Below are 144,179 nucleotides of genomic sequence, written 5' to 3'. Positions count from 1 at the left end.
TTCGTTGCCCCTTTGGTATCTGCTGGCTTTGTGTATCCCCTATACTCAGTTAGAAACAACTCTTTTTGTCCCCTAGACTAGCGTTAGTTAGAAACAACTCTTTTGTCCCCTAGACTCGCCTCAGTTAGAAACAACTCTTTTGTCCCCTAGACTCGCCTCAGTTAGAAACAACTCTTTTGTCCCCTAGACTCGCCTCAGTTAGAAACAACTCTTTTTGTCCCCCAGACTCGCCTCAGTTAGAAACAACTCTTTTGTCCCCATAGACACGCTTTAGTTAGAAGCTCTTTTTGTCACCTAGACTCGCCTCAGTTAGAAACAACTGTTTTTGTCCCCTAGACACGCCTTGCTTAGTTAGAGGCTCTTTTTGTCCCTAGATACGCTTTAGTTAGAAACTCTTTTTGTCCCCTAGACTAGCGTTAGTTAGAAACTCTTTTTGTCCTCTAGACTTGCCTCAGTTAGAAACAACTCTTTTTGTCCCCTAGACTCGCCTCAGTTAGAAATAACTCTTTTTGTCCCCTAGACTCGCCTCAGTTAGAAACAACTCTTTTGTCCCCATAGACACGCTTTAGTTAGAAGCTCTTTTTGTCACCTAGACTCGCCTCAGTTTGAAACAACTGTTTTTGTCCCCTAGACACGCCTTGCTTAGTTAGAGGCTCTTTTTGTCCCTAGATACGCTTTAGTTAGAAACTCTTTTTGTCCCCTAGACTCGCCTCAGTTATAAACAACTCTTTTTGTCCCCTAGACTCGCCTCAGTTAGAAACAACTCTTTTGTCCCCTAGACTCGCCTCAGTTAGAAACAACTCTTTTTGTCCCCCAGACTCGCCTCAGTTAGAAACAACTCTTTTGTCCCCATAGACACGCTTTAGTTAGAAGCTCTTTTTGTCACCTAGACTCGCCTCAGTTAGAAACAACTGTTTTTGTCCCCTAGACACGCCTTGCTTAGTTAGAGGCTCTTTTTGTCCCTAGATACGCTTTAGTTAGAAACTATTTTTGTCCCCTAGACTAGCGTTAGTTAGAAACTCTTTTTGTCCCCTAGACTTGCCTCAGTTAGAAACAACTCTTTTGTCCCTATAGACACGCTTTAGTTAGAAACTCTTTTTGTCACCTAGACTCGCCTCAGTTAGAAACAACTCATTTTGTCCCCTAGACACGCCTTAGTTAGAGACTCTTTTTGTCCCTAGATACGCTTTAGTTAGAAACTCTTTTTGTCCCCTAGACTAGCGTTAGTTAGACACTCTTTTTGTCTCCTAGACACGCTTTAGTTACAAGCTATTTTTGTTCCCCTAGACACGTTTTAGTTCGAAACTTTTTTTGTCCCCTAGACTCGCTTAAGTTGGAAAGTCATTGTCCTTTAGCAATGCTAGTGTAACCATGTCCCTCAGTCATGCTGGTGTACAGGTCGGTTCAGATTATCCGCCAGATTGCCCACAATGTGATTTATACACTAAAAATATTTGTATTTGCTTTATAATTTTCATGTCCTGTTTTATTCTTTTCATGCCATCGACCTGTTTCATATTATAACAAACACATGTATTAGCAGGACAGTAACGTCAAACCATTGTGATTTCAAAGTAATTTCACCCATGGTCAATATCATTATCAAAATTCGGCCGTTGACTCATTAAAAGACGTCAGATAAAATCAATAGCCACTGGACACTGGCGGTATTAGTCAACAAAGCATATGATATGTTTTGAATTAGATGTATGTTCAGGTGTAATATAGTTTATATAACTTGATAACAAACCATGTAAACTAAATTGATCATTTAAATAAACATATTCTTTAAGGTTATCAATTAAACACAGAAGTAAAGTATTTAAATGGTGTTTTAATCAGTACTTACACTGATTTTATTTTTGAAAACGTAAAACATAACTAAATATATATTGCTATATACAATGCATGTATAGTTATGAAACTCGTGATCTTACATTCTGTCGACACTGTTTACTGGTATTTTGGCATTCCACTGACCACAAGGTCACGCGTTTCTTGGAGTTCAGTACTTTTGTTATTTCACTTTTTTCTCAAACTGTTTATGGCGTCTTTACACTAAATCCGTTGGATGTATGTGTACTGTTTGATATTTAGTCCGGGAGAACATGATTTATTTATTAGTTACACTTGGGTTTGAACTACCTATCACAGTGCAAAATCTAGCAATTAACAATATGTTACCTGCTCTGTAAACACTGAAAATGTTATCTTTTCAATGTTTGTTCAGTTTTAGCAGTGACGCTATTTATCATAAATTCACAACAAAAAGTTCTGATAAGTAGTAACAAGAAAAATTAATTAAAATAAAAACAAAATTTCCTTAAAATGTTATCGTTTCGCTCTTCGAATAGCAAACGACGAGTACAACAGGCTATAGGAGCTTTGAATAAAATTGGTCTAAAATGTTGCTATGCGAGTAAAGTCCGGGAGAACCAACTTCAAATTATTTTTCTACTGGCTGTATACCTACATATAAGAAGATGTGGTATGAGTGCCAATGAGACAACTCACCATCCAAGTCACAATTATTAAAAAGTAAACCATTATAGGTCAAAGTACAGCCTTCAACGCGGATCCTTGGCCAACACTGAACAGTAAGCTATTAAAGGGCCCCAAAAATGACTAGTACAAAACCAGTCAAACAGGAAAACCAACGGTCTAGTCTATATAAAAAACGAGAAACACTTGTGAACCACATCAACAAACGACTACCACTGAACCTCTCTGTAACATGTCAAAGTATCTTTCTTTTTTGGAGTCTAGATATAACAAAACCATGATATAACTGTGAAAATAATACCACACTTAGCTATGGTATAAGTTTCGGTTACTGAGATTTACAATCGGGTTTCAATCTCATAGCCCTAGGGATTTACAATCCTCATTTTGGGTCCAAATTTGGACCCCAATCCATCAGAGAAATATGCTCTTTTTTCCCAATTTTCAGCCATGTATGTCTAAAATTCCCAATCGCATGAAGACATCGTAGCGAGATTTTGTTGGTGTCGTATTGTGGTTTTTTGTTTACAAATCTCTTGAATCTTGTTTGCAATTCATGCAGTTATTCCTTCTCGGACTCAAAATGCAGGATTTTGCACCCTTTTTTTTCAAAATTTTCCCCATGTTCCCAAACCCCCCTAGCAATTGCCCTCCGTATAAACGGACTAATATATTTTTCCCGAAGCCAACATTTCACGAACTTTTATTCCCAATTGCATGGGCCCTGGGCCCCTTTTGTACGGCTATAGATAGGTTAAGGTTTAATCCCACCAAATCATAGTACGTCACATCCAACGAAAAAGGGTCGAAAAAAATATTCCCTTGAACTTGACAGTTGTAGGAAATTAATCCTATACATTTCATTGCTTAAAAAAAAATACCGAGCTATAAACATATATCTTGGGTGTTTCAAAGCACCATTACTTTTTTATTTGGTGTTTCAAGAATATTTTGGAAATTTGAGGTTAAGGTGAAATTTGATTGGTTAACTTCCATTGATGGTTATTTTTAATATATGCAGTGAAATGTTATATGAACAAATTTAACAAAGACTAATAGGGGAAAATCAATGTTGATATTACACCTTAAGGAAACATTGATTGGAACTTGTTGAAAATTAATGCTAAACAAACACTCCATGGTCAGTAACTACAAAGGTTTTCTGTTATCTTTAACTCAACGGGCCCGGGGTGGGGGTTCAAAATAAACACTGACTTCTGTATTGAACCATATCTGATAAGACTTTAATAATCACTTTATTAGCAAACTTCACATTTGTGTAAAATTAAGTATCCGATCGAGACGGAGAGGCAAAATTCCAGCAAACGAAAGAATAGTATAACATATGTTAAACTGGTCTTTGGCATGAACATCATTACATAGTGATTTGTAACAATGCTAATGTTCGTGAATTGAGAAATGTGTATAGTTTACTTTTACAAATTGTGACTTGGATGGAGAGTTGTCTTATTAGCACTAATACCACATCTTCTTATATCTACAAATGTATCTAAAGACCTAATCACTATAGAATAAACCAAAATTCCAACATAGTTTATAGAAACTTGAAATATTGCTCCAAACTGTTGCTCTCTCTTTAAATCATCGCATGTATACATCTGATTTGTTGCTCCTGTTACGCAGCAAATATATGCCTGAGCACGGTGTATTTTGAACTAACAGTTATAATAAACAGTTAAACTCCAGATAGGTTGGTTGGGTACAAGCACAACCGGCAAGAGTGTTAAACTCAGCCTCCAGATAGCCTGGTTTGGTACAATCACAACCGGCGGGAGTGTTAAAACTCCAGATAGCCTGGTTTGGTACAATCACAACCGGCGGGAGTGTTAAACTCCATATAGCCTGGTTTGGTACAAGCACAACCACAGAAGTGTTAAACTCCAGATAGCCTGGTTTGGTACAAGCACAACCGGCGGGAGTGTTAAACTGCAGATAGCCTGGATTGGTACAGACACAAACTGTGCTTTGGTTAAACCCTAGATAACTTGGCTTGGTACAAAGCACAACCTATGGTTAGACTCCAGATAGCCTGGTTTGGAAGCGGCAAAAACTGTGAAAGGGTTAATTTCCAGTTAGCCTGGCTTGGAAGCGATACAAATTGTAGTTGTTTTAAACTCAGATAGCCTGGTTTGGTATCGGCACTAAATGTGACTGTCTTAAACTCAGATAGCCTGGCTTAGTATCAGCACTAACTGTAGTTGTGTTAACTCCAGATTGTCGGGATTGATACAGGTACACGCTGTGGGTGGGTTTAACCATAAACCACATCCTTTGTTTATTTCACTTGTATTTCATATAAGTTCATTTTATTATCATATGTTTATAAATGTACCTTCCGTTTACATAAATTTGTTTTAAAAATTGTGTCACGTTTTAAAAATGATGACTTAGCAATAATCACAATTGGTTTTGAAATTTGATTAATAAAACTTTTCCTTTTCTATGTAATGTTGATGCATTTTGAATCAAGTTTCGACAAAATTTGAGAATAAACAATAAATGTATATAGTGTAGAAAGTTGTAAAAAGATATTTTCTACATGTATTATCCTATCGATGTATATCATTGTGGAGAATACAATATATACATGTACTAAGTCTATCATTACCTGGTCACGTAACCAAATCGCACGTTTGTTCATTAAACCTTGTTTTTTGTCACGAACATTGAGAAGTGTCAAGATATTGTTTCAATTGCATTTTTTGCAGGACCATTTACTAAATAATTTAAAAAATCTAGGATTATTGTAACAAAATCTGCTGCAGCATATTTATAGGCCATCAAATTTGCAAATATCATGGACAGTTGTTTGACTTTTTTTCTACTTTTCAAATACTAGTTTTAAAAATAATTTTACAAACTAATTTCGGATCAATCTTGAAACCTGTTCAAACAAGTTTATAAAAAGGATAAGTGTGGTTTATGTAGATTATACATCAAGCAGTCATTCTCAAGAAAAGACTTCTAAAAACAGACAAAATTGCAAATAAAACCTGCTGTCAGTGTAAAAATGTAATGTTTACGGGCAGAAACCGGATCAATAATTTATATGATAATTAAGTCAAACAAAAAGTACTACTCTTTTCATTTGTAATTGTATCTAAGAAAACAAGACCTCCCGTCGTCCTTTTCGACGATGATTTGAAACATTGATTCGGATTTTAACTTTTTAGATTTGTTATTCCGTTCCGTTCTGTTCCGCAAAGTACCAATTGCTCTGAGGAATTGGTATTTGGTATTTAACGGAATCAACGGAAACAGACATCTATGTTAAAGACGGTATGATTCCTTTTTTTTTACTTACACCTCTTTTTAGCTCACCTGGCCCAAAAGGGCCAAGTCAGCTTTTCTCATCACTTGGCGTCCGTCGTCCGTCGTTAAACTTTTACAAAAATCTTCTCCTCTGAAACTACTGGGCCAAAGTTAACCAAACTTGGCCACAATCATCATTGGGGTATTTAGTTTTAAAAATGTGTCCGGTGACCCGGCCTACCAATCAAGATGGCCGCTATGGCTAAATAGGGGTAAAATGCAGTTTTTGGCTTATATCTCTGAAACTAAAGCATTTAGAACAAATCTGACATCGAGTAAAAATGTTTATCAGGTTGAGATCTGTCTGAAATTTTCAGACGAATCAGACAACCCGTTGTTGGGTGCTGCCCCTGAATTGGTAATTTTAGGGAAATTTTGCAGTTATTGGTTATTATCTTGAATATTATTATAGATAGAAATAAACTGTAAATAGCAATGTTCATCAAAGTAAGATCTACAAATAAGTCAGATGACCAAAATTCTCAATTGACCCCTTAAGGAGTTATTACCCTTTATAGTCAATTTTTAACAATTTTTCGAAAATTTTTGTAATCTTTTACAAAAATCGTCTCCTCTAAAACTATTAAGACAAATTTAACCAAACTTGGCCATAATTATTATTAGGGTATCTACTTTACAAAATGTGTTCGATGACCCCGCCTGCCAACCAACATGGCCGACATGGCTAAATATAGAACATAGGAATATAATGCAGTTTTTGGCTTATATCTCTGAAACTAAAGCATTTAGAGCAAATCTGACCGAAATAAAAATGTTTATCAGGTTGAGATCTATCTGCCCTGAAATTTTCAGACGTATCAGACAACTTGTTGTTGGGATGCTGTCCCTAAATTGGTAATTTTAAGGAAATTTTGAAGTTTTTGGTTATTATCTTAAATATTATTATAGTAGAAATAAACTATAAACAGCAATAATGTTCAGCAAAGTACGATCTACAAATAAATCAGCATGACCAAAATTCTCAATTGAACCCTTAAGGAGTTATTGCCCTTTATAGTCAATGTTTCGTAAATTTTTGTAATCTTTTACAAAAATCTTCTCCACTTAATCTACTTGGCCAAATAGAATTAAAATTAGCCACAATTTTCAATAGGGTATCTTGATTGAAAAATGTATCCGATGACCCTGTCATCCAACCAACATGGCCCCATGGCTAAAAATAGAACATAGGGGTTAACTATAGAAGGCTAAGGGAAAATTGTAAAAAAAAACAGTTTCAAATGGTCACAACTTGAAAACTAATTTAGATAATGATAAAGGGTCTTCGGTAACTATTGTAAGACTACAATGGGATGACCTGCTTTTAATTTAACTACTGGGTCAAATTAAACCAAACTTGGCCTCAATCATTATTAGGGTATCTAATACTATTTATTATGATTTTAACCTTATTTTACATGATTTCCCAAAACACAGTAGATACATGTGAGCGACACAGGCTCTTGAGAGCCTCTAGTTTTAAATGAGTGGTAAGTGTTTTAGATATGCATTCAATAACCGGATCAATAATTTATATGAAATAGATAAGTCCGACAAAAAGTATTACTTTTTTCATTTATAATTGTATATAAGAAAACAAGACCTCCCGTCGTCCTTTCCGACGATGATTAGAAACATTGATTCGGATTTTAACTTTTTACATCGGATGACCGTGAGGGCATTCCGGTGTATTGTTCAGTGCCACAGACATTTCTACCCACGTGACTTTCGTTTTTGACTGATAACCGAACGCAAAATAACATTCATTATCGCTTGTTATATATCAATTTCATCAATAAATATTCATGAAAATAATTTTTAAGAACATAGATAAATGATATGAAAATGTTTTGTCGTGAGAAATATATATATCAATAACAAATCAAGAATACCGAAAATTTGTGTTAACGCATGCGGAAAAATATCTCGGAACGTTTTGCGGAAAAATATGAATGCCTACTCAAATCCAATCTATTAGAAAAATCGAATTATTACAGAAGAGTGTCCACCATGCACTTGCACTGCACTATTATTAGAATAGTAGAATAGAATGATATACAAATGGATGAAAATTATATATACATGTAACTGTTATATACAAATAGTAATATAATATATAACAACAAACCACAGTATACTGATTTGTATCACTACAATATAATAGTTATTACGGTGAAGTTGAATTCCCTGTCATTTATTCATCATCCACGCACGAACTTGTCTCAGAAAAAAATATATCTATGTACCTTAACCTCGTTTTCGGGTATAGAGATGTGATTTTTTTTTCTGATACAAGTGGTTGTGACCATCCACAAGAACTTGCGGTCATCCGATGTTCAGTACTTCAGTACTTTGATTAAATGTGTTATTCCGTTCCGTTCCATTCCGCAAAGTACCAATTGCTATGAGGAATTGGCATTTAACGGAATCAACGGAAACAGACATCTGTTATGTAAGCAGTATGATAAAAAAAATGTCTGACACCTCTTTTTTGCATGAGTGGTAAGCATTTTCGACCGGATCAATTATTATGAATTTAACACAAATGCAGGTTAGACAAAAAGTCTTAATTACTCCTTCCATTCGTAAATATTTCCAAAAAGAGAGGCCTTCCGCCTCCCGTTCCGATGATAATTAGAAACACTGATCATTATTTTTCATAGCAAATCACAAACACACAAATTATTTTTTCAGCAAATACTTAAAACATTTTTTTACACAGTACTGTATTTTGTGACATTCTCAAGGAAGTTCCATGACGTATTAAAATATGTTTATGCTATTTCAAAATATCTTTTAAAGTTTAATTTCTATGTGTTTACTTTATTTGATTCATGTACATGTATATATACTGTATATATATGCCTGTTGTTTTTGATATATCAGTCGACAATGTAGCTGTTTATGAACGTATATATATATATAAAGTCATAATGATAATATATACATATTTACTGGATATATGAAAAAAAGGATCGATATGGGGCAATGGCACGAAGACATTACCGAATCACCCAATGTATTAGTCCGATATTACTCTGACGTCCAACGGATGTTTTGCCAGACAAGATGGGCCGTGGTGGTCCCACGGCCCCAGCACGGCCCCAGCTTGTCTGGCAAAACAGCCGTCCCACGGCCCCAGATTATCTGACAAAACCGCCGTTGGACGTCTGAGTAATCTAGGACACACGGCCCCAGCTCGGACTACCAATGTATTAAATGCACAAAAATGCATCCAGAGCTTACCACATAACCTTCAACAGAGCAGGAACTACCAACTAACAGGCAGTCAGCTCTGGATGGCCCCAACACAATAAAAACACCAACCAACAGGCAGTCAGCTCTGGATGGCCCCAACACAATAAAAGCAATCAAATCTAAAGGCTAGCAAAATGGCACAATATCTAACAAAAACTAAAAGATCAAACAAGACAGGCCAATAAGATACACATAATTGTTTACACTAATATAAATATGATCTAATAATTTCAATTGCAAAATTTACTGAATATCTTCTCGTTTATTTTCTCTTAATTTTTCCCAAAAAGTATACCAAAATGTTTTGCACATCTTGGTATAATAGCAGTGTTTGATTTGATTTTTGATTTTTTTATGTTTTAACGCCACTTTTAAGCACCACTTTTTGGCTATTTCGTGGCGGCCAATTTTTTTGGTGGAGGAAGCCGGAGTGCCTGGAGAAAACCACCGACCTTCGAGATTGGAGTCGAGTGTACCCACACGATCTTGGTTCGAACTCACAACCTTAGTGTTGACTGGCTAGTGATTACAGTATTAGAACTACTTAGACCACTTGGCAACCGAGCCACCGAGGCCTCTAGCAGCTTTTAAGAAGTTTGTACACCCTCCCTAGCCTTCCATGCAATAGGGGGTTTCAATACAGTTTGATATAGTCCATTTAGGGACCGGTCAATTTTTTCTATAAGAGAAGACGAGAGGAAAAAAAATTTAAAAGACATAAAAATTTCAACACCTTTACATTTTTTAAATACATTGTTTAATGTTGAATAATGTTATCATTTTCAATAAAGCATGCATTGTATCATAAGAGGATAATGAACTTCAGGGTGGAGTGGAGGTAGTGATATCATGAAACTTTTTCTGATACGCTTAGCTAGTGTGATCTCATATACATGTATCAACTTACTCCAATTAAGCACAATTTTTGGTCTCATTACCTTTTCTATATGTAAGTGTTGTTAGTTTTGTCAGTGCCGATCGAAGCGAGGCATATTTATTTTACACATTTTGCTATATCAAAATGGGTAAACAAACAGTTAACAGTGAACTGACCATTAAAACAGCTAACATGGGTATTTTTTTCAAATAACAGTTAACAATAATGACAGTTTTAAGAAAACAGATAATAGCTATAACTAGTTAATAACAGTTAACAGCACATATATTTTTAATTACAATGTAACAGTTATATAGCATCATTTTAAAACACCTTAAGAGAAAAGATCTTGCCCCCTTTTCTTTTTTCCTTTTCATTTAAAAAAAGGTGTGTAAGACAAAAAAAAATTACTTTCTTTTTTCCGTTGATTCCGTTAAATAACAATTCCTCGGAACGGAACGGAATAACAAATTAAAAAAGTTAAAATCAGAATCAATATTAATCATCGTCGGAAAGGACGACGGGGGGTCGATCTTGTCTTCTTAGATATAATTACTAATGAAAAGAGTAATATCTTTGTTTGACTTGCCTATTTCATATAAATTATTGATCCGGTTATTGAATGCATATCTTAAACACTTACCACTCTTTTAAAAAAAGAGGTGTGAGACACAAAAAAAACGAATCATACATGTACCGTCTTTTACATATATTTCTGTTTCCGTTGATTCCGTTAAATACCAATTCCTCAGAGCAATTGGTACTTTGCGGAACGGAACGGAACGAAACGGAATAACAAATTTAGAAAGTTAAAAATCAGAATCAATGTTTCTAATCATCGTCGGAAAGGACGATGGGAGGTCTTGTCTTCTTTGATATAATTACGAATGCAAGGAGTAATACTTTTTGTTTGACTTGCCTATTCCATAAAAATTATTGATTCGGTTATTGAATGAGGTGTAAGACCAAAAAAAAAAAGAGAATCATACTGTCTTTAATATAGATGTCTGTTTCCGTTGATTCCGTTAAATACCAATTCCTCAAAGCAATTGGTACTTTACGGAACGGAACGGAACGGAATAACAAATTTAGAAAGTTAAATCAGAATCAATGTTTCTAATCATCGCCGGAAAGGACGACGGGAGGTCTGTCTTCTTAGATATCATAATGAATGAAAGGAGTAAGACTTTTTTTTCTCTGACCTGCCAATGCGTCAAATTCATGATAATTTATCAGGACATGAATGTACATCTTCAGGATATTTCCCGATGTTTTGCATTATTACACATTTTACATATGAAGATGAGATTTAGTATACAATTGTGTTATCTGTATATTGAAAAACGTTAGCAGCAAAAGTTAAAGTTTGCTTTGTTTTAAAGATTTTTCGAAATTTTGATGGATGCCCCCTATGGATACCTTAAATGAAATTCCGTTCCGTAAAGTACCAATAGCCGCTGAATCTAAACCGGAATGGTTATAAAATTTGAAAATTTTATTTCTCAAAAACTATTAATTGTAAGTACACAATTTTTTCACAGACTATGTCTGAGAGTTTAGTTTGATTAAAATATTAAGTCACAAAAAGGAACGTCGACAATGACAAGAATATACATGTAACTACGTAAATCTTATCAACCTTTTAAATACATAATCTGCTATCACTTTCAGGTAACAACGTTTAGATCATAAAGGTTTTGATTACACAGATTTAAGTTATGTTTTCATTACCACATAATAACGACTTAATTATAAATAACATGTTTTCCAACTTAAGAATTAGAATTAAACAATCAAACATTAAGTTTTTAAACGGACAATTCAGGTGATAAAACTGGACGTCATAAAAACGAACAATTAAAAAATTATTGTAAATTATATTGAAATGTATACGACTTTTAATAGGGTTATTTTTCTCGAAAAATATTTCCAACTTACCTCTAGTGTATTTAGGGAGCAACCATTTAACTTCACGGGTGGGGGGGTGTCGGAGTCAGATTTTTTTTTCGCGTATGGGGAAAATCTGGATTCAGAATATTTGTTTTGTCATCTGTTTGACCACAATATTTTTTTTCATCAGATTGGGGATCAGAATATTTTTTTTAGGAAAAAACCATAACCCCCCCCTCCCCCTTGAAGTTAAGTGGTCGTTCCCTTATAATTATTTATTCCAAGAAAAACCAACATGATTGTTTGCTCTTGATAACAGAAGCGCAAATCGTGACTAAACATTAAGGACAAGGATATGCTTTAATATTTTCCATGAAATTTACTTATATAATGCTTATCAATTTTATTAAAAATTACGAAAGGATGATAAATGTTTTCTCCTGAAAATTTTTGAAACGTCTCTCACTCAAACATATATTGTGAAAAGTCGTAATGTCCGTAGTTACCAGATCTACAAGTCACGCAAAATATGAATTGTGGGTCGGCGAATTGAGCTTTTGATATTATAGTTAAATCTCACTGCATAATAATTATTCATGTCGCAGTCTGGAATTTCTTCATATGTTAACATCAAAGGTTGTTTTTCGTCTTTTAAAAATTAAAAGTTAAAGGAAGATCTTTAGTTGTCCCAGATAAGGAGAGTGTGGAGGGCTCATGAGTAATTTTACTGCCACCCCCCTCCTCACAACCATATTCTGGATATGCCTATCACAATACTGGAAATGTATTATTCAGTGGTTGTTGTTGGTTGCTGTCTATCATATCATGATATCAGATAGATGTCTTTTCTTGCTTGGTTCTGTTTCATTGATGTATACTTAACATATTCTCCTATGAGGGTCTGGATGGGGTTTCCAGAATAAAGAATAATGGACCATATCTACAGAAAAATGCACTAAAAAAATGAAGAATAGAGAACAATAGGGCAAGAAAATAAAAAATAGAGAATAATGAGGTGGAAAAGAATGGAGAATAATGGTTAAAAATATAAAGAATAGAGCAGAATGACCTGAAAAAATTAATGAATACAGAAATGAAGGACCCCCAACCACACACTTCCTTATTGATAGCTACTACTTGCCGTGTAACATTATCTAACATAAGCTGTCTGAAACCTTATTTATCATTAATAAATCGTTTCATGAATCTTATAGTGTTATATGTCCACATTTGATAAAAATGGAGATATATATTTGAGAACTAAGTGCAATGGTCTATCTCCCTATACAACTCAGTATAATACCAGATTTCTACACTCTACGAGTTTTTGTCAGAACTACACTGTTTTATTTTCACACTCCATTGCTTATTCATCTAGTTAGTTCAGAGAAAAATATTTTATAGTGCTGTATCTCCATTGCTTATTCATCTAGTTAGTTCAGAGAAAAATATTTTATAGTGCTGTATCTCCATTGCTTATTCATCTAGTTAGTTCAGAGAAAAATATTTTATAGTGCTGTATCTCCATTGCTTATTCATCTAGTTAGTTCAGAGAAAAATATTTTATAGTGCTGTATCTCCATTGCTTATTCATCTAGTTAGTTCAGAGAAAAATATTTTATAGTGCTGCATCTCCATTGCTTATTCATCTAGTTAGTTCAGAGAAAAATATTTTATAGTGCTGTATCTCCATATGTTTATTCATCTAGTTAGTTCAGAGAAAAATATTTTATAGTGCTGTACCTCCATTGCTTATTCATCTAGTTAGTTCAGAGAAAAATATTTTTTAGTGCTGTATCTCCACCATTTCTCATGTATTTTTGCTGTTAAATATTGTTATCAACATTATATTAGTATAGTACTATGATTAAGTGGTTTGCATGGTTTGCAACTCATAGCAAATCCAGCAGAACAGAATTGGGGATATTACAAAGTTAAAAAATCCATGATATAGCTCCAATGAAAATATAGGGATAAAATTCTAAAACTACAATGTTTGTAGTGAAAAGTTATATCTCCAAGAGAAAATGATGCTTTATTTATCTAAGTTGCTTGTCTATTAAAAAAAAAAAACAATCGAACAAAGATTTATTCTTCATGTACGTACACTCGTTTCCTATATTACTTTTCATATCTCAGTCAAATATTTATGATATTTAAACTATGATTTAAAGTTTTACCACTAATACTAATGGGAAATACATCATTATAAGATTCACACGCCCAAATGTACAAAACACTGCTGAATCTCTGTCACACTGAATCTCCGACACACAAACTTTGTGAAAAAAAGTTTTTTTTTTCTGAAGTTGAATCTATTGGAAAAGGACAACAACAACTAAAACAAATCAATAAATACCTCAGAGATTCTGTCAAAAGTTATGAGAGGGGCGTAAAGGGGGAGGGGGGGGGGGTATCTGCACGGAAGAACGCGAAATAAAATTGCCATTTCACGATGAACGAACAATTAAAAATTTCTTGCACGTTGATCTTTTTACCGATTTCACGAAACACGATGATTAACGAACCTTTTTCACGGCTGCACGTGGAATAAAAATGGCAAAACACGTTGCACGAAAATAACCCTTTACCACCCTCTTATGATAATGTCTGGGAAATTATAACACCATGATCTAGTGTATCCATGTATTCCTCAGAAAACAGCTGCACTAAGAGCGTAAAGAAGATTGGGGATTTACAAAGTATTCGTAATGTACCAAAGGGAAAGTCAAACAAGTAAGTTATGCCCGTCATTTACCAAAGGGAAAGTAAAACTAGTAAGTTACGCCCGTCATTTACCAAAGGGAAAGTCAAACAAGTAAGTTATGCCCGTCATTTACCAAAGGGAAAGTAAAACTAGTAAGTTACGCCCGTCATTTACCAAAGGGAAAGTAAAACTCGTAAGATATATACGACCGTCATTTACCAAAGGGAAAGTAAAACTCGTAAGATATATACGACCGTCATTTACCAAAGGGAAAGTAAAACTCGTAAGATATATACGACCGTCATTTACCAAAGGGAAAGTAAAACTCGTAAGATATATACGACCGTCATTTACCAAAGGGAAAGTAAAACTCGTAAGATATATACGACCGTCATTTACCAAAGGGAAAGTAAAACTCGTAAGATATATACGACCGTCATACACAAAAGAGAGATTCAAACTCGTTCTAAAGGGATATCTGTCCGTCATATAAACCAATGAGAGATTCAAACTAGTAAGATATATACGACCGTCATATACCAATGAGAGATTCAAACTAGTAAGATATATACGCCCGTCATATACACTGTAAACACGGCTTGCACGCTTTTTTTTGTAATACTTTTTGAACGTGTAATGGTGTTCCAAATGTTTACACTAGTGTTCATCAATTGAATGTGTGGTGTTCAGTTTTTAATGCCTTTGTGTTTCATTTTTGAACACTTGATGTTAAGAGTTCTTAACACTTAGTGTTCAACGATTTAACGTCTCCGAATGTTCAAAATCTTAACACGTCGACGCGTTCAACAGCCCTGTAACACTTTTTGAACACATAGAACATGTTCAAGAACAAAAGTGTTAAGATTCAGAACACCAGATGTTCACTTTCAGAAAAGTTGACAAAAGTGTTCAAAGTGATGGTGTTCAAATGTGGAACATCTTCTATTTTCAAGCGTACATAATTTTCCATAAGAACTCAACTTAAACTGTTATAAAAACTGTATTCAATTCAGGCAAAATATAACAATAAATACATCTTTTAACGAATAATTCTTTATGTAATCAAATGAGCATACCAAAAGGAGTTTGAATCTCCTTTTGGTATATGACGGTCGTATATATCTAACGAGTTTGAATCTCCCTTTTGTATATGACAGGCGTATATATCTTTAGAGTTTGTATCTCTCTTTGGTATATGACGGACAGATACATTATGATATAAGTATAACAGTCAGTGAAATCACATACATATTTTTTTTTAAACTGACTTAAATATATCACAAATAATGATTTTTCCCTGCATTATTAGATAGTTACTACATCATCTGTATCCTAACCAAAAAGCATGTCAATGTGATAAGTAAAAAGTTTATAATATAAATATTTGTCACAACGAAAGTTTAAAAAATTGCAAATTCCAACAGTTATTGTGCGATAGCTACTTCCATAACACTAGTGTCATCACATACAATGTACGCTCCACTTTTCGGTGCATCTTCACTTAAAGCTATCAAATGGGTGGCATTTTATGTGTTTTTATTAATTTCTAATGTCAAAATCCTCAACAAGGAATGTCTATGAGCCTATATCCTGCAAAATAGAATTTAAAATTAATAGAAGAGAGTTTTTCATAAAGCATCAAATTATGCAATGCTTGTTATGCTTTAATGTTGATATATAATAGAGTACAAATTGATATTCTAGTGCAATGAAATGCACGTTTTGACATTAAAAACTACAAAAGTCTATTTCTTGACCTAAGGTGAACAGATAGAAATGATGCACCGAAATAAGCTATTGATATACATATATTGTCATACCTTTTTTGACATCTTTCTATTTTTCCACCACTTTGTAGCTTGCAGAAATGACCTTCTTGGGATTATTAGGTACCGGTTCCTAATTCAGATATTTTAGTCTAACGATTCCTGCAAATAAAAAAAAAACGAATGCATTTTCTAAGTCTGCTATATGTGGATGTCGAAAATCATCTTTTTTTCAGTATAACAGACAGACTCGTTATCCATCAGATTAGGAAATCATCTGAACAAAGCTGACAGTTATTTACGTTTATATCTAAAGCCACTTCTTTAATTCGTCTTTTATGTTGAATTTTGAAATTTTGGATATAACAGTTTTGAATATCTGACACATATATATATATATTACGCTGTAATCGTACAAAAACCCGTTCGCGCACCTAATAGTTATATAAAATATTGAACATTCGGTGTACAAGTTTTGAACGCGTCCGGTATATTTACAGTGTACCAAAGGGAGATTCAAACTCGTAAGATATATACGCCCGTCATATACTATAGAGAGATTCAAACTCGTAAGATACGCCCGTCTCATACCAAAGGGAGATTAATTTGATTTGATTTTTGGTGTTTTAACGCCACTTTTAAGCACCGCTTTTGGGCTATTTCGTGGCGGCCAGTTTTTATTGGTGGAGGAAGCCGAAGTGCCCGGAGAAAACCACCGACCTTCGATAGGAAACTGACAATCCTAGTCAATTACCAAAGGGAGATTAAAACTCGTAAGATATATACGACCGTCATATGCCAAAGGGAGATTCAAACTCGTAAGATATATTACGACCGTCATGTGCCAAAGGGAGATTCACAGTCGTACGATACGCCTGTCATATACCAAAGAGAGATTCGATATATACGCCCGTCATATGCCAAAAGGAGATTCAAACTCGTAAGATATATACGCCCGTCATATGCCAAAAGGAGATTCAAACTCGTAAGATATATACGCCCGTCATATACAAAAGAGAGATTCAAACTCGTAAGATACATACGACCGTCATAAACCAAAGTGCGATTCAAACTCGTTCGAAAAGACCGTCATATACCAAAGAGAGATTCAAACTCGTAAGATATATACGCCCGTCATATACTAAAGAGAGATTCAGACTCGTAAGATACGCCCGTCTCATACCAAAGGGAGATTCAAACTCGTTCGAAAAGACCGTCATATATACCAAAGGGGGAATTCATAAGCATTCAAGTGAAAGATACGTCAGAAAAATAAAATGAAGTAGTGTATATGATTTTATCAACTCTTATATAAGGTCCTTTATTTTACTTTCTATAAAAAAAACACCGTTATTGATAGACACATAAAGAATCCGGTGTTGTTAGACAAGTGATGAGCGCTCAACCCTCCTCCCAACAAAAATCCCTACACTTCTTGCTCCTGTCGTATAAAGACTGTGACGGTACTAAACAAAGTTCATAAGCGCTCAACCCTCATCTTAACAGCACTCACTGGACTTCAAACTCTTTTTTGATGATAAACACATAAATAATGTGGTGTTGTAACAAAAAGTTTATGAGCGCTCAATCCTCCTCCAATTTTTAACAATCACTTGACTTCAGACTCCTGGCTTGGGACAGACACAAAGTCTGTGGTGGTGTTAAACAAAGTTTCTGAGCTCCAAACTGTAAAACTCGATTGGACGTAGGGGCTTTCGCGTCAATCAGTACAAAGCAACTATGTAATAGATATGAGATGTGGTATGAGTGCCAATGAGACAACTCTCCATCCAAGTCAAAATTTATAAAAGTAAACCATTATAGGTCAAAGTACGGTCTTCAACATGGAGCCTTGGCTCACACCGAACAGCAAGCTATAAAGGGCCCAAAAAATTACTAGTGTAAAACCATTCAAACGGGAAAACCAACGGTCTAATCTATATAAAAAACGAGAAACGAGAAACACTTATGAACCACATTAACAAACAACAACTACTGAACATCAGATTCCTGACTTAGGACAGATGCAAACAAATGCAGCGGGTTTAAACGTTTTAAGTTTCAATCATTGCATGTTTATCCAAGCATTTATGATGAAATAAACCTATAGCTGTACAATGGAACCTATGGGAATGCAACCCGAGTATAAATCTCAATAACCGAAAATTATACCATGGTTTCGTTGTATATGGTCTTCGAGAAAAAGAAAGATAGCAAGACCTGGCTGCCTGAATGTTTTGACATTTGGACAACAGAGTCAGTGCGGGGCCACTAAGCTAAACTGCTCGCTTTGCACCAGCCGATATAAATGAATGCCTAGGGTGGGAATCGAACCAACGTTCACCAACTCTGTTGTCCTATATTTTTAAATGAAAACAAAATCGCTCCTAGAACAAATACACAAACAAATAAAGTTTAAAAAAAATATATAAATGTGTATATATATATTAAGTTGATTTTCGGTTATTGAGATTTATACTTGGATTGTATTCCTTAGGCTCCACTGTACAGCTACATGTATAGGTTTGAATTTGCCGAGGTGGCTTTTTTGGGAGAGGGGACAGGGAGCAAGCCCCTTTTAATGAGCTTCATATATGGTAAATGCATAGACTTTTTCATTGTATTGCTCCAAATGTTGACTTGCTAGATCCCCCTTTCTGTATCCTGGATCCGCACCCGATTTGTTATACATTGCTGACATCTAGATTTTAACGAGGTTGCTCAAGTAATTACAATAATGTTGAAATGTTAAAATTAGACAAGCGTCTGGTTTTTCTAAATGAAGCTTAATTTTTTGTGTAAATTATTGCTAGTCAACATGTGATTTTAATCATGAACATTTTGAAATGCCTTTTAATTAATGTACGACTTGGGCTTCAGGTACAAATTAAATTGTGGGATGATTCATCCAAACTCTCAAAAAGATTCTTGTGAAATTAATTTCAAAAGAATTATAAATGAATATTAAAACATTAAAACATCGAACATTTTGATAAAGTTAAAAAAAACTAACCCTTTGCAGTTCAACTTTTAATCTGGGGTCTCTTGCGTCCATATCCAGAACATCTAATTCCTTTAACATTTTTTCGTCTGTAACGTTATCCTTCACCAATGTAAATGTGCATCCATCGCTGTCGAAACATCTCGTCTAACTGTTTTTTCCCGCTGTTTCAGAAGCCCGTGCTTATTTTATAAAGTAGGCGGAGCTTTATGTGTAAGGCCCGAAAAGGATTATTTAACTGATTCTTATCAAAACTATTTTTAAAGTAAACAAACAAAAATATATGAAATATACAATTTTAAACAGCAAAAGATGCGATAGGTTAAAACAGATATTCCATATTTTTTGGATAGTTTTGCGGTGTTTCGTAAATTATACCATAGTTTTTTGTTGAAACCCCTCTGCAACCTCACTCGACTTCGTCTCGTGAGGTTATTGCCGGGGGTTTCAACAAAAGCTATGGTATAATTTACGAAACACCGCAAAACTATCCAAAAGATTTGAAATATCTATAACTTATAAAATACGAAATCAGAGGTACGTTAATGTTATTTTTCAATTACGAAATGTTCTCAAAATTGTTTGATCGGGATGCAAAAGCACGTGAGTGCATTTATGAAATTGGATGTATATTTGAAAATGTGATTATTAATATTTATTATTAGACTAAGTAAGAATAGGAATTACTTCCTATGATCTAAAGCTTTGACTTTAAAATTTAGTGCAAGTATTACTATTAAGAGTCCTTCCCGGAACCGTTTAAAACTATGATTAGTTTTATGGACTGATTTACGTAGTACTACTTGTTGCTTGTTTTGTCATATAACTTACAATAATTTGGCATGCATATATACATATGTTTCAAACTCACACCAAGTCATATTTGTTTTTTGTAAACTGTTTTGTTATAAATTAGGCCGTTAGTTTTCTCAATTGAATTGTTTCATATTTTTCATGTCGGGGCCTTTTATAGCCGACCACACCGTATGGGTTTTTCTCGTTGTTGAAGGCCATACTGTTGCCTATAATTGCTTATAGATCCACTTCGTTTGAACTTTGGTGGATAGTTGTCTCATTTGCAATCATACCACATCTCCTTCTTTTTATATCTAGTATATTCTGATTCTCAACTTGAAAAAAAACAATATTTTAGAGAAAGGAAAATAAAATGACTGATTGAGCGATTTGCCATTCAATAAATGTTAGTATAAAAATAAGAAGATGTGGTATGATTGTCGATAAGACCACTCTTAACCAGAGACCAATGACGTAGAAGTTAACTATAGGTCGCCGTACGCGGCCTTCAACAATCAGCTACATCTATACCGCAAAGCAAGCTATACTGAAAAAGGCCCCGAAATGACAAATGTAATAGAATTAATTCAAACAAGAAAAACTAACGGCCTGATTTATGTACAAAACGTTAAACGAAAAAAAAATATGATATACATATAACAAACGACAACCACTGAATAACAGGCTCCTGACTTGGGGCAGGCACATACAGAATGTAGTGGTGTTCAGCTTGTAATTTAGTGGTTGTCGTTTGTTGCTGTACATCATATTTGTTTTCCGTTCATTATTTTGTACATAAATCAGGACGTTAGTTTTCTCGTTTGAATTGTTTTACATTTGTCATTTCGGGGCCTTTAAGAGCTGACTATGCGGTATGGGTTTTACTCATTGTCGAAGGCCGTACGTTGACCTATAAGTCTTAATATCTGTGTCATTTGGTCCATACCACATCTTCTTAATTTTATATTAAACATGTTTTTTGCGGGCGTCCAACCCTGGACCCTAACCTGGGACAGTGGTGTAACCGCTCAACAGAAGAAAACACTATAAAAATCAGTTGAAAAGGGCTCTACTCATCAGATCGATACAAAGCAAAAATTGGCAATTATACCACATCTTCTTATATTTATATAGCAATACTATTTAGTTAAGTTTCAATATAGTTATAACAAATTATGTATTTTAACCGATAAAACCAATATTCAAAGATAATATAATTACACTGTTGAAATTGTAACCTTTAAGAATAATTTGATTTTAAGGATAGATAAATTTAAGTAAGTTTCATTGGGTAAATTTCGGCAGTATAATTAGAGAATTCTTTATTAATTAGCGAAAAAAAAATCATCAAAATAACGAGATAACGGTAAGTGTTGTGGAATTTATCAATTAAATGGAATTTAGACGGGTCTCTACTGAGTTTGGTCATAAAGTATGATTCAAAACAATACAGGAACAAGTCCGCTATTATAGGGGGTAATTGGTTCCCATAGGTATACCTATAACCCGTCGAAAATCGTTATTGCCGAAACGTGCATAAATGTTGTCAAGGAGAAAACTTTTGCAACTTCAAAAATCATCTCGCGCTTCCAATAAGTACAATAAGCATGCATATTTACCCTTTTCATTACAGAAGAATGATTGATATGAGTTGCAGCAGATACAATTGCAATCTGATTTTTAAAACGACCATTTAATTAAATAGGAAAACTTTTATTCGGTAGAATTGTGTGGTAATGTAGTGTAAAGAGTTGAAATGTCAAAACTATCAACCGAATTTAAAGACCATCAAAAGCACGTAATTTATCTTAAACATTCAAAGAATATTTACACTCCAAATATATTTGATTCCATTTTTTTCGTATGCTTTATTACAAAAGTTAATGATAAGTTCTTTAAAAGAAGTTAAGAAACTAGTTAAAAGCTCTGAAAGATCCAGGGGCGGATTTAGGAATTTTGAAAGGGGGGCAGAAACTCCGATGCTTGAAGATATATCGCATCGCTTCGCTCAAGGAACCGAGTCGATTTATTTAGGGATGATTTTATACTCAAAATTTTTTTATATCGCGACAAAAAATATTTTTGACGCAATCTACGCCCCCCCCCCCCCCGCCCGAATTTGACACTGAGATTAGTTGTAGAACACTTACTAGAGGCCGAGATAAAACTATATTTACGAATTTTTTGTGAAGTTTAGATAACAAATGCATAGTAGGGACCTTCAAATGTTCAGAAGAGTCATTAAGCTGTGATGTGGTTATGCTTTAATTGTGTACAATAGGACTCTCTGCGGAGCGCAAAGACCTGAAAGTAGAAGAATTTAGAATTTCATTCGTAAGAACTTCCTTGTAGTATTTACGTGATACTACCAACTTATTGTTGGCTGCTTTGTCGGCTGGTACGAACACAAACCGCTTAGCGAGTACTTGAGTACTTAAGTGTGTTTCTTATTTCAGAAAAAGGCGTATTATGTAACAAGTTCTTATAAAAAAAATCATGAAATTGTGCTTCGGTCAACGATTTGAAACTACAATAAAATAAATTCAATTATTAAATGCTACTTAGAGTCTCATTTGCGAAGCTCGTTCCTTTGATTGTGGGAATTTTCAAACAGGGATGTCTCATCCTTTCGGTCTATAGTCAAAATTTAAAAAAAAACAATGACAGTTTACTTATTTTTTTAATTTTCCGACGTCAAACTTTATTGTAATGAATCTTGTTCAATCGTTTATGTTATGTATTTAAAAGAGTTAATAAATTCTAAATTGTAAATAAAAGTGAAAAAGTTTATAACATTAATAAATGCACATGTATATATCATTTACCTATAATGAATAAACAATAGTTTGAAAGTATAATTTTGGCTAATGTTGCAATATCGTTTTCACACGCATGACTCTGTACTTGACAATGTAATTCAAATTTAACACATACCCATGAATACATTACGGCTGAATTTTGAAAAGCAATCAACACGTAAAGACGTTGTTTAGTTTACAATATGTTTTGATTAGATTTTTACCCCGTAATAATACCTGGTAAGTGAAATTACTTGTTAAGAGATGAAAATTAAAAAGCTCTTTTGTTATTATTGTTATCGAGGACATGCTATACCTTGATAAATGTACCTTTGTTTATGTATTAAAGTCGCCCACTACGTCAGGATTATTTGGTAACGAGAGCTTCGGGGAAATTACTACGGCACGGGTGGATGGTTCCGGGGTATATAAAGCGGGACTTCTAGAAACCTAGTGATAGACAGGATAGATAGAGTTCTTGAGATAGTACGCAAATATAACGGACCCAAGAACAAGGCATTGGCGGTTTCTCCAATAGATACTTTTCGTGTCTTTATTATTTTCAAAATGAAAATTACCTTGTTTTGTGTGTTGGTATTTTGGACGATTTGTTCGACTACATCGAGGGAAATACCACGACAGTATTTACGTAAGTAGAATATTTTTACTTAAAGTTACAGTACCATATTTGAAAAAAAGAGTGTGCATCTTGAAAAGGATGCCATGATTCCAATTGTAACCGGAGAGCATGATTTTAATTACAACATCGGCTCGCTTGTCTCCTCCGGGACTCGAACCCGGGACCTCTGTGTTACAAGGCAGCGCTCTAAGCGACCGAGCTAAAGAAGTACTTCCTCGGGTCAGGAATAACCATTAATTGGTGGATTATACCTCAATTCAGGTATAATCCACCATTTGGCATAAAATGGGATACGCCAATTGAGGTATAATGCGGTTTGATCCCCTCCAAAAAAATGTAAGATATATTTGAGCATCTTTTTGCATTTACCATACAAAGCTTTGATGACCACTTAGTGATGACATGTAATTAGTTTTGACACTTCATGCTGCAATTTGTTAGAGATCCATAAAAACTAATATGACCCTTCTATTCCTTCTTAAAAATTCTGAGTTTTCATCTATTAAATCTTGTTTTTGTTTTGTAGTCTCTTCCTGTCCATTTCGACTAACAAATCTAAAAGTAGGAACTGATGCAGACTTAAGGAAAGCTATGTGAATATCCATCAATTGGTGGATTATACACAGGGAAATTTCTCTCACATCAATTTCACGTGAATTTAAATTCATGTGAATCTCACGTGAAATTCACGTGAATTTCACCTCAAATGAGCTTATACGTGAAACTCACATGAAATCAGTTCATGTGAGTTTCACACGAATCTCATGTGAAAGTCGCGTGAATTTCACATTAATTTTTTTTCACATGAAATTCACATGAACCTTTAAAATAACGTAATTCAAATAACATCTAAATTTTCAAATTTAATCAAAACCATGAAAAATACCATTTTTTTGGGGGTAAAGTTCACGTGAAATTCATGTGAATAATTTCACGTGAGATTCAGGTGAATCTCAATTCACGTGAAATTCACATGAAAATTTTCACGTGAGTTTCATGTATAAGCTCGTTTGAGGTTAATTTCACGTGGAAATTTTCATGTGAATTTCATGTGAGATTCATGTGAACTTCACGTGAGCAAATTTTGCCTGTGTACCTCAATTGAGGTATTATAATTCACATTTTCACAAAACGCAGCACTGGAAGTCAGAAGCAATCACATGTCACTAATGAGTACTTATCAAAGCTTAAGATGGTAAATGCAAAAAGATGCTCGAATATCTCTTTAAAAAAATGTGTGATAAAAACTGCATTATGAGAGGCCTGATGGGGGGGGGGTGTCTCATCACGATTCACGAGTTGATTTTTTTTATCAATCACGATTCACAGAAAATAAATTTCCATGATCACGGATCACGAAAATATAAAAAAAAAAATCTGTAGAAAAACGGATCACGATAGCGAAAATGCGCCGATCACGAAGAACGAAAATAACCCATCAGGCCCCTCCATTATACCTCAATTTAGGTATAATCCATCAATTAATGGTTATTCCTGACCTGTTCCTTAGCTCAACCGCTTACGGCTGACGAAGTATCTACTAATGAAGGTAAGCAATCCCGTCACACTTCCCCAACCTCAGAGTTATCATACCATTATTACTCTCACACACATACCCTAGCTAGAATTCCTCTACAACCACCGTGGGTTTTTTAGTTGGGCGCCAAACGTAACCGGAGAGATTGATTCTACATACAAAATCAGTGCATCTCCGCCGGGACTCGAACCCGGGACCTCTGTGTTACAAGGCAGCGCTCTAACCGACTGAGTTCTTCTTTAGTGCAGTCGGTTAACGCGTTGCCTTGTAACACAAAGGTCCCGGGCTCGAGTCCCGTAGGAGACAGGCGATTTTGCAATAGAATCATGCTCTCCAGTTACACAATAAACGCTTATGGTCTGAAAGTTGCTATTATAGCTAACGTATTATTCACACCCTATGTATACCAGCTATTAGTACGACAGATGCAATAGAATATACAGATCAAAATCCACTATACACTATAACAAATTCCATTGTATTGCAATGGCAATCAGAAAAGCAGAAACAAATCTGTTGTACATGATAGTCAAAATAACCAGTCGATAATATGATGTGTTATTTGACAACGAATTACATTGTTTCTATGAAAACTTCAACAGTTATATATGTAGTTTTATAATAACGTATCTAGCATTTATGTTGGCTTCAGGATAAGACTTCCGTTTCAACCCAATTTACCCTGTAGGAAATCTGTAGGAAATCTATTGACAAAATATTACCTCCTCTGTAAACACTGAAAAATTGATCTTAATATTTTTATCCTTATATGTATGCAGCTAGATTAGAAAAGTTCAGAGAAAAAAATCAAATGAATCAATTGATATGCAGCAAAGATTAACACTTTTGATTAAGTTACTAAGCAATTACAAGTGGACCTTATCTTGATGTAAACATTGAATTTGAATAGATCGAGTAGACTGCAAATACATGTACAGAAATCGAGACAACCTTTTCCTAAAATTGTATGCAAATGTAGTAAAATTCAATAACCTGGCGTGACAAGAGAAGACCGGTGTACTCGAAAACTTAGATGTGAAAAAGTATATTTTTGGAAATTGCACAATGATAAGGACTAAGTGGAACATGTACTTCGAAAATTGGTAACCCGAAAGATCTTTAGATTTTGTATGTACATTATTTTTGTCCATTTTTTTATCAATATGCAGGAATGATTAACATTTTTTAATATTTCAGTTTTACAAGCTTCTGAATAATTATGTATACATAAAACAGTTAATTTTTTTATGGAAAATCTCGATAAAAAATGACTTGTGACATAAAAAACCGTGTATTTGCATGTATATTTCTAAAATCACAGTTTAACAAATAATTTCTTTAAAATGTACGATTGTGATTTGGAAATAACTTTTGATCAGTATCACCGGCATTGTTTTATTATTGATTTTCTCGACTTTTTTTTATAAGAAGAGTGAATTTTCTTTTGTTCTCGTTCACCAATTTTGCCACTGTATAGTATTTTCGCTATGATGGGTTTTGAAATTATTTACTTTCAAAAGATACATTCTATGGTCAATGAATATTTAAAATTTGCCATGTGCTTTCTCCAGTAAAATCTTTGTATTATAAAAAAAATAAGTTGGGTTGGATTGATCGATTGGTGATTGTTTACCGTCAATGCCAATCGGCAATCCTCGGGTGAATCCGCTACTCTCCTTCTATCCGGAATCGGCCGAGTTGTGACGAATGCCGTCATTTCCAAACTGCTATATGTCGCGACGCGTTCCAAGAGTGTTGTTAAGAATTTTATTTTGAAAATTAAATGCTAGGATATCATAATGCTGAACATCACTTTTTTAAATGTCCAACAAGAGCTGAAATGTTATTGAAAAGGGTGTAGAGAAACTCCAACTTATTTCATGTGAGGCTTACCGGAAAATGTGTAAAACGGGGTAATATGGATATGTTTAATTATACCCCACTCCGTTCGCCCAACACATATTTCCGTTGCACTTATTTCAGATATTATAAGTTATATGGTTTGCTACTGACCCCCTACGGATCCATAGAGGGTTAGTTAAATCCATAGGGGTGAGGCCGAAGGCCGAATCTCCTATGGATTTTACTATCCCTCTATGGTCCGTAGGGGGTCAGTAGTGAACCGTATAACGAATTTATCGCACGCGGGACTTTTTCTGCTGCGTTTTGTAGAAAAAGAAACAATGAAACACAACAACATTAATAGATGACGTCAGTCACCATTAACAGTAGACGTGACATCATGAACCCCTATGAAAATTACTAACCCCCCTACGGATCCATAGGGGGTCACCACGTGACGTCGTTAAACCAATCACAACGTGATAATTTACCCGCGGTGCGATAATACTGAACAGAGGTATATCGTATATGGTCATTCGGTTGAAAGCAACAGTAATGATTTGTAACGTGCTACCACTTTTCTGGTCCATCAAAAACTTCCTTCATGCTTGCCGATACATTGAATTTTTCAATTATATGTTAAATCGACTTTTAAATCTTTTCGTCACAAATTGAACTGAACAGAATGTTTTCATATTTAGTAGCAGCTTGGCAATAAGGAGATGTAAGTTGTTAGCACTTTTCAGATCTGTAAGACCCCTACTTCTGATTTCCTATACTTTAAATTTGTCACCAGTCCAGTAGTCAGCACTTCTGTGTTGACATGAATAATCATTGATATGGTCAAAATTATATATTAACCGTTTACAAAACTTTGAATCTTTCGAAATACTAAGTATTTTGTACCTCATTAATATATTACCTTAGCTGTGAATTTTGATTCCTCAACGCTTTTCAACTTATAACATAGTATGGCATTTTTTTTATTAGAGCGTCACTGGTGAGTGACAGTCTTTTGTAGACGAAACGCGCGTCTGACGTACTAAATTTGAATCCAGGTATCAATGATGAGTTTATCTACTATAGAAGGTGTATGCTGAGCCCACTGGGCGTGCTTTTGATTTCAGTTCTTTAACAACCGTTAGATACAAATAAAAGATTGCAATATTAGCGGATTATAAACCTATTAAGGAGGGGTATAGAGTTAAAAGTAATATTATTGTAAAAACAGATAAATTAATGCCACTTTACTTTTCAGAAACATTAATGTTTTTAAATGACTATAAAACTGACAATCAATAGCCGTTAGGCAAGAAAAACACAATTCAGTTTTTAAAACCATACAAGGAAAAAAATCAGATTAAAAATAAATATTTACTTACCAGAATTTAAAATTAATTCCCTCAATTAACCTTTTCGAAATTCAGCAAAAACATTTACTCTAAAGTGATCTAAGGTTCAATGAATAATCGGTTTTGACAATATTGAGGTGTACCTCTTATCTGAATCTGTGTCATTTTAAGAGTATGTGACGCTTATTAGATGCTAGCAGACAGCAAAACATTTGTTATATTTCCTATTTTGTAAATTGAAAATTTCAATATATATATATATAATATATATATATCTATTACATGTTTTATCCCCCCCCCCTTTCTTTATTTACAACAACAGAATTCGTCGAGTTTTTACTTTTAAAGTGCAAGTCGACGGGTGTCACTAGTTCGGCAGGAACCAAGATGTGGGTGTGGTTCGTGCGACTGTACCTTTAAGGACAAGTAGTTGGATAGGAACGGCTCACTCGATCGGTTTTTGTCGCTCGATTTTTTAATTTTTGTTATTTTTGTTTGTATTTTCGTCACTTTGCTTTTGGTCATGGTGTTGTGTGTGTTTCTTGGACTTACGATTTTGTTTTTTGACCCCTTTTGAAAGCTTCTTACATTTTTTTAAGTACCATTTCTTATTGTCGTTCTTACTCTGTTGCCATAGCAACGGAAAACTTACAAAGATTGTTCTCAGTTTCAAAGTTTAACGTGAGTTTGCACCATATCTACAGAAAATTTGCGTGAATTCCAATATCAAACTCGAGAAGATTATACTAGTACATCAGGGTCTGAATGGGGTTTACAGAGTAGAGAAAAACCGAGCCATTACTAAAGAGCAATTTTCCAAAAACATAGGAGAAAAAAAGGGAGAAAAATGGCAAAAACAATTAAGAATAGAGGATAATGGGCAAACAATATAAAGATTAGAGAAAAATTAACTAAACATAAAGTATAGAGAAATGACTACCCATCATTCAGATCCTCTAAGAGTTAAATAGTCGTTCCCTTTCTAAGAAATATTTTTAACTGTATTTGTTAAAAGCTTGCATTTAACATGGCAATTCTGTTGAAATAGATGAAAGAAATTATTGCAAGATATATATATGACAAAAGTAAAACTAAACCCTAGTTCATAAAACTAATTGAAATTTTATAGTTTAACAGTCCCGGCAGGAAGTATGACGTAACTACAAACTTAAAAGTTAAAGTTTTAGATCAAAAGTAGTTATTATATAATATTCTCTATAAGTCTAATAATAAATATTAATAATCACAATTTCATATGTATATCCCGGAGTTTAGAAAGTGTGCTTTATTTAAACGTGTTTTGCGGTTAATTTTATTTTCGTATATAATTTTAAGGGTTGAGCTCTCGATACATTACGCCGTATGTTGTTGTCCAAAGCCAGGATCCTAACGTCCAGTGGTTTTTGTTGGTTGCCGTCTGTTATAATATTTTTTTTCTTTTGAATGTTATTGGCTTGACTCATGATGTTTGTTTTCTCTGTTGCATCTTTTTACATTAATGTATCCGAGGATTTGTACCGGCAGTTTATAATATTAGCGGTATAAGTTTTGCTCATCGTTGAAGGCCGTGTGGTGATCCTTATAGTTATTTATATCCTTGTCCTTTGGTGGGTCGCATTGACAATCATAACACATCTTATTTTTTGTAATTTTTCCTTCACACTTTCCCCCTTTCCAGATCCTAATTTTTACCCTATATATCCCTCATCATCCCCATTTTGTTTACCCCTATACCCCACATCCCCACTTTTTTACGCCCTATATCTCACATTCCAAAAGCGAGCCACCTAACTTAGGCTCACAAAAATAATAAAAAAGAATTGTTATTTTTGTTTGTATTTTCGTCATTTTGCTTTTGGTCATGGTGTTGTGAGTGTTTCTTGGACTTACGATTTTGTTATTTTGACCCCTTTTGAAAGCTTCTTACATTTGTTTAAGTACCATTTCTTATTGTCGTTCTTACTCACTCTGTTGCTATAGCAACGGAAAACTTATAAAGATTGTTCTCAGTTTCAGCGTTAATTTTTATAAAGTTTAACGTTGGTTTGCACCATATCTACAGAAAATTTGCGTGAATTCCAATATCAAACTCGAGAAGATTATACTAGTACATCAGGGCCTGGATGGGGTTTACAGAGTAGAGAAAAAACCGGGCCATTAATAAAGAGCAATTTTCCAAAAACATAGGAGAAAAAAAGGGAGAACAATGGCAAAAACAATAAAGAATAGAGAATAATGGGCAAACAATATAAAGATTAGAGAAAAATCAACTAAAAATAAAGTATAGAGAAATGACTACCCATCATTCAGATCCTCTAAGAGTTAAGTGGTCGTTCCCTTTCTAAAAATATGTTTAACTGTATTTGTTAAACGCTTGCATTTAACATGGCAATTCTGTTGAAATAGAAGAAAGAAATTATTGCAAGATATATATATGACAAAAGTAAAACTAAACAGTTCATAAAACTATTGAAATTTTATAGTTTAAAACAGTCCCGGCAGGAAGTATGACGTAACTACAAGCTTAAAAGTTAAAGCTTTAGATCAAAAAAGGAGTTATTATATAATATTCTCTATAAGACTAATAATAAATATTAATAATCACAATTTCATATGTATATCCCGGTGTTTAGTAGTTATTATATAATATTCTCTATAAGTCTAATAATAAATATTAATAATCACAATTTCATATGTATATCCCGGAGTTTAGAAAGTGTGCTTTATTTAAACGTGTTTTGCGGTTAATTTTATTTTCTTATATAATTTTAAGGGTTGAGCGCTCGAAACATTACGCCGTATGTTGTTGTCCAAAGCCAGGAGCCTAACGTCCAGTCGGGTTTTTGTTGGTTGCCGTCTGTTATAATATTTTTTTTTTCTTTTGAATGTTATTGATTGGCCTGACTCAGGATGTTTGTTTTCTCTGTTGCATCTTTTCACATTAATGTATCCGAGGATTTGTACAGCTTATAATATTAGCGGTATAAGTTTTGCTCATCGTTGAAGGCCGTGTGGTGATCCTTATAGTTATTTATATCCTTGTCCTTTGGTGGGTCGCATTGACAATCATAACACATCTTATTTTTTTGTAATTTTTCTTTCACACTTTCCTCCTTTCCAGATACTAATTTTTACCCTATATATCCCTCATCATGGCCCCATTTTGTTTACCCCTATACCCCACATCCCCACTTTTTACGCCCTATATCTCACATTCCAAAAGCGAGTCACCTAAGGCTCACAAAAATAATAAAAAAAGGTACATTGCCAAAGCGTACAAAGAATTGAGAAAGCCTGAAAATCAGTTCCTGTATGAAGCCCCCCCCCCTTTTTTTTTTATCTCCAAAAGCCATTTTGAAACACAAGAAGATCTAATGTATCACAAGACGCTTAATAAGATAAGATAAGATAAGATAAGATATTTTTTTATTTCCAATTATGGGCCCCAAAGGGCATAAACATTACAACATCAATAATTTTTTCATAATACAATACAAACAATGAGATAAAAAAAAAAAAAAAGTTAAACGAGAACTATTTAAGTTCTTAAAGAATACGTAGATAAAGAATCTATAGTATGTTGTTTTTTTTAATACTAATGCATTTTATTGCAAGTGTGGTTGATATAGATAACAAACAAGCAGCCCAAAAAGAAAAAAAAAGAAAAATAGATATCCACATATGTATAGTACACAAAAAGTTGGATCAATTAAATATATAATAATTAGCCAAAAAGAAAGTAGAAATTAAACATGTCCATGACCCATCCTGTGTCAGCAGCAAATAGGAAAGCATTATGGTTTCCTAAAGGCAGCTGACACCAGGGGGCGATACCTTATGGGCCATAGGCATGTAAAATGTGTGTAAATGTCTCTTTCCTACCTGTATCAAAAGCAAACAAGGAAGCATCATAGGTAACTTGAATGCAGTTGATACCAGGGGACGATGCCTCAAGGATATAAGAGAACATTTGAATAAATAATATATCTTAACAATTATTTTTTTTTTTAATCGGCTAGTATGTTTGTGATATTCAGATGAATATAATTTTCTATGTCCAATCAAATGTATATACACACATAGATTTCCTTTAACTAATCTTCACTAAGGAAGATGTTTGTATATAAAATTACATATTATTTTAAGTAACTCAACATTTTCTACACTAAATAACCAGATAATTTTGCTTTGACTGTTCATATGATTAAAATAAGAATTATATTGTGCAATACTAGCTAACATACAATTTCTATCATCCTCAAATTTGTTACAATCAAATAGAAAATGAGCCTCATCTTCGACAGTATTGGAAGAACATTTATTACATATTCTGTTAATTCGGGGAATACCCTGATATCTACCTAATTCTATTTGTAATCTATGAGAAGATACACGTAATTTAGTAAAACTTCTTCTAAGTTCAAAATTCTTGATCAATGTTAGATATTTTTCAAAACCAAAATTTGTTTTATATAAAAGGTAGGTTTTCAGTTTACTGTCTGAAAATTTATCTATTTGTTTTTTCCAACAGCTGATAAACAATATTGATAGCTTGGTTTGTATATATTTCTTAAATTTGTATAAGGATTCACAAAATGGAGCATTTATGGCATTTGTATAGTCAATACCAAGTATTTTAAAAACAACATTTATTGAACCATACCATGATGTTATATTCATGTGATGTAGTGTCTTTGATTGTGTATATGCCTCTTTTAATAGAGGAAAATTATTACCTAAATTCTCTAATCTATACCAGTACAATAACATTCCTTTTATAATATTAAAATATATTGGAAATCTTCCAAGTTCAGATAACACTGCAGCATTTGTTGTTTTCTTGTGTACCCCAAGTATAAATTTACAAAATTTTATATGAAGTTTCTCACAGGGTAAACCTGAATATAATTTTTCAAAAGATATATCTTCCTTCTTACATTTAGAGGAAAGAGAATTAAACATCCCCCATATTTCGCTACCATATAATAAAATAGGTTTTACATTGTGGTCAAAAACATGAATACTTGTTTTTACATCAGGATTAAGTGATAAAAGATCTTTCCTTAATTTGAAATGAGCTTTCAGGGATTTTTTGTATAGTTCATTTTGAGCATAACTGAATGAACCAGATGAGCTTAAATATAAACCTAGGTATTTGTATTTTGAAACACATTCCAGATTTATATTCTGAAATGTGAATATCTGTTTTACATGTCTGCCTGCCTTGTTGAAAATCAGCACCTTTGTCTTATTAGTATTCACATTGAGACACCAATCTTTGCAAAATTTATCAAGCATTCCCAGCTTTTCTCGTAGTCCTTCAGCTGATGTAGATAATAAAACAATATCATCAGCATACATTAAACAATGTAGATCTTTGTCATTGACATTAACTGGGTCTCTAGTATCTGACAAATATCTGGGCAAATCATTTATGAATATCTTGAATAAATTCGGACTGAGGTTGTCACCTTGTTTGACTCCAATATCTAATGGGAAAAAATCACTTACTTGATTTTGAATTTTGACACATGATTTGCTAATTTCATACATACCTTTAATAATGTTATAAAAATAAGACCCAGCCCCAATATCTAGTAGTTTAATCTTGATCCCTGTATGTATAACAGTATCAAAAGCCTTCTGAAAATCAACAAAACAGGCAAACAGTCTACCTTCTTTTGAATTACAGTATTTGTTAATAAGACAGTTTAAAATAAACATATGATCTGCAGTTCTGGCTTTCCTTGTGAATCCAATTTGACTATCATGTATAATATAATAATCTATGATTTTGAAAGAGTGTATACACGTATTAAATTAGATATAGATTTAATTCCTCAGAAACGACCTTTTGAAGGTGTTTAGTTCATATAGTTCAAGTGTCAACACCTCAGTCTCAGTCAGTGCAGTCAGTGGCGGATCGGGGGGGGGGGGGGGGGGGGGGGGTTTCCGGGGGTTGGAACCCCCCTATTTTTTTAACGATCAATGCATTTGAATGGGGACATATAGTTGGAACCCCCCCTTTATCCTGGGTTAGGAACCCCCCTTTTATAAATGGCTGGATCGCCCCTGCTCAGTTATGTTTTTCTCTCACTGATAAAGTTAACAGGTCTAGCTGTTTTTGAATTTTCAATCTTTAAACTGGTCTGAATTTGTTAGTGTAATAGTCCCAGCTCTCAGAGAGCAAACTCTATGAAAAAAATCCTAATACAGGTGCATTTCAACTGTTTAATATCGTGCATGAACAATATTTCAGATTAACAGAGACATACAATACAATTTTATATGTCTCTGTTATTAGGTAGCGTTTCAAAACAGTTAAATTTAAAATAAGTTTCTGAACATAAGTACATAATATGCCTTTTATACAAAAACTATAATTACTAAAATCCATCAATTTAAACGAATTTTGTAATGGTTTAACAATAAATCAAACAGTGAAATAGTGGGTTTGTCTAATCTGTCGCCGTGAACCATTCAGTGATCGACATCATTCCGAAATTGAAAGTGTAACAGTGGTTTGATTCCGCCAGTGTAGTTTATCCGGAGGAAGAAAATCCCCAGTGATTTTTATCCACCAACGAAAATTCACTAGGTTTTTCTATCCGGGTCCAGTGTAAAACATCCACCAGTCATTATAAGGTTCTTAAAAGGTTTTTTTGAAGGGGAAATATATATAAAATGTGGCTTTATAGTTTTTAGTGTATTTGAAACTTGCATAGTTGATTTATGTAAAAAGTGGAGAGTTTTCATCTAAGGAATGTTCACACTGGTGTTTTTAAACAAGGAATGATTACACTAGTGATTTTGTACCGGAATGATTGCACTAGTTATTTTATACCGGGTTTAATTACACTAGTGCTTTAGATCCATACATTAATTGCTGAAGCGATTAGTACTCATTTGAACACACGATAACACAATAATGCTTATCAACGAATAAGATTTAAATAATTTTTCTATGCAAATCTATAAAATCATAGCTTTTAAATTGTCACTAATTATAATATTTATATTTATTGGATTGCCGAAGTTTTTCTGTGTATTTCCTTTTCGGTCGACTTGGATATAAAATCATATCTTCTATGTCAATATCAAAGGATGCTTCGATAATTGAAACTTTATGTAAGAACAAATCTGCTCTTTAAATTTGGTTTATATCAAGTTCAATGGCCTGATCATTGATACAGTATTTTGAGTTATAAAAACATCCTCCTCATCATCATCAATATTATTTACTAGATTGACTCAGATTAATTAAACTGGTTCCTTGAAAATCGTTTTAATTTTAACCCATTTATTTATGTAAACAATAAACCGGTTTAATATAAACTAAACAACGATATCAAGATCGACGCTTTCACACTATTTACATCCAATATTCTCTAGTGAAAAACAGTTACCCGGAATAAATACACGGCGGAATGAAAGTACGCTTACAAAAGCAAGGCATAACCGTCAGTGCTTCAGGACTTATTAAATTCCCACCATATATTTTGGTTTGTTGACTCTAGAGCTTCCAAGTACAAGCAAGGATCTAAGATACTGGATACTGTAACCAAGTTCTACCATTTTATCACTAATATAATATAATTCAAGCGACTGTGGTAAATGACTGATTCTAACATGACGTTCTTCAAACGCTTTGAGTACACACCCGTGGTAAAATATGAATATATTGTTTGGGCTGTTCCGATCGTACTCCCGCGTCATATGCTTTTTTATGAATGAGCTACCCGACGTCATAGAACGATGACGTAAGAATATAAGTATTTTACGGGAAAATACACGCTTGTGAAACCGAAAATCATCACAACAAGGAAACGTAAACAAACGATGCTAAAATGTGTTATATTAGCCATTTTTTGTTTCCATATAAGATATATAAATACAATTATCATTTAGATTCATTCAAACCTATCTAAATATGTCATTGTAAATAGTTTAATCATGCCATTTATTCAGTTTGCTCCGTTCTTTTACGTCAATTAATAGTGAGTTTATTTATGGGAACGGCAAATAATGCCTTCACCTAGAGCGCTTCGATCCAAAAGAATTGCCGTATTTGTCCTATTAGAATCGAAATAATTCATGGGGGCTTGAATATATCGTGATTTTACCACGGGTTGTCCCTTTATGCCGATATTTTACCCCTCGCTATCGCTCAGGGTAAAATATTTGTCATAAAGGGAAATTTCAAGGAGATGAGATTGGAACTAAAACATGTGAAAATGCACCCTTTTCACTTCACATGCTAGTTATTATTCATTATCTACTCTTTGAATACTAAATGACTGTCTTACTTTGCATGTCTAATATGTATGTTTTTATAGACAATATTGTATAATAATTTTCTTAAATTGTTTAACATTTCATAGCGGTATAACATGTTACTTTTATTATTCTTCCCTTAGTTTGTTTATTTTGTATTTACATTATATCATAGGTCAAATTTAATTGTTCAGTGTATGTTCACTGGTGTTAATGTAAATGCTCTTTTGTTCCGACGTTGGAAAGTTCCGGGCGGAAAGAACTAACTAGCAGAAAAGTTCAGGAGGAACTTATTAACTAGTTACTTTGTTCTTCCTCTGGTTTAAAAGTTCCACCGGAACAAAGTGACTAGTTGAAAAGTTCAAACGGAACATATCAACTAGTTAGAAAGTTCCTTTTTGCCAAATTTAGTCAAAACCGGAACTAACAAACTAGCCCAAAAGTTCCAACGGAACTTATCAACCAGGCAGAAAGTTCCATTTGGAGAATTGATGCAAAGTAAAAGCGCAACATATTATATTTGAAACTTTCAAAGGGAAACCAAGATACTGATTACAAAAGTCAAAAGGAACGTATCAACTAGCCACAAAGTTCCTCTTTGGCAAATAAGTCAAAACCGGAAGTAACAAACTAGCCCAAAAGTTCCAACGGAACTTATCAACCAGTCACAAAGTTCCATTTGGAGAATTGATGCAAAGAACCACATGAGGAGGGGGATATTCTTCCCTCTCTTGAGGGTACTATGAATACTAGATTTGCATGATAACGCAACTTATTCCGTTTTATGTGAGCAATGAAATACAACTTAAATTTTGCATATTTGTCCCCAAAGAAACCCCTTTCAGTGCGTTGGGTATTCTTGTAAATTAATGATTTGCTCTTATATATACTGATATATTCTTCCCCCTCTTTCTACAAAAAGGACGAAATATGGTATATTCGGAACGATGTAACTAGTTGTTCTGTTCCGCTTGAACTATTCAACCAGCTACATTGTTCCGGGACTTTTCAACTAGCTACTTTTTTCCGGAACTTTTCGACTGCACTCGGAATAAAACAACTTGTTGGAAAGTTCCATCGGAACGAAATAACTAGTTGAAAAGTTCCGCCAGAACAAAGTAACTGACAGAACATAGTGGCTGTTACATTAATATGTCCTTTGATTGAGTTAAGCTATTTCAGTTGATATTTTATAGTGTGTCTTTCTATGTTGTGATGTTACACTTAATTGTTTCAGAAAAAGGGTGAAGGTTTGGTAACATTAAATCGTTTAAACCCGCTGCATTTGTTTGCACCTGTCCTAAGTCAGGAATCTGATGTTCAGTAGTTGTCGTTTGTTGATGTGGTTCATAAGTGTTTCTCGTTTCTTGTTTTTTATATAGATTAGACCGTTGGTTTTCCTGTTTGAATGGTTTTACACTAGTAATTTTTAGGGCCCTTTTTAGCTTACTGTTCGGTGTGAGCCAAGGCTCCGTGTTGAAGACTGTACTTTGACCTATAATGGGTTACTTTTATAAATTTTGACTTGGATGGAGAGTTGTCTCATTGGCACTCATACCACATCATCTTATATCTATATAATAGACAATATTTATTTGCACAAACACATTAATATGTCATGCATGTCTTAATATTGTATGTGTTGTTATTGTTATTAATTTTGGCAAGAAACTCTACAAAGCTTATGTTTGTAATGTTCATGTAACCCTGACTTAACATAAAATTTTCTATTGTTCTGTTCTATTCTATCGAGTCTGTTTTTTCATTGATTGAAATAATTGAAATTTAACTCGATCAATATCTGTTATATTGTCATTGAAAGCAGATAGATATAAATTACATGTTGATGACTGAGAAAGATCTTTACATTTCATTTGCAGGAAATGCCAGAATAGCAAAAGAATTGAATGAACTGGAACATCTATTGAAAGAACGAGAATATGTATGTATTGAGTCTATAAGGCAAATTAGTGTTTCCTGCAGGAGGTTTGTGGAGGGTGTGGTGCAGATGCCTCGTTTTCTTTAAACACTGCCCTGTTTTGTAGAATTCTTGGCACCATGCCCCATTTCTGTCTTATTTCATAACTGTCGTTCATGATCAGCTGTCCAAATTTTAGTTGACCGACTTAGATTAATTTTGTTTATAGTAATACAATTTATTTCCCTTTCAAAAAGTGTAAAATTAAAGAAGTTGATCCAGAATACAAATAAGATTTGGTGAATATCTCTTGCTTATTAAACATGTTAAATGTGTGAGATTACCAGGACTATCACAGTTAGTGTTAGATTACAAAAAAAAGTGTCTGTTTCTTTTTATGAAATTTTAACGAATATTAAATTTTTCTGAAGTTAACCTGTGTATTTTTTTTGGATTTCACTTTTGTTTTAGTTACAAGAAAAACTTATTTGGATTATCATGATTATAAGCGAGTGTGATAAGTTTATACTTCTAGGACAATAATTTTCGTTGGTAAACACGGTAAAAACTTTATTACAGACCCAGAGAACTGCTAGATAAATCTATGATTTGGTACTGAATAGATGAGAAAGCATAATTATTATAGTAAATATAAATCAACCAAATTAATAATTATCTGATAAACATGTCCAGGCTGTGTTAAAGACCGTGACATAATGACCGTTCAGGGTAAAAGATAGGATGTAGCCCCTAGCATTCTCAGTGATACAATTTTATTTGAACGGTATTGTTAAGTGATATAGTTGTCAGTTTCATTATGATGTTTAACATCAGTTTTTAATATTAGAATTAATTGGCCATGTTTACCTCAGGACTTTACTTTGATAAGATATTTTCTTTAGATACAGGTTTCTCTATATATCAATATTTGGCATATAAATATGTTGTTGTATTAATATCAAATTGAAATCAGATCTTAAAGATTTTATCATCTAGGTCTTTATTTCTTTCATGAAGTTAGAATTTAAAAATTTATCATTTGGAAGTTTACATGTATTGGAACTTGACATAAACTTTTACATGTGTTTAATCAAGATATAGATTTGATGTTGATTTTATATCCATTTTGCTTTTATTCAAGATTAACGTCAGGTATTTAGTTAACATATACTTCAATATCAATTTGAGTAGAATTTGACCTGTAGTGTCAAATTTAAAGGTCTTTTTGCACAAATTCGGTTTTATATTTTAAGGAACATGCAAGAATTTACCTGAACACATTTAATGGACAATTTTGGTTTTAAACAGTTAAGATACCAGAATATCCAGATCAACAATTTGATGAAAAAAAAATAATGTGGTCAAGCAGATGACAATAAAAGGATATTCTGAATCCAAATTTTCCCCATACATTAATCATGTTAATGTGTTAAATGTTGAAAAAATTAATTTTGATTGATGGCATAAAAAAACTAAAAAAAATGTTTGCACTTTTGAAAAAAATTTTCTGACTCAGACAAAAAAACCATAACCCCCCTTAAAGTTAAATGCTCCAAAAGTAATTGTAATTTTCATGGAAAATATGCATACAGATTTATGTATCCCATATCATAATGGGAGTTCTGATTATTGCAATACTCACCATGCTCACTCAGTCACAATAATAAAACCTGTTAATGATTTCTAAAGCTACAGTATTCTATCTAACAATACTCACCATGCTCACCCAGGCACAATAATAAAACCTGTTAATGATTCCTAAAGCTACAGTATTCTATCTAACAATACTCACCATGCTAACTCAGTCGCAATAATAAAACCTGTTAATGATTCCTAAAGCTACAGTATTCTATCTAACAATACTCACCATGCTCACCCAGTCGCAATAATAAAACCTGTTAATGATTCCTATAGCTACAGTATTCTATCTAACAATACTCACCATGCTCACCCAGTCGCAATAATAAAACCTGTTAATGATTCCTAAAGCTACAGTATTCTATCTAACAATACTCACCATGCTCACCCAGTCGCAATAATAAAACCTGTTAATGATTCCTAAACCTACAGTATTCTATCTAACAATAATAAAACCTGTTAATGATTTCTAAAGCTACAGTATTCTATCTAACAATACTCACCATGCTCACCCAGTCCCAATAATAAAACATGTTAATGATTTCTAAAGCTACAGTATTCTATCTTACAATACTCACCATGCTCACCCTGTCGCAATAATAAAACGTGTTATTGATTCCTTGATTTACAGTATTCTACCTAATAGAAGACCTGTACTCTACAAAACATGTTGGTGTTGTTATTTTTTACCCATCCATCATGTCCATAGTTGTTACGGGTAGAACTTCTAAGTTAATCCCCTATGCCCACCCTTTGGAGAGGAGATCCTATTTGTTTAACGTTTTCTTTTCTTCGTCATATAAGAATTGAACATATAGTACCAGTGGGAAAAAATAAATTGTATTTAATATTTCTAAAATGTTATGAATATACATGATTGGAGGGTAGGTTCAATAATACAGCACCCTCTATGATCAGTGTCCTCCATAATGAGTGATGCCTACTGTAATGTTAGTGATTTTAATATAAACAAACTGGATTATTAGGGTTAGGCAGGTGTAAATAACAAAAATTCATGTCAGCTATAATGTACATTGATGGTTTTATTTTATAGGAGACACAAAATCCCAGTGATGTCGAAGAAGAAAGGGAGACAACATTGCAGGAACCAGACGAAGAAGAAGAAAGGGAGACAACTTTGCAGGAACCAGACGAAGAAGAAGAAAGGGAGCTGGAGGTAGCTATAAAATTAACGGAATGTTTTATCTGTTAAAATTGTGATAAGAAATTTGAACTTTAGAACCAGCTGCAGTAAATTAATTTTACTATGTATTGTTTACAGGAATTTTGCTGTAGACCTGTTTAATTATTTGACACATGAAAACCATGATAAACTTTTACAAGTTGAACCAATAAACAAAATATTTTTTGCTTTTCAAAATAGTTGCTGTATGTCTTTTATGCATAAATGTTTTCATTCAAATTGATTTTTTTTTTAATTAGGTCAGACAAGGTAGATTTGGGAAATTACAGACTCCTCAACGACATCTTGACAGACCTAGCAAGTCTAATGCAAGGAAAATCAAAGAAGGCATGCAAAAACTAACACAAAGGGAGAGGTTGTTGGCTGAGAGAAAGATGAAAGAATGGAGGAAATCAAATGAAGCACTACCTGATCCAGAGGTATTGAGAATTTGTCACAGCAGTGTGGCAGCTTTTATGTTAAAGGCATATATAAACAAGTGTTTCACTGACTCTACCAATCCTCATTATTAGTGTCTACCATAAGAATGTTTTTGGGTCGTTGATGAGAAAGCATTATCACAGTTTAGACTGTATAACCTGTTTAAAATAAGTTGAAAACATTGAAAATCTACCGTCCCCAATTTTTAAGCAGCACTTAGGGGCATTATGTTTTTCGGTCAATGTGTCCGTCCGTTTGTTCGTTCGTCCGTCTGTTTGTCCCTCTTTAGGTTATAGTTTTAGGTCAAGGTAGTTTTTGATGGAAGTTGAAGTCCAATCAACTTGAAACTAAGTAAACATGTTCCCTATGCTATGATCTTTCTAATTTTGATAAAGTAGAGAATGGAAATGGGGAATGTGTCAAAGAGACAACAACCCAACCAAAGAATGATAAAACAGCCGAAGGCCACCAATGGGTTTTCAACACAGCGAGAAAATCATGCACCTGGAGACGGACTTCAGCTGGCCCCTTATCAAAAAATGTGTACTAGTTCAGTGAAAATGGACGTCATACTGAACTCATAAACATATAAATGAACCAAAATTAAAAAAAACATACAAGACTAACAAAGGCCAGAGGCTGCTGACTTGGGACAGGCGCAAAAATGTGGCAGGGTTAAACATGTTTAGGGAGATCTTAATGACAAATTAGAGTTTTGACCCTGAATTTCACTGTCCCCTCACTCCACTGAACATAGAAAATGAAAGTGTGAATGGGGTATCCATGTACTATGGACACATTCTTGTTAACTATGTTAGTGGAAACACATTATTTTTTTGGTTATCCAAATGCTAGCTGTTGACCTCTGATGGTTTAATACTTACAAGAGTTTACATTTAATTGTAATTCAACTGCCAATTTCTTACTGTTTACCTTACTATATCTACTTTTAGAACCCTGCATAAGAATACCAAATAAGACCATAACATATAAATTTTCAAAATTCCATATCCTTAAATAAATTTGTGAGAAAGAGAGCTCATGAATAAGGATGAAATTGTGCATTTTATTTATTTTTCCCTTTATTTTACCGCACTCCAATATCGAATATTGATTTTATAAAGGGGATGATGACTTATCCTTGATTACTAAATGCTGTTAACTTTGGATATTTTCACAATTTTATACAAATATATCATCCTTATAAGGCCTAGGGGACCACTGGACGTTAAGCAACCAACAATCAATCAATCCTTATAAGGGGCACTTGCGAAAAATACAATGTACCTGTTGAGAGGTAATCAAATTTCCAGAGCAGTTACTGTGGATTCATTTATTTTCGTGGATACCAATTTTCGTGGTTTGAGAAATATTGTATGTTAGTGGATGTTTGATTTCGTGGTTTTGCCAAAGTCTGCATACAAGCTTATGGACAGTTTGTAATTCGTTGAACACTTAAATTCGTGGTCCAACTTTGGCAACGAAATACACGAACATTAGTATCCCATGAATAATAATGAATCCACAGTAAGTCATCTTTTTAAAAAAGATTTGAATTACAACATCGCCCGTGGACTAGATCACTACAAACTGTTTTAGTGTTTTCATTTGGTAGTATTATTATACTTGCGACCAGTTTTATAAAATTGGCTGATAACAAAGCTGTAAATTTGAAGAAAACATTTGAAATATAGAGAATAATACATGGCAAAATCCGTATCATATGCCGTATCATCCAGAGATACCAATATCAGCCCAAGGGCCTTTAGGTCGAGGGTGATACGGCATGTGATATGGATTTTGCCATGTTTTATATGCTTTATCATATATTTAAACAGGAGAGTATATATGAACTGCTTTCTGATCCCTAGCACCTGGGTTACATTCAGATTTACTTTTGTCTTGTTTTAAAAGCTTTAAAAGAACTGCTTAATTATTCATTCGAAGCACCTGGGTTACCTTACAATTTGCGTCCTGTTGTTCATAGAAATATTTTGTTTATTGTATTTTTTTATGTTTTGTATCGTGTTTCATTGAGTTCTTTTTTATAGTTGCATTTCGTGTGCCAGAAAATATGAAAGCTCGACGTCTCTGACGTCACATGCCAAACAATGATGTCATTCGATAAAGACGTCACGCCCTAATGACCGTTTCATTTAGGACCCATTGAGGAAAAATGTTTCTTGAGAAGCTTGCATAAATTAAAACATGGACTTCATGTAAATTTAGTCGGAGTCACTAACTGTCATAAATGAGAAAGTTGAGTAGGGGTGTGATAAAGGGTGCGCATCAAAGTTGATCAATACGGATTAAACAGCAGGCTATTTATCAAATATTCAAAACTACTGTATACTATAAAATGTATGATAAATGTTAATATTTGTGGAGAAATCAGTCAGTGATTCAATGGAAACTGAAAGGAGTGAAACACGAGGAATTCAGAATTTCCCTTCATATTGCGAGATGTTCACTGTAAACAGTTTCCAATTTTCATTTTGACCTCCATAATGAACACATATTTTTTTTGTCATTATTGTATTGGTTAGTTTAAAAAAACATTAAAATGACATTTGTTAAAAGTTGAAATGGGGATTTCATGTTAAAATCATATGACCCCTGACAAGAGGTAAATTATATAGAGAAAGCATTCGGGAGGGTAATTTTGGACTTTCATTCTCTTAATAACATATAGATTTATGATCAGGCCCTTTAGAAAGCAATCTGGACATGAAGATAATTCTGGATGTCCTAAGAAGTCTCATATTTACTTGCATATTGTTGATGTTGCTAGACCAGGGACTTCTTATTAAGTCTCCCAAACGAAGTTTGGGAAGACTTATTGTTTTTGCTCAGTTCTTATTATTATTATTATTCTTCTTCTTCTTCTTCTTCTTCTTCTTCTTCTTCTTCTTCCGCCGCTTTTAAATTTGAACTTGTCCGCACCCATTCTCCAAAACCGCTTGTCAGATTAACTTAGGGTTTCACAATATGTTAGACTAACATGTCTAGTGGTGCAATCAGGGTTTTGTTTGTGCAATGGGGTTTATAAAGGGGTACGTTGAGGGGCAAAAAGAAAAGAGGGTTTTACTATAGAACCCTATGGGATTTTATTTTTTAAAATTTTCAAATGATTATAAATTGAAAACCGTTTGTGATAAAAAAATCTTTTTAATTGAAAACGTTCTAAATGATAAAACCCATTAAATGAAATACAGGGTTAGTCCCCAGGGGTCACCCCCACCCCCTGCCATTTAAGAAAGTTCTAATACCTTGTAAGTGGTCAAGATCCCCACCCCTAAACCATATATATTCTGGTTTGTCATGCTAAGATGGTTTGAATGATATACAGGGTTAGTCCCCAGGGGTCATCCCGACCCCCTGCCATTTGAGAAAGTTCTAATATCTTGTAAATGGTCGAGATCCCCACCCCTAAACCATATATATTCTGGTTTGTCATGATAAAGCACATCAAATGTAATTCAGGGTTAGTCCCCAGGGGTCACCCCCACCCCCTGCCATTTAAGAAAGTTCTAATATCTTCTAAGTGGTCAAGATCCCCACCCCTAAACCATATATATTCTGGTTTGTCATGCTAAGATGGTTTGAATGATATACAGGGTTAGTCCCCAGGGGACATCCCCACCCCCTGCCATTTGAGAAAGTTCTAATATCTTGTAAATGGTCGAGATCCCCACCCCTAAACCATATATATTTTGGTTTGTCATGAAAAAGAACATCAAATGAAATACAGGGTTAGTCCCCAGGGGTCACCCCCACCCCCTGCCATCTAAGAAAGTTCTAATATCTTGTAAGTGTTCAAGATCCCCACCCCTAAACCATATATATTCTGGTTTGTCATGCTAAGATGGTTTGAATGATAAACAGGGTTAGTCCCCAGGGGTCATCTCGACCCCCTGCCATTTGAGAAAGTTCTAATATCTTGTAAATGGTCGAGATCCCCACCCCTAAACCATATATATTCTGGTTTGTCATGATAAAGCACATCAAATGAAATACAGGGTTAGTCCCCAGGGGTCACCCCCACCCCCTGCCATTTAAGAAAGTTCTAATATCGTGTAAGTGGTCAAGATCCCCACCCCTAAACCATATATATTCTGGTTTGTCATGCTAAGATGGTTTGAATGATAAACAGGGTAAGTCCCCAGGGGTCATCCCGACCCCCTGCCATTTGAGAAAGTTCTTATATCTTGTAAATGGTCGAGATCCCCACCCCTAAACCATATATATTCTGGTTTGTCATGATAAAGCACATCAAATGAAATACAGGGTTAGTCCCCAGGGGTCAGCCCCACCCCTGCCATTTAAGAAAGTTCTTATATCTTCTAAGTGGTCAAGATCCCCACCCCATACCATATATATTCTGGTTTGTCATGCGAAGATGGTTTGAATGATATACAGGGTTAGTCCCCAGGGGTCATCCCGACCCCCTGCCATTTGAGAAAGTTCTAATATCTTGTAAATGGTTGAGATCCCCACCCCTAAACCATATATATTCCTATTTGTCATGTCTCGAACATTTGAATGACGTATACTGTCAGTCCCCAGGGGTTCCCCCCACCCCCAATGTTCTAATATCTTGTAAATGGTTGAGATCCCCACCCTTAAACCATATATATTCCTGTTCGTCATGTCATGAACATTTGAATGACGTTTAGGGCCAGTCCCCAGGGGTTCCTCCCCACCCCCAATGTTCTAGTATCTTGTAAATGGTCGAGATCCCCACCCCTAAACCATATATATTCTGGTGTGTCATGCCAAGATGATTTGAATGATATACAAGGTTAGTTCCCAGGCATCACTAATGCATATAACTTTACTGGACCAAACCAATTTTCACTGGACGTTGCCTAATGTCAGGCGACCCTGGGAATTACGAATTATGGGAGCTTCGTTTGGGAGACTTCGTAACAGCATCCTGTTACAATCATTTCTTGTTTTATAATTGTTTTATATTTAAAAAGAATTTAAACATAGAAAAGGATATATTGCTTAAAAGAAGACTAAACAGATTTTTATACGACCGCAAAAAATTTTGCGGTCGTATATTGGTATCACGTCGTGGTCAGCGTCGTCTGAAAACATTTGGTTTGCAGACAATAACTTTAGTAAATGTAAATAGAAATCTATGAAATTTAAACACAACGTTTATAATCACAAAAGGAAGGTTGGGATTGATTTTGGGGGTTATATTCCTAACAGTTTAGGAATGAGGGGCCAAAAAGAGGCCCAAATAAGCATTTTTCTAGTTTCCAGACAATAACTTGTGGAACTGTGTATGGATCAACAGCATAGTGTATTGCACAGCACAAAAGCAAAAAATTGAATATAAATTCAAATCATATAACCAATTCTAAGTTCTTTGACTACAGTTATTCTGTGTCAGAAACCTATTATGTGTCAAATATTTAATTACAATCCAAATTCAGACCTGTATCAAGCGTGAATATTGTGTCCATTTTTGCCCCAACTGTTCAGGGTTGGACCTCTGCGGTCGTATCTAGCTGCGCTCAGCGAGGCAAATTATTCTACTATCTTTTACCTTTCAGAAAATTGATCCTGATGACCCTGTATCTAACCTGCTTGAAGGTATGGAAATTGAGAACAATGGACATGCTCATCGTGTAAGTATTTATGCAGTTATAAAAGACATACAAGACTAACAAAGGCCAGAGGCTCCTGACTTGGGACAGGTGCAAAAATGCAGCGGGGTTAAACATGTTTTGTGAGATCTCAACCCTCCCCCTATATATACATCTAGCCAATGTAGAATAAAGAAACACACAGCAATACGCACAGTAAAACTCAGTTTAAGGATGTTCGCTACTCTGTTTCAAAATAACAAGCTTTTTGAATGACTGTCATAAATTGATAGTATATTAATGAAGGAACTAAAAAAGCAGAAAAAAATGAAGGGTCCGTGTGCTTGTTTTCGAGATATAAGCCATTGAAAATTTGGCGGGAAATGATTCTCTCTAGATTTTTCATACATTTAACATTGGCACCTTTTTTCTTTCAAAAACATTGAAAAAATAACAAGGATTTTATAAGGTTTTCAAATATGGCTTTTTAAAGTATATGTAATAAAATTATGAAAAGAAAAGTAGGGGTTTGTGGACAAAATTTCATAATGGAAAAACATGGATAAAACCAGAGGATTCCGAATATCTGACAAAAAATCAAAAACAAGAGGAGCGAACATCCTTAAAAGAAGTCTGAGTCTGATGATTGGTTTAGAAAGAGACACATGTTCATCTATGATTTCAAAGGTGAACTGAAAACAGATGATGATATTGCATGGGTGTTTTAGAAAATTTATATTGTATGGTTATTTTTAGAACATCTGACACAATCAAAACAACCAATCAAATGAATAGGTTCTCTACTTGTGGCTTATTGGCAATAATTATATAACAATTTTAAAAAGCATGTATATGATACATGTATCTTGGAAATAGAACATAAAAATAAAGACTGCAACCCAAGATTGGTACCTTAGTAATTAATCTTTTTAACATATAGAAATGTATGAGGTTGATACCAGGATATAATATCTACCTGAAGTAGTATATCGACCTCTGACTTTGTTTTCAGTTGATATAGATTGGTGTTCCATGGTACCTCAGTAATTGATCTTTTCAACATTTAGAATAATAAAGGCACAATTTGATTATTGTTTTTATTCTATTTTTAGCTCACCCAAAAGGGCCAAGTGAGCTTTTCTCATCACTTGGTGTCTTTTGTCTGTCGTCGTCAGCCGTTAACTTTTACAAAAATCTTCTCCTGTGAAACTACTGGGCTGTAGTTGGGTTGCTGCCCCTGAATTGGTAATTTTAAGGAAATTTTGCAGTTTTTGGTTATTATCTTGAATATTATAATAGATAGAGATAAAGTGTAAACAGCAAAAATGTTCAGCGAAGTAAGCTCTACAAATAAGTCAACATGATCAAAATTGTCAATTGACCCCATAAGGAGCTATTGCCCTTTAAAGTAAATTTTTCACAATTTTTCATAAATTTTTGTAATCTTTTACAAAAATCTTCTCCACTTAATCTGCTGGACCAAAAAGAATTAAACTTAGCCACAATTTTTCAATAGGGTTTCTTGATTGAAAAATGTATCCGATGACCCTGTCATTCAACCAACATGGCAGCCAGGGCTAAAAATAGAACATAGGGGTTTACTATAGAAGTCTATGGGAAAATTGAAAATAAAAACAATTTCAAATGGTCACAACTTGAAAACTAATCCAAATAATGATAAGGGTCTTGAGTAACTATTATAAGACTACAATGGGATGACCTGCTTTAAATTTAACTACTGGGCCTATTTAAACCAAACTTGGCCTCAATCATTATTAGGGTATCTAATACTATTTATTATGATTTTAACCTTACTTTACATGACTTCCAAAACCAAAGTAGATACAGGTGAGCCACATAGACTCTTGAGAGACTCTAGTTGGATTATTTCTTTGAATTTTTTTTACATAAAATAAAAATAGTTTTTCTGTGTTAAATTTCTAAGGCAAAAATTGTAAATGAATTGATCAATGTTCCACAGTTGCATAGGCTAAAACAGGGAACTCCTACCATAGTCATTTAAGTTGTTAGCTTGCTGTTTCATCATGCTCATTGATGATGTATACTATGTATCTTTATATTCATGTTTCAAAAGATTCAATATCTGATGGACCATTCCTACCAAGTCGGAAGTTTCCCATCAGAAAATTTACATTTTTTACCCAAATTCCAAATCTTTTTATAAGAATATTTTATTTTACTGTTTTTAACCAACCTGAAATATTATTTTCAATTAATTTAACTTAATTTGAAAAAAACAAAAATCCTAATTACATGAATTAAGGATGTAACCATATGAATAACATCAAAATGAGAAACAAGAAGATAGAAACAAAAAACATAAAAAAAACACTAAATTGGTAATTTTATGCCACACCTAGGGGCATTATGTTTTTTCGGTCTGTGCATCCGATCGTTCCTCCGTCCGTTTGTTCGTTCGTTCGTCCATCCATCTGTCCTGATTCATGTTAAAGTTTTTGGTTAAAGTTTTTGGTCAAAGTAGTTTTTGATGAAGTTGAAGTCCAATCAACTTGAAACTTAGTACACATGTTCCCTATGATATGATTTTTCTAATTTTAATGACTAATTAGAGTTTTTACCCCAATTTCACGGTCCACTGAACATAGACAATGATAACGCGAGTGGGGCATCCATGTACTATGAACGTGAAGGATGTTACTGTTTTGATATCACTTCCTGTTGACGAATTCAGAAATCTTTTTAGTTTATCAAAGTTTGGTAATGTTATTAAAATTATGTTCTATAGTATGAAATTTTTTAAGATATTCATGAATGTACTTATATTTTTTTTTATCACCAGAGAAAAATATTTTTTTTATCACCAGACAGAAAAATGACATTCTTCATCAATTTCATTTTTACATCTGATGCATAATATTTCTTCTCTTGGCAATGAATGGATTTAATGAGTTTATCTTTACCATGTAAACAGCATGAAAGTACTATAGAAAATTCTTCAGAAGATATACTGAAAATAGCAATAAAGGAAAAATTAACTGATTAAATGTAATTATGATTAACAGGTTCAAGGACTGCATCCAGAAAACAGTGCTAAGACATACAGTGATTCCCACGACTCGCACAGACTTACACCAGAACAGATAGCAGAATATGAATTAAAGAATTCAGTGAGTAGACTTTACCACATAAATGGCTAACCAATGTTAAAAAAATTCCTGTCACTTCATACAAAAAATCTGATGAGTGAGAAGTCTCTCAATAGAATTCCAACATATTTTTATTGTCAGCTTGACTTTATTAAACTTTTCAGACTTACATTTTAGTTTTCATAGTCTAGTTCAAAGACACCAGATTTTGAGGAATTTTCCAGTTTTTTTTCCCTTCAAACTGGAGAAGCCTATTATAGATATAAGAAGATGTGTAACTGTAAACCAACAATTTTGAGTGACCCATTTATTTTTCGTGACTTTCACTAGTACAAAATGACACAAATATAATAAATTGTCACAAAAGTGTCAAACTTGGTTATTTTCTTAAAGGAATACATCAAATTATCGTTTTGCTTTTTGCGCCGATTTTTTTTTTCACTTGCGCCCATTTTTTCTTTCATTTGCGCCGATTTGTGTACAGGTAAATATATACAGGTGAACGTTATTTTTTCATTTATCATTGTAAACCTCTTCCGTCAGCTAATTGTATATATGTTATAATTTGTTCATTGTAATGATTCTGGACTGTTATTCGTCGATCCTCTCAAGTTTTCAATGGGTGCAGCTGCCCAGAAATGAGGTGCATAACGTGAAGTTGAGCATGATTATTTATAGAATAACTAATCGAAGAATTCAAATGGAGAAAAATATTCAACGAGTGACCGAACAACACATTAATTCACGAATGCGCGTAGCGCATGAGTTAATTATCAGTGTTGTTCGGTCACAAGTTGAATATTTTTCTCTATTTGAATTCTTTGATTAGTTATTCTTTTTATTACATTGGCAAATGGCTTTTTTTAATGAAATTAATGTAGAAAATGTAAGGAACTATATCTTTTTTCTACACATTCACAATTTGTTTTGATCGGATGTTATCGACATCTTGACAACGCCTATTGTTGTATGACGTCAGAGAGTGAATTAACCACGTTTATTTCACATGTGAAATTATCGGTTTTTATTTGACTGGGAAATCAATGTAATTCAATGCTACCAATGTAATAAAATTATATAAGTACTTACTATGTAGTCTAACAGTGCATGACATTTATCATCAGAAGGAGCGTTAGACAATATGTCAAACATGAAGCAGTCTTTGATTCCATCTGGGGAAAGGAATCGTAACCCGAAAAATTGCGATAACCATTTACCAGTGTCACTTGATTTGTCTGTATACTCAGATGAAAACGACAAAAATCTACTTGCAGGGGACAACAGTTATATACATGTTATAATTGACCATTCATAACATATGTACAACTGGCGAACGGAAGAGGTTTATAATGATAAATAAAAATAACATTTACCTTTAGTTTACCTGTACAAAATCGGCGCAAATGAAAAAGTCAAATCGGCGCAAATGAAAGATAGAAAATTAAAAAAATCGGCGCAAATGTCATACGCCCCATCAAATGGGTTATATAAACACAAAAACAAATTGTCACAAAGCTGAACATGAAATAAAAAGTAAAATATCAAAAGTACCGAACTCCAAGGAAAATTCAAAACGGAAAGTTCCTTATCAAAAGGAAAAACCAAAGCTCAACACTAAAAACAAATGGAAAACAACTGTCATATTCCTGACTGGTACAGGCATTTCCTTGTGTAGAAAATGGTGGATTAAACCTGGTAATATACTGTAAACCAACTAATTTTCTCGGATACTTTATTTCACGTTTAGCATTTTCAAGACCACTTTGCGGCGATTTAATTTCGCGATTTCCACATTTAATTAATGTAGTTGAATAAGAATGATCCAAGTTTTACATATTCGCGACAATTTATATTCGCGTAATTTTTCTAGTCGCGAAAATCGTGAAATTAAATCGCACGTGAAAATTAGTTGGTTTACTGAAGCTAGCTAAACCTCTCACTTGTATGACAGTCGCATAAAATTCCATTATATTGACAACAATGTGTGAACAAAACAAACAGATATAATGGGTAAAAATGTCACAAATAGGGGTACAGCAGTCAATATTGTGTTATAATCTTAATCACAAACACTTGTGAAAATAAGTTTGTTTACAGTACCTTCTGTATTTTTTCCAGGGTGATTCAAGCGGCAGAAAGAGAAATTTTGACACGTATACTAGATGGCTTTGGAAAGACGGAATATTACCTTATAGTATACATAACATGTGTAAGTACTGGCCTCGCGGTCATAAAACTTTCGAGCACGATTATCGTACTCAGACTCAGAAATTAACCAATCAAAATACTGGATTTTGTGTTTCGAGCACAAATTTTGTACTCCGAGTACTGAGTAAAGTTTTATGACCGAGGGCCCAGGACTCTCTTTACAAATATGACAAATGCAAATATTGTCAAACATAGTTGATCATTTAATGGGATAGACCACTTTCAAGTTATGTCCTTCACCTGAAAAGTTCATCAATTTTGTGCGCCTTTATGATTTCATTTACCAGATAGAGGGGATTGCCTGTATCCGTGCTCTATTCAAGTTCATCAAGCGTCTTTGTGATCGTCATTATGCAGGATAAACTAGAAATAACATTTGTTCCATAAGTACTTAATCACAATTCCCTAATGACAGCAGTGCTGATTATCAATTATAAGAATTTAATTTGCCGAATGATTCATGCAATATAGCATTATTTTTTTTTCAACCACTCACTCAACATGGGAAGGAAGTGACGATACCCCTAAACGCACGAATGATGTTCACTAAAACCAAAGGTTTGGCAGAAATGCAACAAACTCAAAAGTTGTCTATTGAGGACAGTTTTGAATTGTATTGTCATTCATTATGATATATGTTGACTTGTCACACAATTTTAATTTCCTCTATGTACGGACTCCAGGGGGAATTTTTGATCTAATCTTAATAACCCGCTCTCTCAAGTTATTTTGCATTTTTAGGTTGCTTGATATCTTTGCTTTTACAATCTATACATTATTATCTGTTTGGTACAATTTTTGTCGGTTTGAAATAAAGCCGAATTTGCCACCCAACAGTGTCTGTGCATTAACTTAACAATACTTTGACAAAATCTTTCAAATTTAGATATGTAGTTTCCTGTGACTAATGAAAGGTCAATTTTGATTTTCCCGCTTTTAGCTTTCATTGTTGAGTTGTAGACCTTTAAGTAGCGAAAAGTGATACTTACAGCATTGTCCGTACAATACCTTTGAAACGCTTTGACAAAATCTTTTCAAATTTAGATATGTTGTTTCCTGTGACTAAATGAAGGTCAAGTTCTCTTTTCACGATTTTTTAGCTTTCATTGTTGTTGAGTTGTACACCTTTCAGTAGCAAAAAGTGATACTTAGATTGATCTAATGGCCTTCCCATTTCTGAACCCTACAAAAACTCATTTATTTTTTTATTTAATCCTGTTTGAGGGTCCAGATTTGCAAATATCATTTTCGTGCAGGAAAATCAGGTTTGTTCCAATCTAACAGCCTCTTGTTTCGTATTACAGCTACAAGTTCTGTAACAGTTATAAACAAAGCCATTAAACAATTCCATGACTACACATGTGTTAAATGGATAACAACCACTGATCCCCTGTTCAACCCATCAGCACTTGGACACCAGAATGTTGTAACATTTATAAATGGAGGGTATGTAATGAAATATTTAATAATATTGAGCTGGAAATAAGTTTCATTTAATGTTGTAAAATATAAGAATAAGAAGATGTGGTACAATTGGCAATGAGACAACTCTTCATCAGAGACCAAATGATGTAGAAGGTTAGCAAGTTAAGGTCACCATACGGCCTTCAATAATGAGCAATACCCATACCGCATAGCAAGCTATTAAAGGCCTGAGAAATGACAAATGTGAAACAATTAAAACGAGACAAAAACAAATATGATCTACATATAAATGAACAAACGACAACATAACTCCATTTCCAAATTTGATTTTATAATTAATTGTTAAATGATTTTACTTCTAGCGTAGTTCTATTCAGGCCTGGGGGCATTACATTGCAATGTAATGCATTACATTACAATTACTTTGTGATTCTTCCATTACAATTACAATTACATTTTTTCTCTCACATGTAATGCATTACATTACAATTACTTTGCCTGTGTAATGCATTACATTACACATTACTTTTTCAATATAAAAACTAAAAACATTTAAAAAAACAAATTTTTATTAAGAAATTGATAAATATTACCGGGGTATATGTACATATATATACAGTGCTAGTGACATAGACTTCAAATACTGCAAAAAAAAAAAATATCCTATAATTTTGTTTCTAACATTGATCACTTAATCATTAAGACATCATAAAGGGATTTCAAAGTGATATAATAAATGTGCCATAAAAGGATTATCTTGTTAAATGCCTAAGGGCTCTTTGAGGACAAACATAAGTTGAGAAGATTTGATTGCAATAAAAACATTTTGATATTAATTAGGTAAAATAACAACCACAGCTTGGTGTAAAAATGTTGATTGACATATTCAATCTTTCATTGAAATTCATGTAAGGTGTGTATAGATTTAAGAAAATTACATCTTCATATTTTTTAATTCATCTATATAGTTTTGTTTAATAATTATTTTTAGAAGATTTTTTAAGGGCAAACTATCTATAATGATTTAATACAGTAATTAACTGTGATAATAATTTTATTCAATACTTTCTTTTGTTTTTGTTAATATTTCATTTTTATTTTACTACATTCTTCAATTTTATGTATTTTACCAATTTGTAATGAAAAGTAATGTACAGTAATGGAGGCATTACATTGATTTTTAACTAAAGTAATCATTACATTACATGTAATTGTAATGCAGAAAATGTACATTACAAATTACTTTGCATTACATAAAAAAAATGTAATATTACAATGCATTACAATTACAAATTACCATTACCCCAGGCCTGGTTCTATTTAATGATGGAAACATTTAGACTAATATACTTCTATTCAGATTAATTGAAATTGTATTTGTTTTGAAAAAACTCTATTGCAAAATTTTGCAGTTAGGATATAGTATTGATCGTTTTTTTACCAACATATAGGATGTAATTATGAACCTATCTGATCAAATTATGCAAGAAAATTTATTTAAACCATGATGATTATTGTTCCTTTGGTCATTTAAAAAGTTTGACTTTCAAGAAAGAAAAAGTGTGTATGGTACTGGAAACTTTCTCTTTGAAGACAAATTATTTTGGAACATGATAATGATTGTACATAATCTGCTAAGAAGAGGCTACTTAAAAAGCTCAAAGCATCCTCTGAGCATGCCAGTAAAAACAATGTGTACGATAATGGAAGCTTTCTCTTTGTATCAAAATTATTTTTCAACTCAAGACCAAAAAGAAATTAAGAAAAAAAATACCCATATCTACCTGCTGACTCTTTCAATGGTAAAAGCCCTCTTGAACATGTATTGTCTTTGTGACCTAACAGGTAAAAGCCCTCTTGAACATGTATTGTCTTTGTGACCTAACAGGTAAAAACTCTCTTGAACACATAATGTCTTTGTGACCTGACAGGTAAAAGAGAGGTGAAAGATACCAGAGGGACATTCAAACTCTTAAGTCTAAAACAAACTGACAATGCCATGGCAGTAAACAAAAAAAAGGCCAAGAAGACAAACAACAGTACACAAAACACAACATTGAGAACAAGACTGAGCAAGTTATATTTGTATTATAAACATATTTAGTAGTTTTTTATCTTTAGGAGTTGTTGTTCCTTTATAATATTTGTATTGGGTTGACAATTTGTATTGTACACATATTGTATAGTGTTTTATCTTTAGGGGTTGTTGGTCCTGGGTTGGCAATGTTAATCCTCAACGTAACAATGTACAGCACCTTAGCTTAGCCGAACCAGGTTGTATTAGCGTAAGTATAATTTATGTTTCAGGGGCAGATCCAAGATTTTTCAAAAGTGGGCTGTTATTCCATAAAAGTGAATATTTACCATTTTTGTTTAACCATTTTATGCCAAAAAATGAGTTTTTTTTTTTTTTTATCAAATGGAAGGTGTACAAGGTGTATGCCCTCTACCCCACCCTGAATCAACTACTGTGTTAAACCTTTATATGTCTGATTATAACTAGTTTTTGTCTCGCCTGTGATGAAAGTCACTGAAAAGTGAGACAAAGGGGCTTCTTCTCCGGTGATGGCTGAGATGACGGAGTCAACAATTGTTAAGTTTTCTGCTTAAGTTAGTTTGATAGGAACTACTTGTGACAGATCAATGATGTTTTCTATAAAGTTGCATTACTATCAGTACATATCAGTTTGACAACTATTTTAAGGCCCTGCCCCCTAGGTCATGGTGCAGTGACTTTCAATCAATGTTTAGATTTATGATTAAGTTAGTTTGATAGAAATTACTTACTATAACCAATATTTTCTATAAAGTTACACTGCTGTTTGTACATCTCAGTTTGTCAACCATTTCGAGGCCCTATCCACTAGTTGGTCCAGCGACTTTGAATTAATTAGCAATGTTGCTGTCCATCAGATTGTTTTTTTCTGAATTTAATGCCTACAGGCGAGACATATCTCTGTGTCAACAGTTTATTTACTACCTACAGTCCAAAAACTGTGAATTCTTAAATGTTTGAGACAAATACATGAAATGTATTATTGTGAATATTGAAACCAGATAGGGTTTGGCAAAAATAAAAAATCCTGTTCTAAATATTTATAGCATAATTTGTTAGTCAGTATTTCATGAAATCACAATAATTTTTCTCATATTTCCTGTACATCGTCCAAAATGGCGATAATAAATGCATGGAAAAATGTCTGAATTTACTGGACACATTCCATCATGCGAGGGGACTAACCCTGCAGAGGCATAGATAATCTGGTTGGTTTCACTGGAAATAATACCACATCTCTTTTTGTATTTTTATTATCCTGACACCAAGTTTTATGGGTATATAGTTATCACCGTGTTGTTCAATTAGAAATAATACCTCATCTCTTTTTTGATTTTTATTCTCTTGACACCAAGTTTAGGATATTTTTATTATACCCCCCCCCCCCCTTTAAAAAAGTGGGGTATACTGTTTTACCTCTGTCTGTCCATCTGTCAGTCCATCCATCCGTCAGTCCGTCCATCCGTCCCATGAATATTTTTCGTCACATTTTTCTCAGGAACTACATTACAAGAATTTCTGAAATTTGGTTTATGGGTTTATATGAGTTAGCTATATACCGTGTGATGCGTTTTCAGATTCATCACTCAACAACTTCCTGTTTACCTTATTCTCTTAGCAGGCGGGGGTATCATTAGTGAGCAGTAGCCCACAGATACACTTTTTCTATTTTCTACTCCTGACACCAAGTTTTAGGATATTTTTCTATTTCTATTCTGACATCAAGTTTTATGATATTTTTCTATTTCTATTCTCTTGACACCAAGTTTTAGGATATTTTTTAATTCTATTCTCCTGACATCAAGTTTTAGGATATTTTTTTATTTCTATTCTCCTGACATCAAGTTTTAGGATATTTTTTATTTCTATTCTCCTGACATCAAGTTTTAGGATATTTTTCTATTTCTATTCTCTTGACACCAAGTTTTAGGATATTTTTTATTTCTATTCTCCTGACATCAAGTTAGGATATTTTTTATTTCTATTCTCCTGATAGCAAGTTTTAGGATATTTTTCTATTTCTATTCTCTTGACACCCAAGTTTTGGGATATTTTTTATTTTTATTCTCCTGACATCAAGTTTTAGGATATTTTTTTATTTCTATTCTCCTGACATCAAGTTTTAGGATATTTTTTATTTCTATTCTCCTGAAATCAAGTTTTAGGATATTTTTCTATTTCTATTCTCTTGACACCAAGTTTTAGGATATTTTTTATTTCTATTCTCCTGACATCAAGTTTTAGGATATTTTTTATTTCTATTCTCCTGACATCAAGTTTTAGGATATTTTTCTATTTCTATTCTCTTGACACCAAGTTTTAGGATATTTTTTATTTCTATTCTCCGGACATCAAGTTTTAGGATATTTTTTATTTCTATTCTCCTCATAGCAAGTTTTAGGATATTTTTTATTTCTATTCTCCTGACATCAAGTTTTAGGATATTTTTCTATTTCTATTTTGACACCAAGTTTTAGGATATTTTTCTATTTCTATTCTCTTGACACCAAGTTTTAGGATATTTTCTATTTCTATTCTCTTGACACCTAGTTTTAGGATATTTTTTATTTTTATTCTCCTGACACCAAGTTTTAGGATATTTTTTATTTCTATTCTCCTGACATCAAGCTTTAGGATATTTTTCTATTTCTATTCTGACACCAAGTTTTAGGATATTTTTTAATTCTATTCTCCTGACATCAAGTTTTAGGATAGTTTTTATTTCTATTCTACTGACATCAAGTTTTAGGATATTTTTTATTTCTATTCTCTTGACACCAAGTTTTAGGGGTATATAGTAATTACCGTAATCATCTGTCCTATTTTCTGTCTACTTTTAGAATAAGTTCATAGAGTCCACTATTTATGAATACAGTTTTAGTTTTTAATTTTTCTGTAACATTATTTGGCACATGCTTCTCAATCTTTGGTACAGCAACTCCAAAATGATAGATATATATTTGCTAAATAACATTATGGATATCTAACAGGATATTGTTCCCTGTTCACAACTAATTTGTTGGTCTAAAGGGAGTTTATGCCCCACCTAGGGGCAAGTGGGGCATAAGGTTTTTCGATCTGTGCCTCCCTTCGTCCGTTTGTCTGTCCGTTCGTCTGTCCTGCTTCAGGTTAAAATTTTTGGTCAAGTCAGGTTAAAGTTTTTGGTCAAGGTAGTTTTTACTGAAGTTGAAGTCCAATCAACTTGAAACTTGGTACACATGTTCCCTATGATATGATCTTTCTAATTTTAATGCCAAATTATTTGACCCCAATAACATGGTCCACTGAACATAGAAAATGATAGTTCGAGTGGGGCATCCGTGTACTATGGACACATTCTTGTTTTGTTTACAACTAAACTATATACAGGTCTAAGGCTAATTTGTTTCTTGTTTACAACTAAACTATGTGTCTAAAGGGAATTTGTTTCTTGTTTAAGATAAAATCAAGTTCAAAATAAAACAAATCTTTCTTTGCAGGTAAGCACATCTGTGCATGAAATGTTGCATGCCATGGGAGGACATCATGAACAATCACGATCTGATCGTGACAATTACGTCAGTATCGAATGGCCAAACGTTAAGCCACAATGGAATGGACAGGCATATGTCAGAAATGGCAACATGGAGAAATCTAACACACAAGACAATAACCCTTATGATGCAGAATCTTCCATGCAGTACAGTTTATATGTAAGTAGTTTTGTCATCAAGAGAAAATTTCTACAAATAATTAATTTCTACCTCATTTGGTCTCTGGTGGAGAGTTTTCTCATTGGCAATCATGCCACATCTTATTATTTTTATCTTTGTTTTGAAGACCAAAGCAGGTCTAGTAACTGCTTGATTCAGTCTGTCTGTCTTCGTCCAAAAGACCTTGGGAAGGAAACTTTGTCAAAGTTGTCTTGGCTTCTATGAAAGAGAATGATTTTGTTTTAGGTGTGCAGCTTGATAATGTGGAGTTTTAGTTAGAAAGCAGTTTTTACATCTGTAGGTAATCTCATTTGTACAATTCCTCCATATTTTTATCAAACTTATATCAGAGTTTTATAATTTAGTAATGTCTTGGACAAGTTTGAAAATTAACACAGATCTATTGATTTTAAAAGAAATGACTTCTCCCTAAAATTGTAAAGAGTGGTGACCCTTATATTCAGTCAGTATCAGACTTTCTGACTGTTTTGTATTTTGCAGTCTTTTTCCACAAGTATCATACTTACTGACTGTTATGTATTTTGCATGCAGTCTTTTTTTCACAAGTATCAGACTTACTGACTGTTTTGTATTTTGCAGTCTTTTTCCCACAAGTATCAGACTTACTGACTGTTTTGTATTTTGCAGTCTTTTTCCACAAGTATCAGACTTACTGACTGTTTTGTATTTTGCAGTCTTTTTCCCACAAGTATCAGACTTACTGACTGTTTTGAATTTTGCTGTCTTTTTCCCACAAGTATCAGACTGACTGTTTTGTATTTTGCAGTCTTTTTCCCACAAGTATCAGATGGACTGTTTTGTATTTTGCAGTCTTTTTCCACAAGTATCAGACTTACTGACTGTTTTGTATTTTGCAGTCTTTTTCCCACAAGTATCAGACTTACTGACTGTTTTGAATTTTGCTGTCTTTTTCCCACAAGTATCAGATTGACTGTTTTGTATTTTGCAGTCTTTTTCCCACAAGTATCAGACTTACTGACTGTTTTGTATTTTGCAGTCTTTTTCCCACAAGTATCAGACTTACTGACTGTTTTGAATTTTGCTGTCTTTTTCCCACAAGTATCAGACTGACTGTTTTGTATTTTGCAGTCTTTTTCCCACAAGTATCAGACTTACTGACTGTTTTGTATTTTGCAGTCTTTTCCCACAAGTATCAGACTTACTGACTGTTTTGTATTTTGCAGTCTTTTTCCACAAGTATGTGACTTACTGACTGTTTTGTATTTTGCAGTCTTTTTGCACAATTATAAGACTTACTGACTGTTTTGTATTTTGCAGTCTTTTTGCACAATTATCATGATTATAAGACTTACTGACTGTCTTGTATTTTGCAGGCCTTTTCCACAAATGGTCAGAAAACAATCCTCTTTAAAGATCAACGATTAGAGTTTTTGGCAGATTCAGCTGATGGTTTAGAGTTCTATGATATACAAGATGTTACTGATGCATATAAATGTACTGGTGAGTAGAACATGTAGAATTTGCGATGTACTGTTTGTTTCAATCTTTAAGAATGAAGAAAGGAAAATGTGGTATAAATGTCAACGAGACAGCAACCCAATGACAAATATAACCAAAAGACATCTTGTCAGAGGTCAACAGACATCCTTCAGCGATAGAGGGTTTGTAAGCAATATGTAAAGCTTCGGATAGTCCTTAATCAATAACAAGCAGATATGATAATATTGAAAGCCCAAACATTAAAACTAAAGTTCAGATTTCCACAACAAATTTTCTATTGCTATAGCATAAGTGTATTTTGATAGTGTTTCTTTACTGACCGTGCTAGACCCTCGTGGGTATTCAAGGTCGTTAAACATAACCCTAGTAGAAGTGTTTATATTTTAGCATCAACTGTGTTATTGTAAATTTTACAGATAATTTCATTATTACAATGAAAACACATGAAATATTTGCCACTGAAAGTTAAGCAAAATTTTTAGTATGAAATCGATTTGCTACCTGGAAGTCAGTTTCTTTTATTGTCAAGCCTTCGACTTTTGTCGAAAAAGCGAGACATAGTGATCCTACATTCCGTTGGCGTCGGCGGCGTCCACAAATATTCACTCTGTGGTTAAAGTTTTTAAAATTTTAATAACTTTCTTAAACTATCGTGGATTTGTACCAAACATGGACAGAAGCTTGTTTATGATCAAAAGCTAGTATCTAGAAGGAAATTTTTATTAAAATTTTGTACTTGTTTATCCATATTTTACTTATAAATGGACTTAGTTTTTCTTCCAGTTAACATTACATACAGTCTGCAGTTAAATTTTTAGGCAGTTAAGCTGCCTTATGCGAGCACCCTAGATTTGTGTTCTACCCAATAAATGCTGAAATACGTGCCATTGTTATTATCTAGCAAGCTATTATGTTATTTATAACTAATTGGACATTTTATTAATACTTTTATTTCTGGAATACAAAAAATATGACCAGAAAAACCTTAAATGATCGTCGAACTACCCAAAACTTTTGAAGTTGCACATAGGAAGTAGTTCTCAAGAGAAATCCGTAGGTAGTTTATTATCCCCTGTGCTTTTGGCTACGATGTCAAAGAACAATTGTATGAAATATTTCATCGCCGAAAATCGGTAATTACAAGTCGTTGATATTTCCCAAATGGCAAAATACGCAGGAATATTGTTCATGTACAACAAATCTCTATGATAGAGGAAATAAAGTTATATAAGTGGGCGGTAATTTTTAACTTATCTTGCCAAATAAGGTTGTTGTTATTTTATGAATGAAACGAGGTCATGAAACAGATGCGGAAATCGACGTTGATGGGATGTTTTAAGTAATGTGGACAACTCGTCCCCGAGACAAGTCGGACCGTATCCACTCAACCCGTCTAAGAAGACAAATTTGACCGTTTGTCAGATTTACTTAGGGTTTCATAAAATATTAGACTAACATGTCTAGCGGAGCCATTATTCTTTTATTTGTGCATTGGGGTCTATTTAGGGGTATTGGAGGGGCCTGAAGAAGGGAGGGGTTTACTATAGAACCTATGGGATTTTATTTTTTTTAAATTTTCAAATGACTATTTCTCGAAAACAGTAAGTGATAGACACATGCAGTCTTCAGTAATGAGAACAGGACAATGAAAAAAATCAACCAAAATATAGGGTGAGTCCCTGGGGGTCATACCAACCCCCTTCAATTCGAAAATGTACTTTTATCATGTAAACCGTCGCGATCCCCACTCCTAAACAATATATATATACTTGTATGGGACAATATAAGAAATCAAATGAAAATAATTTGGGGGAGTCCCCGGTGTCGTTCCACCCCCTCCTGATTGAGAACTTGGAAATGGTCGAGATCCCCACCCTTAAACCATATATATTCATATATGGGACAATAAAACAAATCAAATGAAATATAGGGGGAGTCCCTGGGGACACCCACCCCCTTCTGTTTGAGAACTTGTAGACAGTCAAGATCCCCACCCCTAAACCATATATTTTCATGTATGGGACAATATAACAAATCAAATGAAATATAGGGAGAGTCCATGGGGTCACCCCACCCCCTCCTGTTTGAGAACTTGTAAACGGTCGAGATCCCCACCCCTAAACCATATACATTCATGTATGGGACAATAAAACAAATTAAATGAAATATAGGGGCAGTCCCTGGGGACACCCACCCCCTCCTGTTTGAGAACTTGTAAACAGTCAAGATCCCCACCCCTAAACCATATATATTCATGTATGGGACAATATAACAAATCAAATGAAATATAGGGGGAGTCTCTGTGGTCACCCCACCCCCTCCTGTTTGAGAACTTGTAAACGGTCGAAATACCCACCCCTAAACCATATTTATTCCTGTTCATCATTTCAAAAAGATTTGAATGACATACAGGGTCAATCTCCTAGGTGTCACATATGCATATCACTTTACTAGACCAAACCAATATGAACTGGACTTTGCCCAATGTCAGGAGACCATGGGAATGGCGAATTATGGGGCTTTGTTTGGGAGACTTCACAACGGCATCCTGTTACAATTATTTCTTGTTTATTATAAAATTTTATTGATGCAAGAAATGAGTCTAGGTTAATTGAATTTACTTTAATTATTTATTAAATTATTTCTGGGCCTATAATAATTTTCATTTATGGCTCATTTAAAAAAAAAACATATAAATCTTTCAATCTTTTTGGGGGTGAAGATGGGGGTCATTTACATTGATATATGAGTTGCTTTTGAAAACCTTGATGAAATATTAATTAATTTGCCTTAATAGTCAATTCATTTAATGAACATAAATGTACAATATACGAATGTTTAATGTTTGTTCTTTCAAATTAAAAAAAAAATTTGAAGCAACACTGCCACAGTTTTCATTATTACGTTTGCCTTGGTTTTTGGTTAACTGCCTACAGCGCTTACAGTGCTTTGATTTAAAACTTTTATTAGATTCATAAACTATCCTGGATTTTTACCAAACTTGGACAGAAGCGTCTTACAATAAAAAAATTGTATGGAGAGGAATAATTTTATTAAATTTTTTCCTCATCTCATTTTTGTTGAGCCTGCGATTAACAGCAAAAGTAGGCGAGACACTGGGTTCCGGGGAACCCTTACAAATTTTTTGAATTAGTTTTCTGGTATTTTTTTTTGGTCAGAAATCACCATGTTGCAACAAACTGTAGTTTCTCAGAACCTTTTTAGATCAGTGCATGATGTCTGCAGAAGCCCTCTACAATAACTTTTTTTTTCAACTTGCCCAATAGGACAAGTACATACCAAAACTTACTTGTCTGAATGGAATTGTAACTTGTCCCAAAAAAAAGCCTTTATATTATTGAGGGGCCTGATGAGGGAGTCTCATCACGATTCACGAGGTGATTTTTTTGTCAATCTTGATTCACAGAAAATAAATTTCCATGATCACGGATCACGAAAATATAAAAAAAAAAAATCTGTAGAAAAACGGATCACGATAGCGAAAATGCGCCGATCACGAAGAACGAAAATAAGCCATCAGGCCCCTCATTATTCTTTTTTGCATTCTAGATTGATTCAATGAACAAAATGAATTAAAACAATAGAACAGAATTTGATTTATATCTCTTGATATCCATACCTGCCAATATTTCAAAATGCCCATGGGGGTTTTAAGTGCATATCATATCTTTTTCAAAAATAAGTCGAGAACAACTGAATGTAGTCATGTTTAGTCACAGGACTTAGGTTCTAGTTTTCATCAATGCCAAAGTATCATCAGACTCTGCACATCAGGCACAGTCTGGTAGGCCTGTCAGTCTGCACTCATTTGGTTTTTATCCTGGACTTTTATGTTGATAAAATATTATGATTAATGCCTTACTACAATCAGCTTGTTTTTAATATATTAAAATGTTTATTCGAACACAATCAAATATTGTTTTTTCTAAATATGATTTTATGAAATTTATGGTCAATAATTTCTTCATTTTTATTTTAAAAATATTTTTGTTAAATAAAATTTATCATATATTTATTATAAAGCAACAGAATAACATAAGGTAAAAATGAGGTACTGGTTTGTCTTGGACCGAAAAGTTTCTAATGGTGCCGAACTGTCTTGTTACCTTATCTACAAAGCGCACACTGCTGATTTGGATCAGTAAGACTTATTTCCAAGACTAGTATGCGTTTTATCTGTTATAAAGTATCTGACAAAGAACCAGTTTTAAATTAAAGATTGCAAGTAAACATGTCAAATTAATATTTGGTTTTATTTTCTTTTCTTGTTATTGTACATAACTTTGATCATCAAAGTTGGATTTAATTTATTTTCTACAGAATGAATTAACTTGTCCCATTGGACAAGCTTGATATGGCTTTTACCTTTTTTTCCTCTGGTACTGGACAATCGGACAAGCGTTATTGTCGAGCCCTGTAACTGAAACTTATATCTTTAGCCATGGTTTCTAAATGTTCCAAAAAGTCCAATAGGTAATTGTTCAGGTTTTTTTTATATATTTTTTTCATAATTTATATATTTAGACCACTGTTCCACCAAACCTAACTGTAAAAATGGAGGCTTCGTTAACTTTCAATGTACATGTACTTGCCCAGATGTGCTGACTGGTGCCACCTGTGAACAGACTGTCTCAAATAGTCGTAAGTATCTAGTTATCTCCCCTGATTAATGTTAATTTTTGACGAATGTGTATTTTAAGCAAAACATTGTTCTATGAAAATGTATCCCCCAAGACAATATTACATGACTTTGTATCTTGAAATTTGTTTCTATCTATAAAATTTTGTCCAGAAAAGGACAAATTTCCAAATGACATTTCGTCCATATACAGACAATATTTCATAGATAAGATTTTGTCTTGTTAAAGGGAGGTAATCGAAGATTATATATTGTGTATATTGAGACAATATTTTACGGTGGATTTTCAACAAATTTTGTCTCATGGAAGAGGTGCTATAAACATTTAACATTTTTGATTATGATATCATAAAAGTTTTCTTAATTGAATTTTCATTAATAAGACGAAACTAACCTGCATAATTGATTTATGGTTATACAGGTACTTTTCATGAAAAATATTAAAAAAATTCCAGAAATGGTTACAATTAAATGGAAGAAAATTCCTCACAGGAAGTCATAATTAGATTAAGAAATATTTTCATGGACATTAATATTTCACAGTCAGAAATATTGTCATGGGCAAAGTTTTACAGTGAAATAATGTCCTGGACAGTATTACATTGTGATATATTGTCCAGAAGGAGGTGACAAAATTTCATGAACAAGGACGGACATTATGTTATTATGAAATAGTGTTGGAGGACAATATCTTTTATAAAGTTTTATCCGACAAACAAAATTTTATGGAGGACATTATTTTATGTTACAAATGCTTAAAGTAAAATATAAAACTGAATAGCAAGTGTTTAAAGGGGCATTAGTTGTCAAATTCCTGTTTACCAATTTGACTCAAACTTTCACATTAGATTTATAACATACTAAAACGTATATCCAAATTATATAAAGTACAATTTACAATGCATGAACATCATATGTATCAGCATTTCGTGTGTATTTTAGTCTACACGCCATCTAATTAAACATTGAGGTGACCTCAGAAGACTGCCAACGGTCATATAACCCGATATAAACATAAATATAGATATAAATAGATAGAGAACTCATGCAATTTGATTTTTCTAGGTCTGTTTGATTTCATATTATAGGTTAAAAAAAAATGTTGATCATCATTTTTGGGTATACATTGCATGAAATGCAATCAAAACCCTATGATACTTGATATCTAAATCTTCTAAGATTCCAACTACTTTTGAGATACTGTGGATTCATTTATTTTCGTGGGTACCAATTTTCGTGGATTGAGAAAAACTTACACTTTCGTGGATATTTAATTTCATGGTTTTACCAAAATCTGGATACAGGCCAATGGAAAATTTGTAATTCGTTGAACATTTAAATTCGTGGTTCACCTGTACCCACGAAATCCACGAAAATTGGTATACAACGAAAAATAATGAATCCACAGTACACAAAATGTAGTGCATTGATTATTACATTCTGTACATCCTATCTATGAATATTTCCTGAAATATATGCTCAGATATTCAAGTTACAAAATGATGGTAAACTTTAGCAATGTGCAGGAATCTCATATCTGTTCTCAAAATATTAATGATGTCATTGTTAAAGACATCTATAAAAATTGGAGTTATCTTCCTTTGACATGCTTTGTACAGCATGGTAGTTGAATCAAATTACAACCAATGCTTTATACAATGCAATATTTAATTTTACTTCCCACTGATAAAATAAAGCAATATTTACCCTTCAGTGCTTACAAGCACTTTGATAAACTGTATAAGAATGAGTTTTTGTTGATCGAATCAGTCAACCAAATGGTTTGCCCTTGTTTCACTTTCAATGTTGACATTCTTTACTTTTAATAACTGAACATGCGTAACCCACACTCTGGCTAAGGGATTAAATTGAAGGTTACATGAATATGGACTCAATGAGGTCAAATTCTTCACTTGCAAGTGAATAATTCATCAGCGATGTTTCTTAGCTTATTTTGACAAAATTGAACCAAACTGGCTGCTAAAGGCGAATTATTGTACAAAGAGTGCGGATCTAACATTTATATTGATTTTGGAGACTGCGATTTTTTTTAAATACCATAATTTAATATTTTTATAAAAAAGTGTGTTAAACATAATATAACTGGGAAGGGGGGTAGGGGTTAAAATAGGTCAATGTGTTGTTTGTTTTAAAAAGATATAACCATATGAATTCTTAACTTGAGTAGTACCAAGAATAAATTATAAATTAATTCTTTTTAGAAACTTGCGGTGGTGTTATCACCCTTGGTGCAGGAGAAGAAAGGATCATCCAATCACCAAATTATCCATCTAACTACCCAACAGGGCTAGAATGTACCTGGTTGATTAAGGTAAGAATTGTCATCTGCTGAAAGAACCAAACTGTTCAATCAACAATCCTACTAGACTTGTGTATATGTGGTTAAAAATTGTTTTCTGGTGAAATCACTGAACTATTCCATATGTTTAAAGTGTACTTGGTTATCAAAGGAAAACAATGTCTGTTCTGTGGTAAATATCTCCTTACTATGTATCCAATGGCAATGGTCTATAGTGTAAACCTTAAGGTAGAACTAATGTCACAGTACCCAAATTGCACAGAGTACCCAAATTGCACCTATTCAACAAAAATTGCTGCGGAAATCTTACAAGTTTTCTTTGAGACTAAACAATTTGTATTTTTATGATTTGACTTTATACACGTCTTTCAACATAGGTAAATATGTTTAAATATACAAAAAACTTTCACAGTATATATCAACAGATGAAGCATTCACTGGAAAAATTAAATCTACGGAAATGTCGCCATGCGACATTTACAAAAAGTTGTCTTTTAAAAATGAGAAAAAAATATGTTACAAGCATCCATTTCTTAAAAAATGAATAGTAAGCATGGACTAATGTCAAATTATTCTAAATATTTGTAGAAATAAAACAAAACATCTGTTATTCGATTTTTAAGGATGCGTCTTTAAGCATGATAGCAATTTGGGTACTCCTCATTACAGAATCATGGATCGTTTGGAGGTCGGTTCAAACCAATTTTTCTATGATTCTATATGGATTCAAATTTAAATTGGTGGACCTATATGGCCCGAGAACACAGTTATTTCATAGTGCATTTCTTTTAGACAATAAAGTCAAATTAAAAAAATCGCACCTGCTCTATCTCAAAAAGATTTTTACAGTGTAGTGTACTACTATTAGGACAAATAATATCAAAATTATAGAAAAGTCTACCAGCTCTAACTCAAAATATTGACAATTCTATGTTAAGGGGGTCTAAAATTCAGTTTGACAGCTTCAGACATACTAATTTTTGACCTTTTTAAACTGGACCTAATCACTACTTAAAGATTCAGCACCCAAATTTTTTTAACATGTAATTTCATCCCCTTACTTAATATTTCATGCATTAAATATAAAGAAATAAATTTGGAAAGTGTATGAAAAAAATTTGCAAGTTATACACTGTCCACACTAGGGACTATATTTGTAGACAACGAAAATCGAAGGACGATAACTGTGTCCTCGGACCTAATAGTATAGAAAGACTTGACCAATTCTAATTAAACTTTGCATGACCTAAGCCTAGGCAATTATCAGATAGTTTGCCAAGTTTCATGGCCATAGGATATATATTATAGAAACTATGGCAACTTTAATATTGAAATTTGAATGTTTAATTTTGACGTTTAAATCAAATAATTTCAACTATCAAGATTTGGGCTTAAAAAATTTAAATATTGCAAAAATTTGCTTTTGAAATGCTCTTAAATATAATATATTAAGTATTAAAAGCAACTGACCACTCATTTGGTTTATCAGATTTGTTACAATTATTCAAAAGTCAAATTTATATGAGCCTGTGACTGAAAATAGAGATTTTCGAATTAAGGGGAGCCTTACATAAACATGCATTTTTTTTCAACCAATTTGAAGTTTTTAAAGTTTTTTATCATAAATTATTCTTTCATATATATTAAATGTACTTTAAATGGAAAGAAAAGTTACAAAAAGCATACCAAATGAGTATAAAATGATCTTAGGCTATGTAAGACTGAACATTATTTAGTGTCAATTTAGGCCGTAGCACATATTTACATATAAAAATCCATACAGAAGCTATAAGAAATGGAAATTTGTTACTTTTTGCTCATTTCTATGCTAAGATGTCATGATACAAGAAGTCTAATTGCAAAAGGACTCTTGCATTCAACTTTTTTTGCAGACAGTATGGTCTGATGCACAGTTTTTTCACTTTTCAATGGAAAACTTGCATGTAGTTTTAGTCTCAACTGGCATATATTTGAACCACATACTATCCTACAGAAGAAAATAAAGGCAGTATATGAAATGGATAAGGTGCACAGATCATTGTCAAGTGCTTTTTTTACAGATTTAGTGAAATTTTTATGATGGACAACACATTCTATGCACAAAGCTCTTCACATTGAACATACATTAAACAGGCCGTTCTACCAGGGCCTAAATACAACACATTTTGCACATTTTTTCTGTGATAATCTACTTTTCTCTATATTCAGAGTTCACAAATGGTTAATAGAATTTGAATTAATCATAGAAACACAAATATCAAAGCATAAAAAGCTGTCAGATAGAAAGTCAGCATGCCTCTTAAGCTTAAAATGGAAACTGCTTCAAAATGCTTATTTTAGCCGTATAATGTCAAAATGGGACATTTTAACAGAATTTCTTTCAAATAAAGATGTAAATCCTTTACTTTTATTGAGTTTGACAAATTGAAACCAGCAAACCATTCAGGGACGTTGCCAAAGTACAGAATCTACATTTCCTGAATTCATCTCTTAGGCCCGAGAACACAGTTATTTCGTAGTGCATTTCTTTTAGACAATAAAGTCAAATTAAAAAAATCGCACCTGCTCTATCTCAAAAAGATTTTTACAGTGTAGTGTACTACTATTGGGACAAATAATATCAAAATTATAGAAAAGTCTACCAGCTCTAACTCAAAATATTGACAATTCTATGTTAAGGGGGTCTAAAATTCAGTTTGACAGCTTCAGACATACTAATTTTTGACCTTTTTAAACTGGACCTAATCACTACTTAACATAAAGATTCAGCACCCAAATTTTTTTAACATGTAATTTCATCCCCTTACTTAATATTTCATGCATTAAATATAAAGAAATAAATTTGGAAAGTGTATGAAAAAAATTTGCAAGTTATACACTGTCCACACTAGGGACTATATTTGTAGACAACGAAAATCGAAGGACGATAACTGTGTCCTCGGACCATATAGTAAATAAGGATACGTCTACAAAATAAACACAAAATGGAAACTTTTGTCTGGATCATAAAAAAAACATAGGTGAAAAAACTGTCAAAATAGGTGCAATTTGGGTACCCTCACGTTATATTTTTAAAGCATTCTTGTTTTTTTTCAGGGAACATCTAATAGTTTAGTAAGAGCCTCAGTACAGTATATGGATATATCTTCTGGTGCTGCATGCAGTCATTGGTTGGAATATAGATATAATTTATTGGGACAGAAAGGTCCAAAGTGAGTATTGTTTGTTGTAGTAGAGATATAATTTATTGGGACAGAAAGGTCCAAAGTGAGTATTGTTGGTTGGAGTAGAGATATAATTTATTGGGACAGAAAGGTCCAAAGTGTGTATTGTTGGTTGGAGTAGAGATATAATTTATTGGGACAGAAAGGTCCAAAGTGAGTATTGTTGGTTGGAGTAGAGATATAATTTATTAGGACAGAAAGGTCCAAAGTGAGTATTGTTGGTTGGAGTAGAGATATAATTTATTGGGACAGAAAGGTCCAAAGTGTGTATTGTTTGTTGAAGTAGAGATATAATTTATTGGGACAGAAAGGTCCAAAGTGTGTATTGTTTGTTGGAGTATAGATACGATTTATTGGGACAGAATGGTCCAAAGTGTGTATTGTTGGTTGAAGTATAGATATAATTTATAGGGACAGAAAGGTCCAAATTGTGTATTGTTGGTTGGAGTATAGATACGATTTATTGGGACAGAATGGTCCAAAGTGTGTATTGTTGGTTGAAGTATAGATATAATTTATAGGGACAGAAAGGTTCAAAGGGAGTATTGTTGGTTGGAGTATAGATATGATTTATTGGGACAGAATGGTCCAAAGTGTGTATTGTTGGTTGGAGTATAGATATGATTTATTGGGACAGAAAGGCCCAAAGTGAGTATTGTTGGTTGGAGTATAGATATAATTTATTGGGACAGAAAGGTTTAAAGTGAGTATTGTTGGTTGGAGTATAGATATGATTTATTGGGACAGAATGGTCCAAAGTGTGTATTGTTGGTTGGAGTATAGATATGAATTTTGGACAGAAAGGTTCAAAGTGAGTATTGTTGGTTGGAGTATAGATATAATTTATAAGGACAGAAAGGTTCAAAGGGAGTATTATTGGTTAGTGTAGAGATATAATTTATTGGGACAGAATGATCCAAAGTGAGTATTGTTGGTTGGAGTATAGATATAATTTATTTGGACAGAAAGGTTCAAAGTGAGTATTGTTGGTTGGAGTATAGATATGATTTATTGGGACAGAAAGGTTCAAAGTGAGTATTGTTAGTTGGAGTATAGATATGATTTATTGGGACAGAATGGTCCAAAGTGAGTATTGTTGGTTGGAGTATAGATATGATTTATTGGGACAGAAAGGTCCAAAGTGAGTATTGTTGGTTGGAGTATAGATATAATTTATTGGGACAGAAAGGTTCAAAGTGAGTATTGTTGGTTGGAGTAGAGATATAATTTATTGGGACAGAATGGTCCAAAGTGTGTATTGTTGGTTGGAGTATAGATATGATTTATTGGGACAGAAAGGTCCAAAGTGAGTATTGTTGGTTGGAGTATAGATATGATTTATTGGGACAGAATGGTCCAAAGTGTGTATTGTTGGTTGGAGTATAGATATGATTTATTGGGACAGAAAGGCCCAAAGTGAGTATTGTTGGTTGGAGTATAGATATAATTTATTTGGACAGAAAGGTTCAAAGTGAGTATTGTTGGTTAGAGTATAGATATTATTAATTGGGACAGAATGGTCCAAAGTGAGTATTGTTGGTTGGAGTATAGATATAATTTATTTGGACAGAAAGGTCCAAAGTGAGTATTGTTGGTTGGAGTATAAATATAATTTATTGGGACAGAAAGGCCCAAAGTGAGTATTGTTGGTTGGAGTATAGATATAATTTATTGGGACAGAAAGGTCCAAAGTGAGTATTGTTGGTTGGAGTATAGACATAATTTATAAGGACAGAAAGGTTCAAAGGGAGTATTGTTGGTTGGAGTATAGATATAATTTATTTGGACAGAATGGTCCAAAGTGTGTATTGTTGGTTGGAGTATAGATATGATTTATTGGGACAGAATGGTCCAAAGTGTGTATTGTTGGTTGGAGTATAGATATGATTTATTGGGACAGAATGGTCTAAAGTGTGAATTGTTGGTTGGAGTATAGATATAATTTATTGGGACAGAATGGTCCAAAGTGAGTATTGTTGGTTGGAGTATAGGCATAATTTATTTGGACAGAATGGTCCAAAGTGAGTATTGTTGGTTGGAGTATAGGCATAATTTATAGGGACAGAAAGGTCCAAAGTGTAAAAATTATAAAACATTAGACTAGGATATCTTTTAACAAAACTATGGATTTAGGACAGTTTGACCACATCTTCCTCTTTTTAATGTATATTTTTATAATACAGGGTATGTGGTACAAACTTTAATGCCGATGTAGAAGTATGGGACAGTTCACCTGATGAGCTGAGCAATGCCATGATAATTAGATTTGACAGTAACACATACTCATCTACGGCAGCATCAAAAGGATTCTCCATTAAAGTTACATCAATTGGAAAAGGTATGTATTTACAAGTGTAGGTATCTCTACATTGAATTGTTAGCTACTTGCAGTACTGGGAAGGTGGTTTATTTCTATGCTACATTGTAAGCCACTTACAGTACTTGGGAGGTGGCTCTAGTTGTATGCTACATTGTAAGCCACTTACAGTACTGGGAAGGTGGTTTATTTCTATGCTACATTGTAAAGGATCATAGATTTATTCTTACGAGGAAGCTCAGAGCATGCTCGAAGGATGCTCAGAGCTTTTTAAGTAGGCTCTTCTCAGCAGTTAATGTGACAATAATTTTCATGATCCATTAAGATGTCAATCAAATCTACACCACTTCTATGATAAGGAAAGTAGAGCATTATAGAGGATGCTCCATAAACACCTGTGTAAACATCTGGTCTATTCTAATACATTTTGCATTACATTTTACAAAACTATAAAATAGATTAGAAATTCTTCAACAGTGCTGTGTAATGCTTAGGAAGAAATCTCAAGTCTCCACAAAAAGTAAAAGTCATTTAAATATTTTCTTATTATATTTAATAATCATTCCTTTTTTTATAATAAAAAAATTCCCAAATTTTATAATTAGATGATATGATTTAAATATAGTTTATATTATATAATATGCTACATAAAAGTTATCAAGACACAAACAACAGTCAGGTGGCAATACTAAACAAGTAACATTTTTTAGTCACTTTTATAAATATTTTTTGTTTTTAAGAATTATTTAATAACTCAATAGTTATTTTAAATGACAAATAAAGCATGGACTAAATGTAGTTTTCAAGAATTTTTATATCATTTCATTAAATAAAATTAAGTATTTATCCAATTTTAGATGAGTATATACAGGTTACTTTAAAAAATAATGACAAAAATATTACTTTAATAAATTATTTTATACAACTTCAAAAAACTTAGTACTTACAATTATTTAAGGAATATATGTAATTGCTTTCGATTAAGATTCAAATTATAAATAACTTCAAGTCTTAATTAAAGGTTCCATATCTAGTTATAACTGTCTATCTCTAAGATATTAAGGGGAAATGATATTATAATAGCCCCAAGAGGCCAATCTTTGACCAAGAAGTGTGGCATCAGAAAAGCAATTAGTGCTTGTTGAGGATTTAAATAGCTTTACCAGTATATTTCATGGGGAAAATAACCAGATGTCTGTGAAAATTTGTTAAAGCTAGTAAAACCTGTATGAATGAACACCTATAAAAGTAATATAAACAGAAGTTACTTATTCATGATATAGAAGTAATATTTGAAACAGTCTTGTTTTCAACATAACTTGTATAGGTAATTTTGAAAATTACTTGTTTAAGTAATGCCCCTAACTAAACAATGGTAATATGTTTTTTTTAAATAGCAAACTAAGTTCTTTTATAGAAAATTATGGCTACTTTAAGAAAAGTTTTAATTCATCAGTGGATGCCTGGTTTGAGGGGGTAATACCACCATTGTTTTCCCTCTAGTACGTCTCTCTTTACTTGGCATTTTTTTTTTAATTGTGCAGATTTAGCTTTGTTTTAAATAAAGAAATACTTGGCATGAGTAAAATTATTTTCCTCCTATAAGTCTTTGTTTAATTGTCATGATTGTTATATTTCAAAAAAAATGTGCAGAATTTATCTATGTTTTAAATAAAGAAATACTTGACATAAATAAATGTCCTGTACTACAGTGAAAATATAGCATATCTTTTCAGTGCATATAAGAAAATAAACATCACCAGAAGTTAACCAATCAAATTCTCTCCCCCTTTTTTCCCTGTAGAATATAATATATTTTTATTGCTTTGAAACACCCAAGAATCATGTTTGCGTCTCAAAAAAACTTTTCTGCAATGAAATGGAGGATTTATTTCAAACAACTGTCAAATTAAATGGAATATAAAAAAAGATCAACCCTTTTTCGTATGAAACTGAATGTACTATGTTTTGGTAGTATGGTTATAAATCAATAACCATAGTTTGTGTCTTTGATGACTTTTATATTTCATTTTATATAGTATAAATTTAAAATATATTTATATTTCAAATATAAAATTTGAGTGTTTTTTTTATATCATGTGTATTGAAAAAGAATGATAATTAGTAAGAAAATGTTTTTTAAATCATTTTCTTTCTGTGAAGACTTGATACCAAGCATTATACAGTAATATTGAAGAATTTCTCATCTATTTTATAGTTTTGTAAAATTAATGCAAGATTTGTTTGAATAGACCAGATGTTTACACAGGTGTTAATGGAGCTTCCTCTATAATGCTCTACTTTCCTTATTATAAAAGTGCTATAGATTTGATTGACATCTTAATGGATCATGATAATTATTGTCACATAAACTGCTGAGAAGAGCCTACTGAAAAAGCTCCGAGCATCCTCAGAGCATGCTCGGAGCTTCCTCGTAAGAATAAATCTATGATCCCTAAGCCACTTACAGTACTTGGGAGGTGGCTCTAGTTGTATGCTACATTGTAAGCCACTTACAGTACTTGGGAGGTGGCTTTAGTTGTATGCTACATTGTAAGCCACTTACAGTACTGGGAAGGTGGTTTATTTCTATGGTACATTGTAAGCCACTTACGGTACTGAGAAGGTGGCTTTAGTTGTATGCTACATTGTAAGCCACTTACAGTACTGGGGAGGTGGCTTTAGTTGTATGCTACATTGGAGGCCACTTACGGTACTGAGAAGGTGGCTTTAGTTGTATGCTACATTGTAAGCCACTTACAGTACTGGGGAGGTGGCTTTAGTTGAGTTTTTAGATGGAAATGCTTAATAAAAGTTTTTTGGGATATATATATTTATACTTTTTAAATTTGGATATTAAGGCCACATGACTCTAATTGGCCATGTATGCTATTGCCATCACATGGCATCCATTATTGTTGTTTAAGCATGACTGACATGTATTGTATGGGTGTGACCTGTAAATTTACCAGCTCACCACAGATGTGTTAATGACATATTCAGATTATCAAACAACCTAAGATATCAATGTCTGATCTGTTTCCACCCGTATTCTAGTGCCATGAGACTTCCAATATCTAAAATGCTAAAATTTCTTCTGAAAAATGCCAAATTCGATTATTGCTTTGGAATAAATTTTTTAATTCAACTTAAAAAAAGTTTTATGACCTGACTTTTCTTCCTCTATTCAGGTCATGACCTGCATTTTCATTGTCACATACCATTTACTAGCTCTCTGGTAGGCAAATAATCAATTATCCTTTGACACGTGAATGAGTAAAATACATTTCTCAATAATATAAACCATAATATGTTAAAAGGTTTATTATAGAATAATCTAAGCCTGCCATAACAAGTTAATGGCATAAAAATTAAGTTTAAAATGTTCACAAATCTCCTTTATTCCATTTGCCAAATAAATAAAGCAACAGTTGAAAACGATTTGATAGTAGAAAAAAGAACTGAATCAAAATTAACTTAATATTTGTTCAATTGTTTATATTAGCATTAAAGTTGTTGATGACTGGTATTATTTTTCAGGATGTGTCAGCAACCCTTGTGTATATGGAAAATGCAACAGCCCTGAGGGTACCAGTACCTATACATGTACATGTAACCAAGGTGTATCAGGGACAAACTGTGATCAATTTAGCAGTGAGTATTATGTTACTGGTACTGTTACACTGGCCGAAAGGCCAAGTGAGCTACTCATCACTTTGCATCCATCGTCCTCTGTTGTCCTCTATTACTATTGGGAAAATTTGATTTAACTTAGAAAATGTGTTTGATGACCCCCACCTTCAAACCAAGATGGCCAACTTGGCTAAAAATAGAACACAGCCCGGGGGTAAAATGCAAGTTATACCTATTGTTTTGAAAATTGCTATGCATAGACAAATTTTGACAGGAGCAAAATTGTTCAGAATGTTAAGTTCTACAGTACTTTAATTAAATTGCCTTTTTGGGGCTTAGCTGTCTAACGACTTCTTATAGGAGTTATTGCCCTTCAGTGACGAATTCTACCATTTTTTTAAAATGTTTTCCTATTTTCTAGAAAATTATAATAGATAGACAGAAGCTTTAAAAAGCAAAAATGAACAGAAGGACAAGATCTACAAAATAAGTCAATGACAAAAATCGTCAGACGACTCCTTAGTAGAATTATTGCTCTTTTCTGATGATTTTTACCTATTTTTTGCATTTTTTTCTTATTATATCTTAATAGATAGGTAAAAACAATACAAGGAAAAATGATCAACAAGACAAAATCTACAAATGTCTACAGGACCAAAATCGTTGGTTGACTACTTATTAAAGTTATTGCCCTTGAATGCTGATTTTTTTCAACTTGTGCCTTTTGCGAAATTGATTTCTTTGTTGAAACAGTGAGATAAAAGGTTGAACTCTAATTAAAAATTGTTAGCAAACCAGAGAAAAATTGTTTCAGGCATGTTTTTACCTCCCAAAACTTTTGAATTTTAGGGGTTGTAAAATAAAATTACATATACAAATAAATTTGTGAAAAAGATCTAGATTAAGGGGAGATCATTCAAACCTTGAAAAGAAAATATAAATCTTACAAATTTACTTATACAAGTATATAATTACTTACATCTTTAAAAAGTAAACAAAAATGACTTGTGTAAGTATTACCCCTGACTGATTGAGTCCATGCAAGTACCAGAAAAACATTTACATTAAAAGATGCTGTTCATATGAAAAAAACATCTGGGTAAATATTTAGCTGGTTTTCACTCTCACTGAATACTGTGGATTCATTATTATTTGTTGGATAACAATTTTTGTTTATTTCGTGGGTACAGGTGAATCCTGAAATTAAATATTCAGCGAACGACACATTTTCTATATGCTTGTATGCAAACTTCTGCAAAACCAATGAAATTAATTATCCACGAACATGTAAGTTTTCCTCAATCCACAAAAATTGGTACCTATGAATAAACAAATCCACATTATTAATTAGTCTTGATACCAAAGTTGACCAAAATCTATACATCTCATGAAATTCAAAGAAGTTGCTCTTCTATGATGTCATAATTGTCGCCATATAGACTGTAGGGCGCTAATGCTGTGTAAAGCAAACATCAATCAATCTTTGATGTCACAGATGAATTTATTGTGATGTTACAGAGCTGCTTGTGTTTAGTTTTGTATTGCCTCAACTGAGACAAATAATTAGTGAAAATCTAAAATCAGAAGTTCAAATCTTAATGAAAAATAATACCCTTGATGCACCCTGTTAAGCAAAATCATACCCTCCATGCACCCTGTCTAACAAAATAATACCCCTGATGCACCCTGTCAAACAAAATAATACCCTTAATGCACCCTGTCAAACAAAATCACTCCATGCACCCTGTCAAACAAAATAATACCTACCCTCAATGCACCCTGTCAAACAAAATAATACACTTGATGCACCCTGTCAAGCAAATGATACCCTCGATGCACCCTGTCAAACATAATACATAATCGATGCACCATGTCAAGCAAAAAAATACCCTCAATGCACCCTGTCAAACAAAATAGTACCCTTGTTGCACCCTGTCAAACAAAACTATACATTCGATGCACTCTGCTAAGCAAAATAGTACCCTTGTTGCACCCTGTCAAGCAAAATAGAACCCTTGTTGCACCCTGTCAAAATAGTACCCGTGTTGCACCCTGTCAAGCAAAATAATACCCTTGTTGCACCCTGTCAATCAAAATAATACCTTCAGGGCACCCTGTCAAACAAAATAATACCCTTGTTGCACCCTGTCAAACAAAATAATACCCTTGTTGCACCCTGTCAAAGAAAATAATACCCTCATTGCACCCTGTCAAACAAAATTATACATTCGATGCACCATGTCAAGCAAAATAGCACCCTTGTTTTACCCTGTGATGTTATTAGTGTTTATTGGAATAATAACTATGACATTTTTTATTATTTTTTAGCATCCTCTCCAATTCATTGTACATTTGAGTATGGAGAAAAATGTATTTTTGAGAATGAAGCAAGTAATGCGATAAATTGGGACTCTAACAGTGTAAGTTTAGAATTATATGCATTTTTATAAATAAAAAAAAACCATTTTTTTAGGTCCTTTTTGGTCATATAGCTCTTAAACTGTTTTGTGGTTCTTTAAACATCCTTGACTTTCAAATATTTAGCTTTGAACATTCCTGATGAAGGTAAATCCAGAAAAGTGTTGTTTTCATTTTTGAAGGGATTGCAGGTAATTTATTCTTTGAAATATAGTAATTTAAACAGGGATTGCAGATTGTCTACCACCTTTCTACCTCACCTGCCATTGAAATACAGTCATTTAAACAGGGATTGTCTACCACCTTTCTACCTCACCTGCCATTGAAATACAGTCATTTCAACAGGGATTGTCTACCACCTTTCTACCTCACCTGCCATTGAAATACAGTCATTTAAACAGGGATTGTCTACCCCCTTTCTACCTCACCTGCCATTGGAATACAGTCATTTAAACAGGGATTGCAGATTGTCTACCCCCTTTCTAGCTCACCTGCCATTGAAATACAGTAATTTAAACAGGGATTGCAGAGTGCCTACCCCCTTTCTAGCTCACCTGCCATTTATTGATGGTCAGTAACTGGATTAAAGTACCTTTGCCTTATTTTTAGCTTGAATTTTCAGTAGTCATATTGTCATGCTGATTATAAGGTGCACAGTTTTCTCTGCTTTCAAAATTTTTCTCTTTGAACCTGTCCTGGTTTTCTTAATACAACCAAAAAATTACATGTGACATTTTTACTATTGATATCTGTATTGAATTCAACCGGAGCTTGTTAATTATTGGTAATATTAATTATGAAGAAAACAGAAGGGCCTGTAACTTTTTTTTATCAACGCCAGTGTCCTATATTAGTTATAAATAAAGTTGAATTCTTTGATTCCTTGTTTTGACATCATGTTGGCTAACAAATTGGACCTCTTTATTTAAGTAGTATATAAATATTATAAAATAGATAGAATCTTTAAAAAACCAAACTTGTCAACCTATCTTTAAAAAGCAGATTTATGAAAAATTGAGAGGAGGAGTTCTGAATACAAATCAGTGGCAGATCCAAGGGGGAAGGGTTTCTGGTGGTTGGAACCCAATTTTTTTTTATGATCAATGCTTTTAAATGGGGACATATGGTTGGAACCCTCCCTGTATGCTGGGTTGGAACCCCCTTTTAAAAATGGCTGGATCCGCCCCTGCATATTGAGATGGAGGAGTTTACATATGAAAAAAATATGGAAGATAGAACAATTGATATGATTTATTGATATGGCATTATACATAGTCCACCACTTCAATAGATAGTTTTTAGTATGACATAGTTTCAGTTTGAGTTTTTTCCCTTTAGCTCCATATTGGAGGGAAAACTGGTTGAATTATACAAGGCTTAATCATATTGAAATGGTTCAGAAAAAATCTTTTTCAAAAGCCTAGTCTTAAGCTTGGTCAGTGTAACCATTTGAATTTGGTTGATTCATGAAGGAATTTGTGTACATTACCTTTCAACATGGCAACAAAGGGAAATAACTCTAATTCAAATTACTTTTATCAAAAACTTTCATCTACAAGAGGCTTAAGAATAGATGATAGGTAGATTAAGATAGTTTTTGATTTTGATGATTGTAATAGTTTCATCCTTTTTTTTTTTTTTAGATAAATATAGATTTTACCATACCACTCCAATGAATTCAATTATGTATTTATTGACTCAAGATAGTTGAATTTTCAAACTTTGAAATGAGAGGTTTATATTAATATATCAAAAAAGAGAAAAATTTTAATCATAACTGCATAATGGGAAACATTATAGTAGACATTAAATAGATTTACTAGCTATTAAAGCCTATTTATTGTCAGAATATTTAACTGTATAAAATATTATTGTTCCAAGTAACTAAAAATGACATAGTAATTGCAGAGTTCAACTGAATTTTAGTTTATACTGACAGCTATGAAATTTGTTCCCTTACAATTTTTGAAGCTTTCCAAAATTGTTTTTTGCATGAATTGCATTATTTTTATTATTATATTTTCTAATAAATAGCAAGGCACACCATCAAGCAATACAGGACCAGACAATGCTCATGAAGGGTTCCAGTACGTGTATACAGAGGCATCAGGAAGCAATAAAGTAGCTGGTGATAAAGCTGTGTTCTCTACCAATATACAGTTACCGAGTAAGATAAGAAAAAATAACAAGAGTGTAGCAGTCACTTAGAAATGACATACAATTCACCTTTCAGAATTCAAATGACTTGGGGTAATTTCATTGTTCCTACCCCGAAACAAAAATAATGTAATATCATTGGTTGAATTTCCAGTGATTATATGATGTTGCTAGCCAATCAAAACTTGTTGATGCCCTCTTTTTAGAATATTACCAAGAATTTATCAGACTCTCAAATGGCAAAATCCACTTAAACCAATTTTAGTTCCACAGAGTTTTTAGTGAAAAGATCAAATAAAAAAGTCAAGCACAAAAAGCCACTAAGAATTTGTTTTTGTCAGTGTCATTTAATATGCTGTCATGGAATGGTGTTTATGGCAGACAGGAATCTGTTTTAGCACATTGTTTTGTAGGCATAGATCCCTGTATGAAGCTAATATTGTTACTTTTAAAACATGGCTTTTTGAATTTTTATGCCCCACCTAGGGGCATTATGTTTTCCGGTCTGTGCGTCCGTTTGTTCGTTCGTTCCTCCATCCGTCCGTCTGTCCCGCTTCAGGTTAAAGTTTTTGGTTAAAGTTTTTGGTGAAGGTAGTTTTTGATGAAGTTGAAGTCCAATCAACTTGAAACTTAGTACACATGTTCCCTATGATATGATCTTTCTAATTTTAATGCCAAATTAGAGTTTTGACCCCAATTTCATGGTCCACTGAACATAGAAAATTATAGTGCGAGTGGGGCTTCCCTGTACTATGGACACATTCTTGTTTTTCTTTGTTTCTTATGCCACTGTTGGCCTTTTGTAGAATACTGGATTCATTTATTTTTGTGGGTACCAATTTTCGTGGATTGAGGAAAACTTGATTTTTCATGGATATTTGATTTCGTGGTTTTGTCAAAATCTGCTTACAACCATAAAGAAAATTTGCAGTTTGTTGAACATTTAAATTCGTGGTTCCCCTATACCCACGAAATTCACGAAATTTGGTATCCTACGAATAATAATGAATCCACAGTAGTGACAAATTTTGAACACTATATCATGACCCTTTGACTGGTTATAGTTGACCATACCATACTGCCATTTTGATTTGACTATTTATGTAGGAGTTATGGGACTTTGATTATTTATTGATGACATCTTGTGAATTTTAACATATGTTATTCAGTTCCATACTTAGTGAATGTGTAGTTGATAATTTTATACTACCATTTATTCAGAAATACTAAGTAAATGTGTAGTTGACAATTTCATACCACCATTTCTTCAGAAATGCTTAGTGAATGTGTAATCTTATACATTGTAGCTACTAGCCGCTGTATGACGTTTTATTATCACATGAAGGGTTCTACCATGGGTACCTTAAATATATACTCTGAGGGATCAAATACAGCAAAATCTAATATATGGACACGGTCTGGAGCTCAAGGCAATGATTGGATCAAAGGAGAAGTAGACATACCTGCCATTAATGGTCTCAAGGTAAGCAGCTTCTGTGATGGATGAGGATGATGATGGATGGCTGCTTTATGTCCAGCGGCAAATTAATATGCATATTCAGGACGAGAACATGTTAATGTAATATGAATATTAACCCTGCTTGTACTAGACCAACACGTTGAGCCGAATTTTTAGCGTGCTAGTTCACAAGGTAACAGTCCGCAGGAAGACATGTCACCCTACCCTGACAAAGTATTCTGCCTCCCGAGTCGACCAGTCTTTACTCTTACTTTTTAAAGTCATATGAAACGAGTTTCTTGAAATTTTAATGTTATCAAAATTATTGAACCAATGCATGCATATATACTAAACTAAGTCTTGCATGCACGTTTTTAGCTCACCGGGGCCCGAAGGGACCCATGTGAGCTTATGCCATCACTTGGCGTCCGTCGTCTTCTGTCGTCGTCTGTCGTCGTAAACTATTTCAAAAATCTTCTCCTCTGAAACTACTGGGCCAAATACCTTCAAACTTTAACTAAATGTTCCTTAGGGTATCTAGTTTATAAATTGTATCCGAAGTTTTGATCCATCGACAAACATGGCCACCATGGCTAAAAATAGAACATAGGTGTCAAATGCAGTTTTTGGCTTATATCTCAAAAACTAAAGCTTTTAGAGCAAATCTGACAGGGATAAAATTGTTCAGTCAGTCAAGATCTATCAGCTCTGAAATTTTCAGACGAATCGAACAACCCATTGTTGGGTTGCTGTCACCTAATTGGTAGTTTTAACAAAATTTTGCAGTTTTTTGTTATTATTTTGAATATTATAGATATATATAAACTGTAAGCAGCAATAATGTTCAGTAAAGTAAGATCTACAAAAAAGTGAATATGACCAAAATTGTCAATTGACCCCTTAAGGAGTTATTGCCCTTTAAAGACAATTTTACACAATTTGTTCATCAAGTTTGCTAACATTTTAAAATCTTCTCCTCTGAAATACAGGTGAGCGATTCAGGCTCTTGAGAGCCTCTTGTTTATATTTATTACACATCTATAACGTATTATAGACAAATAATATTTCATTTTGTGGTTGTTGATCGCAAGCTAATTAACTTTCAAAGTTTGTTGCCGAAGTTTACCAGATCGTGACATTGATAAACAATGAAAACAGAGCACATGGAAAGCGTGACAGATAAGTGAATTGAAAGAGCCAATACTTTTGTTTTTATATGTTCCATGTGTTCCCATTTGTTAATTAAATTAAGTTATTTTTTAACAGTTTTTAAATGATTTGTTGTATTAAATTTGTTCTTTAAGAATCTTTTATTTACATTTACCTTCAAGAGCATGTGTGTTTACATTCTTTCATCATGGTTTTCTCCTCGCACTTGTGCTGTGCAGTGGCCGAAGTTCTAACGAGAGGTCTTGTAGTTAAGGTCACTGCATACAGAAAAATATCGGCAAATTAGTGTTCCTGGAAGTCAATAATTCAATAGCGCCACATTTATGAAGATTTTGATAATATAAAGGATTTTCTTTAATTCATGTTCACTTATTTTAGAGTAAAACTTAGCCATTCAAATGTTCAACTTTAAAAAAAAAATTTAAGTTTCTTATGACTTTTATGCTGTTTGCTTAGGGGAGAAGCAGCAAATACTAATTTTAAAGACTTTGGTTTGAACCGACATGGGTTTGAACCCATGACCTCTCATGCTTGAGGCAAACACGGTACCACAAGACCACTGAGGTCATAATTTTTTTGGTAATTGGTTGATTGATTAATTTTTGTCTCGCTTTGATGAAGTCAAACAGCACACCTTAGTATTGCATGGACAAAATTAAGAAAGTGAAGCATGGCACGCTTTTACCAGCATCTGTGGCTACACATGCAGGGGCTTCTGCAATGTATTAGTTTGTGATTAGGTCAGTTTATTGGGAACTACTAGTGGTAGGTCAATGCTATTTGGTATGCAGTTGTATTAGCATTGGCACATCTCATTTCCTTGGAGACTATTTGACCCTCCCCCTCAGTCATGTTCTATTGAATTTGAAACCTTTGAGTTGTTTTACATGTATAAGTTTATGAATAGGTCAGTTTAAGGGGACAACTAGTGGTAGGTCAATGATATTTGGTATGCAGATGTATTAGAATTGGCACAACTCCTTTCCATGTTGATTATTTGGATTTGTTCTGCTATTGACTTTAATTGTTTTGCATAGGTAATTTGTGATTAGATCAGTTACAAGTGAGCCACTAATATTAAGTGAATGTTATTTTGTTTGCGGTTGTTTAAGTATTAAATCTAATTTCCATGAGATTATATGGCCCTGCCTCCTCATCATGGTTCATTGATTTTAGATTTTTTTCTTATTGTGGCATATTTCTCACATATATATCAGATTAGAGTTATATTAGTCCATATTAAATGATTGTCACACATTTTACATAAACTCTTATTTATTTCTACAGGTTTTTAGATTTAAGCTATGAGATGAATTGTAAATATAATTTACCATCTAAATAAAATTGAAACCCATAGTATTTGATGATTTCTCAGGGAAACTCTACCTTAAACAAAGTAAACTTAAAAGTCAACATTATATAAAGTGATGACAACTACTGAAACAAGAAAATATTAGTATAGTTCAAAGAATTTTCTTCACAAAATGTGAAAAATGCAACATAAAAGAATGAATTGAACTATTAACGATTATGATTGCAGTTTAACATTACCTTACCTTAACCTTAATACCTTAATACCAGAAGTCGCATAAGGCCTCCACACTGCAGTTTAAAATAAGATATACAGTCAGTCAGGGGTATTCATATTTTCTTATAATGTTTGAATAATCTCCCCTTAATTTTCTTAAAAAAATTACTTGTATAAGTAATTTTGTTTTACAATCCCTAAAATTCTCAAGTTTTGGGATGTAAAAACATGCCTTCAACAGTTTTTCATTGATTAGCTCATTATTATGCCCCACCGTCTGTCCCGCTTCAGGTTAAAGTTTTTGGTCAAGGTAGCTTTTGATGAAGTTGAAGTCCAATCAACTTGAAACTTAGTACACATGTTCCCTATGATATGATCTTTCTAATTGTAATGCTAAATTAAGAGTTTTAACCCCAATTTCACAGTCCACTGAACATAGAAAATGATAGTGCGAGTGGGGCATCTGTGTACTATGGACACATTCTTGTTTTTTATTAGAGTTCAATGTTTCATCTCATTAATTCAACAGAATAAGTTATTGCTCAAAGATCTTAAGTACCGGTAATTGTGCAAGGCCTTCAAAAATTGCCACCTGGAGGCTTGTAAATGAGCAGTGTTTTGAAGATAACAGACTAATGAGATTTTCATTGTCCATGAAATTACAATGATTAATTAAATCATCTGCAAAGGAAAGACAATTGAAAATTCTATTAGAGCAAAGAAGTTATGAGAAATTCAAGAAAAGAAGATACTGTGGATTCATTTATTTTCGTGGGTATCAATTTTCGTGGATTGCTGAAAACTTTCATATTCGTGGATATTTGATTTCGTGGTTTTTTCCAATCTCTGTATTCAAAGCCTATTCAAAATATGTTATTCGTTGAACATTTGAATTCGTGGTTCCCCTGTATCCACGAAACCCACGAAAATTGGTATCCAACGAATATTAATGAATCCACAGTAATATGACTTTTTTACTTGTAGAAGTAAAAAATCTGAAAGTCTAAGGGACATAACTAAGCCATTAAAATAATTTACCTATACAAGTAAGTAAAGTACACTTGTATAAGTATCTTACCAATTTACTTATATAAGTATATTAATATCGACTTCAAGTAATAAAAGAATATTAATACCCCTGACTGACAGTGTTGCATTGTGACTTGTTTCAGATAACAATTGAAGGTGTTCGTGGATCTGGATGGTCAAGCGATATAGCCATTGACGATTTATCACTTATTCCAGGAACTTGTGGTAAGATTATTACATAGATTTAAAGGGGAGTTAATCAGGTAATTCTCGGAAGTTGTGGTAAGATTATTACATAGATTTAAAGGGGAGTTAGTCAGGTAATTCCAGGAAGTTGTGGTAAGATTGTTACATAGATTTAAAGGGGAGTTAATCAGGTAATTCCAGGAAGTTGTGGTAAGATTATTACATAGATTCAAAGGGGAGTTAATCAGGTAATTCCAGGAACTTGTGGTAAGATTATTACATAGATTTAAAGGGGAGTTAGTCAGGTAATTCCAGGAACTTGTGGTAAGATTATTACATAGATTTAAAGGGGAGTTAATCAGGTAATTCCAGGAAGTTGTGGTAAGATTATTACATAGATTTAAAGGGGAGTTAATCAGGTAATTATTACATAGATTTAAAGGGGAGTTAATTAGGTAATTCCAGGAAGTTGTGGTAAGATTATTACATAAAAATTTAAAGGGGATTTAATCAGGTAATTCTGGAAAGTTTTGGTAAGATTATTTCATAGATTTAAAGGGGAGTTATCAGGATGGCAGGCTGTTTTTCTGTCTCCCATGTGACCTGTTGTGAGGAACATAGAAATAACACGTGTCTGTCCTTATAAGTGCTCTCACATGTACAATTCTTACCAGATTTTTAGCTCACCGTTCCGAAGGAATTGTGAGCTTTTGCCATCACTTGGCATCCGTCATTGTCCGTCTGGTGTAAACTATTTCAAACATCTTCTTCTCTGAAACTACTGAACCAATTCCAACCAAACTTAAGCTGAATGATGCTTAGGGTATCTAGAATAAAGTTTGTGTTTTAAATAACTGTTTCGTCAAATAACATGGCCGCCATGGCTAAAAAAAGAACGTAGTGGTAAAATGCAATTTTTGGCTTATATCTCAAAAACCAAAGTATTTAGAGCTAATCCGATGAGAGGTAAAAACGTTTATTTGGCCAAGCTCTGTCGGCCCTGAAATTTTCAGATGAATCTAACAACCCATTGTTGGATTGCTGCAACTTAATTGGTAATTTTTAGGAAATTTTGCAGATTTTGGTTATTATCTTGAATATTATTAATGATAAAGATAAACTGTAAACAGCAAAAATGTTCAGCAAAGTAAGATCTCCAAATAAGTTTGTATGACCAAAATTGTCAATTGTCCCCTTAAGAAGTTATTGCCCTTTAAAATCAATTTTTCACAATTTGTTCATTTAGTTTGCCCAATTTAAAAAAATCTTCTACTTTGAAACTGCTGAATCAATTTCAGCCAAACTTGGGCTGAATGAGTTTCAGAGTATCTAGTATAAATTTTGTATTTTATTTTCTTGTACGTCAAGAAACATAGCCACTATTGCTAAAATGAAACATAGGGGTAAAATGCATTTCTTTGATTTTGAAGAAAATATGACAGATACAAAGAACATTTCAATGGAAGTTTTATGCCATTCATTAATATATATTGAAAAGCAAAAATAATCATTGATGAAAGATTTAAGCAAAAAATTACAGGTGAGCGATTCAGGCTCTTGAGAGCCTCTTGTTATAAAACTTATATTGTAGATTTATATCAGTAATGTCTATGGCAAGTCAAAAATCAGAATAGATCTAATTTTTTTGAAAGAGTTATGGAATCGTTAATTATATTGGAAATTGCATTGCATTTGCTCTCAAGTTTTCTTTTCTCTAAGGTATTCATATAAACTCTAAAAATCTTTTTTATTTATTGTCCATGGACAGATAAAATATATGCCATTCGAGGCACATTGGTTCTCTGTTCTTCTTTTTAAATGGAAGTTATTTTATTTCCCTGAAGATTGTGTTATCAAATTTTTAGATTATAATAAGCATCTCATTTTATTACTTTTTGAACAAGATAAATAGAAATAAGAATATTTTAAAAAGTTGAAATTATTATTATGTCTTAGTCTATAAAGAAGCCATGGTAATAGTTACATTACTTTGCAGGCAACCCAGTTACAGCTGGTCCAACAAACGCACCAACTACGACTACACCAACTACGACTACACCAACTACGACTACATCGACTACGACTACACCAACTACAACTGCACCAACTACAACTGCACCGACTATGACTACACCGACTAAAACTACACCAACAACAACTGCACCGACTACAACTACACCGACTCAACCAACAGGTAAATATATTGATGTTTTATGCTTACATCTAATCTGTACATCTTTACCAACACTTTGTAGGGGGGAAGGGGGAGGGGAAGTGTTTTTTTTTCGGTGGGGGATTTAGAAGCAGTCTCTTTCATGCTTTTTAGCTCACCTGGCCCAAAGGGCCAAGTGAGCTTTTCTCATCACTTGTCGTCCGTCGTCGTCTTCGTCGTCGTTAGCTTTTTACAAAAATCTTCTTCTCTGAAACCACTGGGCCAAATTTAACCACACTTGGCCACAATCATCATTAGGGTATCTAGTTTAAAAAATGTGTCCGATGACCCCGCCAACCAACCAAGATGGCCGCCATGACTAAAAATAGAACATAGGGGTAAAATGTAGATTTTGGCTTATATCTCTGAAACCAAAGCATTAAGAGTAAATCTGACATAGGGTAAAACTGATTATCAGGTCAAGATCTATCTGCCCTGAAATTTTCAGACAAATCTGACAACCTGTTATTGGGTTGCTGCCCCTGAATTGGTAATTTTAAGGAAATTTTGCCGTTTTTGGTTATTATCTTGAATATTATAATAGATATAGATAAACTGTAAACAGCAATAATGTTCAGCAAAGTAAGATCTACAAATAAGTTGTCATGACCAAAATTGTCAGTCAACCCCTTTAGGAGTAATTGGCCTTAATAGTCAATTTTTAACAATTTTTTGTAAATTTTTGTAATCTTTTACAAAAATCTTCTTCTCTGAAACTACTAAGACAAATTTAACCATACTTGGCCATAATCATTATTAGGGTATCTAGTTTAAAAAATTTGTCTGATGACCCCCGCCTTCCAACCATCATGGCCGACTTGGTTAAAAATAGAACATAGGGGTAAAATGCAGTTTTTGGTTTATATCTCTGAAACTAAAGCATTTAGAGCACATCTGACATGTGGCAAAAATGTTCATCAGATTTAGATTTATCTGCCCTGAATTTTCTAACGAATCCGACAACCCGTTGTTGGGTTGCTGCCCCTGAATTAGTAATTTTACAAAAATTTTGCAGTTTTTTGTTATTATCTTAGATATCATTATAATATCTAATATCTAATACTATTAATTATGATTTTAACCTTATTTTACATGATTTCCAAAGCATCAGTAAATACAGGTGAGCGACACAGACTCTTGAGAGCCTCTAGTTTCCGGTACTACTGAAAATAATGATTTCATATTTGGTCAGCAGATTGAAACTATGTTCACTTTCTAGATCTGTCGGCTACCCATTTCTAGATACTATCTTTTGATTGTAAGAAGCTTCTATCCAAGTTTGGTAAAAATCCAGGATGGTTTATGAATCTAATAAATGTTTTAAAAACCTTAACTGCAGACTGTATGTAATGTTAACTGGAAGAAAAACTAAGTCCATTTATAAGTAATATATATGGAAAAACAGGAAATAAATTTTTACAAAATTTCCTTCTAGATAGTAGCTTTTGATCATAAACAAGCTTCTGTCCAAGTTTGGTACAAATCCAGGATAGCTTAAGAGAGTTATTAAAATTTTAAAAACTTTAACCACAGAGTGAATGTTTTGATTCCTGGCAGAAAAACAAAGTCCATTATAAGTAAAATACAGATAAACAGGAATTTTTTTTCGACAAAAAGGGTTTAAACCAATATCTGAATTACTCTCAGGTTATGTTTCTGTGAGGAAATTCAAACTTATTGTGTATGTGAAGTCCAAGAATTGAAAAAAAGTATTCTCAAGTATCCTTTGAAGCTAAAGAATGAAATGACAAAAGATTTTTTTTTGTGATGAAATACGTTTGTATTTTGAAAATATTCAAGGGTTACACAAAGATTAATGTAAAGAGCCATTTTGTTATACTTTCATGTCTCCATTTTGTTCTTTCTTTTCAGATGGCACCCAGACATGTACATTTGAGGATGGTGCTACATGTTTTTTGGTTGAAGCTACTGATGATGATTTTGATTGGACTCGTAGAGGTGTAAGTCAAAGTTGAAAGATTGTATTGATACGAAATCCAAAATCTGGATTGTCAACAACACACAAACATGGAACAAACATCATGTCTTGTGCTTTAAGGATGTTCACTACTCTTGTATTTTATTTTTTTGTCAGGTATTGGGAACATCTAGTTTTATCAAAATAATGCCAATAAAAATTTGCCCTAGTCTAACCCCTACTTTTCTTTTCTTACTTTTAAAATATATCTAAAATCTAAAAAAGCAATTTTTAAAAATATTATAAAGTCCTTGTTATTTGTTCATAGTTTTTGAAAGAAGAAGGTGCCAATGTTGAATATATGAAAAATCTACAGAAAATCATTTCCTGCCAATGCTGAATATAAGAAAAATCTAGAGAAAATCATTTCCTGCCAATGCTGAATATATGAAAAATCTAGAGAAAATCATTTCCTGCCAAAAAGAATATATGAAAAATCTAGAGAAAATCATTTCCTGCCAATGCTGAATATATGAAAAATCTAGAGAAAATCACTTCCTGCCAAAAAGAATATATGAAATATCTAGAGAAAATCATTTCATGCCAAGAAAAATATATGAAAAATCTAGAGAAAATAATTTCCTGCCCAAAGAATATATGAAAAATCTAGAGAAAATCATTTCCTGCCATAAAGAATATATGAAAAATCTTGAGAAAATCATTTCCTGCCAAATTTTCAATTAATTTTATCTCAAAAACTAGGACATACCCCTGTCATTTTATTTTCTACTTTTTAAGTTTCATTATTTATATACTATCAATTTATAACAGTCTTTAAAAAGCTTGTTATTTTGAAACAGAGGAGTGAACATCCTTAATTCAGTTTGAAAATTAAACTTTTTGTAGTCGATAAATTTAGAATTACACTTTACACACTTGTATCTATATTTATCTACAGATAACTTCTGCAGGACAATTTTTCATAAAACCAATTGAAAACACTTACTGTTGAAAAATTCTTATTTCTACACAAAATTCAATATTAAATTTCTGGACAATTCAGAGCCCCAACCCAGATACAATTTAAAAGTGGCAGAACATCCACACAATATAATATACTGCACTTGTAACACAGCTTGCACACTTCTATTAATCTACAGTCAAACCTGAATATAAAGATCACCTCAGGACCAGAGAAAATTGACCTGTTAATGGAGGCAATCTTTGTATTGATTACTTCTATTAATCTATAGTCAAACCTGTATAGAAAGGTCACCCTCAGGACCAGAGAAAACTGACCTTTTAAGAGAGGCAACCTTTGTTATAATCACTTCTATTAATCTATAGTCAAACCTGTATAGAAAGGACACCCTCAGGACCAGAGAAAACGTGTTGTTTTCTTTTTTTTTCAAACCTGCTTTGAAGCTAAAATTCTTGTCTTGTCAATCTCTTCATGATGAAGTAATACCTAGGCGTTCTGATCATCAATACAAAGGTTGCCTCCCTTATAAGGTCAGTTTTCTCTGGTCCTGAGGGTGCACTTTCTATACAGGTTTGACTAAAGATTAATAGCAGTGATCAATACAAAGGTTGCCTCCTTTAAAAGGTCAGTTTTCTCTGGTCCTTAGGGTGCACTTTTTATACAGGTTTGACTAAAGATTAATAGAAGTGATCAATACAAAGGTTGCCTCCCTTTAAAGGTCAGTTTTCTCTGGTCAAGAGGGTGACCTTTCTACACAGGTTAAACTATAGATTAATAGAAGTGATCAATACAAAGGTTGCCTCCCTTAAAAGGTCAGTTTTCTCTGGTCCTGAGGGTGACCTTTCTATACAGGTTAAACTATAGATTAAAAGAAGTGATCAATACAAAGGTTGCCTCCCTTAAAAGGTCAATTTTCTCTGGTCCTCAGTGTGACCTTTCTATACAGATTTGACTATAGATTAATAGAAGTGATCAATACAAAGGTTGCCTCCCTTATAAGGTCAGTTTTCTCTGGTCCTGAGGGTGACCTTTCTACACAGGTTATACTATAGATTAATAGAAGTGATCAATACAAAGGTTGCCTCCCTTAAAAGGTCAGTTTTCTCTGGTCCTGAGGGTGACCTTTCTATACAGGTTAAACTATAGATTAAAAGAAGTGATCAATACAAAGGTTGCCTCCCTTAAAAGGACAATTTTCTCTGGTCCTCAGTGTGACCTTTCTATACAGATTTGACTATAGATTAATAGAAGTGATCAATACAAAGGTTGCCTCCCTTATAAGGTCAGTTTTCTCTGGTCCTGAGGGTGACCTTTCTACACATGTTATACTATAGATTAATAGAAGTGATCAATACAAAGGTTGCCTCCCTTAAAAGGTCAGTTTTCTCTGGTCCTGAGTGTGACCTTTCTACACAGGTTATACTATAGATTAATAGAAGTGATCAATACAAAGGTTGCCTCCCTTAAAAGGTCAGTTTTCTCTGGTCCTGAGTGTGACCTTTCTATACAGGTTAAACTATAGATTAATAGAAGTGATCAATACAAAGGTTGCCTCCCTTATAAGGTCACAAGTGCTTTTCTGGATTTACCGTCATCAGGAACACTCAAAGCCGAATATTTGAAAGCCAAGGATGTATGAGAACCGAAACAGTCAAAGAGTTATATGACTAAAAGTACCTTAAAAATAGCCAAATCCATCTAAGGTCAACTTTGCCTGAGGGAGTTGAAACCTCAGTTTCTTCATAATTTTAAAATTTATAAAGGGAACAATTTTAGAAATGTTTGTTCTAAACCTTGACTGTACTACTGAAAGTGTCATTAAAATGTAATCTACAGATAGAAACATTCTTCAAAGATAATCTTGGTCACTTTATTTATGTAATTGTATTCAGGGCCAGACTCCATCCAGTGGCACTGGACCACAATCGGCAGTTGAAGGCAGTTGGTACAAGTTTGTAGAAGTATCTTCACCAAGGAGCAGCTACGATGTTGCTAGGCTAGAATCGTCAACGACATTAAATGGTAAATTATACTATTTGTTTTAAGGATGTTCCCTACCCTGTTTCAAAATAACAAGCTTTTCAAAAGACTGTTATAAATTGAAATTGTATGAATAAAGGAACTAGAAAAAGCAGAAAAAATTAAAGGGTCTGTTTGCTTGTTTTCGAGATATAAGCCATTGAAAATTTGGCGGGAAATGATTCTCTCTAGATTTTTCATACATTTAACAAGGATTTTATAAGATTTTCAAATATCGCCTTTATAACTATATGTAATAAAATTATGAAAAGAAAAGTAGGGGTTAGCGGGCAAAATATTTATTAGCACCACATGGATAAAACCAGAGGATTCCGAATATCTGACAGAAATTCAAAAACAAGAGGAGCGAACAGCCTTAAGGAGTTATCAATAAAAAGATATTCTGTGATATAACTTATTGTAGACAACTTACAAGTAGAGTTGAAAAAATGAAGAAAGAAAAGTTTACATCACATGACTAATGAGAATATGCTAGCCTTCCTGTAAAAACCATATAAATGCAAAAAGAAGAAAAAAAAGTTAATGTCTCATGACCAGTGAGAATTTGCCTATTTGATCTTTTGAAAACTATTTTTTCAGCATTGTTACAAAAATATAGAAAATATTCTTTCTTTCTTTACAGCAGGTGACTATTGTTTGACTTTTGAATATCACATGTTTGGATCTGATACAATGGGAGATCTGAAAATATCAACTGGAGTTACAGCCCCTGAAAATGAACTGTTTAAAGAATCTGGTAACCATGATGACCAGTGGAACAAGGGGATGGTTACAATTACTTCTGCGGCAGGAATGAAGGTTTGTTTGTATATGAGATATCTCTACAGAAATGAAATATATGAGGGTCTGGATTGGGTTTACAGAATAGAGAAACAATTAGGGGGGGGGAGGGGTACAGAAAAATATTGATAGAGAAAAAAGGGCTAAAAAAAATATGGAATAGCCCACATGGCTAAAAACAGAACATTTTGTCTAATATTTTGAAAACCTCTATAAAAGAGAAATCTGACAGGGCAGAAATATTCAGAATGTTGAGCTCTACCTATTATTGTTTTTACATCAAAGCTGTCGGACAACTTTTTATAGGTGTTATTGCCCTTAAATTGTGAACTCTGTCTAATTTCTTGAAAGCTGATAAATAGAAACTTTAAACAGAAAAATGATCAGTAAGACAAGATCTCCAAATAAATTCATTATTTTTCATTAGGTTCCTATTTTCGTGGATTTTCAACAAACTAATTTTCTGAAGGTCTGACTCAAATATCCATGAAAATTTTAACCATTTTTCATCCATCAACATAAACTTGAAACCACTGAAAATAAATCAATTCACAGAAAATAGACTGTTTGGTATAATCAAATATCAATTACCATGAAATGGAAAAGATTTCCTAGAAGTTTTATTTTACCAATTAAGATCTATAATTAGGTAATTAAATTTTACAAACTTTTTCTCTTGCAGTTATTTATAGAAGCTAATAAAGCAACAACATGGAAGGGCGATATTGCTATAGATGATATAAAACTAAAAAGTGGGATATGTGATGGTAAGTTAATTACTGTGATATCATACTGTTTACTATACCACATCTAACCCGAATAATTTAGTCCCTCCCCGTAATCGATCTCTCCTACTTGAGAGGGCCTGAATTCCTTACACGATAAAAACTCTTCACAAATCCTGGATTTTAATATGATGCCGTGTTGAAGAGGTGACAAATCAGCAATTGGCTCAATTTTATTGAGATAGGTAAATCCCAACTTATTCCGAATGTTTGATTGAAGATTTCTCATTGTCTATGCAATCAGACGTTAATGAAATAATCATAGGTCAGTGGAATATAACGACTGAATTATTCGTGTTATACCACATCTGGTACCTCAAGTACAAGAAAAACATGTTTTGTAATTAAGGATGTTTGCTCCTTTTTAGCTCACCTGGTCCAAAGGGCCAAGTGAGCTTTTCTCATCACTTGGCGTCCGTCATCCGTCGTCGTCGTCCGTCGTCGTCGTCTGTCGTCGTTAACTTTTACAAAAATCTTCTCCTCTGAAACTACTGGGCCAAATTTGACCCAACTTGGCCACAATCATCATTGGGGTATCTTGTTTAAAAGATGTGTCCGGTGACCTGGCCAACCAACCAAGATGGTCACCATGGCTAAAAATAGAACATAGGGGTAAAATGTAGATTTTGGCTTATATCTCTGAAACCAAGCATTTAGAGCGAATCTGACTGGGTAAAATTGTTTATCAGGTTAAGATCTATCTGCCCTGAAATTTTCAGATGAATCGGACAACCCGTTGTTGGGTTGCTGCCCCTGAATTGGTAATTTTAAGGAAATTTTGCTGTTTTTGGTTATTATCTTGAATATTATTATAGATAGAGATAAACTGTAAACAGCAATAATGTTCAGCAAAGTAAGATCTACAAATAAGTCAACTTGACCAAAATGGTCAGTTGACCCCTAAAGGAGTTATTGCCCTTTATAGTCAATTTTTAACCATTTTTCGTAAATTTTTGTAATCTTTTACAAAAATCTTCTCCTCTGAAACTACTGAGACAAATTTAACCAAACTTGTCCACAATCATCCTTAGGGTATCTAGTTTAAAAAATGTGTCTGATGACCCCACCCGCGATCCAAGATGGCCGACATGGCTAAAAAATAGTACATAGGGTAAAATGCAGTTTTTGGCTCATATCTCTGAAACCAAAGCATTTAGAGCAAATCTGATTAGGATAAAATTGTTTATTAGGTCAAGATCTATCTGCCCTGAAATTTTCAGACCAATCAGGCAACACGTTGTTGGGTTGCTGCCCCTGAATTGGTAATTTTAAGAAAATTTTGCAGCTTTTGGTTATTATCTTGAATATTATTATAGATAGAGATAAACTGTAAACAGCAATAATGTACAGCAAAGTTAGATCTACAAATAAGTCAACATGACCAAAATTGTCAATTGCCCCTTAAGGAGTTATTGCCCTTTATAGTAAATTTTTTACAATTTTCATAAATTTTGTAAATTTTTGTAAATTTTTACAAAATATTTTCCACTGTAACTACCTGGCCAAGTTCATTTTAGATAGAGATAATAGTAAGGAGCAAGAATGTTCAGTAAAGTAAGATCTACAAACACATCACCATCACCAAAACACAATTTTTTCATGAATCCATCTGTGTTCTTTGTTTAATATGCACATAGACCAAGGTGAGCGACACAGGCTCTTTAGAGCCTCTAGTTTATGCCCCCGCCGTAGCGGTGGGGGCATTAAGTTTTACCCTTGTCCATCTGCACTTACCTACGTACATTCGTCCGTACGTCCCAAAATTGGTTTATATTCTCTAACTTGAGTTTGCCTCAACCAAATATTATGAAACTTATACACAATGCTTATTACCACAAAACACAGATCAAGTTTGAATTTTGGTGGCGTCACTTAAATCGTTCTAGAGTTATGCCCCTTTATAAATGGAAAAATTGCAAATATTTTAGTTTCCGTTCTCTTACTTAAGTTTGCCTCAACCAAATGTTATGAAACTTATACACAATGCTTATTACCACAAAACACAGATCAAGTTTGAATTTTAGTGGCGTCACTTAAACTGTTCTAGAGTTATGCCCCTTTATAAATGGAAAAATTGCAAAATTTTTATTTTCTTCTAAATATCAAGTAATTTTTATAAAATTTGAGTTATCTTCCTTTGTCCATGATTATAGTTGAATCAACTACAATCAATGCTTTATACAATGCAATGTTTAATTTTGACTTCCACTGATAAAACACAGATAAAGTTGAATTTGGGTAGTGTCACTTTAACCATTATTGAGTTATGCCCCTTTATAAATAGAAAGATTGCAAAATTTTTAGTTTCCATTCTGTAACTTAAGTTTGCCCAAACCAAAGATTATGAAACCTATACAAAATATTCATTACCACAAAACAAAGATCAAGTACAAATTTTTTGTTTCCATTTTCTAACTTTAGTTTGCCTCAACCAAATGTTATGAAACTTATACACAATGCTAATTACTACATAATACAGATTAAGTACGAAATTAGGTGGCAACACTTATACCATTCTTGAGTTATGTCCCTTTATAAACATAAAAATTGCTGAATTTTTTAGTTTGTCTCAACCAAATGTTATAAAACTTATACACAACCGTTCTAGAGTTATGCGTGTTTACAAATAGAAAATTGCTGAATTTTTAGTTTCTGTTCTCTACTTAAGTTAGCCTCAATCAAATGTTATGAGACTTACACACAATGCTAATTACCACAAAACTCAGATCAAGTTCAAATTTGGGTAGCGTCACTTTTACCGTTCTTCAGTTATGTCCCTTTATAACTATATGATCTGCAAACGGGGGCATCATCTGTGTCCACATGTGGACACTATCCACTTTTATTTGAATATAACAAGCTTTCTAAAAGACTGTAATTAGTTGATATTATATAAATCAAGGAACTTAAAAAGCAGAAAAAATAGAAAGGTTGTGTCCTTGTTTTTTGAGATATAAACAATTGAAAATTTGGCAGGAAATAATTATTCACTCTAGATTTTTCATACATTTAACATTGGCACCTTTTTTCTCTTTAAAAACTATGGAAAAATAACAAGGATTTTACAAGATTTTCAAAATTGGCTTTCAAAACTTACCAGTAATGTAATGATATTATGAAAAGAAAAGTAAGGGTTAGCGGGCAAAATGCCTCAAAAGTAAAACATACCAGAGAAGGGAACATCCTTTAAATTGTAAAATTTAAACTCAGGGAAAATAAACCACTTTATGGTGAGTATTATAAAGTTTTTTCTATGTTTATTAATATATATGTTAGACTCAGATCGACGTCCGGTCTCTAATCAACGTCACATTCTCAAATCATTGTCCAAAATTTTTACCCTCTAATCGACGTCCAATGTGACGTCACGTATTGCCAAAACGATGTCCGAACAATTGTAGTCTTCTCTATTCGATATATAATGCCAAGAAATAATAAATTACTGCACATATACATGTACATGTATAAGACTTTGATTGATTTTGGAACATTCAAATCTGAAATAAAAGACGAATTTTGGTCTGTTTAATAAGGTTCTTATAACAACATAATTTTCATACAGTTACAGACATTCCATAGAGATTGTTTGAACCCGAAATAGGTAACTGATGTATTGATATACATTTGCATAAGATCAATTTCTATCAGACGCAGCGTTGTTGTTATTAGATTGCAGACCTGCAAACTTTTGAAAATCTCCATGGTGGATTTAGTGTGCGACCAGATTTTTAAGGGTTACAATTTTTGCTGCGTATCTCTGTGCACTGTTTTTAAAAGCATTTGCTTTTACTGTCATCGTGTATGGCCATTTTGTTTTATCGTCAAAATAGAGTGCACATGTTTTTCGTTCTACAGTTCTTTCAAGATTGTGTAAAAGTACATATGTATGTGTTTGCTTGACTTTTGTATTGAAAATGAAGCTAATTTGATTAAGCTTTCCTCAAATGCAATATTTAATTGGAAGTTTAATAGTTACCCTTTTGCACAGAAATTTTGATCCACTAAAGGTTACGTAACAGACTTCATATACGAATGCAGTGATACAAGAAATTTGCCGCCTTCTGGCAGCTAATCTCAATCCGTCTTATTACCAGTTTAACGTATACCAACACGGGTAAATATTTTTAACTGATTAAATTTTACTGTTATAAAAGAACTAATAGGTGCTCTCTTGCTTGTTTTTATATCATAATACGTTTGTTATTAAATTTAATCGGAGTATTGTATTGGTTAATCTTACTGTGTTTGCCGATCTGCAGCAAGTCGTTTATTTTCACATGGTAGTTTGTGGTATTAAGATATCCTACCGTAGTCTATAATCGGTCATAATGTTGGTTCGTTCGGATTTTGTTATTGTACTTATCACACGGGAAAACTCCGCATTGATGTCACTACGCTAATACCAGCGTACAAAATTAGTGCAGAATACATTTTTTCTACTCTTCTAAATAAACAAACATTTCTAAAGATATGTTTTCATTGTTATTCTAAAGTATTGTACAAAAATGCAGATTTTCTAATGGCCGTTTCAAACCTGACTTCCGAATGCCTATAAACATTCCAGAACTTCAGAAATCCCCTCTTCTGGCCTCCATTGCTTTGTTTACATTCCATTTAGCGTCATCAATTTTAATGGCAGACCAAACAGGCCAAGCAAATCGTATTTTTAAGAATTTCAAAATAGCAAGCACCTTACGTCTTACGCAATTTTCCCGCGAAAAAAACCCATCCAAATTGAAAGAAAAACCTTGGGAAACACACTATAATCATGCCATATTTTTGTTCAGGAATATAGAGTAGGTCAATAAAAAACAATATACATATATTTTTCATAAAAAAAACAATTGGTTGAATATAAAGAGATCGATATTCTGACCATAAGTAAATATTCATATAAAATTCCATTGATATCAAATTTTATGGCTAATAAAGAGATTTCCTATTGAATAAACCCCCAATTTATTGCAAACTATTTCAAAGCAATATCATACAAACAAATAATATAATTGCCTTGTACTAAAAAATCACCTAATTGACAGTAGAGCAATTTGATTGGATATAACGATTCAATGTGTCAAGTGGTTTTGAAGCCATTAGAATTTGAATGTAAACAAACCGGTTCAGCTGCTGCAGTATGGAACAACATCGTACATTCAGTGACTGAGAAACAATTATGAGTAACCAAGCTTGACAATACACAGTAATAAAAAAACAAAGCTAAGTCTACAGAAAAATAAAATAAAAAATGGCCTGAAGTGCACGACTTACCACCATTGCGGGATATAGCATTACCTGAATGGTTTATGAATTGCCCGGTATTTCGTATGGAAACAGTTTAAAAGTTGAAATTTCCTTCTCAGTTCTGTACGATGTACAGCAAATGCTTTTTCTAGCGCTATAATGCTTTGATTTACTCTTAAAATAGTCTCATATTTCTTTTTTTTTCTTTTGGTATGCTGATGATGAGCTAATAAGCCTTGATTTCTTTTATTTGCATGATTCTTGTACTTATTAATTGGCAATATAACTTAATAGAGAAAGATGGCATAGTAAAAATTAAGGATACAAAGTGAAGACCCCCCTTTTCCCCCTCCAAAGACTTTCTTATCTTTGCACCATGACTCAAAGGACCTAAACCTTATTGTCCTAAAGTTAGAAGGATGAAGACAGATTTTGAGTTAATCTATCAGTATTAATGTGAAAATAGATAAAATTTGAGATATCTTTCTTTGTGTTCAGAGGTGCTCTTACCAGCAGAGGCTTATACGCAGTAGAAGTGAATACAAAATGGTGTCAATTTTAAATCAGAACTGGACAGAAACACGTCTGATTTTAAAAATTTTAACAGATTTCAAGATAAACAATGTTTTCCAATGAGTTCATTACAGTTTTCGTCTTTCAGTTAATTACGATTTTGTCATGAAACTACGGTAAACGTTCGCAAATTGTGATCGTATGATAAAATGATTAAAATTAAATGCTGGCTGACCGATTCTGTTAACAAATTAATTAATTTTGGAGATTGTTATGACCCATCAGATAAGTAAATTACATGTAACAACAAATTATGACACCTGTTGTGACCGTTGATTAGCGCAGGGTGGTAAACTTGTCATGAATATGTTGCCAAGTAAAATTATAGATTTATAGAAATTGATCAGAAAAACTTCAAAATTGGTAACCAATAATTTTTTCTGGTAGATTTTGACTTATTTTACGATCCCTATATCGGGATTCAGGTTGAGGCATGATAATCGGGATGATACCGCCAAAATCGGGATAGTTGGCAGGTCTGAGATTGATATTTATATCAGCTGTTTAGTTTTGTCTTTATTGAAAGCTATTTAAGTTGGTACCAAACACCTTAAATAAAATCAATTTGGCTTGTTTAATTTTCATAAAATTTTGACAATATATTTACCTTGACCCTTTGACAAAAATATAAAAATTTCAAAAAACTTGAATCACACACTTTCTCGGAAAAATTTCATTGGATATATAGCAGTTTGACAAACACAAACACATCAATCTGAGTATTACATATATACAGTGACACCTGTTTTATTTTAGCAAAAAACTGGTCTCATAACACAGGTGGTCTTTTAATATAGGTTCAATCTATATGAAATGCATTACAAAGAGACCTAAAATTAATGGTCTTTTAACACAGGTTTTTGCTTAATACAGATGGTCTCTTAAGCAGGTTTGACTCAATATATATTTGTTATCTATAAATATATATGTTTTATTTTTAGTTAATGAATGTGACTATAGTCCTTGCCAAAATGGGGGATCTTGTTCAGAAACAACAACAGCAAGCGGTTATACCTGTTCATGTTTGGGTGGATTTACTGGACAAAATTGTGAACAAATTGGTAAGTGAGAGATGGAAAAATGACTAGAAGGCAATGTGGGATATTTGTTAAATGGACAGCCCCAAACATCACAGGAAGAAAAGACCCCCAAACTCTAGATCAACCAACAGTCTTTGACATTCATCAATTCTCGGCTGGAAATTCATATTTTTTTTACATTTTTCTATTATTGGGACATTTTGACTGGAAAGGATTTGCAAAACTAAAATTTTGTTAACATTACTTACATGTTTATTGTGTTTAACATATCAACAATCATTTGTTTATTGTGTTTAACATATCAACAATCATTTGTTTATTGTGTTTAACATATCAAAAATCATTTGTTTATTGTGTTTAACATATCAACAATCATTTGTTTATTGTGTTTAACATATCAACAATCATTTGTTTATTGTGTTTATCATATCAACAATCATTTGAGTTTGTGCTTGGGTTACAACATTATATTTTTGATACTTGAGATATCTGATAAACTTTTGATAATGTTTTGATGTCAATCTCAATTAATGTCATCCTATATTCTATAATCTGTCCCAAAGGGCTTACAGTGCTTTGATTTTTTTTGCAGATGGCAAATCAGTATCAGAATTTACTTGTGACTTTGAAGCACAAAATAATTGTGTGTTTGAAAATGTAGATGATGATGATGATTTTGACTGGACTTATAGAGCTGTAAGTGGTTTATGTGAATGACTAAAAGGGGCATTAGCTATTAGATATAAAAAACTGAGATATGATTTTTTTTTATCAGTCATTAATGAAAGTAATATAGTGAAATAATAAATCACTTTAGCAGCCAATTTGGTTCAAATTTGTCAAAGTAAGCTAATATGATATTTATCCACTCGAGACAGTTAATTTTTCAAATTTAAAATGCGATGGTTTTAAATGTTTGATATTTAACTGATGAGATTGGATAAATATCGTATTGCACAAAATGTGGTGGTGGGATTTGTTTCTTTTTAAATGATCTGCAAAAAAGATATGTTCTTTCCATGTGACGTCATAAGACATGGTTGCCTTTTTAACTCACCTGACCTGAAAGGTCAAGTGAGCTTTTCTCATCACTTTGCGTCCGTCGTCCTGCGTCCGTCGTCCGTAAACTTTTACAAAAATCTTCTCCTCTCAAACTACATGGCCAAATTTGACCAAACTTGGCCACAATCATCATTGGGGTATCTAGTTTAAAAAATGTGTCCGGTGACCCGGCCAACCAACCAAGATGGCCGCCATGGCTAAAAATAGAACATAGGGGTAAAATGTAGATTTTAGCTTATATCTCTGAAACCAAAGCATTTAGAGCAAATCTGACATGGGGTAAAATAGTTTATCAGGTCAAGATCTATCTGCCCTGAAATTTTCAGATGAATCAGACAACCCGTTGTTGGGTTGCTCCCCCTGAATTGGTAATTTTAAGGAAATTTTGCCGTTTTTGGTTATTATCTTGAATATTATTATAGATAGAGATAAACTGTAAACAGCAATAATGTTCAGCAAAGTAAGATCTACAAATAAGTCACTTGACCAAAATGGTCAGTTGACCCCTTAAGGAGTTATTGTCCTTTATAGTCAATTTTTAACCATTTTTCGTAAATTTTTGTAATCTTTTACAAAAATCTTCTCCTCTGAAACTACTAAGACAAATTTAACCAAACTTGTCCACAATCATCATTAGGGTATCTAGTTTTAAAAATGTGTCCGATGACCCCGCCCGCGAACCAAGATGGCCGACATGGCTAAAAAATAGTACATAGGGTAAAATGCAGTTTTTGGCTTATATCTCTGAAACCAAAGCATTTAGAGCAAATCTGACACGGGATAAAATTGTTCATTAGGTCAAGATCTATCTGCCCTGAAATTTTCAGACCAATCAGGCAACCTGTTGTTGGGTTGCTGCCCCTGAACTGGTAATTTTAAGAAAATTTTGCAGCTTTTGGTTATTATCTTGAATATTATTATAGATCGAGATAAACTGTAAACAGCAATAATGTACAGCAAAGTTAGATCTACAAATAAGTCAACATGACCAAAATTGTCAATTGACCCCTAAAGGAGTTATTGCCCTTTATAGTCAATTTTTTACAATTTTCATAAATTTTGTAAATTTTTGTAAATTTTTACAAAATATTTTCCACTGTAACTACCGGGCCAAGTTCATTATAGATAGAGATAATAGTAAGGAGCAAGAATGTTCAGTAAAGTAAGATCTTCAAACACATCACCATCACCAAAACACAATTTTGTCATGAATCCATCTGTGTCCTTTGTTTAATATGCACATAGACCAAGGTGAGCGACACAGGCTCTTTAGAGCCACTAGTTTCATGAGGTCACAATAGGAAATTTAGAGGAAAGCAAGAAAATTTGATGTCATAATCAAATTTTGACCAATGAAGAACTGAGATCAAACAAACCACACGTTGATTAAATAACAAATAATCAACAGATCAGAAAAGAGATAAATTGGATAAGAATTAGCAGATTAGAGACAAGAGTCTTAATAAAAAAAAAATGAACCAATGTAAATTCAAAAAGGGGGGAAGTCCATTATACTTTTCAAAATCAAATGCTCGACTAAATCAACTAAGGGAACAAATGGAAGACAACTGTCATATTCCAACTTGATAAGTTACTGCTTTTTACAATCAATGTTGTTAGCATAGATGTATTTAACAGATGGGATTATATGACTTTCAAATTCATGCATTTTCCGGTACATTTTCTTTATCACAATGCTTATGTTATTACCTTACATTAAGAACCGATTGTCATTTACAAGAATTGACCTCAGGTGAACCGTTGTAACTCACTGGAGATTTGTGTATTAGATGGGTTACTGCTGTTTATGCAAAGATATAATTTTGAGAATGAGATTATAGTATCTTTTAGTTTTTGTATAGTTTTTACATTTGACTTTTCATATCTTTTGTTTTTTATCAAGGGGTCAACACCTAGTAGTGGTACAGGCCCTTCTAGTGCATATGAAGGCACACAGTATGTCTACACTGAGGCTTCTTCTCCACGTGTTCAGGGGCACAAAGCTGTTTTGTCGACTGTTAAAACTTTGCTTGCAGGTAAAATTGAACATTAAAACTTGAATACTGTAAACCCAACTTTTTTTCGCGGATACTATATTGCATGTAAAGCTCTTTCTTTCCCTTTTGGGTGGCAATTTAATTTTGGGATTTTCACAAATTTTCTGGAAATAGTTGAATAAGGAACAATCTAAGTTTTACTTTTCTGCGACAATATATATTTGCCTTTGCGTTGTTTTTCTACTGATGAAAGTCGCGATAATGAATTGCTCACGAAAATGAGTTGAAAGAGACCTCACATTTTATAAACACAAGACAATGTTTAGCATCCAATTGGTGAGATATAACTTCAAATACTGTCATTCATTGCCTTAAAATTGACACAATGTTATATTTACTGCAGTTACAAGTAGCTATTGCTTGCAGTTTTACCTCCATATGTATGGTACTCCTGGTACAATGGATGTCAAGTTTGGTAACCGTGGTTCTTCTTCCTCTGTGTGGTCAGTGTCAGGTGACCAAGGAGATCAATGGGCCTTCTATCAAGTGGAATTACCTCCTAGCTTCACGGATCCAGTGGTATAATTATTGTTTATTGTACTTATGTAAAATGCCAGGTTTTGTTTTGGTTAATTAAGAATAGCATTCTTTTGGAGCAAGTGAGCAAGGAAAACATTTTTTTAGCATTACCCTCTTGTAATAACCTTAAAAACTGACAAAATCAATAATTTGAAAGATAAAAATAATAGAACATTCCATATACTGAAATTTAGAAACTATTGTGCGATTTTTATTAATGTAAATAATGCGACTGAATTAGTATTGCAATAATAAATGACATACTCATATCTTATATATATAACTGTACGCAGATTTTCCTGAAATAGCAATAATCAATATTGCATTTTAGTTCATTATATAAAAATACGAAATGACAAATGAACGCAATAATTTCTGAATTTACAGTAATAAATTTTAAAAACTCAAAGCTGTGATAGTGAAAGAAAGGATTGTTACAACTAGAAAAAAGAATTTCCAATTTTGGTGGAGATATCAAAGACAAGAAAAAAAATGATTATAAGAAAAGTTAACAAAATACTTTACAGAAAGTTAAATTATAAGAATTGAGCAAAATGAATTGCACCAAAAAGGGGAGGGGAGATAATTGTGATAAAAGATCTATTTTAGAATATATGAACCTTCAAATGACAGACATGTGATTCTTCTGACGGGAGTCAAAATCTCCTGATTTTTAAGCCCTCTTCCCTCCCTCCCATTTATAATTCAAATCTTCCGTTTTTTCAAAATTTCATCACCAAAAATGTTTTATTACCATTGATGTCAACATTAATTACATTTTTGTGTCACTGATGAAGGTAATGTTTACCTGTTAATCAAAGAACTTGTATAATTATATGGCTTCACTTGACAGCTTGGGTGTCAAACATACTACTAATCAATGATTATAATATTTATCTCAGGCTAACTGCTGTTATGTTATGTAAAAAGCTTTGTGTATTTGAAAACACGTAAAAGAAATTTGGGTTACTTCCCTTGTTTAAACCTGTTTATAAGTTACCCTCCTTAAAATAATGTAAATTGATTAAAGAATACGAATGAAATAGAAATTGAACAAAGAATCATAAAGGGCTCACCTGGTAATTTAATGATTTTAAATGTATTAAGACAAATAAGAAGATATTATTTTGAAAATTATTTGAGAGATTCATACTTCTTTTCAATGCTTAAATTGAAATTTACAAATAATGTAATGACCATTTGTATCATTAGTTTGACCGTGCGAGGGCTGTATTGTCAGTGAAGGTTGTTAACTACTGCAATCATCATTATATTTAGTGACAGTATATATGCCAAATCTGTCTGAAGCATAGCAATAATATGGAGTAACACTTAAATATTTATCGGGGAAATGGACTGAGAGACAATGAGGAAAGGATAAAAAAATTACTTACAAATAGTATAGTTTAATGTTAACAAATGTTTCACATGGAACAAAACAGAGAGAAGACATTAAAAGTAATACTGTCAACTCTGTCACATGTATGAAATGACATTCAGGAATTTCTATTTTTAGATTTTCTTTGAGGCAACAAGAGGGTCATCATATAAAGCTGATATAGCCCTTGATTCAGTTAAACTTATCAAAGGACAATGTAAGTATCAAGCTAATATAGTCCTTGGTTCCTTTAAACTTAGTTTGTGAGAATGTAAGTATCAAGCTGATATAGTCCTAATGATTTAGTTAAACTTACTTTGTGAGAATTCTAAGTATCAAGCTAATATAGTCCTTGATTTAGCTAAACTTAGTATGGGACAATGTAAGTATCAAGCTGGTAAAGACCTTGGTTCAGTTAAACTTAGTTTGGGAGAATATAAGTATCAAGCTGATATAGTCCTTGATGTAGTTAAACTTAGTCTGGGACAATGTAAGTATCAATCTGGTATAGACCTTGATGTAGTTAAACTTAGTTTGGGACAATGTAAGTATCAATCTGATATAGTCCTTGATGTAGTTAAATTTAATTTCGGACAATGTAAGTATCAATCTGGTATAGACCTTGATGTAGTTAAACTTAGTTTGGGACAATGTAAGTATCAAGCTGGTAAAGACCTTGGTTCAGTTAAACTTAGTTTGGGACAATGTAAGTATCAATCTGATATAGTCCTTGATGTAGTTAAATTTAATTTCGGACAATGTAAGTATCAATCTGATATAGTCCTTGATGTAGTTAAACTTAATTTTGGGACAATGTAAGTATCAAGCTGGTAAAGACCTTGGTTCTGTTAAACTTAGTTTGGGAGAATATAAGTATTAAGCTGATATAGTCCTTGATGTAGTTAAATTTAATTTTGGGACAATTTAAGTATCAAGCTGATACAGCCCTTGATTCAGTTAAACTTATTTTGGGAGAATTTATTAGAGTATCAATCTGATACAGCCTTGATTTAGTTAAACGTATTTTGGAGAATTTAATTACCTGAAGATACCCTGGTCTTAAGGTACTAATATACAGGGATCTCCACTGAAATAGCTGTTAACAGCATGTGCAATATTGTTGTTGAATAAAAAAACAAAAGCAATCTATCTTCTGATCAGCATGTCTTAAGAGAATAACATCAAATTGTTTTATTTTGTGAAAAAAAATAATTCTTTACATAATTGTTTACACTATGATTCTTTTTTATTTTCATGGGTTTCAATTTTCAGGGATAGAAGAAAAAATTTATTTTTGTGGACATTTGATTTTGTTGTTTTGCATTTAAGCCTGCAGAATTTTTTTTATTTTTTTGCTCACCTGACCCAAAAGGGCCAAGTGAGCTTTTCTCATCACTTGGCGTCAGTTGTCCGTCATTGTCCATTAACTTTTACAAAAATCTACTTAGCCAAAGTTAACCAAACTTGGCCACAATCATCATTGTTGGGTTGCTGCCCCTAAATTGGTAATTTTTTAGAAAATTTCGCAGTTTTTGGTTATTATTTTGAATATTATTATAGATAGAGATAAACTGTAAACAGCAATAATGTTCAGCATAGTAAGATCTACAAATAAGTCAATATGACCAAAATGGTCAATTGACCCCTTAAGAAGTTATAAGGGCCCCGCCAAAAGGCGGACGCCCTATAGTGATCAGTCTGTCTGTCTGTCTGTCCGTCAGTAACAAATTGTGTCCGCTCTATATCTAGAGAACCGTAATGATTTCAAAGTTTATACTTGACATGTATATTAACCAACACCAAAGGGTGTGTCATAATGTATGTACAACTTCCTAGGTCAAAGGTCAAGGTAAAAACTTTGGTTTCAGTTGACAAAATGCAACCCCATGTCCTATGGTAAAGATCGTGTCCGCTCTATATCTTGAGAACCGTTATGATTTCAAAGTTTATAGTTGACATGTATATAAACCAACACCAGAGGGTGTGTCATAATGTATGTACAACTTCCTAGGTTAAAGGTCAAGGTCAAAAACTTTGGTTTTAGTTGACAACCCCATGTCCTATGGTAAAGATCGTGTCCGCTCTATTTCTTGAGAACGGTTATGATTTCAAATTTATACTTGACATGTATATAAACCAACACCAGAGGGTGTGTCATAATTTATGTACAACTTCCTAGGTCAAAGGTCAAGGTCATAAACTTTGGTTTCAGTTGACAACCCCATGTCCAATGATAAAGATACAAATTTTTTACCACACATTATTCACAGCGGGGCCCACAGAGATGGCTTCCATCTCAATGATATCTAGTTGCCCTTTATAGTCAATTTTTTTGTAAATTTTTGTAATCTTTTACAAAAATCTTCTCCTGAAACTACTGAGACAATTTAACCAAACTTGGCCAAAATCATCATTAGGGTATCTAGTTGAAAAAATGTGTCTGATGACCTCGCCTACCAACCAACATGGCATACATTTTAGAATTAGAACATAGGAGTAAAATGCAAGTTTGGTCTATTTTTTTTTCTAGGAGTTATGCCCCTTTGAACTTATTGGCCTCAATATACTACAGACTGTCAGTCCTGTTCTTGTCATGGCAACTCCTCTGAAACCACACAACAGAATTTTATGAAACTTTGTAGATAATAAGGACATACTATGTAGATGTGCATATCGACAGGAACTTATGATTCAATTTTTTTTCTTGGAGTTATGCCCCTTTGAACTTATTGGCCTCAATAAACTACTGCAACAGATTGTCATCGCAACTCCTCTGAAACCACACAACAGAATTTCATGAAACTTTGTAGATAATAAGAACATACTATGTAGATGTGCATATCGACAGGAACTTATGATTCAATTTTTTTTCTTGGAGTTATGCCCCTTTGAACTTATTGGCCTCAATAAACTACTGCAACAGATTGTCATCGCAACTCCTCTGAAACCACACAACAGAATTTCATGAAACTTTGTAGATAATAAGAACATACTATGTAGATGTGCATGTCTACAGGAAATTATGATTCAATTTATTTTTCTAGGAATTATGCCCTTTGAACTTATTGGCCTCAATATACTACAGTCTGTCAGTCCTGTTCTTGTCATCGCAACTCCTCTGAAACCACACAACAGAATTTCATGAAATTTTGTAGATAATAAGGACATACTTTGTAGATGTGCATATCGACAGGAAATTATGATTCAATTATTTTTATACGCCTGTTTATGGGACATATTATGGTATACCTCTGTCCGTCTGTCCGTCCGTCGTCAACATGTCGGACATTAATTCAAAAACGCTTTAACCAATATGCATGAAACTTTGGTGAATTGTTTATAACTATTGACGTGAGCTCCCATTCCTAATTTATAAATTTCAGATGTATCATTTCCGAGTTTTGGGGTTTTATTCATTAAAAAAGGGGTGATTTTCCAGTTTTCGGACAATAACTCAAAAACAATTTCACCAATTTGCATGTAACTTTTGTGAATTGTTCATATCTATTGACATGAGCTCCCTTTTGTTTTTTATAAATTTTGGATTTACCGTTTCCGAGTTTTGGGGTTTTATTCATTGAAAAAGGGAGGATTTTCCAGTTTTCGGACAACAACTCAAAAAAAATTCACCAATTTGCAAGAAACTTTTGTGAATTGTTCATATCTATTGGCATGAGCTCCCTTTCGTTTTTTAATAATTTCAGATTTACTGAGTCTGAGTTTTGGGGTTTTATTCATTAACAAAGGGGGGATTTTTAAGTTTTTAGACAATAACTCAAAAACAATTTCACCAATTTGCAAGAAACTTAAGTGAATTGTTTATTTTTATCGACATGAGCTCCCTTTTGATTTTTATAAATTTCAGACTATACGCTTCCTATTTATGGGGTTTTATTCATTACAAAAAGGGGGATTTTCCAGTTTTCAGACAATAACTCAAAAATGCTTTCAGCATTTTTTATGAAACTTTGTTAAATTTTTGTAAGCTCCCTTTTGATTTTTATAAATTTTCGATTTTATGTTTCCAAGTTATAAGATTTTATTTGTTTATAGTCTGACAACAGATTTACTAAGTATTACGCTACAGCACAGTGTATTGCACAACAGCAAGAAATCTTTCATATAACCAATTTCAAGTTCTTTGACTACATTTATTCAGAAACCTTTAATATATCAAATATTTAATTACAATCCAAATTCAGACCTGTATCAAGCTTGAATATTGTGTCCATTTTTGCCCCAACTGTTTAGGGTTGGACCTCTGCGGGCGTATCCAGCTGCGCTCAGCGAAGCAGTTTATTCTAGGAGTTATGCTCCTTTGAACTTAGAATTTTGGCCTAAATATACCACTGCAACAGTTTGTAATCGCAACTCCTCTGAAACCACACAACAGAATTTCATGAAACTTTGTAGTTAATGAGGACATAATATGTTAATGTCCATATCCACAAGAAAATTTTTATCAGTTGACTTTTTTATTGAGTTATGAGTCTTTGAACTTAGGAATCTGGTGAGATTTTGTTTGTCCAGTGACAATGTGGGGGCGTGGGGTTTTTGAGCTTGCTCACAAAGGTTCTTTAATTACCAATAATGACGTCTAATCAGCAATAGCCTGGCATATTTATAACAGTGAATAAAAATTCGTATTGTGTTTTCTTAACAATTTCAGAAAATTGACAATTAAGTAAAAATTATATAGTGTTGTTGTCAAATTATACCAGGTATTTATTTGCAGATTGGCTATGTATAGAATTGTAGGAAATATATGGAAGATATAATTTCTTTCTTGGTTTATGTTGTTATTTTGCTGGTATTCTGTCCACTTCAGTATAGACAATGTCAGAATAATATAAGATATTTTCAACAACAATTTACATTACGATATTGTCATACCAGTACGCGATTTTGGAGTTTAAATTTTTAGTGTTTGCTTTTTTTTCGTGTGTTTAATTTTGGCACTTTTTGTTGGAGGCTCCAAATAAACCAAAATAAAACTACAACCAAAATAACCCAATTTGTGGTATTAAAAAGTCAAATTTTACCGATATAGTTATAGTACACTGTCACTCTTCATAGGAGTGATTGCCCTTTATTGAGGATTTTTTTTTACCCTCTTTTGTGTTTTGAGCAAAAACTAAAGAAGATAGAGAGAAACTAAACAGACTAAAAGATCAGTAATACAAGATCAACAAAATAGAGATTTTTGTTGTGAAGTCTATTCTTCTCTGCAATGTTGGAGAGTGTCCAGTAAGTTTGATATGCACATAGACCAAAGTGTGCGACACAGGCTCTTTAGAGTGTCTAGTTTAATATTTCAATTCATGGTTTACACGTACCTACAAGTTCCAGCAAAATTGGTATTCAAATAATAATAATGACTACACAGTATTTAATTAAATTTATTAATTGTTTTATCCAACAGCAATTCAGCCCTTGGATTCTTTGACAACTTTTTTCGCAAACAGTATTTCATCAATTTGATTGTTGGATAATTTTCTCTACAGTACTAGAATCTCCTTAAATTTTGGTAATGACCTCATTATGAGCTATTGAAGTCTTCTATGAAATGAAAAGTGGGTGATATGGGGCAAACTATTTTACCGTAAGTCTGACCCAAGTACATTCTTAAGCACTTTGATACTTGAATAATTTTTCTCAAACAGTACGTCAGCACTTTGATTATTGCAGGTCCTGCTCTAAGTGCCTGTACTAGTAACCCGTGTAGCAATGGTGGTACCTGTAATGAGGATGGCAGCACTGCTGGATATAATTGTAATTGTATGATAGGCTGGTCTGGAGATAATTGTAATGTTCAAGGTGAGTATTTATAATAAAAATTAGGGGGAGGGTTGGGATCTTGCTAACATGTTTAACCCCGCCACATTCTGTATGTATGTGTCTGTCCCAAGTTAGGAGCCTGTAATTCAGTTCTGTCGTTTGTTGCTGTGTTACATATTTGTTTTCATTTAGTTTTTTTTTGTACATTGAGTAGGCCGTTAGTTTTCATGTTTGAATTGTTTTACATTTGTGATTGTGGGGCCTTTAATAGCTGACTATGCGGTGTGGGCTTTGCTCATTGTTGAAGGCCATACCGTGACCTATAGCTGTTAATTTCTGTGTTATTTGGTCTTTTGTGGAGAGTTGTCTCATTGGCAATCATACCACATCTTCTTTTTTTATATATATGTTAATGAACTCATCATAAATAACAGGATTAAAATATTTGTGCACATGACGTGCCTATCCTCTACAAAAGACTCATCAGTGATGATCAAATCAAAAAAGTTAAAAGTGCCTAATAAATTACAAAGTTGAAAAGCATGGAGGACCCAAAACTTTGATTGTACAAACATGAATCAAACTTTGTAGTTAACTGTCAAAGGGATCATAAATGGTAGAAGGTTTGATTTGGGTCTATACACTATATATATGGCCCTGAAAAACTTTCAACAACATGGCAGCATGTAATCTTTTCCTGTTTTTCATTCTTTTCGGTATTTTTCATGAAACATCATAAAGGAGCATACAATATCCAACAAATGTGAATCTGACGAGTGTACGATTATCTGTAAATTTGTATATCTGATTTCCCAAAAATATGAAGATAAATAAAACAAACATGCACTTGTTAAAAACAAAAACAAAAATGCTGAAAAATAATCAGTTTTCATTATCTTATTGCAAATTTAAAGGAAGACATATGAGCTGTGTTGGATAGAAATAGACCTTATACAAATGAATATCAATACATCTGGTAACCTATTTGGGGTTAAAAACCTCTCTATGGAAAATCTGTAACTGTTTGACAATTGAGCTATTCTAAGAAAATCTACCTAACAGACCAACATTCGTTTCTTAGTTATGTATTTGAATGTTCCAAAATCAAAGTCTTTCACATGTATATGTAAACATTCACTTGCATAAGGTTGATTTCTATATGAAACAGCTCATATGATAACAAGTAAAATTTTCCATAGAATGTTGGTCTATTGGTCTACTGGTTCATTTGTCTGTTGGTCCATAGACTATTGGTCTGCTGGTCCATTTGTCTGTTGGTCTATAGGCTGTTGGTCCATCAACTGTTGGTCTGTTGGTCTGCTGGTCCATTTGTCTGTTGGTCCATAGACTGTTGGTCTATTGGTCTGCTGGTCCTTTTGTCTGTTGGTCTATAGGTGGTTGGTCTATAGGCTGTTGGTCCATAGACTATTGGTCCATTGGTCTGTTGGTCCAAAAAATGTTTCCTTCCCACTTATCTTGGGTACTACTGTACAGAAGGACTATATATTTTTTGTGGGAGTGTGATAACTCGACAATTCTTTAAAAGAGTCTTTATATTTTTATTAACAGATGTATCTGGAAATGGCTACCTCTGTGATTTTGAGACTACTGCCACATGTATTTTCCAGGATTCAACTCAGGATGAATTTGATTGGACAAGACGTACTGTAAGCTCTTATACAAACCTAGTCTGCTTTAGACAAAAGAAAAAATGACATCATTATAAAAGAGAGGGGAAAGATATCAAAGGGACAATCAAACTCATAAGTCGAAAATAAACTGTCAAGGCCATGGCTAAAAAGATAAAGACATACTAACAAGAATACATGAAAAACAACATGGAAACCAAAGACTGAGCAACATGAACTCTCCAAAAAAGGGGGATGATTATGTTGTTGACTAATCCTTATTTTATCAAGGATTCCTCAAGGATTTTGTGGACAAATATTAACACTCAATGACAGACCTTTTCCATAGAAGGTAGAAAAAAATTGAGAGCAGAGCTCACATTTTTATATATATACCCCTGTTCCATTTTATATGGAGATAATAAGATCAGTGCTTTGCTAATGGTAAACCCTAAAAAATATTTTGATAATAAACATAAAAGTTGAGTTTGTACAAGACAAGATACAAATACCTCTCGTCTCCTTTTATTCATACTAAAAATGTTATTGGACTACTATAAATTCAAAAATATTTGTGTGTATTTATTAATATGATTTTTAAAGATAAACAAAAATACGAGTTTAATTATTGTGATTTTACTGAAAAGCTACCTACAGATAACTTTTATAAAGATAAACAAAAATGAGTTTAATTATTGGGATTTTAGATTTTACTGAAAAGCTATCTACAGATAGCTATATGTATGAGATACCTGAATAAGAGTTCTTATAATTGCAATAATCAAGTAGTGGTATTTTTCTGATTACTAAAAACATCACAATAATTTCTGAATTTATAGTCTTCCAAAAAATATATGGAGAGTTTATTCTTTAGTTTAAAAAAAAAAATACAACACACATGGTGTATCAGTATTTTTTTGGAGCTGATGTTATGGACATTTAATGATAAAGAATAATAAAAAATAATTTTGTAGAGTTCTACTCCAAGTAGTGGTACAGGACCAACAGGTGCAGCCAATGGAAATTACTACATATACACAGAGGCCTCGTCCCCAAGAAGTAATGGTGATACAGCTGTTCTCACAACTGAAGATACTAACTTACCTGGTAGGCTTCTTTAAACTGTATCTTTCTTTATTGAAAATTTAAAAAAAATGTTATTTGGATGCAGAAATTTCTGGGTCCTTATCCTAGTCTCATTAAAAATTAATAGTATATAAAAGTTACGGGTATTCCATTAAAATGTATTTGGGAGGGTAGGAAGGGAAGTTTAATTATTGAATGTGGGTAATGGGTCTTTTTTCAGTATACGTCTATTACCATTATGCAAAATTATCTAAAAAATGGTTCTTGGTTGTAGGGATATTTTGAAAGTCCCTTCCTACCCTTCCACATACATTTTAATGGAATAGCCCTTAGAACTTGTTTGTAATTTAAAGCCTGAAACATGAATTATTAAATTATGATATATCCATAACTTTTATAGTATTTTTTTTTTTATTTTTCTTTTGATCGTACAATATTTGTGAAGATTATGGACAGGACTTAATACTCGAAAATATGATGCCACGTATCTGTGCAGCAATGTAATGTGTTTCTGTTCATTCATACCAATTTATCAATGAAAGGCATGCGACTTCATTCATATAAATGAGCAACTATCACAAAGTTTTGTACGCATATAAGTAGTATTACTAGGTAATTTAAATGATTTCATATTCCCAACCAAAATTTTTTTTTTTTAAAACAAGACGTTCCAAGTTATATAATTGCATTCTTGACAATAGACATCTCAATGATAATTTGTAACCTTACAGTATATTGATAATCCACTTAATCATTTCAGCAAATTCTTGGTGCCTTTCCTTCGAGTATCATATGAAGGGGAGCCCCGGAACATTGGAAGTATTTGCTGGGGATAAATCATCTTCTCTGACAAGTTTCTGGCAAAAAACAGGGGCGCAACCTGATGAAGACCTATGGAAAACTGCTACTATAGACATACCACAATATAGTAATCCTGTTGTAAGTATTATGTAACAATAGAAAACTGTAACTATAGACATACCACCATATAGTAATCCTGTTGTAAGTATTATGTAACGATAGAAAACTGCTACTACAGACATACCATTATTGAATAATCCGGTTCTGCTGCGACTTATTTCAAATAAACATTTAACATTGAACATTTTAGTATAAGTTACGATCAATTTTTGTCATAAGATATTTTTGGAAAAAGACCTTATAATATAAAAAATAAGAAGTGTGGTATGGTACCAATTGATATTAACAGCTATTCGCCAGAGCCCATATAAATTATAAACTCAGAAATTCGTGCATGCATTTATTATGCGATTGAGAAATAACTGATGAAAATGCGAGGATTTGTTACTGTGATATCTGAAAATTTTTCATACAAATAATGTTTAGAATCTAAATCTAAAATGCCAGTTTTTATCTCACCTTGCACTTGGCGTCTGTCGTCTTTAACTTTTACAAAAGTCTTCTTCTCTGTAACTACAAGGCCAAATTTAACTAAACTTGGCCACAATCATCATTGATGTATCTAGTTTAAAAATGTGTCCGATGATCTCGCCTGCCAACCAAGATAGCCGACATGGCTTAAAATAGAACATAGGGGGTAAAATGCAAGTTTTGTCTAAATAAAGAAAATCTGATAAGGGCAAAAATGTTTTGAATGTTGAGCTCTACCAATTGTCATATATGTCAAAACTGTCAGACAACTTCTTTTAGGAGTTATTGCCCTTAAATTACAACTTTTACCATTTTTTTCATTTTTGCCTAGTATCTTGAAAACTGTAATAGGTAGAGAGAAACTTTAAAATGCAAAAGTGATCAACAAGACAAGTTCCACAAATAAATCTCCTTGGTCGAAATTGTCAGTTGACTCCTTATAAAAGTTATTGCCTTAAAATGATGATTTTTACTCATTGTTTGCGTTTTTGCCATATATCTTAAAAATTAACATAGATAGATAAAAACTTAAATAAGCAAAAATGATCGGCAAGACAAGATCTACAATTAAAGACAATATAGAGGAAATTGTCCCATAACTCCTTATTTGAGTTATTGCCCTTTAATGACGATTTTTACCATATTTATGCCCACGCTGTAGCGGAGGGGGCATTAAGTTTTACCCTTGTCCGTCTGTACGTACGTACGTCCCAAAGTTGTTTTCCGTTCTCTAACTTTAGTTTGCCTCAACCAAATGTTATGAAACTTAAACACAATGCTTATTACCACTAAATACAGATCAAGTTTGAATTTTGGTGGTGTCATTTTTACCGTTCTAGAGTTATGCTCCTTTACAAATGGAAAATTTAGCATTGCTAAATTTTTCGTTTCCGTTCTCTCACTTAAGTTTACCTCAACCAAATGTTATGAAACTTATACACAATGCTTATTACCACAATATACAGATCAAGTTTGAATTTTGGTGCTGTCACTTTTACTGTTCTAGAGTTATTCCCCTTACAAATTATTTTTTTTCTAAATATCAAGTAATTTTTAAAATTGGAGTTATCTTCCTTTGTACATGATTATAGTTGAATCAACTACAATCAATGCTTTATACAATGCAATGTTTAATTTTGCCTTCCACTGATAAATTAAAGCAATTTTTACCATTCAGTGCTTACAAGCTGTTTGATTACCGTTCTAGGGTTATGCCCCTTTACAAATGAAAAAATTGCTGAATTTTTCGTTTCCATTCTCTAACTTGAGTTTGTCTTAAAATTAAATGTAATTTCTTAAAATATCAATGTCACTAGAACACACCCGCGAAATCGCAGGCATTTAGAGCGTGGTTGAAAGTATGTAAACAGTTGTAGGATGAATTTTTGTAAAAAATTTTATTACTGGAGAATTTCAGGAAAGGTATCAAAGTCATAGGTACTTGGGGCAGGACAATTTTTTAGCCCTTCCCCTTTTTTCCAAAGTCTGTTATTTTTTGTTTTCTGTTAATTTCAATTATTTTCGCGCTTTTCTGTATACTATGAACACACATATACTATAAATAAAGTGTATTTGCTATTTACTATCAATTCCAAGTTTACTATCCACGGCTCTCAATATAACATATCAGTGACCGCCGTGAATAGTAAACTTGGAATTGATAGTAAATAGCAAATACACTTTATTTATAGTATATATATATGATCATAGTATACAGGAAAACACGAAAATAATTGTCCTCTCCCAGGGCCTAATCTAGGATTTTGAAGAGGGAGAAGTGACTTCTCCTTCCATGAGAGATAAGGGAGAAGTGGTCAATTTCTTGGAGAAGTGAGATTCCATTACCGTCTCGGTTGCATAGTGTTCTCGTGCTTATCACTAAGGAAATTGTTTTATATGCAATGAAAAATATACTTGCAGTTTTTGCATGTTATTGTACAAAATGTATATATAGAAAGTTCTTAATAAAAAGGTTTAGACAATATAGTTGTTATTTATTCATTGATACCATTTGTACTGTCAACTTGAATTTAAGTTTAAATAAAATTTGTTGCTTGGGACATGAGGGATCATGAGGGAATAGCCTAGTAATATTATGATGCATTAAATTCATGTGCATCTACCTCAATTTATTTTTAAATGTCCAGAAAAATATGACTCCCAGTTTACCTGATGAATTTCACATGACTGGGAATTTAATTTATATCATGATCACCACTTGTCATTATTTTGTAAAACATTATTGAATGTCCAGGACATCATGTTACATGTAGTTGTAAATTGAGATTCTAGTTAAAGATTGTAAGCCTATAAGTGAAACTATCTGTCAATCACATATTAATTAACCGATACAGAGCTATTTTCTATCATTTTTTAAAGATATCTTCCCTATCAACGAAATTGTCGTGAAAAAAAATCATCCACTGCTGATCACAGCTGGTCGAGTGTCGTACGTTTGCAATCACATTATCCATCAGCTGTCTTTCTACCTTTTATTTCAATTTTTATTCAATGAATATAATAAATCTACCGTTAATTCCCACCCTTAACCCACCGAATAGTACAATTTGATCGACTCGTAATAAATAAAAATAAAACAAATCAGCTGAATGATTACCACGGTAACATCCTCTGATAAAAATCATCCTAAAATGATAACTTTAACAGACGGTCAGTTTTCCAATTGAATAGTTTTGAATGTTATATCCAAGGATGTTCAAAGTCGCTGTTGTATTTATTTAATTTGATCGTCAACAGTATTAGTCCTGGGTTGTTTCGAAAATCTCGATTTTCCTTGGCAGTAGCCTTTTTTTTTACCTTGGAGACGTGTAATTCACAAGTTGTCTTCCTTTTGCCGATTTTCATAGTGATTTGACTTCGCCATGAAGTCAGTCGGCTGGCGAGATTGAGCGATTTTCAAAATTCTTTGGCGACTTGAATCGTCATTTCGCCAGCAAGATTATGGCCTGCTCTCCTCAAGTACTTATGAAAATTATGTGTAAAAACGGTCCTAATCGGAAGTTTTGTCTATGACTTAAAAGTTCGTCCAATTACGGAAACAATAACAGGACGCCCTTATTTTCTTTTTCCTCCCAAAATAACACAAACTAAATAATTAAAAGCGAGGATGACAAATGCGACTATGCATGGTACCTATAGGACACAGAGAAATGATGATTAATTTATTGTGGAAGGGAGAGAAGCGACACACAAAATGAGGTCTTCTCATTTAATAGTATAGATTATTCAAGTAATTTTTAGGCAGTTAAGCTGCCTTATGCTAGCACCCTAGATTTGTGTTCTTCCTAACGAATGCTGAAAAAAGTGCCATTGTTGTAATCTAGCAGGCTAATATGTTATTTATAACTAATTGGACATTTTTTTCATTCTTTTAATTCTGGAATACAAAAAATATGACCAGAATAACTTTAAATGATCGTCGAACGACGCATAATATTTGAAGTTGCACATAGGAAATAGTGCTCAATAGAAATCCGTACTTAGTTTATTATCCCCTGTGCTTTTGGCTAAGATGGCAAAGAACAATTGTATGAAATATTTCATCGCCGAAAATCTGTAATTACAAGTCGTTTATATTTCCCAAATGGCAAAATGAGCAGGAATATTGTTCATGTACACCAAATCTCTATGATAGAGGGAATAAAGTTATATATAGTACACATGTAGTCTAAGTTGGCGGTAATTTTAACTTACACGAAACGTAAGTTCGTTTGATTCTGATGATATAAAGTCCGATTAAGCGAAAGTACTCTTAATCATGATATTCTTTTAGTTTAAGAAGATTGTGATTATTTAATTGATTTCAATTAAATGTATGCACATTTAAATTCCTTTCTTTTATTAAATTATTCCGTTTATCACTGAACTTGTTGTTATTTTATGAATGAAAAACCGGAAATCGACGTAATCAATGTCGACCAATCAGGTTGATGTTTTAAGAAATGCGGAATAACTCATCCCAGAGACAAGTCGGACCGAGTCCACTCGGACCGTCTAAGAAAACAACTCGGACCCCTTGTCAGATTAACTTAGGGTTTCATAAAATGTAAGACTAACATGTCCAGCGGAGCCATCAATCTTTCGTTTGTGCATTGGGAACTATTTAGGGGTATTTTGAGGGGCCTAAAGAAGGGAGGGGTTTACTGTAGAACCCTATGGGATTTTATTTTCAAATGACTATTTATACTCGAAAACAGTAAGTGATAGACACGCGTGGTCTTCAGTAATGAGAACAAGACAATGAAACAAATCAAATAAAATATAGGGTGAGTCCCTGGGGGTCATCCCACCCCCCTTCAATTTGAAAATGTTCTTTTATCTTGTAAATGGTCGCGATCCCCACCCCTAAACCATATATATACTTGTATGGGACAATAAAACAAATCAAATGAAAATTTGGGGGAATCCCTGGCGTCACCCCACCCCCTTCTGTTTCAGAACTTGTAAACGGTCGATATCCCCACCCCTAAACCATATATATTCATGTATGGGACAATATAACAAATTAAATGAAATATAGGGGGAGTCCCTGGGGTCACCCGAACCCCCTCCTGTTTGAGAACTTGGAAACGGTCGAGATCCCCACCCCTAAACCATATATATTAATATATGGGACAATATAACAAATCAAATGAAATATAGGGGGAGTCCCTGGGGTCACCCCACCCCCTCTTGTTTGAGAACTTGGAAACGGTCGAGATCCCCACCCCTAAACCATATATATTAATGTATGGGACAATATAACAAATCAAATGAAATATAGGGGGAGTCCCTGGGGTCACCCACCCCCTATTGTTTGAGAACTTGTAAACTCTTGAAATCCCCACTCCTAAACCATATATATTCATGTATGGGACAATATAACAAATCAAATGAAATATAGGGGGAGTCCCTGGGGTCAACCCACCCCCTCCTGTTTGAGAACTTGTAAACGGTCCCCACTCCTAAACCATATTTATTCCTGTTTGTCATTTCAAAATAATTTGAATGATCTACAGGGTCAATCTCGTAGGCGTCACATTATGTGACATATGCATATCACTTTACTAGACCAAACCAATGTGTACTGGACTTTGCCCAATGTCAGGCGACCATGGGAATGACGAATTATGGGAGCTTTGTTTGGGAGACTTCGTAACGGCATCCTGTTACAATTATTTCTTGTTTATTATAAAATTTTATTGATGCAAAAAATGAGTCTAGGTAAATTGAATTTACTTTAATTATTTTTTGAATTATTTCTGGGCCTATAAAAATTTTCATTTATGGCTCATTTTAAAGAAAACATATAAATCTTTCAAGCAGTGTAAAGCCCAAGAATGTTTGACCAATTGTTTTATTTGACCGGAGAACCTGAGATCACCCCCAGTTTTTGGTGGGGTTCGTGTTGCTTAGTCTTCAGTTTTCTATGTTGTGTCATCTGTACTATTATTTGTCTGTTTGTCTTTTTATTTTTAGCCATGGCGTTGTCAGTTTGTTTTCGATCTATGAGTTTGACTGTCCCTCTGGTATCTTTCGTCCCTCTTTTATAATCACCTGTCATTTTATTCCAAACTTGGTATGGAGTGATATCACGGACTTGGGGTGAAGGTGGGGGTCATTTACATTTACTATGGTCAGGGCAGTCAGACCTCACCTTTGATCCCTGTAGTAGTAAACATTTGTCTGATTTGTGTCTCATAACTTTTGTACTGTAGAACCCAAACTCAGTGTTCCTTCCAGGGAACCAAGTCCATTCATACAATTACGTCAACTTATACCACTAAAAGTCAACTGGTACCAACGTTAACTACCAACTAGAACACCTGCAATCATTGCGAACTTGTACCACTGCAGACTCACCATTAAAAATATACATTGATATATGCGTTGCTTTAGAAAACCTTGATTAAAATATTAATTAATTTGCCTTAATAATCAATTCATTAAATAAACATAAATGTACAATATACGAATGTTTAATGTTTGTTCTTTCAAATCTGAAAAAAAAATTTGAAGCAACACTGCCACAGTTTTCATAATTACGTTTGCCTTGGTTTTTGGTTAACTGCCTGCAGCGCTTACAGTGCTTTGATTAAATTTGGAGTTATCTTCCTTTGTCCATGATTATACATGTAGTTGAATCAACTACAATCAATGCTTTATACAATGCAATGTTTAATTTTGCCTTCCACTGATAAAACACAGATCAAGTTGAATTTGGGTAGTGTCACTTTTACCATTATTGAGTTATGCGCCTTTATAAAGCGAAAGATTGCAAAATTTTTAGTTTCCATTCTGTAACTTAAGTTTGCCCCAACCAAACATTATGAAACCTATACACAATATTTATTACCACAATACTAAGATCAAGTACAGTTTTTTTGTTTCTGTTCTCTAACTTTAGTTTGCCTCAACCAAATGTTATAAACTTATACACAATGGTTATTAGGGCCCCGCGGAATAGCGGACGCCCTATAGTGATCAGTCCGTTCGTCTGTCCGTCCGTCCGTCCGTCCGTCCGTCCATCCGTCCTTAACAAATTGTGTCCGCTCTGTATCTATAGAACCGTTAGAATTTCAAAGTTTATACTTGGAATGTATATTACCCAACACCAGAGGGTGTGTCATAATGTATGTACAACTTTCTAGGTCAAAGGTTAAGGTCAAAAACTTTGGTTTTAGTTGGCAACCCCATGTCCTATGGTAAGAATCGTGTCCGCCCTTTATCTTTAGAACCGTTATGGTTTCAAAGTTTATACTTGACATGTATATAAACCAACACCAGAGGGTGTGTCATAATGTATGTACAAATTCCTAGGTCAAAGGTCAAGGTCAAAAACTTTGGTTTTAGTTGACAACCCCATGTCCTATGGTAAAGATCGTGTCCGCTCTATATCTTGAGAACCATTATGATTTCAAATTTTATACTTGACATGTATATTAACCAACACCAGAGGGTGTATCATAATGTATGTACAACTTCCTAGGTCAAAAACTTTGGTTTTAGTTGACAACCCCATGTCCTACAGTAAAGATTGTGTCTGCTCTATATCTTGAGAACCGTTATGATTTCAAAGTTTATACTTGACATGTATATAAACCAACACCAGAGGGTGTGTCATAATGTATGTACAACTTCCTAGGTCAAAGGTCAAGGTCAAAAACTTTGGTTTTAGTTGACAACCCCATGTCCTATGGTAAAGATTGTGTCTGCTCTATATCTCGAGAACCGTTATGATTTCAAAGTTTATACTTGACATGTATATAAACCAACACCAGAGGGTGTGTCATAATTTATGTACAACTTCCTAGGTCAAAGGTCAAGGTCATAAACTTCGGTTTCAGTTGACTACCCCATGTCCAATGATAAAGATACAAATTTTTTACCACACATTATTCACAGCGGGGCCCACAGAGATGGCTCCCATCTCAATGATATCTAGTTATTACATAATACAAATTAAGTACGAAATTTGGTGGCGTCACTTTTACAATTCTTGAGTTATGTCCCTTTATAAGCATAAAAATTTTGCCTTTTTTTTATTCCGTTCTCTAACTTTAGTTTGTCTCAACCAAATGTTATAAAACATATACACAACGGTCCTAGAGTTATGCGTGTTTACAAATAGAAAAATTGCTGAATGTTTAGTTTCTGTTCTCTACTTAAGTTAGCCTCAACCAAATGTTATGAGACTTACAAACAATGCTTATTACCACAAAACTCAGATCAAGTTCAAATAGGGTAGCGCCACTTTTACTGTTCTTCAGTTTTGTCCCTTTATTACTATATGATATGCAAGCGGGGGCATCATCTGTGTCCACATGTGGACACAATCCACATTTATTTTTTTGGTGTTTTGCCTTACGTCATAAAATTAAAAGAGATAAATAGACACTTTAAATCACAAAAATGATCAGCAAGGCAACATTTATGTTTTAAGCAAAAACTAAAGAAGATGGAGAGAAACTAAACAGACTGAATGTTTAGCAATACAAGGTTAACATAACAGAGATTTTTGTCATAAATTATACATGTTATATTCTTGTCTACAATGTTGAGAGTGTCCTTTGTTGAATATGCACATGGACCAAAGTGAGCAACACAGGCTCTTTAGAACCTCTAGTTAATTTTGCAAAAGCTATCCCATTACAATTTTTTTATGCCCCGGCCACAAAATATGGAGGGGCATATTAATTTACCCCTGTTCGTTCGTCTGTCTGTCTGTCCGTCCATTCATCAGTCTGGATTAGGACATATTGTTTGTTCGGCTACCTCCTCCTACAGTTTTGGTGGTACAACTTTAATATTTATTAGGATGTTCATACACATAATGAAGGCATGCATGTCCACAGGATTTTGATTTTTTTTTCAAATATTCTGAAAATGATAGGAAGTTCGACTTGTCATTTTTAGCTCACCTAGCCCCAAAAAGGCCAAGTGAGCTTTTTTCATCTGTAGTCCGTCGTTGTCGTCCATTAGCTTTTACAAAAATCTTCTCCTCTGAAACTACTGGGCCTAAATCATCCTTAGAGTATCTAGTTTTAAAAATGTATTAGATGACCCCGCCCATCAACCAAGATGACCACCATGGCTAAAAATAGAACATGGGGGTAAAAAGCAGTTTTTGGCTTATATCTCTGAAACTAAGGCATTTAGAGCAAATCTGATGGGGTAAAAATGTTCATCAGGTCATGATCTATCTGCCCTGAAATTTTCAGACACATCAGACAACCTGTTGTTGGATTGCTGCCCCTGAATTGGTAATTTTAAGGAAATTGTGCAGTTTTTGGTTATTATCTGGAATATTATAATAGATAGAGATAAACTGTAAACAGCAAAATTGTTCAGCTAAGTAAGCTCTACAAATAAGTCAACATGATTAAATTTTCAATTGACCCCTTCCGGAGTTATTGCCCTTTAAAGTTAATTTTTCACAATTTTTACAAAAATCTTTTCCTCTGAAACTTCTTGGCCAAGTTCATTATAGATAGATAGAGATAATTGAAAACAGCAAGAATGTTCAGTAAAGTAAGATCTACAAACAAGTCACCATCACCCAAACAGAGAATTTTATCATGAATTCTATTCTTGTCTTTAATGTGTGTCCTTTGTTTAATATCCACATAGACCGAGGTGAGCGACACAGGCTCTTAAGAGCCTCTAGTTTGGGTACCAGCTGCCTAAAGAGATAAGTAAAGACAGTTATAGTGCCTAACAAGATTTTGTGAGGTAGACGAAATTGACCCTAAAACGATCTTATTGAATTTTGATGTCCAAAAATAGACAGATCGGGCTTATTTCGACTTTATTTACTGACTACTTTTGTTTGGAATCAATTGTAATAATAAATTTATAATGAGACTTAAAAATGTTTTTTTTTTTAAATTTTTTTTAATAAGATAATCAATAATTTTACCTTGCATAGCTGTGCGTAAAATGTATTTTGGGAATTTATCTTCAAAAAATGACTTGTTAGATGGAATTAAACGTCTGATTTGTAAACCTTCAATTTTGGGCTATTAAATAATTTATCTACTCAGTATTTGGAAAATTTTTTGAAAATATAAGAAGTGGCAATTCTTACCTTTCATTAACCTTTAGTTTCATTGATAAAAAATAATATCAGACATGTGATTCTTCCAGCGAGAATCAAATTTCCCGATTTTTAAGCCCTCTCCGTTTCTCCGGTTTATAATTAAAATTTTCTGCTTTTTCAAAATTTCAACCCCAAATAGTCGGTTTCAATTTTTTTTTTTACCATAGATGTCAACATTAATTATGTTTTTGTTTCACTATAATATATATATATAATGCAAATCAAAGAACTTGTATAATTAAATGGATTCACTTGACAGCTTGGGTGTTAAACATACTACTAATCAACAATTTTTACCTCAGGCTAACTGCCGTTATCATGGTTATGTAATAAAAGCTTTATGTATTTGAAAACACTTAAAAGTAACTTTGGGTTACTTCCCTTGTTTTATCATGTTTTAAGTTACTCTCCTTTAAATAATGTAAATTGATAAAAGAATAAGAATGAAATATAAATTGAACAAAGAATCATAAAAGGCTGGTAATTTAAATGATTTTGAATGTCTTAGGACAAATAAAAAAAATATTATTTTGAAAATTATTTGAGAAATCCATACTTATTTTCAACCCTTAAATTGAAATTTACAACTTATATATTGACCTTATTTTTCTGACCGTGCAAGGGCTGTATAGCCAGTCAAGGTCGTTAAAAACTTCCATATATTGCTGGAAGATAGTACCGACTGTGCGAGAGCTGTATAGCCAGTTAAGGTTGTTATAAAGTCCCAGGGGCCTCTGTGGCCGAGTGGTCTAAGTAGTTACTACTGTAGTCACTAGCCAGTCAACACTGAGGTTGTGAGTTCGAACCCCGCTCGTGCGGGTGTACTCGACTCCAATCTTAATTGACTAGGATTGTCAGTTTTCCTATCGAAGGTCGGTGGTTTTCTCCGGGCACTCCGGCTTCCTCCACCAATAAAAACTGGCCGCCAGGAAATAGCCCAAAAAAACGGTGCTTAAAAGTGGCGTTAAAACACCAAAAATAAAAAATAATATAAATATAAAGTCCCATCATCATTGCTGAAGAGTGATTATTTATGTTAATTCTGGCTATACAACAAAGCTAGAAAATAGATTATCTCTTTAAACACATATCTTACTAATGGACAATAGAGCTGAGAAACACACTATTGATGACAAATATGAGGGGCCTGATGGGGGGGGATCTCATCACGATTCACTAGTTGATTTTTTTGTCAATCACGATTCACAGAAAATAAATTTCCATGATCACAGATCACGAAAATATAAAAAAAAAAAAAAAACTGTAGAAAAACGGATCACGATAGCGAAAATGAGCAGATCACGAAGAACGAAAATAACCCATCAGGCCCCTCAAATATGAGGAAAGGAAAAAAAAATACATACAAATAGTATAGCTAAGTGTTGACAATATGGTAACAAAAAATAGAGAAAACATTAATAGTAATACTGTTATCTTAAAAATAGGGGAAATATGTAACTTTATCATCAAAATGAACACTGGAAACGGCGATAAATATGTCAATAAAAAATCTTCAGTTATGAGGCCCAAACTCTAGCTGAAAATTTTCAAATCTCCAGTTGTGACTTGACAGCTCTGTCACATGTATGTAATATGGACTCGTCCAGTATCCAATTTGAGGTCATTTAAGTTACTGTACACATTCATGCACGATCTGATTTAATCAGAAAACATGTATAAAAAAATATACAGTTTGAAGGTAAACTAATAATAACGTAGTCCAATCAAATTACGAAAGGTTCAATAACAATGACCGGCCCACATCATAATAAGTAATAGGTTAAAACTGGGTAGGGAGAAAATTACATGTATTTTAAGTTCATTTTTGTCGCGCCTTCAACTTTTGTTGAAAAAGCGAGACATAGCGATCCTACATTCCGTCGGCGGCGTCCACAAATATTCACTCTGTGGTTAAAGTTTTTGAAATTTTAATAACTTTCTTAAACTATCCTGAATTTCTACCAAACTTGGACAGAAGCTTGTTTATGATCATAAGATTATATTCAAAAGTAAATTTTGTAAAAAAAAAATCCATTTTTTCTGTGTTTTACTTATAAATGGACTTAGTTTTTCTGCCAGGAAACATTACATTCACTCTGTGGTTAAAGTTTTTGAAATTTTAATAACTTTCTTTAACTATCCTGGATTTCTACCAAACTTGGACAGAAGCTTGTTTATGATCATAAAATTATATTCAAAAGTAAATTTTGTAAAAAAAAAAATCCATTTTTTCTGTGTTTTACTTATAAATGGACTTAGTTTTTCTGCCAGGAAACATTACATTCACTCTGTGGTTAAAGTTTATAAAATTTTAACAACTTTCTTAAACTATCCTGGATTTGTACCACACTTGGACAGAGGCTTGTTTATGATCAAAAATTAGTATCTAGAAGGAAATTTTGATAAAATTTTGTTTCATTTTTTCCGTATTTTACTTATAAATGGACTCAGTTTTTCTGCCAGTTAACATTACATTCACTCTGTGGTTAAAGTTTTTAAAATTTTAACAACTTTCTTAAACTATCCTGGATTTGTACCACACTTGGACAGAGGCTTGTTTATGATCAAAAATTAGTATCTAGAAGGAAATTTTGATAAAATTTTGTTCCATTTTTTCCGTATTTTACTTATAAATGGACTCAGTTTTTCTGCCAGTTAACATTACATTCACTCTGTGGTTAAAGTTTTTAAAATTTTAACAACTTTCTTAAACTATCCTGGATTTGTACCACACTTGGACAGAGGCTTGTTTATGATCAAAAATTAGTTTCTAGAAGGAAATTTTGTTAAATTTTGTTCCATTTTTTCCGTATTTTACTTATAAATGGACTTAGTTTTTCTTCCAGTCACCATTACATACAGTCTGCAGTTAAAGTTTTTAAAATTTTAACAACTTTCTTAAACTATCCTGGATTTTTACCAAACTTGGACAGAAGCTACTTACAATCAAAAGATAGTATAGAGAGGAATATTTTTATTATTTTTTTTCCTCATTTTTGTTGAGCCTGCGATTAACAGCAAAAGTAGGCGAGACACTGGGTTCCGCGGAACCCTTACAAATTTTTTTGCAATAAAGAATAATAATTTGTCAACCAAAAGTATTGCTATAATTTCAAAAACATGTCATTCTGTATTTGTATAGTTTTCGGATCTTTCATTTGCGTATTTAAGGCAATAGAAAGTTTGGGCTTCAAAAGTCATAATAATTATACAGAAAATTCACCCTTTTACGAATACGAATACGAAAGTTTTATTTTGATTCGGTTCACATATAAAAATACAAACATAAGCTCTTAAGAGCTTTTTACCGAATATAAGGTAACACAAACACAACATTAAAACACACAACATGCAAACAGGATATATAACAGCACAGTCATATCGAAATACATGCAAATCACTTTTAAAATACATATCTAAAGCCAAAGCTGAAGCACAACTAAAAAATTAAGCACAACTAAAATTAAGCACAAATAAAATATAGCACACATGCAAAAATTTAAGGCATAATAACATGTTAGAGCAACTTCTAAAATATGATAAAGCTTATCTACAAGCAGAACAACAACATTTTGAACCATTCCAAGACTGTATAAGGCTCTTAAATTGAGAAAAACTGTTTTCAGTCCTGAAATGGTCAGGTAGGCTGTTCCACAGAGTAGCAGCTGCAAATTTTAAACTTTTCTTACCAAACTAATACATTTATTGTTTAACAAATAATAGTACATGGATACAAAGTAAAATCATTTCTTAAAACATTGCAAGAAATTTCATTCTGATTGGTACAGTGGTATTTTCATAAAGTGGGTTCAAATGAACCTTGGTATAGCAAACATCGAATTCCCTCACAAAATGTTATCACACACGTACACTATAAAAAAATCTTTAAAGCCATATTTCAAATATTTGTCTTTTTTTTCTTCAGATCACCATAGAAGGGGTGAGAGGTAGTTCATATAGAGGTGACATTGCTATTGATGTAATCTCTCTCAATGCTGGTACATGTGCTAGTAAGTATTACTTCATTATTTTCATCATTATGAATATTCATGAGATATTTGCCACTGAATTTAAAGATTACAATAGTCGATAAAACATTGTTTTTTAATGAAGTAGGTTTGTTAAAGGCCCTATTGTGGCACCTATTGGGCCTAAAATTTCAAATTCAGATTTATTGCCCAATATTTCCATTGTATGATTTATAAGAATCTTTATTGTAATTTACATAATCTCACCAAATATAAAGTTGTTTTTTTGCGGTTCACACATACTTTTCCAATTTAATTTATACTTAAAAGGTGACGTAAAACCAAGAAAATCAGTATTTTAACAAAATATCCAAATTTTGTTATGGTAAATTGTCAAATGTGAAATTAATTTTGATCTTCAGAACACATTGTACCCTAGTGTAGTTATAAAATACTGAAGAGTATGTATGATAAAGTTTCAATTTTGGACCAAATCAGGGCCTTATTGCCTCTTTTGTTTTTTCTTTCTTCCTAGAGTATATGTATACACAACATATGTTAAATAGCAGCAATTCTCTATAACTAAATAAGGGGAAATTGTATAAATCTCTTTTTTCTCTTTTTTAGGTGCCGGAAAGTAAACAGAAAACAGAATAATCCTACAATCATGACTATAATGGTGTGATATTTACACTTATAATGATCATTCAGTTACTTCTACCATATCTGTGACAGCAGTTTTTAAATATAATACAATATGTTTAAATGTAATTGATTTTTATTAGTGCACCTTCCCAAAATGTGCCAGAGTGAGCCTTGCCATAACTTGGCATCCCTCGTCTCTTAAAAATGGGGAAAGATATCAAAGGGACTTTTAAAATCAGAAGTTGAACAAAAACTGACCATGCCATGGCAAAAAAAAAAAGGATCTTAAGCCAAATAACAGTATACAAAGCACAACATAAAAAACTAAAGACTGCACAACATAAACAGCAGAAAATTCAGGGGTGATCTCAGGTGCTATGTCATGGTAAGCAGATCCTGCTCCACATTTGGCACCCATCGTGTAGCTCATATAAGAACAAATCCAGTCAAATGAATTCTGTAGGGCTGATAAAAAAAATGGAATTGTGAATATCGTATCAACTGGGAGATATGGAATCCACATGCAGGTGCTGCTGAAATGTTGCTTCAAAAAAAGGAAAGTTAACAGTTGGGAAGCTGAAATTATCTCTTTTTTTGTCGCAAAGTTTAGTTCTGAACCAACCCATTTTCTAGATTTAAGACGAGATGTCAAGCAGACTAAACTATCTGTTATATCCTGTATCTCAAGTTCAATATGAGATAGAAATGGGATAGATGCATTCTTGATAGACTCCAAACTTTGAAATATTTAACGGAAAGTTAAGTTAAAGAATAATGCTAGCTTTTTAACAGTTCATGGTCTTCCATTAATTTAAAAAAAATATATCATCTCTGAAACTACCGTGCCAAATTAACCCAAACTAAGCCACTATCCTTGTTGGTTTTTTGTCAAGCTCGCAGAAAGCTCGACATAGGGATAGTGATCCGGCGGTGGCGGTGTTCACTCACTTCTTAGTAGCTTTATATTTTAGAAGGTGGAAGACCTGGATGCTTCATACTTTGTATATAGATGCCTTATGTTACGAAGTTTCCCTCAGACAGTTTTCACTTGACCTCGACCTCATTTGATGGATCAGTGAACAAGGTTAAGTTTTGGTGGTCAAGTCCATATCTCCGATACTATAAGCAATAGGTCTAGTATATTTGGTGTATGGAAGGATTGTAAGGTTTACATGTCCAACTGGCAGGTGTCATCTGACCTTGACCTCATTTTCATGGTTCAGTGGTTATAGTTAAGTTTTTATGTTTTGGTCTGTGTTTCTTATACTGTATGCGATAGGTCTACTATATTTGGTGTATGGAATGATTGTAAGGTGTACATGTCTAACTGGCAGGTGTCATCTGACCTTGACCCCATTTTCATGGGGGGGGGGGGGGATGCAAGTGTTTTCTATCAGCTTGCAAACTGCTATAAATAGAGTATATCTGACTGGGCAAAATTTTTTAGAATGATGAGAATTACTAGCAACACAAGATCTACAAATAAATAAATTGTGGAAACTGTCATTCAACTCCTTTTAGGAGAGTTTTATGATTTTTTGGGGTCTTTTTTGCTTATTATCTAAATAACAATAATAGATAGATAAAAACTTTAAAAATCAAAAATGATCAGTAAGACAAACTCTGCAAATAGGTCGGCTTACAGATAGATTATTTTCTAGTTGTATTATAGGAGTTATTGCCAGTAAATGCTGATTTTAACAACATTTGTGTTTTAGAAAACATAAGAACTATCCCTGATACATGTTTGATTTAAAAGAAGTTTTAGTCATGAATAATATTATAGTCTGAAATGTTAGAAAGTGTCAATTAATAAAGATATTCATAGACCTAGGTGAGCCTCTAGTTTTTTTGTTTTTAGACGGTATGGGATTTTAGGATGTCCATAAGTCTCTGATCATGATGAAGTACATATGATCATTATCATAGGAGATTTCTAATTTATGCGCCAAGTCAAACTGTCCTCGACATCATTAAATATATTAGGTACCAATGTTATCTTTGCGTGATTAGGCCTGCTTCTCCGATATTGTAACTAATAAGTAGATCAACTATTTGTTGTATGGAACATTATAAGATGTACATGTCAGTTTGGCGGGTTTTATCTGACCTTGACTTCATTTTCACGGTCCAACATAAAATCAATCATAGTCAGTAAAGAATGTGAGACATAACAGCGTTATCAATGTTTCATCCCTAACCCTAACCTGAACCCTAACTAAGAGTGCTCGTATACACAGCCTACGGCACTAGATTGCTCTTTGACACAGCCTACGGCGCTAGATTGCTTTTTCATATAGCTTCGGCGTTAGATTGCCACTTGACACAACCAACGTAATTGTATGAAGCCTCCGGCGTTAGATTGCCATTTGACACAACCAATGTAGTTGTATGTAGCCTACAGCGTTAGATTGCCATTTGACACAAACAACGTAATTGTATGTAGCTTATACGGCGGTAGATTGCTAATTAACACTGCCTACGGCGTAAGATTGATGTTTGTCACAGCCTACGGCGATAGTTTGCCAATTGACACTACCTACGTAGCAAAACAAAACTAACAAACAAACAAATATCTGAGATATAGCTGTAGTACACTTTGAAAAAACCTATGGTACAAGATAACGCTAAACCCTAACATGAACCATAACCTAACCCTAATCCTAACTTAAACCCTAACCCTAATCCTAACCCTAACCTTAACATAAACCCTAAATACTCGTTTTACAAATGTTTATGTATGGTAAAATTCCAGGGTATTGTTCAAGTAAAAACTACTAAGTCAATTGTATATTGTATGCTGTATGATTGAACATAGCTTTTGTATTTAAGGTATTCATATTCTGAAATAAACTCAATGTCCTATCATTTTAAAGTGATAGATAAAAAAAAAAACAGGACATAAGAATGTACTTACCTATAACTTATATTTGTTTGAAGAAATAGATTATCCGTTTGTAAAAAGATTTTCATTAAACTGCATATGTAAATGATGCAAATAATGTTACTAGATATGATGTGAAGAACCTTGTTACTGTTGTGATACTTTATACCGAGTCTGCTATTAAAGGCAACATTTGGAACTTCAACATTTAATAAAGCAATGTTTTAGTGCTCAAAGAACCAGTTTTATTAAGAATGGTAAAAATGTAAAACTGAAATGAGTAAAAAGAAGAAGGAATTAAAAACAAAGAATCCAAAAGAATTTTGGAAATTGTTCAATAGAGGTAGAACAAGAGAGAAAAGCAATATTTGACTGCAAAATTTATTTGATTTATTTTAAAATAAGTTCGAAAATGAGTTTTTGAAAGAGAACACACGGTGAATGAAAATTTGAATTGCCCAATTACACGGGAGGAAATTTTAAAAGCAGTGAAAAAGGCTAAAAATAATAAAATAATGAAATCACGGGTGAAGACCAAGTGATTAATTAATATATTGCTTCTTCTATTGATTGTCACCAGAGACATATAATACATTATTATATGTCTCTGTTGTCACGATGGTTGATTTTTATGTAAATTCAGTTTACATAGTTCAATATCAGTTTAAAAATAATGAATTTTGATGTATAAAATCAAAAGCTTTATCAAAATCGACAAATTCACAAAAGTTTTTTTCTTTTTCACCCGTAATAATTCGAACTTAAAGCATATATATGATAATGAAAAAAATATGATCCGTTGTGGAATAACCTTGCCGGAAACCTGCTTGGTTTTCATTTAGGATATTATAATTTTCAATAAAATCACCAAGTCTATCGTTTAGAATAGACGTGAAAACTTTCCCTAGACAAAACAAAAGTGTAATAAGCCTATAATTTTTGGAGTCCAATTTGCTCCCCTTGTTTTTTAAGATAGGCATTACGTTTCCAATAAGCCAAGCCTCAGGCAAGATTCCCGTATCGAATACGATATTAAACAAATGTACGTAAAAATCAACCAGAGACTTCTGAGTTATGAACAATTTTAGATTTTCAAGATTCAAGATTCAAGATTCAAAGTTTTATTTAGAGTCGATATTCCATAAACTACATAAACACAAGCTCTAGTGAGCTTTTCAACTCGACTTAATAACAAAATACAATACACACATACAAAAGTCATGAAAACAATACAATTTTAAACATATCAGTGGCGGATCCAGAGGGGGGCGTAGAGGGCGTACGCAGCCCCCCCTTTGCTTGCACTTTTTTTTTTTTTTTTTTGTAAAATGATTAATCAGACTAGACTTCGTGAACTTTGCCATTTCCCGTGTATTTAATTTTTATGCGACAATTCTTTACTTATAAAGATATTTTTCGCTCGTATTTAGTGTAATATATTATTGATTATGTCAAAGTCATGTGATTCTCTACGGTGGAGCTGACCAGTTCGTCGAAAAAAACGTCACTCAGTCATTTTGATATTCAAATTACAGTAACACATTGCTTAGGCTGAGGATGACAAGAATGATGCCTTCAAGGAGACAAAGTATTGAGCAAGAACGTATTGAATTCTATTTCACAATTCCACCCAACAGAAAGTAATACTCTATTACACTCTCATGAAAAAAAAAGTTCCACAGCAATATTATTTACCTACGAAAACATTCTTAACCCCACACGCCCCAGCCCATTAATAGCATTGCTGAATAGTGATCCCCAGTCAGTAAGCTCTAGATATAGATTTAAAATGTAAGGTACGGACCATTTGATCTGAGGGGGCAGTCTGAGATATTTTAGAGAAAAAATTCTGACCCTGATTTTTGCCTTAAACAAAAATTCTGGCCGTATCTGGATTGAAAACAATAATCTTGTCCACTTTTTTGCTATTAGAAAAAAATATTTTCAACAGAATTATTTAGCATTAAATGAACATGATGAATAAAAAACGGGCGTAATTTTTTTTTGGGGGGGGGGGGGGGTTGCATGTGAATCCCATATCTGACCGGAATGTCTGTTTCGACGAACTGATATACTGAATACTTTTTTCAAGGCCCGACTGCAACCTGCCTGCTGGGTGTGGCCTATATGTGTCCATGTGTCGACCGTCATTCACAACTTCATTGTCATTTCCGACTAATTCGTAGCCTTTGGTTGATTTGGAACCCCTCATTTCCCTTGTTGGGTAAAACATTTCAACCAAACATTTGGATGAAAATTGCTTGTTTGTCTTTCTTCGTGTCGGTCGTATTGTAAATTTCATTGAACAAGAAATCTGTGAGGTTATGCTAACTAACCATACAACAAACGATAATTTTCCATGTCCATTTTTTACTGACAAATCCCACATCAAATATATTAATTAGTACATAGCTTTGGATCCAACCAATCATTTCATAATAGACAATTGATGGAGAGAATACGGCACCAAAAATTTCCAACCCCTACACTTTAACTATAAAATGCATTTTACACTTATTTTATGTTTTTTAGCCAAAAAAAGGTCCAAAAAAAATTTTCGCCTCGCTCCGCTCGCCGAACTTTAATACTACGCCCCCTTTCCAAAATCCTGGATCCACCCGTGCATATAATGCATAGTAAGATACCTTAAACCATTGTGGTGACGTCAGCCTATTCATTTACCGTGGATTCTTTTTCTAGAATCAACGCTTCCTAAATCTGCCGCTGAAATTGAATCACCAAATTATATTCAATTGTTTCCTTTGTGTGCCTAATTTCATTAAGTTTGAATTGGCTAATTTACTGATTTCTGTTCACTTATGGAATTAATTTAAAAACTTACCTTTAATTTTTGTAATTTTTATATGCCTTCACTGGGAATCGAACCCTTCCTTGAAATCTGTTATGTGTGACTTTACATCAACACATCGACGAAACCTCTCGGCTACCAATGGGTTACACCATAGATGTCTATTTTATATATTTAAATGAACATCTGATATACATCGGTTCATCGGACACACAGGGCTTGTACCTTTATATAGACAAAATAGGCAGTCGTATAGTATGAGTTGGTAGCCGCGAGGTTAGCATGGTTAAAATCAATGAGTTAAAGATAGGGATTTGTCGGTTTAGGTTCGAATCCCTGTATTCTCTCTGTTGTTCCAATTCTTAAGTTATCCTGTTTTTTTTTCTAAATTTGCATGTTATAGTGGATATTTTTGTAATAATAGCGAGTTTTACCGGGTTTTTTTTATTATTATTGGCTATTTCACATGTTTGAAACAAAAATGATTACATTCTATTTGTCAATTTTTGTTTTATAAATATAGTATGATTTCATCTGTTTTACTACATAATTTTACAAAGGTTTGTTCGCAAATTCCTATGCGAGAAAATCGTGATGTGCCTAGAGTGCTAGAAAAATTTCGATAACATACGTATTATATATACTTTATATATGCTTTTTGGTCGGGTTGTTGTCTCTTTGACACGTTCCCCATTTCCATTTTCAATTTTATTAGAAATAATTTCGAATATGTCTTATTTTGTATAAACAGATAATATTCATATGCCTGGTAATATAAAGATCTTTAAAGGTAGAAGTGTTATATTTGTATTTTGTTAACCAACTAATTGTGATCTGAGATTTATCAATGCATCGTTGGACACGATAACATGGTTATTTAAACTCACTTATAATACCTTCTAATTAAGAAAAGGCTTTAATTTTGAAAAGAAATTAACACAATAGTTTAAGTTATAGATACAATGGATAAGCGTAGATTCATGAAAAACAAACCATTCGCCCTCCGGGCTCATGGTTTCTTTTTCAAGAATCCACGCTTATCCATTGTATCTATATAACATAAATGACATATATAAGTTAAAAGCATAGTACACTTAAAACATAGCACAAGTTAATAATAAGATTGCACAAATCAAATAGTCAAAATAGAATAAACACAGGTATAACACTATATGCATGCACTGCACTGGCATGAGCTGTTACTTGGATCCCATGTTTGTACCAATTTTTTGAATTGGTCAAAAGATGATTCCATTCGACAATGGTTCGGCAGCTCATTCCAGATTTGTGCAGCATTATAGCGAAACGATTTTAAGCCATACTTAGTAGTTCGGACTCTTGGGAGTACTGCTGGTTCCTGTGATCTTAAATCATACTTGTTAATTTTTATGATCAATCAAATCATGAAGGTAGCTCGGACTTTTTTTGTGAATTATTTTAAATTTTTCTATTACAATTGTTTTTATTCTTCTTATTTTTAAAGATGGTAATTTAGATTTTTCTAGCAGTTTTTCGTATGGACTATCATAATCTTCATAAATGAATCTTAGAGCTCTTTCTTGAATTTTTTCCATTTTCAAAAGAATTTTTTTCGCTACAGTAGTGCCAAATTACTGGACAATAGTTAAAATTCGAAAGAATGAATGAGTAGTATGCTGTTAACCTACCTAGCCTGTTTAAATATTTACCCATACGTTTTAGAATATTTAATTGTCTTGATGCCTTTTTACATATTTCAGATATATGATTGTTAAAGTTTAAGTTCGAATCAATAGTTATTCCAAGAAGTTTAACATTTTCTTCACAAAAAAATTTTGTTTCCATTTAAATTAAATATCAAATTATGTTTATTTGTTTTTTTTCCCCAATGGCTATAGCCTGGAATTTGTCAGGATTAGCCTTCATTAAATTTATAGAAAACCAGTTTATTAGATTTAAACTCTCAGTTTCTAAACTTTCAACAACTTTATCTAAATCATGATCACTATATGATACAGTGTTATCATCAGCATAATTATAAATGGTGCTTTTTTGTACAAAATGAAATATGTCATTTATGAAGACATTGAAAAGAACTGGACCAAGAATTGACCCTTGTAGTACACCTTTAAACGTACGATCCCATTCACTGTAAGAACTTTAATTTTAATGCGTTGTTTTCTGTTTTCTAAATAACTTTTTAATAATTTTAGAGAATTTTTAGATAGACCGTATGCTTCCAATTTAAGTAAAAGTAAATCGTGCGGTAAACAATCAAATGCTTTAGATAGATCCATCAAAATTGTAGCAATAAATTTGTTCTGGTCCAGAGCTTTTTTCCAGTCTTCTATTATTTTAATAAGTGCAGTTTGGCAACCAAAACCTGATCTAAATGCCGAAAGAAGAGGATGGAAATGTTATTTAAGAATTCCATTAGTTGATCATGTATAGCTCTTTCATAAATTTTGGAAATACATGGTAACACACTTACAGGTCTATAGTTTTCTTTATCAAGAGAGTTATTCTTTTTAAAAAGTGGGGATACCTGAGCAGCTTTAAGGTTATCTGGAAAAATTGAGCTTTCAATTGATTTATTAACTAAAATGTTAATGGGATTTGATATTAATGGCTGTGCCAGTTTTATAATTTTTGGTGAAACATTGTCATATCCAGTAGCTTTTCTTATATTTAACCTATTTATTTGTTTACTCACAAACTCTTCTGTTACAGGTTTAAAATTCAACTCATTATAAACAGTTTTATTTTCTTCAATTTTGATTATACTTGGGTGATTTCTGTCTGTTTTTATATAGATATTTATTGACATCATTAAACATGTATAATGATGTCAAATCTAAAATTGTTCATAACTCACAAGTCTCTGATCAGAGACATATATACACATGTTAACGTTGCTTAACGTAAATAGCTATAACTTTTTTTTCATGCATAATTGGCATGATCAAATTAATTTTGACCATACATTTTATTTAGGACAAATATATATGTGTATTATTAAATGACTAGATACTTACTAGTTGAACTGTCATATTAGCCTAGTCAATTTAGCTCTAAAATTATAATTTAGACTTGTACTAACAACATACTAAAACTACACATTGATATAATTTGCGGAAAAGGTTATTTTGGGGTGAAATATGTGGTTTTTAGAGAAAAAATGCTGAAAACTGGAAAAGAAGAAAAATTGTTATCTATGGTTACATTTTTAGACCTAAAGCTTGTTGAAGACAGGAAACCTTATCTTAATAGAGTATTATATAGTCCTCTAGTTATTATTATTCATATTGAAGTAATTTTGAGGTGAAATGAGTGATTTTTAGTGTAAAAACGCTGAAAATTGGAAACGTAGAAAATCTCCGTTGTTAATGGTTAATACTTTTGAAATTTGATCTATATAGAAAAAAGAACATACTATTTTATGTTTTATTTGTGAAGTCCTTTAGTTATCAATATTAATATTTGGGTAATTTTGGTTGAATTTATGTTTTTTAGACCGAAAACCCGGAAAACTGGAAATGAAAATATCTCGGTTATTAATGGTTAAAACTTTCAAATTGGGATCTTAACAGAAAATAGAGAATACTATCCGATGTTTATCTTAAGAAGTCCTATAGTTATTAGTATTTAAAAAATTGCAATTCTTGTGTAAAATGTGATTTGTAGAGAAAAATTATGAAAAATGGAAATAAAAAACTCGATTATTCATGGTTAAAACTTTTAACATATTAGGATTTTTATAGACAGACTATATTATCTTATGTTTATCACATATGTATTCCTTTTGTTATCAATATCAATAATAATCAATTTGTTGTGTGAAATATTTTGTTTTACACACTAACTACAAAACAAGAATATATCCATAGTACACGGATGCCCCACCCGCACTATCATTTTTTTCTATGTTCAGTGGACTGTGAAATTGGGTCAAAACTCTAATTTAGCATTAACATTAGAAAAATCTTATCATAGGGAACATTTGTACTAAGTTTCAACACGATTGGACTTCAACTTCATCAAAAAATACCTTGACAAAAATCTTTAACAAAAATCTTTAATCTGAAGCAGGACAGACGGACGAACGAACAGACGCACAGAAAGAAAAACATAATGCCCTAAGTGAGGGCATATAAAATGAAAATTTTAAAATCTTGGTTATTTCTAGTTTGATTTTTAAAAGCGAAAAAATGGAGAATGGAAACAGGGAATGTGTCAAAGAGAAAACAAGGCCACTAATGGGTCTTTAACATAGCAAGTAAATCCGGCACATGGAGGTGGGCTTCAGCTGACCCCTTAATTATTTTGTACACTAGTTCAGCAAAATGGACACCACCCTAAACTCCAGTACATACAAATGAACCAAAATTATAACCCCAAAAAAAAAACACACACAAGACAAACAAAGGCTAGAGGTTCCTGACTTGGGATAGGTGCAATAATGTGGCAGGGGTAAAACATGTTGTGTGAGAACTCAACCCTCCCCTAGTTTCTCTAGACAATATAGAATAAACAAACACACAGTAAAACTCAGTTTTAAATATGTGCATTTTGTGGAAAATTGAAATTTTATCTTGTGTTTCGGTTATGTATTTATAGTAATTATACGTGTAGGTATAATAAACCAAAAATGATTGTATTAGAAAATAACTGTAAATCAGTTTGGTTACTGACTTTGATTTTGTCATGTTAATTGCTGGAAGAGTCATTTTTCTAGTGTCCTTGCATCGTCATTGACTGTAGTCCTTTTTGTGTATTTTTTCATTAGCTACTTTTACAATATTTGAATTGCATAAAGTCACAGTTAAACACAGACGATGTAATTGCAGACTTCTCTTAATGTGTTGCTAATTTCATTTAGCAAGCTCTATCAATATCCACGTTTAATTTCAGATATATAAGCTTTTTAAATTTAGGAACATATACTAGTTCACTGAATTAGCATTAAAAGAGGGGCAAAAGATACCAGAGGGACAGTCAAACTCATAGATCGAAAATTAAATGTAGATCTGATATTGTTTAAGGCAATTTCAAGAGCAGCTTTGTCAATACGATTATAAGTTTACCTCAAGAGCTTGAATTTAAATAGTTATTGTACTAAAGTGGTCCAATTTTGGATGTTGAAAATGAGATAAGCACTGTTGAATGAATTAATGGGATCACTTCCCTGAGGAAGTGTTAGTAACAACAACGCCTTATGTGTGTACCCTATAAACCTGCATGTATGTGGTGGTCAACCAAATGGTAATGACAAAGAACTAACATGGGTTGTCTGCTATATGAAAATATTATGGTCAAAGATATATATGTTACAGTGAATTTGTATAATCAGTGATTATGTAGAATCCCTAAAATGTTCAGGGATTATGTAGAATCACTGGTTAGTTTAGGGATTATATATAATCACTAAAATTTTCAGGGATTATGTATAATCACTAGAAAAAATGTCAGGGATTATACAGAATAACTGAAATGAAGAATTAGTTTCATTTATATAGTAAATGGATAAAAGTTAAATAATTCATTCTTTTAAATCATTATAAACATCATTATAAACATATAGATTGTAAAATGTAAAGCACAATATGTTAAAATGATAACCTCGAATACATTAAAATGTTATGCACAACATATCAAAATGTTAGGAACAATATACTAAATTATTAAGCATATAATATTAAAATATTAAGCACAATATTTTAAAAAACAAACATTACATTCACTCTGTGGTTAAAGTTTAAAAAAAAAAATAACTTTCTTAAACTATCCTGGATTTGTACCAAACTTGGACAGAAACTTGTTTATGATCAAAAGCTAGTATCTAGAAAGAAATTTAAAAACAAATTATTTCCTGTTTATCCGTACATTACTTTTAAATGGACTTAGTTTTTTTTCCAGCTAACATTACATTCAGTCTGCAGTCAAAAGTTTTTAAAACATTTTTTAGATACATAAACCATTTCAGTAACTGTTAAATTAATCTATCATGTGCATTTTCCTATCACACTGAAAACATAGACAACAGCAAAAGTAGGCGAGACACTGGGTTCCGCGGAACCCTTACGAATTTTTCTATACATTTAGTTGCGTCAGTTCTCTCAGTTTGAATTTCTTGTTCATTTGAACACAAAATACACACAGAGGTTTCATAACCTTCCCCGCCATTTGTTTTACTACAAATAAAATGCACTGTGGATTTACAGTTTGAACATTTTTTGTCATATAAATGATCTTGGTTAACCATGATGAACTTGAAATTAAATATATTGCATATCATCGTCAGATATTTAAGTTTTGTTATTTTTTTAGATCCATGCCCACCAGCCCCAATCTTATGTTAATGTATAAGGATGTAAAGAGTGT

The 144,179-nt window shown here is 33.1% G+C and overlaps 1 protein-coding gene across 3 annotated transcripts; it reads left to right on the top strand.

Moving 5' to 3' along the window:
* Positions 1 to 23,277: 23,277 nt before the first annotated feature.
* Positions 23,278 to 132,234, top strand: LOC127723210 (MAM and LDL-receptor class A domain-containing protein 1-like). 3 transcript variants are annotated; one of them, XM_052229736.1, is made up of 37 exons: positions 23,279 to 23,576; positions 38,453 to 38,514; positions 41,183 to 41,305; positions 41,572 to 41,751; positions 47,320 to 47,394; positions 50,397 to 50,501; positions 52,599 to 52,689; positions 53,993 to 54,134; positions 56,314 to 56,398; positions 59,649 to 59,861; positions 61,217 to 61,343; positions 65,889 to 66,005; positions 68,226 to 68,335; positions 71,420 to 71,535; positions 73,731 to 73,885; positions 77,405 to 77,518; positions 79,826 to 79,917; positions 81,950 to 82,082; positions 83,380 to 83,555; positions 87,402 to 87,483; positions 89,441 to 89,487; positions 89,587 to 89,638; positions 91,529 to 91,617; positions 94,449 to 94,578; positions 95,219 to 95,394; positions 96,059 to 96,143; positions 102,917 to 103,036; positions 103,608 to 103,711; positions 105,981 to 106,113; positions 106,478 to 106,653; positions 108,170 to 108,248; positions 113,720 to 113,848; positions 115,379 to 115,476; positions 116,412 to 116,544; positions 117,284 to 117,462; positions 131,439 to 131,523; positions 132,109 to 132,234. In XM_052229736.1, the coding sequence occupies exons 1-37, from the start codon at positions 23,495 to 23,497 to the stop codon at positions 132,120 to 132,122; spliced, it is 4,209 nt and encodes a 1,402-aa protein (XP_052085696.1). In that variant the 5' UTR covers positions 23,279 to 23,494; the 3' UTR covers positions 132,123 to 132,234. The 3 variants fall into 3 exon arrangements, with proteins under 3 accessions (XP_052085695.1, XP_052085696.1, XP_052085694.1); XM_052229735.1 differs by having other exon boundaries at positions 23,278 to 23,576; positions 89,441 to 89,638; positions 95,222 to 95,394; XM_052229734.1 differs by having other exon boundaries at positions 89,441 to 89,638.
* The last annotated feature ends 11,945 nt before the right edge of the window (positions 132,235 to 144,179 follow it).

Source organism: Mytilus californianus, unplaced genomic scaffold (genome assembly GCF_021869535.1).
Source record: "Mytilus californianus isolate M0D057914Y unplaced genomic scaffold, xbMytCali1.0.p SCAF_13, whole genome shotgun sequence".
Taxonomy (NCBI): domain Eukaryota; kingdom Metazoa; phylum Mollusca; class Bivalvia; order Mytilida; family Mytilidae; genus Mytilus; species Mytilus californianus.
The sequence above is the reverse complement of the archived record's forward strand: the minus strand, read 5'-3'. Positions and strand labels throughout refer to the sequence as shown.

Excerpts from the sequence above, each read along its gene's own strand:
- LOC127723210 (XM_052229734.1), top strand. The coding sequence starts at position 23,495 with ATGAAAATTACCTTGTTTTGTGTGTTGGTATTTTGGACGATTTGTTCG. Across the intron at positions 41,752-47,319 it reads AAGCACTACCTGATCCAGAG|AAAATTGATCCTGATGACCC; the intron begins GTATTGAGAATT and ends TTTACCTTTCAG. Across the intron at positions 91,618-94,448 it reads TTGATTGGACTCGTAGAGGT|GGCCAGACTCCATCCAGTGG; the intron begins GTAAGTCAAAGT and ends AATTGTATTCAG.